Raw genomic sequence first — 127,044 nt, forward strand, 5'->3', positions numbered from 1 at the left:
CACCCCCCATCGAATCGCGTGAAGCAGAATCGTAGATTTCACTGTATACAGTTAGGAGTTCAAATCTTTACCTTCACAGTAAAATCTAAAATTTAAAGGATGTGTAATAGTGTATCTACTTGATTCATTAGTAGGTTATATATAGTAAGGTAATTAAGCATTATGGACCTTATTTGTGTGTGTGTGATTACTATGCCACTATAATTAGTCAAATTATTCCATCTATGATTACAAAACTGCGCAATTAGTCTCTAGGAAAATAGAAGTACGAAGGGAACATTTTTTTTAGGGCATGAACCCTACTTCATATAAAGATTTTTGACCTTGATGAAACGGCAACCACAAATAAAAGAAGAAGAATTTTGTTTCTCTATGGAAGGTAGTTAAGTTTTTCCGTGTATGTATATCATGTCCATTTTGTTGAATTGTGATTTTTCGCAGAAAAATTTGTATTATGCACTTGTGATGTAATTACTCCTTATGTCATTATATATATAATATATAATATAACATTTCTTCCTTATATAATATAACATTACTCCTTACTCCTTATGTCCTTATGTCATTATATATAATATAACATTTCTTCCCAAATTTTTTTGAACAATAAGAAGACCAAATAGTAGAAGCAACAAAATAAGCCAATCAGATGCAGACACTAGGCGGCGACAATGATTATAATAATATTATTAATCAAATCACAAATGAGAGTCGGATCGACAACCATTTTTGTCCGCAATTTTGGAGGAGCAATTCAATTTACGTTTGACAAGCTGTTTTTTTTTTTTTTTTTTTTCCATTTTCTTGTAGGGCATTTTAGGTTGTCACATTTGTCAAGGTCCAAACTTTTTAATATGTATAAATTTGGACATAAAGTAGCTGTACTGAATGACACTCCTACCGAATCAAAAAGGACAGAAAACGTATTGTCAAATATTTGTTGGTCTTCAAAGTTCAATCACTTCGGAAAGAATAAGGAAAAAAAAAAAGGGTGGAGGAGCTTTCATGTGTAGAAATTCAAGAGCAAAGAGGAAGGCAATTCTCAACTTAATTTCTCTCCTTCTAACTACTACAATTAAGTTGAAAGCAAAATATCAGGGAAAAGATTTTTCAACTGTTTGTGATATAATTAATAATAAGAGGTGCAAGAAAAGCAATCAAGTGATTGCATATTACTGGTACTAACTATTTCATCAGCTAAGAAAATGGGATACCAAATTAAAGCCCCACAAAATACATATATACCAAATGAAAATGAAAAATACGATCTACCAAAATTAGATGGTATAGACAAAAGCTCTGCATGGTGTAGCCATTATTGCTACCAAAGGGGATATTAGGTTTTTTTTTTTTCCCTTTTTTGTAAAATATAAAAAAGACTTTTATTGGGTTCGTCCCACCGGTCACCGCGAGAAAATCTACCGTACAACGAAATTGTCAGCCTATCAAAGCTACCAATCGATGCTGTCTGTTAGTCGGACGGAGCACGTGACTCACCAAATTTCTCAACGTGCACGTGAGGTTACGGCCACCTTAAGTATTTTTTTAAAAAATTATTTGTGTATTCCCAGTTTTTGTCAATCTCACTTTCATTATAATTTTTATTTATTAAAATGTATGATAAAATAAATGATAAGAGTGTAATTAATAAAAAATTGAGTACAAATAATATTTTCTTTATTTTATCATAAGATTATTGTTACATCATCCTCTCATGACATGACCAAATTTACCCTTCACTTCAAGGACATGGAAAATAAGTAGTAGTAATTGATTTCATTTCCAATCCCAAATTTGAAAGTTTGACTTAATTCGCAGCCCAATAAATGTTCTAAAACTTGCTTCCTTTTTTTTTTGGGTGTGAATTCGAAGCTCTAACAATGCGTTTGGATTTAAGAATATTTCCAAAAAACTTTTTTATATATATTATAACACATTAATGTAAATGTTTGTGAGATGAAAATGTTATTGAAAAAAAATTATTTAGAGAATTTCTAATTTTTATTGACAAATAATACCTATCCAAACATGTTGATGTTAGTTAACAATTTTAAATTTGGTTAACTAAACAAATTCCAATAAATTCATTCTTTTCATAATTCTATTGGATCACTTAAAAAATCGTCTAATATGAAAGACATTAAAATATACGAAAATTTACTTATAAGTTATAGTAATATCATAGATACTGTAATTTTAAAATTTACATTCATACATACATAAAATCAAGCTCTAAAATCATTAGTTTAGGGTTTTAAAAATTCTCTAAGTTTATACTTTGGCAAACACTCAGGCAGCATCCGACCAGAAGCTTTACCTAAAGGCCAAGCCGGTCATTTGACGCAAACCACCTTCAAAGGGCTCAAATCCTTCAATTGAAAAAAAAGAAAAAAAGAAAAAAAGCGGAGACTCTGGAAGCCGATTATAGCGTGTGCAGATACCTCAGAGGCTCACACCTCAGCCAGCAGGAGCTGCTGCCCTTTTCCACTGTGGCCCCCAGCCCCACGGACAACAAGATGCACTCCTCTTTTACTTTTCCGCTCCTCTAAGTCGCCGTCACCAACTCCCAAGCCCAGCCCCCGCCTCCGATAAAACCCAACACAGCTCATACGCAATAGTAACCATTTCTTCAGTATCTTGTTCCCATTGCCGATGGGTGCGTTGGTTCGTCTAGCCTTCGTCCGGAGTACATCTTACCACAAATAAAGCAGGCTAGTAGGGAAACCGTATCGAATAATATTCCGGTGATGCTCAGTGCACTATGTGCTCGCCCTAAATCTTGGCTATTCACTACTTTATTCTTGTCTCATGCCCACAGCTCGGCAGCGGCTCTTGTTCACAATCGGCTCATTGGCAGCCCTCTTTTGAAATCCGTAGTGGTTGCCAACGCCGATCAAAGGAGACACCACTCCAGTAGTTGTCGTCTCGTCGACACCTCCGCTCAGGGTGGCGCTGCGTCTATATGGCATGCAATCCTTCCCGCCGGTGACGGGGATTTGGATCTCCACCGAACCAAGAGGAATGTGTTCGTCCACCACCACGATGAATTGATGAATAAAGGTGAAGGCTCGTGGAATGTGGCTTGGGATGCCAGGCCGGCGCGCTGGCTTCACAATCGTGATTCTGCGTGGTTATTGTTTGGAGTTTGCGCTTGCTTAGCCGCGCCCCCATTGCCGCTGTTAGCGGATTCATCTGAGTTCGTCGATGGGGAAACGGATGAATTCAGACATGAAGCAGCAGCAATGACCGTTGTAGAAAATCGAAAGTGTGCCAACTTTAGAGTTACAGGTATTTTAGTTGGAGCGGCTAATTTTTAGTTATATAAAGTTTGATGAAGTTTGAATAGATGATGTTAATTTGAGATTAATTTTCCATTATATGCAATCCAGATTACGTATTCTATTACTGCTCTTATCACTTTTAGAGTTACACGTATTTTAGTTGGAGAAGCTGATTTCTAGTTATATGGAGTTTGATCAGATTAATTTTCGATTATATGCAATCCATATTTCGAACTCTGATGCCAAATCTAGCATTACTCCATCACTGTTGTTTGTTGTTGCTGTGATGGAATGATTGTAATGGATTAATTTTCGATTATATGCAATCCAGATTTTGAATTCCGAGCTGTGATCACCAACTTTATTACTACTCTATCATCGGAAGAATAGAAATCCGTTTTTTGTTGTAATGCAATGATTGTGATGGAATGATTGCATGGAGACAGGGGTGCCAGCAGATGGGAGATGTCTGTTTAGAGCAATAGCTCACGTGGCATGGTTGAGAAAAGGGGAGAGTGTTCCTGATGAAAACCGCCAAAGGGAACTCGCTGATGAATTAAGAGCTCTGGTATAATCTAACAGCTTCATTTCTTTATGTTTCTTTATTTTGCTGAATTTGCCTTTGCTTTTGAACAATTTGCTGAATTTTTTTCTCCGGGCCGTAGGTTGTTGAGGAGTTGTTAAAGAGGCGAAAAGATGCAGAATGGTGAGTGTTCTTAAGTTTTTTAATTATTATTTAGTTATGTATGGAGAGTTTGGATGCTATGCTTGTGTGATATATTTTGGTGCTGTTCTTAAGGTTTATTGAAGGAGATTTTGATGCATATGTGGAAAGAATTGAAAAACCTTATGTATGGGGCGGGGAACCAGAATTGCTAATGGCTTCTCATGTTCTCAAGTGAGTGCTTTTTCACTTTATCTCTTTTCATAGTCTTAATTTTTGCTCATACTGTTTTACCGTTTGCTTTGGTTGCCTTATTCTCCGTATCCAACTTTGGTCTTTGGTCTTTGGTGGTTGGTAGGGTGTTTGTAACATTTGAGCATTAAGAGCAACAAATTTAGAACTAGTAGGAGTAGGTAAACTCGTAAAGTTGGTTGGTGATTATTAAAGACTGTGTGGCTAGTTGTTTTCTATTCTAAATACCTATTTAGGAATTATGGCAAAAGGAAAGCTAATTTTGACTAAGTGACTGTTCATCTAAACCCAAGATTGTCAATATTTTTGAGTTCAGTATAGTGCAAGGACCATTTCATGTGAAAGATTTGTGGATATTTTTTCTTGCAACATAGGGCATATATGCTTTGTTGATATTGTAGCATGATAGGTTTTTAAATACTCAAATTTCTTGTGGATTATTGAAATTTTACTCTCTCTTTATCATCACAGGGCGCCAATTTCTGTGTTTATGATTGATAGAAGCTCTGGTAATTTAATAAATATAGCAAAGTATGGTGAAGAGTATAAGAAAGATGAAGAGAGTCCAATTAACATTCTATTTCATGGATATGGACATTATGACATAGTGGATGTTGTCTCTGAAGGTTACCAGAAAGTAGAAGGAGGATATCAGAGAGTAGAAGCAGCCTAGAAGCTTGACATAAAACATACAATAAAGTCTTTCACATATTTATCAAGAATAAAGAATATATTTCCAGCAAGTGTTCCAAAAATTCTTTCGGGATACAAGGAAAAGATGCTTCTATCCATCTCCTACCCATCTCTTCAAGCCCATGCTGAAATGACTTTATTCAAGCATTAGAATTATTTTCAATTTTGTAGATTCTGTAGTCTATTTGTTTTCTCTTACTTTCAATTGTTATTGAGCAAACGTTAACAATTTCCGAGTGCAACTGTCTGAGCAAACATGGAATGCTATCTACTTAAACATGTGGGAATTTTGAAGTTACCATCTGTTTTAATATGCTAAACCAACTGATCATTCGTACTAGCTGGCATGTTACTCTTTGACTGGTAAACGAGAGAGTGTATTTCGTTACTTGCTGTTTTAAACCACTAAATACCAGCGATGAGAAAATCTTAAGTTGAGATCAGAGGGTTGGTTTTGTCATTAACCTTATAGAACCGTTTTTGCTTTGTTTAGCTTCTGATTGATTTTTTTTTCCCAGTAGTTATTAGCACACAGTATAAAATTGCTCGAATGGAAAATGTAAGGTATCCGTGCATCATCTGAGTGCAAGCAGTAACGCTAATCTCTTGGGGTGAAGATCTTAAACTTGACTTCAAAATCTCTTGAGTTACGAACTGATCCCAATTGCCATTTGTAAATCAGTATCCTAGAAACTGGAAACTCAGGGCATGTCACCTGTGCAATGGGGGGGAGTTACATTTGGTCCCTCACGTTTTGTGTTACTACTTAATTAGTATTTATTTTGGTTTTTGGGGCCTTCGTGGGCGAGTGAGCACTTCCATGCTGCCTACCTTTCTTAAATCATTGTCATTGAACAGTCTGAATATCGAAAGATTAGAATGACCTCTTTAAGTGATGAAATATTCCCAAATTAGGTGGGGGCATATTCTCTTTCGCTTCTGACGTGCTGCTTATCCTATTTAAAAACCTTGGAATCTTTCTTTTCCTTCATTTTGAAAACCTTAAGATGCTATCTATATGAGCGCTTTTACTCGTCTGAATGAACCTCGAGGCAATCGCAAATTTGCAATCAGTAAAAAAATGTACTTTCTGGATGCCATTTGCTGGGAATCGATATTATTCGCACTTCTATTTTAGCTTCTTGCATTTTAATTTAGGAGCGCAAATATCACTTCCCTATTTGCTTCCCTGAAGTTAAAATTTGATGATACCAAGGCAAGTGGCACTTTCCACGATTTTGCTGACACAATATGCTTCATTGAAATTATAATAAGTAAACACCTATAGTAGCAGCTTCTCAATTTTCCCTATTAACATGTTTCCTCTTCCTTCTGTTTCAAGAATGAGGAGCAAGAGAGACAGAGAGGGTACCATACCAAGTTTAGCGAATTAGCGTTCAATTGCAGTACATTTCTTTAGACGGCCAAAGTGAATAAGTAATGGCGATTGTGATTTTATAATCCAGGTCTATTAGCATGTTGCATGGGAAAGTGCGGATAAAGTATTCTCTGGAAATGCTCGTTGACAACATAAAAGAACTAAGCAGCCACTATTATTTGACTTGAGAAGCTGAAAAATAATAGTAGTAAAATGGTACAGATGTGTCCTTTGGACAATCCAAAAGATTCTTTCCCAGGCTGCAAGAGTTTTAGTAAGAACTAGGGACAAAGGTGCCAACGTACCCGAATCCTGCTGTGAAAAATGCCGTTGATTGAAGGAAAAGGTATATAAAGAAGTGGCTCTTTCCAAAAGCCACATCATAACACCCACAAAAGAATAGGTAAAACCCAACAAAGAGCTCCAGAAGATGTAATCTGCAAATTCAACCACAATATAAAACTTGAATCCATGTCGTATTTTGAATAGAAGGCCACGTTGCATATCGCTAAACAATTCATGCGAATGGAAGAATATTTTTCAATTCATGATGCTGACAATACATGAAAGTTATATATGATGTTTTTCCTTTTGTATTGTTGCCTAGAGTATAGTTTTGTGCGATGAAGAGTTGTACCTGTCTCCCATCCTGAAACGAGGCTTCTTGGGAACTTTAGAGCCCAACTTCGTCTGTAGGACATGTCCCAATTTTTCCGTGACAATCCACTCGTTAACTCTCCCTGCCTCAAGTAGACCTATGAATGTGGCCTTGGTTCGATGCAGAGACATTACGTTTTCAAAGAGGATCCAGAAAATTACTAGGTGGAATGATCTGCAGAGCAAAACGCAGCAAAAACATGTTACTATATATGGCATTATTAATTAAAGAACTAAGATTCTTCAGGCATGCAGAATAAAGAGAGAGAGAGGGAGAGACCTTGGTGTCCCGACTGCATTCAGAAGGGTAATTACAGACGGAATATACACAGCTCCCCAAACCGGAACTTGTACTTCGGGAATCACAATAGTTGCAGGCAGGACAACGCAGTAGAAGATGAACGTGACCATATGTGCTACTATCTTCCGAACAAAGAAGAAACTGTATATTAGATAAAACTTCTTCCATGGAGAGACTTTCTGCATTAACGGAACATGAATTGTCAAGAGTGGCGTTGATTTTTAATCATCTTTCTCATCCCTAAATGAAGATAAAAACAGATGCCTTAACCTTGCATCTAACTATTTCCATAGCCATTTTCCTGAACAGATTAGCAGGACCGCAGGACCATCGATGTTGCTGGTGCCGGTATGCTTTGAAAGTACTTGGCAATTCATTCTTCACCTGATTGGGAACCGCACAAACAGAATATCAGGCACCCTATAATGCAAAATTTAAGGGAATTTGGGTTTTGATCTTTACATAATGGACGAGCCAAATTAGTCTGTTGCAGTTTACACTTCAAACGTACGGTCCATTTTTTTTTTTGAACTGTACCTCGACTTCACCAACATACACAAATTTCCAGCCTTTGAGACCGGCTCGGATAGCCAGGTCCATATCCTCCACAGTTGTTCTGTCCTTCCACCCTCCAGCTTCATTAAGTGCTGAAATTCGCCATACGCCAGCGGTTCCTACATGACGATCAAATGTTCGAGATTGTAAAATAGATTAACACATTAATGTTAGAGCTAGAACTCGAGAAATTTTTCTCGGGAGATCCTACCATTAAAACCAAAAAAAGAGTAAGTGCGGGATCCAACTTCTTGCTCCACAATGAAATGGTAATTAAGAGACATCTCTTGCATTCTTGTCATCAAGCATTCATCAGAATTCACTGCAATTAAAGCCAGAAATTTATAGTTACAGTTTAGGAAGTCGACGAGTTGAAACTTCAATCTACAGCTTAAATTGAAGGGCTTTCAACTGAGTGTAATCTGCAGAATCAAAGGAAGCTACCGAATTTCCAACGGGTTTGAACCAGAGCTAACTCAGGATTATGCACGAGAAAAGGAATGGTACGACGCAAGAAATTATGCTCAGGTTGAAAATCAGCATCAAAGATGGCGACATAGTCACATAGCTTCACATAGCTATGCTTCATTCCTTCCCTAAGAGCACCAGCTTTATAGCCGTTGCGGTTCTCTCTAATCTCATACTTTATGTTTATGCCTTTGCTTGCCCATCTCTTGCACTCTTGCTCCTTTAAGGCCTGTAATTTTCAATTAACCCAAGTCCATCTCAATTTGGAGCAGAAAAAAAAGAATAAGAATTTGGGTAGACCTGGTCTACTAGACCTAGCGGATCAAATTTCGCCACATATTCATTGTGTAGGTTGGTAAGATAGTGTGCTAAATTCTGAGCTATTGGGTCTACGGATGGGGCCCATAAACTGGGTCTACCCTACTAGTTTTTGCCAAAAAAAAGAACCTCAAAGTTTCCGAAGCGTATTTGATGATTAAATGCTATGCAAAGCTGATGGGTTTTCAAAATTGGTAGTATTTTGGGGACCTGTGGCATGAATCCAATATAAAACCCAAAAAAACCAGGATGCTGATCGAGCTAAAAAATAGCAAAAGTAATATCTATATGATCGAAGTGAGTATCTTTATTGGAAACATTAAATGGCAAAACAAAGAAGGGTAGAGTCATACTATTAGTTTTTTTTTTTTCTAAAAAGAACAAAGAAAAAGAAAAAGTTGTATACCTTTATTAGTGAGGTGATTAAGTTAGAAAACCAGTTTTCAGGTATTCGATTGGCGATGCATGAAAAAAAGTTTTTCCGGTGGACTTTTTGGAATTTCAGTGTAAAAGTGGAATTCTTGTTAGTTGCAGCTACTATTTTAAAAGAGGAACACATTTTAACATTTCTATCTCTCGCATAATCAAGGAAGTAGAGTGAACCTCGGAAGTTCCACTTTGCCATCTTTTTCTTTTTTCTCTGACTCTCAGATAATCCTCTCTGAGATAGATTTGTTCCTTCGAAGTTTTTCAAAAATTTAGTGTTGCACTCCTCTATTTATATTTAGCCTACTGCTGCCCCGGAAAGCTACATTTTTTACGTCCTCATATATTCAGAGAAATTATTTGATTGATAAAAGTTGGTTTTGCAAGTTGTTGAACCTTGATAGCAGGATCCGTTGAATCATCAAGAACTTGAATTATGATTCGATCAGTCGGCCATGATAAGCCGCAAGCAGCACCAATTGACAGCTGATACACCTGAACGTAAAACAAATGTTGCAGCACTCAAGAATATGATGAGCATTATAATAAACACGTCTGATAAATAATGCATCAAAATTGCTAATTATATAGTAGCATTCACGAAGTTATAAGATAAAAAAAAAGAGCAGTACCTCTTTTTCATTGCACATTGGAATTTGCACTAAAACCATGGGGTAGCCTAAATTTCCCATCTCCAAATCTTCCTTCATTGGCTCCCATTTGTACTTCTTCTCGGGTTTCCACCTGAATATCTTTATCAAAACTACGACAATTCCCATATAAACTCTTTCCACGAATAACAGTATCGACATTGTCAGGCACAAAAAGACCATCATTTTCAAAAATGGCACCAACAATGGTGCTTTCGCCTGCTGCCATAGACATCCAAGAAGGCCGGTAACATCACCCGGGCCACCCTGGAAGGCCTCAGGTGGAATCACAGCCCCGGATGAAAGGCTCTCCATTTCTTGATCTTATTTTTTTGTAAATAGCCAATAATAGTCCGCTGGAAGATTAAGCAGAGGCAGCAGCAGTAGTATCGCACTACTGCAAAGTCAGTTGAGCTGACACCGGAGCAGTGCAGCACTTGGAATATATAAAGAAGTGCGATATCTAATGCACGTGCTTTTTGATTGAGTGTTGCTTCGCGAGAACAACACGAATGTGCAAAGGCAATTCTTGCTTCGGTTTGGGAAACCTTTCATTTTTGCTTCGGAGTTACTCCATGCCAGATGGTGATAGCTAGCAGTTTTATCAAAATCTTGCAGGTTAGAAAGCAGGGTCAAAGCATATAAAGATGTACAGCATAATCAATGGAAGGATCAAATCAAACATGAAAAGCTTTAGCTTAGTTGGTTCTTTTAAACAATAATGCTTCATGATAGGCTTAAATAGAACCTAATGTTCATGGTGCAGAAGGCTAAATGAAAAAAGGGAGGAGGGGGCGGGGGGCTTTCATAGACTAACAAAATCTCGATTCTTAGGTTTGGCATTATTAGTCAGATTTGCCACCTTTTACTTCATTCCCTGGTCTGTTAGCTTTCCCAGAGAACTTTAAGAACAGCCATTAGTATCAGAGCCACAGTATGGGGTTTATGTTATTATTTATATATTAACACAATTGGTCGAAAGTAACCAAATACCAGCAGCACCCGTGATCAATTCCTATGTACCACCTCATTGTGTATCTGGGGAAAGGCTCTGCATAGCCGAAAGGCTGTAATACCTCCCAGTAAAAAATAAATAAATAAAATTACTGGCTCAAATGGCACGAGTAATTGTACCATTTGTTGGCAAGTCAGAAGCATGTTAATATGATACTATAAGTTTATTGGAGGCTTATCAAGTTATCTTATCATGAGTTCCCTGGCCAACATTAATCCCAATGATCTTTTTTAATGATAACTCTCCAAAAAGAGTCGATAAAACTACTTAACACAGGACGATGATAAGTAGTAGTTTAACCATCACTTTCAACCTCTTAGTTAATTTGGAGAATACATTTGTTTGGGCGTACGGTGTTTACTTCTAAAGTACATTCATTAGTTTCTTTTTATTGTTCCTTTTCTTTGTGTGTGTGTGTGTGTGTGGGGGGGGGGGGGGGGGGGAGGGGGGGAGGGAGTATACGTACTTGAAATTTTTATAAGAGCGTTACTAGTTTCTAATCTTCTTTTGATAGAATTGTTCTCAACAAATGGAGCAAACTTACAAATGAAAGGAGTGTGTTGCAAGTTTTATCAACTCACTAGTGCTAAGTAGTTAAACAATTAAAAAGACAAGTTGCTAATAATTTCAATTCTTTTCTATTTTAGGCAAATTTAAAATTTTTATCTTCTTTGGATTGCAATTTTTTTGAGCTTTACAGGGTTTTTGTATAAAACTGTAATGTAATGATGTGATATATGTGAGGTAAAAAGGTGTTAAAAAAATGTGTAAAGAACCATGCATTAGAAATTAAGAAATTTATCCACAAAAAGTACCAACTTAAAAAGAGACGGGAAAAAACTCTGTACACTCTTAATCAAAAATTGAAAATGGGAACCCTATTCAATTGCAATTTCAATTGTTAATTACTTAGCCTTGATTATTTTAATTGAGAGGTCATTCAGCCTTTTGAAATCTCTATTCTGTACAAATCCAAGCAGACTTTGTAAAAAATATATATATAAAAAAAGGTCGATTTGCAATTCATAACCTTGAATTAGCCGATTAGGGGAAAAGTTATACAGAACAAAGAAAGAAAGGAGCTACATGACAACACTCTTCGTTCATAAACCTCGTTTTGGATCTCTCAAGTTGTTAAGCACAACCTAGAAATCTTTGGTTCATATCCAAAATATACCACGTCTAAATACAAAATAGATCTGGATCGTATCAAACGTTTTTTTCTTTTTTTTTTTTCCCTTTTCCCATTTTTTGATAGCTTGAAGTTCATGGGGATAAATCAAAAGCAAAATACAAACAATTCACACCAAGATAAATCTCGTAAGAAATTAATTTCTTAATTATAAGGTTGTCCAAATCGGACAATTATCGTACCCTAATATATTCATGCAAACTCCGAATAAAGGTGCAAACAACCATAGGAAACGAACAAAATAACCCCACTTGAGGTTGAGAAGTAACCCTTGTGCTTCTTTTGGAGTCGTAGAAACAAAGAAACAGAGCTTGCAGCACGGCAGGTAGTCCAAACTCCACCTAGAAAAGTAAAGTAATTAGCAGTCGGCCGGTATCATTATAATCAGAAGGTTCTTCAATCGGATGAATGTACTAAAAGAGAGTACTTATATCTAGAGCTAAAAGATGAATAAACCTAATCGAAACTCGTATTGACCTTCGCCTGGTAAGACTTCGTTTGAGCTTGATTCTTTGACTATTCAAATCAAATTTGAACAATATTTTATGTTCGATAACTTTTAAATTTGATAAAAAAAAAAAAAATTTGTTCAAACTCGATTTTGCAACTAAACAAGTCAAAGTTGAACAAAATTTGAAATTTATTAAAACAATCAAATAAACTTGAACACTAAGATATTCGGTTTAATTAGACTCATTTACACCCCTACTTATGTCATAGTTTTGATAATTGGAGGATACCAAAATATAATAGCTTTTGGTGATTCTGATTATTTTCCATGATTGCTTTCCATAATCAAATTTTGTAAGATCTAAAGCAAATGATAACAAGGCCATTGCCATTTGTAAAATGTACAGGTATTGGAGACGTGTTCATTTAAAAAAAAAAAAAAAAGATATCCTTTTCCTCAACATAGAAGAAAAAAGGAAAACATAAACTTTTGTGAGTATGTATTTAAATATTTAAAATAGCATTTCTCAAAATGTAACACTTTGAAAAGTATTTTTTCTCCTGCTCCTTCATTTCTTCTATTTTACATATAATAGTTTTTGCTAAATTATTGTAAATCAAACTGAAGAAAAAGTTATTCTAAAAAAAAAAACAACTGAAGAAAAGTTTATCATAACCGATTTGCCATTGTGAATATTACATCACAACATGATTCAGCATCGAGATATTGACCAGCTGTTTTGATGGAGCTATCATTAACTATATAGTATGATGATTAGTTTCAAAATCAAAATATGATTTGTTATAGTGCATGTTTAACCTACCATTAGAGCAGTGTTGCAAATCAAATAATCAAATCGCATTGAATAATTTTCAACTGTCTATTAATAAACTTTGCTTTTTATTTCCAAAAAAAAAAAAAAAAAAAATTTTGTCACCACGGGGAAATTGTAAATCCGGATCGCATGGACCACGGGCATCGTATGGCCATTCTGATTCACGGCAGGTTGAAACTCATCCGCAAGATGGGCATATGATTTCCGATTGAACGCTTTTTGATACAACAAGTCAAATACTGAGCGGGCTAAAAATCAACACAAAATAATCTATTGAATAATAATATTAGAATTCGAATTTGTCGTTTTGCATTGTTCTACATCAACTCTTACCACGTAGTCTTTTGTATCCAGGGGTGTGTTTGGTAGCAACTTTTCCCCAAATATTATTTTGCTTACCTCACAATTATAATTTTCAATCAATTTTTTTTTAATAATTTTTTTTATTTCACATGTATCATATCACAAAAAGTGCTAAATAATTATTTCAAATAGTTTCTCTATCGATCTAGAGCTTTTGAGTTTTGACCCTATATATATATATATATATGTATTTGTATTTTTTGTTGCTTGACAATCATGAAGGATGTTCAGCGATATTCTCTTAATTCAAAGGGTAAGTAAATGTCATCGACCTTTAGTAATTTCTAGAATATCAATGATCTCTAGAGTAACGCATTCAAAGCCCTCTATACTTTTTCAAGTATCCACGACACTAACAAGTCCTATGCTACTACATTTTTTATTTTTTTTTTGTCGTATCATTATTTATTTATTTATTTATTTTGTAGAAAGAGATATTCCAAACTTTACAATAAGAGAGGGGGAAAAGACAGAGTTTAAAAGGTCTTACCGTCACCTGAACACGATAAAACTGAGTGTCAAAAGACAAATCACTTGTTTAAATATTAACAAGTGAAGTATTCATAAAGTATTCCATCACTTTCATATCAATTTCTAAACATTACCTCAACGTTTGCTACAAATATGGCTGTGTTAGTATTAGTATTACATGTTAGCAAACAAACGGTAAGTCTTGGCATCCAAAATCATCTGCCTCACCGATGCAACTGCCCCAACCAAGGCCAAAACTGTGGATAAAACTGCAATAATTGTGTTTCCCCAGTAGACCAAGCCCTTCCTTGAGGGTTTGAACGTGAGGTTATAGAAAACCATTGGCAAAATGAAATCCAAAGGAATACAACCAAAGGCCCCAAACAATGCCATAATGTCTCCAAAGAAAGGTAGCATTGCGGCCAAGGTTGTTGCTAGGACGATTGATAATGACCGGAATATCAGACGGGGAACAACATTCCTGACCGAGAATTGGTCTTTCTTAGGATCTGCAAATGCCCGCTCTATAACAACATTTGTCGGTTGCATGTAAACCTAGAATCACAATCTCATCAAGGTTAATTGGCTAAACATATCAACAAGGTTTACTTGGAGTTCCAGCGCTATCTTCGCCATTTTGGTGAATAAAGTATTCATGAATTTGGTATGTAATGTAACATGATATAACATGAATGCGTCTTACCAAGACAACTGCTGATACTTGCACCAAGGTGAAGACATTGGTCATCAGAAGAAACCACTTAGGCAGTAAAGGATGGTTATTGACCATGAAATTTGAGAGAACAGATTGTTGAGACTGATTTCCAAATGCCCAGTATCCAGAAATTGCAACACTGAAGAATGTGGAAATCACAACTGCATAGCAAACCAATAACCCTTTAAACATTTTCCCCGTTACTGGAGGGGCTATAGTGGCCTGCAAAAATAAAGAATAAGGAATAAAAAATCACAAGCTAGCATTTGAGGGATATTTAATACTCCACTAACTTGGTCAGCATGAAGAAGAAACAATTGTTATGAGTAAAAACTTGCCTGAATTTCAGGTATAATTCCATTGCCATATGTTGTGGCAATAATTGAAAAAGCGTTGAAGGCACCAAAGACTGTATTTATACCAACTCCAGTGATTGAGTAGTCCCTTGGAGGAGCATTTTTAGAGTATCCTGCACTTGGAAATGCCAGAAAGTTGATAATAATGTTTGGGGGGAAAAGGGCAAATGAAAGAAAAGAAAATAAACACTATGGCTGTGATTCTTGAATAATTACCTACATATATGGCTCCTGCAGTGGTGCAAGCGCAGTAAGCAAGACAAAGAAGCAAGGAGATGAGATTGATATGCCTCAATGAATGAAATGATGGCATTTGGGCCATTACTAATGTTAAGCCTCCGAAAATAACAACGAAATGGTACAGTTCCATGCTCCCGTTCGGTCTAGCCACCAAGTAAATATACTGCAAGACAACAACAGGCAAAAGGAGAGTTAGAAGCTTCACTTTTAACTTTTCTAGATTTAAACAAGATGAATCGGTATAAGTATAACTATATGTGGCCTAAATTAGATAAATCTTCAAATTTTTAATTTTTTTCAATTGATTAATTGTGGTGAAATGTACCTCTTCAAATCAAGTAATTAAGTATAAAAGTAAATCATTTAAACACTGACAATATATACATTAATCTGCAAGATTTAGCATTCAAATTCAAAGCGGAATAATATGAAATATATTTAGATCCATCAATATATACACTGATTGGCCGTGTAGTAAGGTACTACAGTACTATTTTGTAGCATTAGTTCAATTGGAGTTTCTTTTCCTTCATGCAGTTAGATTTTTTTTTTTTTTAACAGTAAATTAAATAGTTTTCTTACCTTTAAGCTCTGTCCACCCAGAAGTGTACATGCAATGACGGCCCCATAACAAATGCCCAATTGAAGTGGGCCAACGAAATACCGACCCCATCCTGGCCCTGTATACATCAAATTTATCAATTTCAAAGTAAGCCTACGTAATTAAAGTTTGAACTGTCTAATATGGCTGCCCGGGGCTTATGGTTTTCTGTCGGCCTTGTCTGAACTTCACTTGCTTAATTATTGTCGTTTGATAATGATGATGCTGACACATAAAAGCCCACCCAATGAAAGGTTTGAACTTTCTAATATTATTGTTGTCTGCTTTTGACTTTATTTGAATTCCACTTGCTAGCTTGTTGCAGTTGTAGAGACTAGACTAGAGAGAGCATCTTTCACACTCGCATCAAAAGCGAACCTGATGAAAGTTTGAACTTTCTAATATTATTGGCTTTGTTCTCGTTTATTTTAGATTTTATGAAATCTGATTATGAATAATAATTAAAACTAACAAAAGTTAGTCTTTGAGTGATTATAGATTTTAATTTTTTTATCATTAAAAAAATCTATAATCAGAATACAAAAGGAAAATTAATTACTCAAAATTAAAATATATAATCAGTTAAAATCATTAGCCGAGAATAAGCCCATTGCCGGCTTGTGCTTAATTGTCTACTATTTGCATTATTTGAACTTCACTCCCTGGCAGTAGAAAAATTACAATTTTTCCACCGACATCGGGAGCTTCTCAAGCTGAAAAACATACCATTTTCCACCAAAGAAATTAGAATGACAAAATTTGTCCTGCCACTAAAAAAAATTGTTTTCAGCATAATAATGGAAGATTTTTCTATTTTTCTCCCAAAAAAAATGTAATGAGACACATAATCCAACCAGAATGAAAAGCGAAAATCTTTCGGCTGGTCTAAATTCGAGACTATGATCCTTCACATTTTGGATATCTTTTCGTATAAAGCTGGACATTGTCACACCTCTTGATGAGTAGAATTACATACCTAAAACATCATGAGCCATGTCCCTGAAACGAAGCTGGCGCTTTCCAAGCGCCGCATGGTGCTCCAGTACTAAGGATAGAAGGTTGTAGGAGTAGAAGGTCACCAGCCCGGCGAGGGCGAGGCTCAAAACTCCACCCGCCCATCCCAACAAGGCAAATGCAAAGGGCAAGCTCAATAGTGCCGGCGCAACTATTGCTGTTGTTAGATGGTATCCACACTGCAACCATGTCCCTGTCCATCGTGAAATCAAGCACCGCAAACAAATCACATACTACCCACTATTTCGTTTCATTTCGTTTCAGTTTTAAACGATGTAAGCAACAGTTTGGATCGAGCAGTTGGAAGAGTTGTAGGCCGCCGGATGGGTAATACAATCCCACCAGATAGATGTGAAGAAAGTAGTAGGAGCACTTGCTAATTAGTGTCTAACCTCGGGATTTCAGGACGAAAAGGGCACCAGCATCAAGCTCTTTGGGGCCGACTGTTGCTGCACCACCTTTTTCTCCATGTTCTGGGGATAGCTTGGGGGAATCTAGGACAGCAGTTCCCATTTTCCACCTTCTATGCGTGTGATTTATGTGGGATCTGTTCTGCGGATAGAATGTGTGTGTGAATAAACGACCCAAAATGTTGGAACAGAATTGTGGGCGATACGAGGGGTTATGCAGCACTGAGAGTGAAATCAACAAGTCAACGCCGGTTGGTTTCGAGCAGTATAAATTAAGGATATTCAGCTTTAAGGTAAGATTCAGATTCATTCACAACTCTGTGTTCAACACTATATGATGGGCTTGACTCATTTCGGAAAAGACAGACTAATGCTGCAATGCACATGCTACCAGCCGAAAATTGAAAACTAATATATCTTGGACGTTTGCGTGGAAATATGCTCCGTGTAAAACTGGTTTATTCATCATTATTGTTTTCGTATATCTTTGTCTCATTCCATGCTCTAGTAAGTAGCAAGTTTATGGGTGGAGTTGATTGAAAGAGATCGGCAAATGAATTATTTATAGTTGTTGCACCTTAATATATCAGCTGGAGTTGCTTCTATAAACAAATTAAGATACAGTCAAATCAGGCAATCAACATTTGACCCGCATCAGCTGTTCGGTTATTATGCCTGCTTGAATGTGTCGCATTGCATTTCTACATAGATGAGATGATCCCACGGTATTTTAACTAATAATTATAGACCAACTTATGATGGTCACTGGTCAATCAGAAATATTATTGTATCGATTGCTGCCGGTGAACTCAGGGAAAGAGTAGTACAGGCAGCCTAGAGGTTGTTTTGTCGCCTCCCTTGTTGCTTGATTACAGGCAGCCTAGAGTTCTTAGTCGGCCAAACTTTTTTGGGAGGACCAAGTCGTCCAAACTTTGCTGCAAAATAAGTGCTAACTCGATCTCCAAGAACCAGAAGAAAAGGAAGGAGACGGGTGGCAAACCAGCAAAGTTTTAAACAGACTCGATCGAGCATTTGGCAGGCCAACAAATTAAACCATGGGAGTGAGGACCTTTGCGAAGCAAGAAGTCAACACACTCGTCATGAATCGGCGAAATTCGCTGGTAATCTTGTTAACGAAACTAAGTGGAAGAATAGTTTCTAGTGTGGACTGCACAAAGTGATTGTCTGACAGTTGCCAGCTAAGTACATGCAGCATGCTGGCGTATGTATCAAAGATTTTTTATGATATAAAAGAAAGACTTCTGACAAAAAATAAAAAATAAAAATAAAAATAAAGCGTTTGTTCAGGCCAGCATTCAGCGGGCAATCATTTTGGCATTGGCGAGAAGATCAAATCTTGGTGGAAGTCAAAGATAAACTTGAATCTACAATTATTATGGGTGGCCTAAAATGAAAACTCGGATTCGAATGAACAAATTAAACCAATAATAATTGCACTTCACATGTAAATAATATGGAGTCCATGCTATGTTCTCTGGTAGTGGCAATTCTGGACAAGCATAGCATATAAATTGGATGTAAGTTTTTTTTTTTTGTCAAAACGGCATTGAATTGGATGTAAGTTTTTAACCCTCTTTATTTGTACCCTATAACTATGACAAAAACTTGTGCACCCTTACTTGGAGTAGTTGAAATTTGAAAGTGAATTTTTTTTTTTAAAAAAAAAAACTGCTATTCTAGTTTGGAAAATATTTTCCTGACAACTACATAGCTAAATAGAGAGTGGCATGGTGGTAGTTATAATAGTTCTACCACTTTTCATTTTCTAATTAAAAACATTTCTAGAAGGGGGATGGAGAAAGCAAGGGCGAAAATCGTAATTCATAACTCATAAGAATCTTAGCTTATTTTAATAAAATTAACAAAGAGATCTCAAAATTTGATTCTAATGTTGATTCAATAAGAGATGTTAGATTTAAATCCTCTCACCCAACAAACATCAAAACAGAGAACTGAAAATGTGATTGTCAAAATTCCATTGACACTGGTACTAGTGTGTTTGGATTGAAGATTATTTCACTTTATTTACACTTTACTTATACATACTGATTTAATTGCATCATCAACACATTTTCCAATCACCTTTTTATCTCACATACATCATATCAAAAAAAGTGCTACAATAAAAAATATTTCAAATAATTTACAATCCAAACACATTTATTAAATAAAATGTGTCTGTTCATTTACAATAGGACTCCACCTAGGGCTGTCAACGAGTTGATTCCAAACCCAGATCCAACATGCAATGAAAAGATCTGAATTTAGATCGAGATTCAGATCCGGATGGGTCTCAATATATAGGTTCAGATTTGAAGCCGAGTTGGATATATCCATTTTTAAGAATTAATTATGATAATTTTTATTTATACATAAAAATTATTAATACAATATTAACAATATAATTAAAGTAATTCTACTAATCATTTGATTTATAGAAAATTCTTTTAAATTTAAAAATAATTAGATTAGTAGCAAATTTTAATTAGAAATATGTTTTTAATTAAAATAATTATACTAATAAGATTTGGGTTCAAAACAGATAAGAACATGTAAATTCATATCCGATCAGTTTAGTTTATAGATAAAATGGATTTGGATTCGATTCGAGTAACTGGATCTATCACTTATTCCGTATCTTTTAAAAACAAATTGGATCCAGGTCAGGTATGAACCTCAACCCGATCCATAAACAACCCTAATTCCAGCTAACCTTTCATTTATTGTTCATCCTAAAAGCTCCTTCAAGTTGTTAAAAATATCTATTTGATTAAAGGTCACTAAACCCATAAAAACCGCAATGTAATGATCGCACACTCATTGTAAAACCCAATTTGAGCCTCATAACTCGTTTGGATTGTAATTTTTTTGACTTTTTGGGTAAAAAATTAACATTATAAGTATTTTTAATATGTGATGTATGTGAGGTAAAAAAAGATTGATAAATATGTTAAAGAAATATTCTAGAAACACAAATATTGGTTTGGGCCAAGCTACAACAACCCATTAATAAATCACACAGGCAGTTCATGGTCCAAAGTACAGAATTTAAATGACGAAAACACCCATAATTTTGCCATATATTACAAACCTACTACCCACCATAAACCGCCATCTTCTTCCTTTCACCCGTGCTCGTCTCTGTTGATTACTTTGCTGAATAACCGAGAAACAACAATGGGGAAAAGCGATGATTCAATAACGAGAAGGAAAAATAAAAAGAGCAGAAAAAAGCAAGAAAATAAGGATTCCTCCAAAGTCTCTAATCGCATAGCTTCCATTATTGCTGCTAAAAAGCGTCGACTAACAGGCAAACGCCGCAAGTGTCAGGTAAATCTTTACTTGGAAATTTACACTTCTTTTCAAAATATTTCGTTCTGCAGTTTTTGATGTGCTTTTCTTCGGAACTGTAATCGGTTTCTATTATCTGGGCGGGCCAAAGGATAAATAAATAGATAAATGAAGAAAGAAAGAAAGAAAAAGGGTGAAAAATGGACAATGGGTTGTCAATTTTATATGTTAATGTGTTAGACTTGATTAATTTGCGTTTGATGTATTTACTTTATGAATTTGGATTGTCTGAGCTAATTGTTAAGCATATCTTTTGGGGTTGTTGGTTATTTGATTTAATGTTCTGTTCGTTAATTTGCATGAATTGAGCTCTAAAATCGTACTTTGAATTACTATTCAGAGTTTAGATTGAAGATTTTCTGGGTTTTAAATTACTTATAGATGCGCTGTTCATTTTTGGTGGAGATTGAAGTTAGCGTTAAACTTGAAGTTAGACAAAGTACGAGGAAGATTCTTGGTTTTTATTTTATAAACCAGGAATGCTTGTCCAAAACCGTTTAATTATTCATCTGAGTAGCTGTGTCCTAAATTCTTAGTGGTTGATAAACCAGAGAGTAGGATTCACCCGTTGGGGTAATTCTGTTCATTTCGTTTTGCTTTTTAAGTGGGCATAGGTTATCGATAAACTGTCTGATTCATGTATGTCAGTTTGAAAAACGGGGAATAAAAAGGAATCTACGACGATAAATAAATGCTATATGGAAATTTCTTTGAGTAACAGCTAGGCATGTGTCGTAATTTTACAGGGTATGTGTTTTAGCCTTCCTACATCTGAGGATCCATTCAATGATAGATACGGTGAAACTGATGCTGTGAAGAATAAGAAACGACCTCTAGATTCTAGAGTAGACAAGACACATATGGACAAGAAGCGAGCATTGTCAAGGAACATGGCTGCTAATAAAGATCATGCAAATGAAGATGCCAAAAAAGAAAAGTTATTTAAACTTGAGAAGATTGAGAACAACACAATTGCATCTGTTACAGTCTTTAAATCTGAGGGGAAGCAAGATGTGGGGAAGCCTGGAAAAACGGAGGTCCCAATGCTTCAGGCCTGTGGGAACAAAACTGATGAAGGAGGGCATGAAATTTTTCAAGATTGCCCATCAAAGTTTTTAGTTCTTTGTCTGAATACCATTCAGAATGCTCTGCAACATGAATCGGCCTTTAGCAGTGAAGATAGACCTTTCTTTGTTCACAAATGGGGAGTTGAGTTTTGGAAGTTTTATTCAAGTGGAAGGGATATAGTAGAGACCAGTGGAGCAGATTCTGATTCCGAGCAAATTGCTTGGGTGGTGTCGTGTGCTGCTGATACCATTGCAAGAAACGAGAAGGGAGGATTGTCATTTAGCAGTCCCTTTCTTTTATTCATTGTGCCATCTCAAGAAAAGGCTGCCAAGGTTTGTGCATTCTATTTCTGAAAGAATATCATTTGTCACTTTTAAAAGCTGTAACTTTCCCCAAGTTGTGCCATTCTCATGTTGCGACTTCTTTGTAATGGTATTCTTATTGATTTGTTTTGTTTGTTTCAGCTGCCAGTCTTGATTATTTAATGTATTTTATTGTCTTTCAGGCATGAACACATGGTGTTTGTTGGTTGTGAGAGTCTTTAATTTGATGAAGCTTTAGTAGATTTAGAGTCAGATCTTAGAAATATGTGTATACAAGTTTTTTAATCAGTTAGTATCCGTCTTTTAGGAATTATTTCAAGCTTAAAGGCTGTCCATTTCAAGGAGATTTTCAGTAATTTAGGATAAGTTTTAAGGGGCTATCGAATGTCAGATTTTAGTGGCATATGATATTTTTTAATTTTCAGCTCAGACCTTGAGGGGAGAGAATTGCTAACAAGGCTTCTGTCACTCAATGGTGCTTTCCGTTTTATTTTACAGCATAATGCCTTCTATGTGTCTTTCTTCTGTCTGTACTTCTGGATCTTAACTTGGGCTTTGTTTGTGTTACCATTATAAAAAAAAAAAATTGGTTTTAGCTGGGACAAGGAGATCAAATGTTTTATCTGATATATATTGAAATTGATCTAAGCAAATAATTAATTGCACATGAACATTTGACCCCACAGAATTTATTCTTCGGCTCAAAGAATTTTTTCTTCTCTTTTGGAGATGTCTTTACCATAACCATTTTGTACGTTTTTGAATTTGACTATGTTTCATCTGGAGTTTAGGTACGGAAAATCTGCAAGCCTTTGAAAGCTCTTGGAATACATACAGTGAGTTTGCATCCAGGTGCCTCAATAGATCATCAAATTCGAGGGTCAGTTTTTAAAATCCTCCTTCTCGTTCCTTTTGTTTTTTTCTTATCTGAATTTGGCTTAGATCAATTTAATAAACATTCTCTTGCAAATATTTTTCAAGAAAGATTCTCAACATGTAGAAAAGTGTAATAATTAGTTTTACATGCCACATTTGATACTATGTATCAATTGTTAACTAGGTATTCACAAGCTTAATCTGTAAGGAATATGATCTTTAAATTACCATGTGATTTTATGTCTTTCAAGTTGATAAAATGTATCCACACTTGTTCAGACAATTTAATTTGGATTTTGGCTGTTTTGGTTAGCAGGTCTGACTCTATGTGATCGTCAGTATTATCTCTGACTTTCAGAGGAAAATGTACTGATTAATCAGATTGGACCGACAAGTATACCTATCATTGAGCAATGCAATCTTTTGGTAGTCTATGTCCAGATTATGACTCTCTTTAATACTATCCTACAACAATCCAATGTATTGTCTTTCACAGTAGAAAGATGTATGCACTTCGTAGACAAGGCATATTCCTTGCCAACACTAGACTAGTTAGGATCATGTCCAATGTGAGGCATTGGCATTCAGTGTGTTTGTTGCAAGCCATTTCAATTACTTTTTCTCAATATACAATTGTATTCACCAATCTTATGCCATTGCATTTCTTTGATAGGTTAAAAAGTTGTGAACCAGAGTTTCTATTATCTACACCTAAGAGACTTCTAGAGCTCGTCTCCTTAAACGAGGTCGACATCAGTGGGGTTTCCTTGCTGGTAATTTTGAACATATTTTCTATTTAAAATTGGTATTTGAGTTTCTAATTGTGTTCTCCTTGCTTACTTTGTTTCATATTTTCCTGGCAATTTACATAATGAATAGAAATATCTGAAATGGCAGAAATCTTTAGTTGGTTAAGTTGTGTACAATTACTTCTAAAAGAAAATGTCTATGAGACTAGATATATGAATGTGGACATAGTTTATACATGTGGTAATAAGTACTTTGATGCGATATTGGCAGAAGAATAGTTATGGGATGTGGTAACGCCGTTCCTCTGTGCATGTCAGGGCAAAATTCTGTGGGGATTTTTACTAGATCATCCATGCTTTAAGGATAGAATGCTGGGCTATTAAATATTCTCATGCTAAAAATGCCTTGTCAAATGCCTGAGCTAAAATCGGTTTTCGGTAGAACCACAAAGAGGAGGAAATGGACAACTTGTGGAGACGGTTGGTATGTTGCATCATAAACCAGAAACTGTACTTGTAAGGCTGAGTGACGTAGCACAATGTCCTTTAGCAATGAATGAAGACCAAAAGTTACAGCTTAAGATGATGTAAAATGAAAGAGATGGCCACTTTTGGTGTTGCAAATGAATCATCTGAGCTAACTAAAAGGGTTTACATGTAGCTTATGTGAAAAAGCTTGTGGAAGTTCTGGCTTGGTTGGGCTTTTTATTTGCTTGCTTAACTTGCATGGTGGTTTACTGTCTCTCGTTCTTGTGAAAACTGTTAGTTGGTAAGGTTTTCAGGCTAGTTGATGCCAAGCTATCTCAAGCTGGACCTTGTAGGCAGTTCTTTACTAATCTAATCTGGATGCACTTAAAACACATCCAATTACTTGCTGCCAAACTCATTTTGCATCAGCCTGAAACTTGGGATTACTGTATAATTGGCACGGAGAATTAGATAAGGACCGCTTTTGGATTTGAATCATATTCATCGCTTAATGCATGGGGAAGAAACTAACTCATTAAGCTTTCTGCTAACAAAAGAATTTCCCTCACTTTCGTGTGTGTTATCTGATATTTATGTGATTAACATACTTCACGTGCTTGGCGTAGAAGGTTGTTTATGGTAAATTATAATGTTGATCTGGAAATGAATATCTTAGGTGGTTTGCTGGCTCTTGAAACTACTCGGGGAAGATTTTGTGTCTGATTCTGGTTAGATATTTAAAATAATGCAAAAGGATATCTGTTCTTTTCTGTCATTTCTAAAGCTGAAATGAGCTATCGTGTATTGTAATGCTTCTTAGTTTTCTTTATTCACACACTTGTTCTGATCTAGAATTTTGATAATTGGTACAGGTTATTGATGGATACGGAACTTACTCAGATAATGATTGTATTGAACTCATTAGGCAATCAATTTTTGGGTGTCCCCAGGCAGTGGTATTCAGTGAATGCTCAAGTAATTAGTCTACTCCAATTTTGCCAAACCTTTTGCAGGGTTCGGTCTGCCGGATATCTTCTGATGATTTGGAGTGTGTTAGATGACAGACTCATTGAAAGGTATGGTTCCATAGTTCTTATTTCCTTTCTATCCCAGCACCCTTTTTTTTTTTTTTTGGTCCGATTAGTCTGATAGTGTTGATTTTAAAACTTGCTTAGATGAATGAAATATATGTCAAATGGTAAATCTTCATTTTATTATCCTTTGAACTTCTTGTGGCAGGTCAATTTTGATGTTGTTTGTCAATAAAGATAGATACACATCTTGGATTGTCTTTTCCAGACTCTTCGCCCCTCAGGAGTTCGGCCAACTCGGGCATTTCATCTGACCGGTTTCGTCATTCAGCTACAGTAAACCACCTCAGCTTGGCCTAATTACTGGCTTGACAAATGGGTCGCTGACAGTATTGAAGATGGAAATCAAATCGTCTGTTTTTCTTTTACAACGGAATAAAATAGTTAACAATTAAAATTGAATTTCACTTGAGCGAAATTTATAACTCCATCTCCAAGCAATCCCCTGACACAGAGTTTTTTCATTTTGCTTTTGGTTTGTTTGATTTGTCCTATTGTAGTCAAACATTCACAACAGGCAGGGTGCGGACAGACTCTAACCTCCAAGGAAATGAGCCAATTGTTTGCTAATTTGTTGCTGCCATCTTTGGCTGTGATCGACAAGCAACTTTGTATGTCGGCTTCAAATGCATTTTAGTGGAGAGAAAGGGGGCCCAAATTAAAAAAAAAAAAAAAAACTAGATTTTTGTAACGTGTTTAGAATAGGGATTTAATTCAACACGTGTGCTTGGCTAAAGGTGCATACTGAACACTATTATATGTTTGCAAAAGACTTTGATGTATTAGTTTTTTTTTTTTTTTTTTGAAAAAAGCTAAATTAATTTAAAAAATTGTTAATATATGCATTATATAATATGGTATGTGGGAAAAATTGAAAATGTATACATGTATATAATATGGTATGTGAATAAACGGAAATTTTTTTTTATGCATTCTTGAAATAACGCACCAACTCATCAAGATTTTAAAAGATTGATTTCCTTCCATAAACGTGAGTGAGGCTCATTGGAAATCTCAAACGTTTTTATATTTCAACTTGATTAAAACATGAAGCATGGGTGGTATATAATGGCATTATACTACCATATTACTTGCTAAGAAAGTAGTAATAAACGTATTGAATACCATGACGTATAGAGAAATATTCCCATTTGAATTGTTATTTTTTGATGGAATTTTTATAGAAAAATGCTCCCAAACTGAACAAGGTATGGAATTTGTATAAAAAAAAATACACTATAGCAATTTTATACATGTTAAGTGAAAAAGATGATTTAAGAAAATACGGTCACGAAAAATATAAAATTAGTAGTATTTTTTCCAAAAGCGACTGAATACGAAAAATATAAAATTAGCAGGAAATTGCAATTCCAACATCAGCTCATACATTTGTAGTATTTACATTCAGTTGCCAACTATATGTAGCATAGGCGGTTACGTGGACCCCGCTTCTCGCATACGTGTCCTCCACATCACGTTTTGCCGAGCACCCCCAAACAAGTTTTCATCTCCCAACTCTCAAGACTCCAGAGTCTCAACAACTAGTCACTACCATCACAATCAAATTGAAAGTTTGAAACAGCCACCGAAAAAATTGGAAAAAAAAAAAAAAAAAAACACCGCATCGGTCAACGATTAAATCATATCCGTACAGCTTTAATTAAACATCGCTGTCACGATTTCCCGTGATTACTCATTCCTTCATCATTGTTTAATTAAATCAGCAGAAAAGCATTTTTCCGCCGAGACGCCGACGCCACGACGGAACGGTTCCCATGGACCTGCCCAGGACTCGGGTGGGACGATCCACCTCACTTCGTGACCCTTCCGACACTCGATTCACTGACTCCGATAAAATTGAAGGCGCTGGTAGCTGGGAAGCCCTTGAATGGACTAAAATTGAGGTAAATTCAATTTTCTTTCACCTGCCTCCTTTATCATTCTCCCTGTTAGGGTTTCGTTTATGATTTGGAATTCATATTTTGTATGTTTTCCTGCAAATTGCAGCCTGTTTCGAGGTCGGTTCCACAAGGACTGCAAGGTTTCTTGCTCGAAGCTGAACGTGTTATCGTAGAGGTAAGTGATAAGTTTGTGTGCCTCTATGTTAGTCGCGTTCTCCAAGCCACAACTCTCTGCGTGTGCGTGTACGTGTGTGTCTTTTAGTTTCGTTGTATTTTTTTTTCACATTTGCTTGCTGTTTTAGATTCTCTTTAAGAATTTGTATGAGGTTAGTTGAAGTAGTGAGTTTGTAATTGGTTGGAGTTAAAAGGTTATTTATAAGTATTCTGTTATCATTTGATCCGATGGGATTAGTTGGCGGGAGTATTTATTTGAATGTGCGAAATTGGAAATTTTGAACTGATGAAAGATCTCATTTTACCAAGCAAAAGACAGATCAAAAGAGGAACCGGAAATAAATAGCATTATGCTTTACTCTATGTTGGGGTGTGGAGAAGTTTGGCTGTTAAATTATGTTTCGTTCATCTAGAATCTTCACTTGTTGTTTTGCTCGTAGCAATGACAGCAGGCATCTACACGATCCAATTAAGGGATCCTATTGAATCTACATAGGTAAGCAGATTATGGCTGATAAATGCATTGTACCAATCGGGGCCTTCTCGCTGTATTTGCTTTTAATGATGACGTAAGTGCAAGGTACTGGTTGTATTGCGCGTTAGCATGTTTTTTTTTGTATGCTTCTTATTAAGGAGTATCGAGGATGAGCCTCCACATGTGCACGCATGAACAGACAAGTCTGCACATGTATGCCTTCTCATCTACAATTAGCTCAACATTGGTTCAATTTGTTCTGGGTATGGTGTTTTCCTAATCTCAGGAAATCTAGATATTGTACTTAGGGCATTCTGCTCATCCATTCATATATGCAACCACTAGCAGATTTGATTTTGCATCTTCTTGTTCCCCTCCTTGTAATTATTGTCATCCCTATGACTGGGGACATTGTTCGGACACTGATTTGGTAGTTATTCTAAGAGTTGCCAGGATCGACTATTCTTGATTTCTGTTGACATTGAGAAAGCTGTAGGTCAGAATTGTTTCGTAAATGATTGATTTGAAGGGCAAATATTTATAGCTTTGGTCGGAATTGACCTAGTTTGATGCTATCCTAAAACAGTTTAGTGACTGTCACAATTCTCTATGCCAATCAAGTGCAATTCCTTGCAAGTGGTAGGAAGGATATTGAGAATACTGCAAGGTGTTTGGATGTGTACATTACTGAGGACACTGAGGACTAGGAGATAGATAATCTAAGGTAAACCGCTAAATGGTAAACTAAGACCGTGATCGTTTTAGCTCTAGAATCGGGGACTTCGAAATAGATTTGGAAGAACTTGGTTATTGACATGCTGGGGATTTACTTAAAGATGCCTTCTTTTTTCCGGATCCTGAAGGAGACTTCTGACTTGGATGAATCAAGTTGGTTATTTCCATCATGATGCATGTGTCATACACGGGAATATTTATGTTGTCTATCTATCTGATGTCAAAAGAAAGTCTAGAATTGCACAACATTATGCAACTTGCCATCCCAGTCTTCTTTCTACCACAAGAGCTGGAATTTGGTGCAACTGACTTTAATTTATTTGATAGATTCAGCGTTCTTAAAAGCACATGCTGTTCGCATCTTCAAAACACATATATGGGTAATAGGTAAAAATTCCTTTGTAAAGCCACCCAATAGAAAATAGGAGAGGAGCATCTGCAATAACTTGCCAACAATTTGCTATGGCCAAAAATGATTCAGCTGGTTAACTTACTTTACTTAAGGGAGTTAGTGAGTATATATGAGATGTCATTTTATGTTGATTTGGTAAACATTTGCTTAACTTTGTAAAAAAAAAAAATTCCTGGATTTAATTTTATTGTATGGTTTTCTTGTTTCTTTGTGTAAATTTGAGGTTTTATAGACTGGAATTCTGGTATCATTTAGCTTGTTTATCTTGTCTTGGATTAGTCTTGGCTTTTTTTTTTCAAGAAAAATCACACATGCTTTATTTCAACCATTGTGTCCCTTTACATTATTCTTTACTCTCTAGCTAGTATGAGCATGTCATGAAGCTTACTGAGATTAAAGAGTCTGCTTGCAGGGATATGGTGTTGTTCTTGTTAATACTGATGAGGCAGGGACCTTGTTTGTGACGAACTTTCGTCTTCTTTTCCTGGTAAGTGATGAATTTGACATACCCAAGCATTATGTTTCATTTCCTAGACAATCTATTTGGTGATGCGAGTTTAATGCGGCTTTCTTGGTGAGTGCTGCAAGGGATTTTCTATCACGTGGTTTCTGTAATGAGTTATGTTAGTAGAAACAATAATGTTGAAGTCTTTTTAGCCTTGCCAAAGTTTTAGGGGCTATCATCTTCCTAATTGTTGCATATCGGTGTAGCAATATTTCTTTATTCTTTACTTTTCTTTTTGATATTTGATCCTCAAGCAAAGGTAAATTTTTGTGGACTAAGTTTATCAAAACAATTTCTTTTATACCCATTAACAAAGTAATAGGTGCTATTTCTGCAATGATCTCTGCTGGCATCAAGTTCGTGAAGGTCTATTAGGTCCAATAGCTAGCTAAGAACAAGTTTTTTTATGTCTAGTGATTTCTAGTGATTACTTGGCATCAAATTCCTATCCTTGACTTGGGTCTCTTTTCCAGTGACTAGTGATTACTTCTTTCTCCTCGTGTCTCTTACTTGTCTGGGATTTACTTGTGGTGTTCAATCATTTACTTTGTTCACTCATGCTGTATGCTTTTGACTGCCATGTGTATAGCATGCTTCTTGTTGAGATAGTCAAGAGCTCTGATGTTTTAGAACTTAAGTTACATAAAGAAGTTTATATGGGCAATGTTTTGCTAGGCATTTTTGTAGTTTTTAATTTCTCTGGTACACAATATTTCTTGTCCTATGTTTTTTGAGTTATTGTGTTTATAGTTGTAGATTAACTATGTTCAAGTCTAGAGCTTGTTTTCTCTTCTTCCTTTTTTTAATGTTTTTGTAGAATATTGAATCTAAAATTTAATTTGTCAGTTTTTCTATTTTTTTTAATCCCTTAAACCAATTTTTGGAGTCAATTTTTGAAGCTGCATTACTCATGTAGAAGTTTGGTTTTGTTGCAGAGTGATGGTTCGAGGAATATAATTGCACTTGGAACCATACCTTTGGCAACAATTGAGAAATTCAACAAGATTGTGAGTTTTGACTTTTCTTGCCTTATGATATCGTCTACTTATGTTCATTATCCAAGTTCTTGGAATTTTTCACAGATTATGAATTAGAATTATTTCCTTTGGAACGTCTTATCAAAGTAAGTACTGTATTAGTTGCAAAAGACTAAAGGAGAGAATACTGAATATTCAGAAATACATGAAGAATCCAGAGAATGCAGAAAGCTGAAATTAAGAACTACAAGTTGTAGTTTCACAGACAAAATGATGCTTAAAACGACTTCTGTGTCTTTATATATTTGCTTATGTTAGGAGCGTTGTGACTATCCTTTTAAATTTGTCTTCTTGATGGGAATTAATTTTGTTGTTGCGATCATTATATTTAACTGTTTACTTGGGCTTTTATTCTCATTGAACATAGATTAACTACATCCAATTCTTGTTTTTCATGGAGGCATAGGTTATGAAGCTTCCAGCAGCTCCTAGGCAAACTGACAGGAGTCCTTCCCGCCGACTGCTTCAGGTCATTGGTATGCTATTGGATAGAATCTGTGCTGTACATTTCACAATCCCGCTTCTTTTATTTCTGGTTCATTCTTATCAAAAATTTTCTTTGATATTGGGGCTTCATCCTACTGGTTTGTGGGCCTCGGGGAGTAGGTCTTCCCCAGTTTGGTTTTGTCAGAGAAATATACACCAGCGGTAGATGAGATGGGAAATAATCTTGTGGTACTTTGGACGTTTTTATGCACTAAATAACAACCAAAAGAAACATTAACCTTTGCAACATATGGATCTAACCCTGTTTGTGGTTATAGATTTATGGATTCTTCAAAACCCTACTGGTTCATGGAGGCTACTTTGAATTGGTGGTATAACTTCTTATAAGAGAAGTTAGTTACAGTATAAGATCGATTTAGCTCAAAAGCACCTGCTGAAAAAAATTGAGAATGTTTTGGCAAATGTTCCTTGTGATCAGTCTGTACAATTAACGTCCACGTTTGTTTGATACACTTATCATCCTCAACTGTATTTTTCAGGCAAGGATATGAGAATAATTGTTTTTGGTTTTCGGCCTCGAACAAAGCAGGTCAGTCATCTCAAGGATTAAAGCTTCATTTCTTCATCTCTGTCTATCAATGGCCTGCACATTTGGGTTTGGATAGATTTTTACTTAGCCTCTTCTAATTTCCATTTAGCTGTCACTGTATCCATTAATTCAACCAATGTAGTTTTTTAACATCCCTTGTTCTGTTTCACTCTCTGTTGCTTGTGTTTGTAATTTCCACCTATGTAAAGCCTGAATAAAATTAGTCACCTGGATTTGTTCTACTGAGTTCCAACGAAGAGAAAATAAAAGTGATAGTAGCAGTAAATTATTACTTGTTGCTGAACTTTTGATTGGTGAATGAGAAAATTTCTGAGTGCTATCATCACGAGTTCTGAGTGCTATCATCACGAGTTTCACAATCAACCCCTACCATACAGTGCATTGGGTGATTGATTTCCTAATTAGTAACTTCTTATGACCTCGGCGTGATGAGATAGATAGGTGGGCCTGGCTTCTCAGTTAAATGAAATTAATTATGTTCTATGCTGCTTTATTTCCCAAGTCATATGTTAATTTCCTCACAAGAATCCTTTAGCTTTTCCCAAGCATGTTGAGGATATATGAAACTGATTTTGATAGGTTCTGATTTGCAGAGGCGTGCTGTATATGATGCATTATTGAGGTGCACAAAGCCATTAAGGATTTGGGATCTTTATGCTTTTGCTTCTGGCCCTTCCAGATTCACTAACAGCGATCCTAAAGTGCGGTTATTGGATGAGTATTTCCGGCTTCTAGGTCTGAGTTCGTATCATGCTTCAACAAGAATGATTGAAGATGGGTCATTCACTTTGTCCAATGAGTTGTGGAGGATCAGCAGTCTGAATTCAAGTTATACTATGTGTCCTACCTATCCATTTGCATTGCTGATCCCAAGATCTGTAAGGTGACAACCAATATAATACTTTCGTTTGAATGTTCAAGTCATTGTAAAAAGTATTAATCATTTATAATGATATCTACCTAATAACTTTGCTTGGCTATTGATGTTAGTGATGAAGAATTGCTGCAGGCTAGTACATTCCGTGGGCGGTGTCGGTTGCCTGTTATTACTTGGTGTAACCGAGGTATGTAGTCTTTCAGAATTAAGCTTTTATTAGTCATGATCCAATGGACCTGTCTGGCTGTGCCATAAACTTATGTATGTTGTAATATCATTGCTAATTCATAGATACAGGTGCTGTACTGGCGAGATCAGCTCAACCTCTTGTTGGCATTATGATGAATATGAGGAGGTGAAATATTATTTACAGAGCTTGTACCTTTATAACCCTTAGATGGTGATTTAGGTTTTACTGTTATATTGAAGAGTAAGAAATGGGACGGTGTCTATTAGCATGGAAGGCTGACCCATAAAACTTTTGGTTGCCTAATCTTTGTGTCATCTGCCAGCAATGCTGATGAGAAGCTAGTAGCTGCACTGTGCACTCAAATTTTTGGATCAAGGGAGCAGCGAAGGTAAACATTTTCTTTATTGCTGTGATGACTTTTGCCCCCCTATTCTATCTTGATACTTCTACTCTTCGGAGGCTTCCTATTGAATTGAACATAGTAGCTGCTTTACTGAATATGTACTTGACTTTAAACAGACAGCAATTAAGAAGGCGAACAAACTTCTGTATATCTTATCCAATAAGATATGTTTGGTGAAGTCGTTTTGTTTTTGTTATAGGAAGCTGTACATTGCCGATGCAAGGCCTCGTAAGAATGCTTTAGCAAATGGAGCCATGGGGGGTGGATCAGAGTCATCTTCTAATTATTTTCAATCTGAGGTCTGTTTAAGGTTTGAGTTACCTCAGTCTTCTAACATCTGGTCTTCCACAACTTTTACATTGAGTACTCATGTTTATTCATTTTAATTGGTTATCAGATTGTTTTTTTCGGGATAGATAACATACATGCAATGAGGGAGAGTCTTGTTCGACTAAGAGACTACCTGGATACGCATGGTTCTGCTTCATCCGATGGAATGTCATCATTTTTGGTACTACATGAGATTCTTTAGTTGACCATGCTGTTAGTGAGAAACATTATTTTGCGGTATTTGTAAATGAATCTTAGACTAAGATATGCATGAAATTGGTTTGTGCAATTTTCGTTTGGCGAGAACAGTTTTACTAAATAATAAGGCCACCTTGCTTGTTGTCTAAGAATTATTATCAGAATTAATGTGATCAAACACCTTAAATTGTTTTTTCCCCCTTTTCTGTGTTGCCCTCTTAGATTGCTATGATAACAGCATTTTATGGTCAAATTTGCTTTATCTTACTGCAGTTTTGATGCTAATAACTCCGTGTCAGGCATTATTATATTCCTTGTTATCTCATCTAGATGGTTTGTGATATGCATGCGATATCCATAAAATGTTGTTATGTCCTTGCTGTGACCTTCTAGATATCATATCATTGAACTGAAAATGGTAAAAGCACTTTCTTGAACATTTTCTGGTTCTGTTCTTCAAGTATGTGCATCTTTCCTATTTTGCAGAGGCACGGGGGATGGACTTGGGGAGGTGGTAACCTTAGTAGCATGTCTGCCTCAGTTTCAACGCTTGGAGACAGCGGTTGGTTAATACATGTCCAGAGTGTCTTGGCTGGTTCTGCTTGGATTGCAGCTCGTGTTGCTTTGGAATCAGCATCAGTTCTTGTTCACTGCAGGTGAGATGTGTCTCTAAGTTAATGTCATGGTCGGTTGAGATGCTCTTTCCCATTTTTTCCCCTTGGGATTAATTTGTCAAATTTTGGTCCTATTCTAATCAGGATCGCGTTTAGCTACTGTTGGCCTTGAAAACTTATGTATTTCTGCCTTGTATCACATGGGTTTTTGGGATCTGTTTACCAATTTGGTTTAGGTTTCTGCCTTAGCTGTTACATTTTACTTGACCTTTTGGACCTACAGTGATGCTATCCTAGGTTTTTGCTTCTTCTGAAGTACCATAATATACAGTTAAATGGGAGTTACATAAGTGGGAAAATTGTTTATCTTTTTTCGTCTGTTTATTAGATGCTTTTGGGAAGGATGACAACTTCGCGAGATACCGTATTGCACTTCCTGGAAGTCAAAAGCTCTTGTTAACCTGAGTTCGCAACTTGGATGTACTCCATTTTCCCTCTTGTATTTCCTCTTTGAGGAAAAGTTGGAAGAAGACAGAATTGGATAGTTAGGCCTGTTCTAGAATAAACATAGAAGATTCTTTCCTCTTATTATTTCATTTATAGACCTTAAAAGGTGATTTAAGAACTGATTACTTTTTAGCGCTGATTGTAGTCATTAATCTTTGTAGAGTAGTTTTTTGCATAAATCTTTGTATGTAAATTGTCATGAATAGAATTTTACTGGAGGTTTTGGTTAGCCAGTTCAATTTATGTGTCAATTAAAGAGAGTTCACATTGTTGAAACTTGTGAAAACTGTAAAAAAGATGACCTGATAGAGCCGTCTAGTTCTGGACATTTGGATTTCCTGAACTAACAAACAATTAACACAGTTGTCTGCAAAATAGATGTTGAGTGCTGACTTTACACCATAACTCCATCTGACTATATCCTTTTTCATGAAGAAGATCCGCTTGTCAGTTTTAACAGAGCTTGCTACATAAATGATACTGCCTCAGATTTGTTTGTCCACTCTGGTATGATAAGGATAGTTTTCTATGATATGTCAATCCAGGGAATTGTTCTCCTCCTCCCTCCTTATAAACTCTAGAAAGAGCCATGAAACACCTTTTGTTTTGGAACCCTCTTTGCTCTTGCCTGGTAGTGTGTTAGTGAGGGTGTCTCGGGCATTTTCTTGGATCAGAAGAACACTCTTCACTATTTTATTTTCATCTTTCTCATTAGCTTTGGACATCTCTGTCAATCGCAATTCACTTGATTTTATAAGCTACAATGCAGTGATGGATGGGATAGAACCACTCAGTTGGTCTCACTCGCCAGTTTATTGCTTGATCCATACTACCGGACAATTAAAGGTTTTCAGGTACTGCTTGAGATACCAAATCAATTACAATCTTTTTATTTATGTTGACTACGTATCATGTTGACAGCATTGTGTTTGTCTCTGCTTTCGAGTGTTTCAGAATATGTTTTCATGTTATTCTGCAACTGCAAGCCTTACTGTTGGTGGAATGGTTTCACAGCGACGTTGCCTGCTCTGCTTCTTTTAGGTTTTGTTAGATAGAAGCAGTGTTATATAGTGAAAAACATACAGCATTTAGTAGGATGAGTATTTCAGTGTGTTTTCCAAGTTGTTCGGAGTTGAATTTTGACTAGCTATTATTGCAGGAATATACGCCATTTACGAGATTAGATTCATAGAGAGTGAATCCTTCAATAAGCTTCAACATTTCATGACAGTGAGGATGACATTGTTTGTCTTTTAATGATATGCTAAATGTCTATCTGATTCAGGCACTTGTGGAAAAAGATTGGCTAGCATTTGGCCACCCATTTGCAGATCGTGCTGGAATGCCATCTCTATCTGGAAGTGGCAGCATGCCTTTTGAGTTGTCTCGTCAGTCTTCCACAGGGAGCTTCTCTTCATCACCCTCACGCCAAGCATCAGGGTCATTTACATCTCAAGCTCCAGCTACATCACATACACAGAATAATTATTCACCTATCTTTTTGCAGGTGTGTGGGATTTAGGTAACCATAAGCTGTGAAGAACACTTCTCCTTTTTTCCCTTGCTATATTTTTTTATTCATGCTTACTGCATGATAGATATAAAGGTATTCCAGAAAAATCAAGTCCAAACTGGTTTTGAAGAGATGTACAGTTTGCATGCTGAGTTGGATTCTTGCTATTCCGAGCAGGCATGACTATAAGCATCAATGACGATTAGCAAATAGTTGGTGCATCATTCATGATTTGAAGTTTGATTTCAAGTAAACTCATGTACCAGTGTAGTTCAGTGTGATGAATCCCCTGAGTTGGACTGCTCTAGTGACAAAATGATTGTGTGAATGTGATTCACTGGCACATTGATGTACAAAGTACATGTCACTGGTTGCTTATTTTATTGATACTTTTAAGATAATGTGATACACATTAGACAATCAGGAGTTCTGGTTTTCTTGCAATTAGAAAATCTTCAGCATCTCAGAAGAGTACAGTGTGGGAGTAAGTCTTAAGTTCTCCAGTTGAATGCTGATACCTAGCTTACTATGGCTAAATGTTGAATATGCCTTGAAACTGAAAAGCAATTCTTTCTTGGGTCTTATTAAATGATGAAAATCAAGTTGCAACTATCATCTCACTTGTAAATGGTCATGATGCTTTTGTTTATTTTTCCTGATTTTTGGCGTTTGATTGTTGCTCTGCAGTGGGTTGATTGTGTTTCACAGTTGTTACGGCTGTATCCACTTGCCTTCGAGTTCTCCTCGGTATGTATTTCTGTTTTATTCCTGAATGGATGCTGATTTTTCTCAAGAATTTCATGTGTTGCCTTTAGTGATTCTTGTTTTTTGGCATGCAGGGATTCCTAGTGGACTTATTGGATTCTATCCTTTCATGCCGCTTTGGAAACTTCTTGTGCAACAGGTATGATTCAGCTTATGCTGTCTTAACCTATTCTGAAAGATAAAACAGAAGAAAAGTAATAGTTAACCTAATGCGCTTAGACTCATTGCTGCCAAATAATCTCCAACTTATGAATTCAGTGACATACAATGCATCACATTGTGAAGGGTGACCTGGGGCTGAAGTACATAGCACTTTTTATGTACTTGATGTGTAGTGCACATGGTGTTGTCTGGAATTCCAGATGCTATAAGTTTGCCATAGTTCATATTTCTACAAAGATGGGGCAAATCCAATACTTGGCAGTAGGAATCTAGAGGGATATGGTTATCCTCACTACTTAATAAGTTTCAATCTACTCCCTAGTTTGCTTTGGAGCTTTACTATGGAGCTCTCTGCAGTTATACTTAAATCTGAGACCATGCAACTGTCATGAATCACAATAATTACTGTGGCACATAGCATCATCAGTATTTGTTGGGAGTTCAGACAAGTTACAGTGTGAATTGCAAGGATAGTTTTTAAACTATAGTAAGTCAATCTGAAATAAATTCTGTGGACAATCTTTCATTTTCCCTCTTCAGTCCCCTTCTTTCCAATAAAGATGGAGTCAAGTTTCAACGTGCATTTTTTCATAGATTTTCTGTTTTACAAATTCAGTGAGAAGGAAAGGCAGCAAGCTGGTATTTCTGATTCCTGTGGCTGCTTATGGGCGTACATGGCTGATATGAGAGCTTTGAATGGAGGTTATCATGTGCATTACAATCCTTTCTATGAACCATCTAAACACAATGGTCCACTACTACCACCTGCAGCGGCTTTGGCCCCAACAGTTTGGCCACAGTTCCACCTTCGATGGGCTTGCCCAATGGAGTCTCAGGCTGGAGAGCTTGAAGCACAATGTCGGAACATGAGTAAAAGGTTTACTGAATTGCAGAAGGTGAGAGTAAATTCTTTTCATCCCTTGCTCTAGCTTTGGTACATAGGCTTATTCTAGATATCCATTTTTTCCCCTTTTGTGATTAGTTTTAGAAAAATAATATAGAGTGAACTCTTCTCCCTATAATTGGTTTTATATGGAGTCAACTTTATGATTAGAAGTTGTAAGATTTTTGCAATTATTAACAGGCAAAAGAAGAGACTGATGCAAGAGTTAAAGAAACCACTGCTACTATGGAGTCCTTGGCTGCTGAGTTGCAGAATGAGAAGGTCATCAGTACATCAGCAAAGGAGTTGGCCAGCCGGGCCAGCAGGGAGAGTGCAGCAATAAAGCGTGCACTACAATCACTGGGGTGTAAAGTGCACTTCTCGGGAGATGGTGACTGCACTGTTGGCATTGAAAGTAATCCAACTGAAATTCCTCAAAAATCTGTGTACTTTTCTTCTAAGGAGGAATCAGCTGGTACTGGTGTCAGTAATGAGAAATCAGAGCTCTCTGTTTCAGTCACCGTTTTGGCAGATGATGTTTCCAATAATCCAATTAACCGATTTTGTGAATCTTTATGTCCGTTACATACTAGGGAGGGAGGTTGCAGATGGCCTGATGCTGCCTGTGCTCAATTTGGGAGTCAATTTGTTGGATTAAAAGCAAATTTTGATGCGTTTGATCGGCTGTCTATATATGATAGGTATTTCCAGCCAGAGTAGACAGTCGACATTTTAAACTAAACATGAGGTACGGGGACTTTAGGGACATGCTTCTGTCTTGCTATCAAATTGAGGATCTCTTGTAAAGAAGGAACTTTAGTGTAGATTAATTAGATAAAAGTTTTGTTGGAGTTTTTACATGAGACACAAGTGAATAACAAATAAGCCAGTGAAGGTTATAGTGGTCCTAATATTGGAGATGGGCCCGGGGATTGCTTGTACAGGTTAATATATATAGTTGGGTTTTTGTTTATCGAAGCTAATCTGAGGATGTACATTAAGAGCTCCTCATTGACATAGAAACTGGCTAGTGGACGCGGGTACAGATTTCTGTACTTGCTTCAGGCTTACATGTACATCGATCAAATTTCCATTCTTCTCTCAAGCAATCTAAGCTTGTGATACAGATACTTAGATTTTATTCAGGTTTTGTGTTAATTGTATACTCATATCTCACAGCGTTTCAATAAATTAATTTTTGAATGAGTAGTTTTTGTTCTCTATGTGTTGTAGGAGTCATGTAGTGGTAGTTTTCCCTTGACTTCTAAAGTGAAGTCTCATCCTTGCTGTATAGTTGATAAAAAGTTGAGGTTACTTCTAGTCTAGTCAGGCTCAGGTGATGGCACTATATTCTTCTGCAGAATGCCAGACAATGTTGTAATTTGTCTTTGGAGAGTCCTATTTGCAGAAGAAGTCCTGGGGTAGATCGAGGAAAGGGACCTTGTATGCATTCTTCATCTGTTGGTAGTACATCGTACGTGCTGCATCAGGAGATTGACTCGTGCAGAGGTGCATTGAGGATTTTATTGAATTTTGAGTTGGATTTTGTACCTAGAGGCTAGAAGGATCAATATTCCGGCCAACATAACAGCTCGGCCAATCTTGAAAACTTTTTTGACTGTTGTACAACGGTGCTGGAGGGAATTGGGAACGATGATGCACAACAGCACTAGTCGAGTAGTTGTTGGTGCTCTGATTTCACATAAAAGATGGTATTCATGGGTGCTAAAGAAAATTTTGCATGGGAACTCGCTACCATAGAAGATGGCTGATGGGTGTACTTTTGTATTCTTGAAGTCTCAAGGCTGAAACTCATCATAAAGCATAAGAGATATTATGAGACATCCGCCATGGTCCTATTCCATTTCTGGTCATAGTCCGGGGGAGGAACAGTTTGGTCATTGTAACCTCTTACAAATCTAATCCTTTTAGGCTTTCATACTTCAATTAGTAAATAAGGCTCTGCATCTTTGTCATTTATGGGTCATGGTAAGCCAAACTTCCATGTTGATACAAGTACTTTTCAGCTTTTCACAGTAATCACTGAAGCTATAAGAATTCGTTGTGCCAAAAAAAAAAAAAGAAGGGAATCGTAAAGTTACATAGCCTAGTAAAAATGAATGAAGACATTCTGGGTACAAGACCAGCATTGACCTTGCAGAGCTAAAACACTACAACTCATTTGGCAAAGTTCATCATATTTATATCATCAATCAGCCGATCCAAATTGCAGTGGGATGAGCCTGCTTGTTCCACAGATTTTCTTGCCAATTTCGCCTTCTCTTTAGCACATAATATGAACTCGTCTCTTTTCACATCCATCAGATCCTTTATCATCTTCTCAACGGTTGCTCTTTCACAAGTATCCTTCATGTCCAAACCCACCTTCCAAACCTCCCCAACAAGCCTACTATTCACCTGTTGGTCAGCATAGAAAGGCCAGCAGATCATAGGCACCCCTTCGCATATACTTTCCAATGTAGAATTCCAGCCGCTGTGAGTCAAAAATCCACCTACAGCTGGATGTGCCAGGACTTCCTGTTGTGGTGCCCATCCCACCATGTATCCTCTTTTCCTCGTGCCCTCCAGAAGCTCTGCCGGAATATCTCCATCTGCGTTCACAGATTTTGGCCTTATAACCCACAAAAAAGGTTTCCCACTGTTCACCAGTCCATGCCAAAACTCGAAAAGCTGATTTCTTGTCAGCACTGTCATGCTTCCGAAACTTACATAGATCACAGAGTTTAGGGGTTTCCTATCAAGCCATGCCATGCAGCTTCTATCTTCTTTCCAAAGGCTGCTTGAAGATGGTTGCTGCAGCGCGGGACTGGAAGCTTCTCTGGCTTTTAGATGTGCATGAAGTGGTCCTACGGTGTATAGTTTTGGAATGTGAGTGCGTATATGTGATAATGCGGACTCTTCTAGGTCTTCGAATGTGTTGAGTAAGAGTCCATCTGCTTTAAGGTTTTGCAGAGTTTCAGATATGACCACTTGGAAACCAGGGTCAGCTAGATTACTCGTGCGACAGAAACTTGGAAGATCACGCATCCTGAAGCGTTCCAGTCCCGGCACACTGGAAAGCAATTTATCCATATCATTTTCACCTGCGGGAATAATTATGCAGGAGATCAATACAGTGATCTAAAGAAGAATTGTGCATTAGTGTGTGCTGCATGCCGAGACAATGGATCTTCTCAAATATTGTTTGGACTATTACCATTAAATGGAAGTTCGCCAGCTTCAAGGAGCTTTGGAACGCACAGAAAAGCCCAGAAGCAGCTAGCACTAACAGTTCGGAATAATATGGTGGGAATATGGAGTTCTTTGGCAACGTCAACAGTGAAAGACATGATCCCGTCTGCAATTATGCATGTCAATGCAGGTCTCCCGTTAGGGCTATGGAATTGGAGACCTGTAAGTATGTCTCTAAACTGAGGTTTTGTTGTGGCATTTACGGCATGAAAGAGCTCCACAACACGATCGCCGGTCCGAGGGTGGTCTGCCGGAAGCCCATCAGAGATGGTTTCAAAATGGAAGGTAGGATATTGGCTGAAATGGTAATGAATGTCAGTGCAGCAAAGAAGACGTTCATGGATGTGATGTGAGTTAAGGAAGGTAACATGGAGGCCTCTGCAGCACAGAAGCTCCGCAAGCTTCAGCATACAATTGATATGACCCTGTACAGGAAAGGGGAAAATAAGTACATGAGGTTTCTGGGCCATACAAGTCAATATTATCTCAATGCAATATAGGAAATGTGTTTCTGGTACTTGTGACCTAAAACATGCTATGCTTTGAGAAGTTTCAGCTGAAAATCTTCTTTAAAATGGCATAAAATGCGAAGGTTAGTACCTTCTTCTAAAGGCGGGTTGTTGATGTTATTGGAGAGATCATGACTTTGAAACCTCCTCTTGTGGCTCCGCGTTTTGTTACTCACGCGTTGTTTGCAGCCATGCAAGAGTTCAAAAGTTTGGTATCTTCTCGTTTCCTTAAGTCGAAACATCTAATACGTGCTTAACCAGACCACACACTACCGATGACTGAACCTTCAGATTCAGAGAGCGTAAACGCAATGTAGGAGGAGGAACATGCATGGCAATTGACCTCTACATAATTCACCGTCATATACTTAGTTGCCTAGCTTTTCTACATTACCGGAGTTTCTTAAGTCATAAAAGCTTCTAAGTTGCTTCAAGCTGCAACTCCATCTCCAACCCATGTTCTTACATACAATTCTAATGTTGCTCTGCTCCCCACCTATCATTAGTCTATATATCTTTTAGCAGCTTGAGGGCCTTTCCTTCTTGGTGTCCATCACTTATTTTTTTGGAAAAACAAATTTAGTTTGCTGCATCATCCTATTTGAGCGTCTAATCAACTCTCATCAGTATGTATCCTCCTGTTACGAAGATTTTGGCAACTTAAAAGATTTAAAGCCAGGAATAAAACTTTTGACCTGATTGAATCCTTTTTAACATTTCTTACAAAGCATTTAGTTGGAAGAAATTGTAATACAAATAGTACCTAGCATGGACACAAATGATTTAGCTACTCCCCATATTGATAGCGAGCACCGTCGCCAAAGAGTCGCCGTTAGGCAAGACATTGCACTGTATTAAGTGGGAGAAGAAATGATGCTTCAGTGCTGTACCAAGTCAAAAAGTAATTTCTTGTCTTGACCATTCAATATATGAGGTGAACTGAACCCTTCAATTTATTCCCCATGCAAATATAACTAAAAGATCACCTAAGTAGTGAAATGTCCTTTCAACAATGCAATTTTTGGGATATAACGGTGGGATGAACATTGATTAGAAGATTAAGTTGCATGGTGGTATTTTACGCATCTTGGCTTGTCACTACTCTCATTTAACCTTGGCCTGGGATATCGAATGCTGATCTCCTTTAGAGGATGCAAAGCAATCAATCACAAGTCACGAGTCATCTCTAACCCTACATTTTGAACTAAAAAATCTTATGCAGAATGGAGCTTACAAGTTAATACGAGGCATCAGAATAAAACAGGTATCAGCAAATGAATAGGTTGCGCAGGGCAAGGCGAGATAACAATACAGCATATCTTAATCCATTAACCCAAGGTTTTTTGTTTTACGCTGCAAACTCAACAGATTACAGACTGTAAACATGCACAAGAAGGTTTTCCATGTTTCTTTTCCTTTCTACGCAGTGCTGGGAACACTATTCAACAGCTGGAGGACGATCTTCATCAGATGGCTTCTTTCTTTCTTTACGCTCATTCCATCTCGTCCATGCCCACCTCAAAACCAACAAACCACCAATTGCATAGACCTGAATTTGGCAAAGATAATTAAGTATGATTAAATGACATCAAAGGAGGAAAAAGTGACAGCAGAAGAACTCTTACCCTTTTAGTACATGCAATTCACGAGCATACTATCTTATTCATTTCCTTTTTTCTTCTCTCCATTTCCCCTCCAAGAAGGTACTCATTATGCAATTAAAGAGTTGACTGATTTCATGCTGTTGCTTATTAGAGGCAGCCTTGGAACTTAAGAATAAAATTAAATTGATAGATAATAACATACTGAAACATAACATTGTCCTAAAGTTAGGCATTCAGGCTCCCTAAACACCAGCCTTCAAAATTTCCTCACTGTTACGTACATAGCAAAAACCAATCTAAGATACTTGAACACTTTGGGAAAGCAGGGGATAAGGGCAAAGGGCACAACATTGCATTGCCCTCTGTGGTTTTCAAGAAAAATTAACTTCAACAGTATATAAGCAGGAATAAATTCAGCTATGCTGCAAAAAATCTTGACTTATGACGCCTTTACTACCTTACAAAATATATGTTTAAAGTGCTTCTCTTTAAATATCGAACAAGATAATGCGTGAAAAACATCGCACCTCATACTACCAGCCAATAGGCCGTGACATTCTCCTTTCAGACAAGTTGAATTTCCTTATCTTTTCCTTTCCATCCTCCTTTTTTTCTACATATCTTTCCAGAAATTGTTTCTGACGACGTGTAACAGATAAATACATACAGAACGTTCCCGCAAAACCTTCATCTGAGTCCAAACCATGGAGATATCTTCACAGAAAGTAGATAAAGAGAAAAGGAAATGCCAGACCTAACTTGTTGCATATTCTCAGGAACAAAGAACAACATCAAAATCCCAACAATTAACTTCATCGGCAGAATTGACCAGATCACTAATTACGAAAGTTATAAAAACTTTTACATATCAAGTTACTGCATTTTAAACTAACATTCTCTGCTTAAATCACCAGATAGAATATCCAGGATAGTGAATCTAAACACACAAATTCATAGCTACATACTAAGTGATGATGAACCAATCAGAGTTTTCTCGAGTCAAGCCATTTAAATTCCAGTTCATTCAATCAGAATAAGGCAAAAGATGTTCTTAAAATCAAGAAATTCGATCAATCAAAAGAAAAAGGAACTCTCAATTTTACAGCACAAAAATGAACTGCTTCCACATAAATGGCATTATCTCAACCAAAAAAAAAATACAAAAATGAAAAGGCAAAGCGAAAGACCGTGGAAACTAAGCGAAGAGCAGAAGTAAAAAATTTTACAGTTTTTTGGGTTTAGGTTTAGTGAATTAGGGTACCTGCCAAAGGACGACGGGGTTAGTATTGCGTTCTTCAACCTCGACGGCTTCGAGCTTTACAGAAGGCAAGGTGGTCTCGGAGGGCCGGCCAAACTTGACGACAGAGGGCTTAGTCTCCGCAGCAGAATCTGCGACAGCAACCGGGCCAGCTCCGTTAGCGGGTTCCTCCGGTTGCTTGGTTTTGGAAGCAGGAGCCGGTGGAAGAAAAGGCAGGGGGGGCAAATTCAAGAGTTTAACAAAGTTCGACAAGAAACTCAAAATTGGGTTATCATTGGGTTGGTCGTCGGAAGCTCTGGCTGCAGCATCCGCCATTTTTGCCGCTCAACAGAGGATGCGTGAGTGTGTGTGTAGTATTTTCTTGAATAAAATAGCAGGCGGAGAGCGCCCGAGTGAAGCAGAGATAGGACGGTTCTAGGAAACGCCGCTGTCAGGGAAACCTTTTTGTTTGGCGTCTACCTAGTAGTTGTACTACTATTGAATTGGCATGCTTATTTTATTTGTGAGGATGACCTTTTTTTTAATATTTAATTCTTACATGATTTTAGGTCAGAAAAAAAAAGAAAAAATGAAGTAAATTTATCATCAATCATACTGTCATGTAGTAAGAGTTTTAATGAATTTTGGAAGGATTGGGGATTAATTTTGTTTTTTTTTTTCGGGAAAATGAAGTGGACATCTACACGACTGCAGTTGTGTGACTCACAAGCTCTTTGTCCAGATTTCCACGAATAAATCTTTTTAATTTTGTTTTCTTTTTAGTGATTACAACATCAAGTTTGAAAAATGGCACTCTCTCTCTCTCTCTCTCTCTCTCTCTCTCTCTCTCTCTCTCTCTCTCTCTCTCTCTCTCTCTCTCGTCTCAATACTAGCAATTCAACGGCAGAGTTCTACAAAAATTTGTTAAGAATTTCAACGGCAGAGTTTTACAAAAATTTGTTAAGAATTAGTAGACCCTATTGTATATAGATGCTGACTGGTTCCAAAGATATAAATACTGTTTTCTTTTTTCTTTTTTCTGTTCATAGTTTAATCAACAAACCGATGGGATCACCGTGCAAGTGCGCGGTGAACAATTTTTAAACTTACATGCCCAGTTATGCCCTATTTATATAATGCCTGAAACGTAACTAATGATCAAGAAATGAAAAGACACATCATTAAAAAACAACAATATGCATAATAGATATAGATTGTAGAAATACATAGCAAATTGTTCATAATGCATATAGGACAAAAAAAAATCAAAGTATAACCATCATCTAATAGCAAAGTAGAATGATTATAATCCCAGTTGTGAATGTTGAGAATGTTTAAGTTCACATTGTTGATAATAAGAGTGATGAAAGGTTCAAAGGGTTCAAGGCTGATCAAGTTTCAAGTGATCAAGTTGTACAAGTTCCAAGTGGTCTGATTACAAGAACTCGTGCAAGAAAACTTAGAGATTCACTACAAGCACTTGTTTATGCAATTCAAGATCGAATTGGTGACGACACGAGGACTATTGAAGGATTTCAACTTGATGAGCGTTCATGTGTCACTTTCCTGGTCGCACATGAAGAGTTAGAAGCAAATTACTTAAATAGTTGTTTTGTTAGTTAGCTAATGTCATTTGATTAGCAGCATTAGTTAGGATTTTAATTGTCAATCTAATTGCTATTTTAATGGTTTAATTATTTAGTAATATTCAGCCAAATTAGTCTTCAAAAAAGGCCTAATCTTAGTTGGTTTCTTAGCCAAATAAGTGATCACAAATCACATTGATTCTCAAGTCATATAAGGCTATAAATAACCTAATTTTTCTATCGTTAATAATTAAATTTTTCCAACAATAAACTTGAGTTTTATCATCTTTTTCTTGTCCAAAAGAGCCTTTCTTAAATACTAAAAGGGTTTTCTTGAAAAGATTCAAATCAAACCTATCATCAAGTATATACCATAGTTGTGGCGTTCCTTTACAAACAATTTTGGTTCAATTTTGGTTCGCTAAATTATTAAATTTATGGGTTAAGAAACATTGTTAGTTCATAACGTCGTGATTTAGAGGGATCAAAAGTTCCGCAAATCAACTTGATTCTTCATCTAGATCCAAGGATTGGAAGGACACGAGTTCATAACTTCGAGTGGGTCAGTATAAAAAAGTCTTATCCATAGAGTATGAATATATTATCTCATAAGCTTCATATCAGATGGATCCAAATCTAGAAGGTCTAATATACAACATATGCATCTTTCCATGCAAAGTACGTGTGAGATATCGAGTAATATCAATCATATATGTTTCAAGAAAAATGAAGAAATATTATAAACTAACAAACAAAAGGGAAAAAATATTGTTGCAACTGTAAAAGATTTTAAACCATAAAAAGTTGCATTTACAATTTGTCTAACAATGTAGATTTTGACATTTGCTCATAGTAAAGGAATTCATAATAAATAGAAAAATTAGTCTTGTCAAATCTCGAAACATGAGCTTGATGATTCCAATAAATAGATATTTTAACTCAACCAAAAACAAAAATTTTTTGCCATTCATACTCATCCAAGAACTGTAATAAGTCGCATTCGAAAGAGACTGGTGAAAAATCTGCCAAGTAATATAACAAAAAAGAAAGATATAATCCATTGAAATTAGTTTATTACTGTAACACAAGTTAAAAACAAATCAAGGGACTTGAATGATGCCAACAAGGACATGATAGATTCAACAAACATCTGCACTTTTGGTTGCTAACAGTCTAATGCAAAATTTGTTACCCCTTGTATTTTTCAACACATTACCCAAACAAGGAACTTTTCATTTTTCTTTTTTTTTTTTGGATACAATAGTTGCCAAAGTCGAGAGATGAAAAGATTCTTACAGGTAATCTAAAGTAGATTGATTGGTAACTCGTGTTCTCACCAAAGTTAAAGTATTAAATGTGCCAGATCCCTGGAGACGGTAAAGTAAACTTTTCCACAATTTGATCATGCAACTATGCAATTTACACAAAATGCCAATGGAAGATATTAAAATCAATTTACACAACTTGATCATATAGCTACGCAATTTCCACAACTTGGAGATGGTTCTCATGAAAACTCAATATTTTCATATGCAAAACCAAAAAAGTACATTATTCACATAACTAAATTAAAAAAGGAAAAAGTACAGAAAATTTCAAGTAGTGGAAGCTAAAAGCTGAGAAATATGTGGATATCATCATTGAATTTGGGGAGAAACACCTAGATTTAAAACTCGAACCATCAAACAAGTCATTGAAATTTCGTTATTCACATGGCAAGGAACTCAGCTATTACTCCAAATATCTTAATTAAACTGATAGCCTTTGCTTGACTAAAAGTCACTGTTAAACCTATAATATAAAATTTAATTGATGCACCATAAGTTGTATCAGGTTTCACCTTTGTACATTCCAATGAGGTTTTTTTGGGGGAGAAAAAAGAAGATTAAATACGTGTTAAATCATAGCAAAACAATTAGATACTCAAATCAGAAAATCTAGATAAAAGGTGAACTACATAACAAAGATTCTTTCACTTTCAACTATTTAGCAAAAAATGTGAAGACAAAAAAGTGTGCTTTCACTGTGGGTTTTGACAATATTATCTATCCCAGATGTTAAAAGTCAAGTCCATAATTTGTTAATTAGGCATGCAACAAAATAAACTGTCGATAACTTTTAATTCGAGCATGTTACGTTATGGTGTTCACTTTGAACATATCTCAAGTAAAGTTCATGAACCTCAGTGCTTCTAGAGAATTGCCATCACTGACTCTTTAAGCTTCACAATTATTCAGCTCAATCAAGTTAAAAAAGAATTAAACCAAACAAATTAGTCGAGTAAAAATAAGATTAAAAGAACGAAACAAAAACCATTTCCTATATGGATGCAGAGGCATAAGAGATTTTGACTACTAACCAAAAAGAAAAAGGGAAAACTATAGTGATGTGATCCATTTCCTAGTCGGAGGTACACAACTTAAAGTTGTTTAGGAACCTTTGGAGGGTGATCAGAGGAGGTTTGTAACTGGTCCAATCAATTTAAACCAGTTATGATAAAAGGAACGGGGAGAACTGTTCATTCTAATTTAAAGTTGTTCTGGAACCTTATGGAGGGTGATCAGAACATCCCAGAGCCTGAATCTACAGCAAAATTTAAAGACAAGACCTTCTATTGCGTATTCTTGATCCTTGTGTTGCACAGACTTCATTTGAACACCTTCAGCAGACTTAAGGTTACAAGTACGCTTGCTCAAGAAAAAATAGACATGGTGTCAACACAAAGATAGTAACGCAATGGTATTAATGACATTCTGTTTACCAGAAAGAAGGATAACCAACAACAGAACTTCTTTTTTTGGCTACAGCTTACTAAATTAGCATAGAAGTAAAAATGTGATAGCAACGCACTTGCAACACAAATAAGGACTAATCCCTATTCCATACTGCAGAAAGCCATCAAAAGCATAAGAAATTTTTTATGTAACCAATCTAGCATTAATGGTATGAGCAGGATGAGATACTATAGTTGCACAATCTGTAGCACTAATCATTTCCCACTACACCTCACGAGTATATGGTGTAGCACATTATGTAACCCTGAATTTTGCTTTGAAATCTCTGACATTATAGTGTTTAAATGCTTACTGTAATTGCATACGCACAAAAGTCAAATAGATCCAAGGTCAATTTTACTTTTTCCATTTGTAGATGTTCAAATCTCTTTGATAGCAGTGCCAATTGTACTGCACTATTCACTACTCGAGATTTACAAAGCTCTATCTTCAAAAATAAATTATCAAATGTAGTACTTTGAAAGTGACATAACTCCAGCAACGCCCATCCCTATTTCTCCAAAAAAACAAAGATTACAAAAGGAAAAAAAAAATCAGAAAAATGCTTCATTTTTCTAATTCTTCAGAAACCAGGGGACAAAAAAAAAAAAAAAGAAACCAAATATAGATACTTAAAAAAAGGCTCAGTTAATTTCTCGTGACGACTAAACACCTACAAAACATGTAATTTAACATTACGAAAAGCCATCATTATGAACATGTTATCTTCTAATTACCATAAAGAGAGGAAAAAAAAGGAGGAGAATGAATTTCTACCCAAATAACACTAAGTGAGCAATGCAAGATTTTTTTTTCCATGCTTTTGGGCTGTGAAATAGGAAAAAAAAAAGGTGCCCAATAGATTTTCCTGACTAACCAGACTTTTTTAATACTGAAGAAAAAAAGTATTACTATTTTTTTATAAAAAAAACCATCAAATATCATAATTACTTCTCTATTAAGACATAGAGGCTTGCAAGACTTCCCAAATACTTAGATATTTAGTTAGACATTTCATTCTAAATTTCATATAGTTTCTACATTTGTCCACAAAATTTCTTAAAGATTTTCCTGACTAACCAGACTTTTTTATACTGAAGAAAAAAAGTATTACTATTTTTTTATAAAAAAAACCATCAAATATCATAATTACTTCTCTATTAAGACATAGAGGCTTACAAGACCTCCCAAATACTTAGATATTTAGTTAGACATTTCATTCTAAACTTCATATAGTTTCGACACTTGACCACAAAATTTTCAAAAATTTAAAGCACACTGATAAAAGCTCATTAGGGTCACTATGTGAATTGTACCAAAGTATCAAGCAATTTCTCTAGCATGATCAAGATAATATAAAGCAAAGGAAAAAAAAAGCTAACGCTTTGTCACAAGTAAGACATCATATGATGAATGAGTTATAACTATAAACCAAAGTAGCACACCTGAGAATTTTTGGTATAACTCTGTAAATATTACTTCAAAGGTGAAAAAATAACCAATAAGAACATCAGAAATTGTCATGATCCGAAAATTATTATACAAACGAAAAAAAGGAATCAGTGATCAAATCTTTTTAATTAAAGTAAGCAGTAATTATGGTAGTTTAAAGTAAGGCTCAGGTTTGTCAGCAAAAGTCAGGCAGAGATGAGAGTACCGCCATGGCTGCAGACCCATTACATTTGAAGGGAAGAATGAACCTTAAATGCAATCAGGGTTGCCTCGCCAAGATGCGGCAATCAATTTAAAGCCTGAAATACATCTAATGAAGCCAAAACCATATCATCATAGCCTAACTGAGAACAAAATAAATTAGCCTATTTACAACTTTCATCTGCCGTAATACTCCAGCCAGAAAGTTACACCCTTTTCCAAAAAAAAATCACCATCCATCTTTGTAAAAACCTAACAAGAAACAAAAGGAAACATGAATAAATATTCAAATCCAAGGAAAAATTAAGAGAAAACTGCTTATGAATAGACCCATTTATTCAGAAACATGTATAAAGTACTTCTAAAAGCAGTTTACAAGTTCTACGATCATCTATCTAACTAAAACAGAGCTCAAGGAATTAAAAAGATAAGAATACATACATAAAAAAATTAGCAAACTTACTTAGTGAAGGAGAACTTAGCACAACAAAAGCACCAAAATTTTCTTAAAAAGAAAAACACATGTATTAAAAATAAGCAAATTTAACATTAAGCATAATATCAATCTAAATATTCCACAAGAAGAGAAAAATCATGCCATTCAAAAACTGTAAAAATTGCTCACTGTAAGAACTAACAACAATATGGAGAATAGCATAGATAAAACAGAAATAGATGATTTTAGTTATATCAGGTCTAATAAAAAGAAAGAAAAAAAAGTTGATGATAGAAAGTGCTGGAAAAATAAGAAAATTTTGAACAGATCTGCAATGTACCTGGAAAAAAAAAGATGATTACTTAAAACCAGCCCAACAAAACTTGATAATGTTATTTTGTTGACAGTCATAGTCCATCCAGACAGAAAGCATATGAAAAAAAAAATTGGAATAGATCGGCAAGTACTTGGAAAAAAAGAGAGGAATAAAAGCTGAGTGTCCGGATAATTTTTTACTGAGAAATAGAGAATAACGGAGAGGAGAAGATCACGGACGAAGAGTACAGCAGCCGTAGTGATCTGAAAAAAAGTTTTGGAACAGATCGATAAGTACTTGGAAAAAAAGAAAGAAACAAACGTCCAGATAATTTTTTTTACCGAGAAACAGAGAATAACGGAGATGAGAAGATCATCAACAAGGGGTACAGTAGCCGTAGTGGTCCGGTGGTTTGGGTATGAGAGGAGAAAGCAGTGATGAGAGAGAAACACTTGATGGGAAATGGGAGACACTTGATGGGAGTAGGTATCTCGAGCCCACCCCATCTGTCGTTCCAACCATGTCATCAGCAGCCAACCCGAGGACGGCCACGCCGACGTTTTGAAAGACAGAAAAAAAGAAGAAGGAATAGAAAACGTCGTTTGGTTTATCGAGGGAAAGAAGAAGAAAAGCCCTCAAACAAATACAAGGAGGAGGACAACCAAGTGCCATATCACCTCCAGCCAATCTCCAGTTGCCACATCGGCGGACGACCATCCAACGTGGCAGGGGGCGGTTCCCTCTTTATCTATACTAGGAGGGGATCACCGCGCACTTGCGCGGTGGACAGTTCTAAAATTAACGTGCCCAGTTATGCCATCTTTACAAAATGCCTGTAACGCAACGAAGGATCAAAAAAATACACGGTGTGAAATTTTAATCTTACCCAATTATTGCCCTCTAAAGTTAAATTTTCTATGGAAAAACATATTATTGCAATTGTAAAAGATTTTAAACTATAAAAAGTTGCATTTACAATTTGTCTAACAGTGTAAACTTTGACACTTGTTCACAGTCAAGGAATTCATAATAAATAGATAAAACACTAAAATTAGTATTGTAGAATCTCAAAACATGAACTTGAACTTCCATGACTCTGATAAATACATATTTTAACTTAACCAAAAATAACAACTTTCTGTCATTTGTACTCGCCCCAGAAGTGAATGAGCAACTTTTGAAAGAAACCACTGAGAACCTGCCATGTATTATAAAAAGAAAGAATGTAAGATACAATCCATTAAAATTAGTTTACTGCTGTAAAACCAAGTTCAAAATAAATCAAGAGACTTAAATGATGCCAATAATGAGAGGACAAATTCAACAAACATCTGCACTTTTGGTTAGTAATAGTCTCATACAAAATTTGTTACCCCTTCTATTTATCAACCCATTTCACAAGCAAGAAACTTTTTTTTTTGGGTACTTTGTTTTGGGTACAGTAGTTGTCAAAGTCCAGAAATGAAAAGATTCTTACAGGTAAGCTAAAGTGTCTTGCTTGGTAACCTGAGTTTCTTACCAAAGTGAAAGTATTAGATGTGCTAGATCCCTGGAGATGGTATGCAAGTAAACTTTCTACAACTTGATCATGAAGCTGCGCAATTTACACAAAATGCCAACGGAAGATAAGGTGAAAAAGGAAATAAAATGATCATGCAATCAAATAGGTTAGGAAGATCCTAAAACGTAAAAATGAAGCAGAAACTTCTCCAGAGGATGTCTTTATATTCTAATGACATACTCCAACGCAAAAGCCAAAATACATGCAACTCTAAATAAGGTCATGTAATTCAGCTTTTATTTCCAATAAAGTTCATGTTACTCCAGCATCAAGAATCTATAAAATTTTCAAGTGTAAAGAAAAATAGTGAAGGCAATATTCACAAGTGTAAAGAAAAACAGTAAAGGCAATATTCATCTAAAGAATTGGTCTTCAATTATGTTTCAACATTGCTCCTATTCAATATTCACAGGGTTTACATGGATTGTTGAGTCTTTTGCAACAACTTGTTTAATCAAACTTTTGATATATGTTCTATTCCCATAGAAAGGAAACACAAGTACATGTGACCATTAAAAACCCCTGAAATGGAATGCAAAACTCTAAATATATACGAAGGCAAATAATAAATAAGTTTCTATGAGTTGCTGTCCATTTTATCCTTTTTTTTGTAAAATCTCAAAATTAGTCCAATGTTGGTTATAAAGTTTTGCTAATCTCAATATTATTAAGAACACCGGTTTCAAAGTAGATTCATCAAGTACACTATTCCCTGATTGTCACAGTCAGTATTAGTTTGTTAATCATGGTTAATTGGGAAATACTTCACACACTTCACATGATTTGAAATTAACTACTTCAATTGTTAACAGCCTAAGGTTTTAAACCAAGCATTGAATAAGTTCTGTAGATAGCATGCTTAGCAAAGCAAGCATAACATTCCAGGCTTTAATCAAACAATGTTGATCCAAATCCAAAAAAAATAAAAGAAAATTACCTATGAAATGCCTATGGAATTGGGGTAAAGGTAGTAGAAAATTACAGTTGAAATTTAATCAAGAGAAAAAAATATACATTAAACAGGAATGGAGAATCTAGCGGTTTTTAGAGAGAGAAAGAAAGATAAGAACAAAAGGATTTTTTGAGACAGAAGCCTCGAGTAGGAAAGGATTGAGCTCGGAAAAATTTTTAAATGGGAATCAATTAGTTTTCTCAACATTGAGCCCAACCTTTTTGTTGCAGATATAGGAATTTGTATTTTACTCACCAGCAAAGAGGGAAAAATTGTTTTTGCATAGAAAGAAGAGGTAATAGTTTTTTTTTTTTTTGATAGAAAGGATTGGAACACTCTGACATTAGATAAATCCAGCAAGACATCTTCCCATCCATTAAATGCCAATCTCACAATTTATCATTTGTTCATTATCTTGCTCAAAATAATCATTTACTTTTTAACCGCACATACACATAAAAGAAAGCCTTGTTCCATTTTTTCCACTTGACCAGATGTTTGGAAAAAAAAATAATTTAAGCATAAGATAAAAGAGACAAAAGAAAGAAACAAACATGAAAAATGCTTACTTCTTTAGTTCTTAAAAACCCAGGGAACCATAAGGAATGCCCTTTGTGAGCTAGGAGTTTAACAAACATTTTGCATGGAAGCAAAGACATGAAATAACTAAAAGGAAAAACCTACCAATAGTTGTTGTTCATTCTTCTTCGATCACATAACTGCCATTAAAACAAGAAACGAGTTTTAGAAGAGGGAAAAAAAAGGAAACTATAAAAAAAATTATTAAGTTAATAATCACTTCGTGAATAAAATAATGTTGGAACATCCATTAAAATCACAATCATTTCGTCTTCACTCTTCTTCATCTTCAACTTGAAGAAAGAAAATGAAAAACACAGCCATCTCTCCAAGTCCAACATAATATACTAAAAAAAATATTGAAAAAGTCAGCTAAATCTTTATAAAAGAGAGATAAAAAAGAAAAGAAAACCATGACTTGCATTTCGTATAGTGATTGAGAAGTTTAGAAAAATTTTTAGGAAAAGAAACACAAAGACATAACATGTTTTTTTTTTGTGAGGAAAAAAACCACTATAGGATGTACCTTAATAATAACATATTCATATAAACAGATGGAAACACATCTATTCTAAACATAATCCATTTCAAGAGACATCCTTGCAAGGAAGTTAAAACAACCCTCCAGATAATGTTGGAGGAACATCAGTCTTAAAAAAAATCAAGTGCGGACATTATTACAGGAAGTGAGCAATAAATCCTCTTGTTTATGCTTAATTTAAAAGAATATATTTTAGACATCACATTATTAAGGGAGAATTTGTAAGTTGTATCATTATTTTGCTTGTTCTATGACTTACAGGTCTCAGAGGCAAAGCCTTGTTGCTAAGAGCACATGACGTTGACTTGGAACTTTGAAGCTTAGGATGGTTAAATCTACAATTACGTTTGTATTTATAGTCTCCAGTTTTCAGGAAGTAACAGCAGTCAGGCTGACCAAGTCCCTGAGGATATTCATCAATTGCCATTTGTTGTTGGTACGGGGCATAGAAATTGGTCTCGGATACTGGGTTGATCATTGCAAATGCTGGAGGTGTGGGTAAACTCCTAGCCGATGTTGCGTAGACCGTAGCTTTAATCAATGGAAAGGAAACAATCATGCAAAGAAGACCATTATACAAGTTTCAATGAGTCAAGAACACCAACTTTCAAGGAAAAAAAATGTTGATACATCTGTTATTTGCTACACAAGAATAATGGTACCAGAGAGCTAAAACTAAATATAAAAATTTTAGAGCTTCATAGGCAGTAACAAGCATCTAGCAGCTTATATTTACAATGGAAATACTTCATGCAATAATTAACACCCTTACTTTACCAACTAATTTCACATGCATGATGAAAGTTATGAATCTATTAACTGTTTTCTCTCTCTGTTTTATGTATTTATTTTTGGTTGGTTGCATGTACATAATCTAAGGTTCATAGTGTTTCAAACAAAAATCGAGATTTATTTCCTCTTTGCAAATTGAGCTCAATAATTTTCTCTTACCTCTCTCCACATTAATCTCTAATTGTTTGAAATGTTTCTGCAAACCCCTTTTTTTTTTTCTAAAACAATACTTCAATATTATTAGCACAAATCACAAGTTACAAATAGGGGACAAGACCTGGCCTCCGAAGCGCATGCAGAGCTAACCGTCGGCAAACCCCTTTTATTTAATGATAGATTTCTCTTTTCATGCCATGGGAACATTTTTTAAAGGAGATCATGATACATCCGGAGTAAATCCACTTTAAAAGCACTATTTCTCGCTTATGCATATATACCATAAAAAAAAGGAACAACAAAGCAGTTAAAGATGACTTTGAATGCAGTATGGGAATGAGAGCCTCCTGTCAATTTTCAAAAGAGATATAGAGAACAACAATCACTGTTAACTTCAATTAACTTCAAAGTCCTGAAAAAAAAACACAGCATCTGAAGATTTTCATCACCGTAAAGGTGAGTAAAAAGATAGTCTGCCGCGGCACAAAAAGATAAGAATTAGTTTCTTCATCTCAATTATAACTAAGAATGCACTTGTTCACTACACTATTACCCCATATGTTAAACCTTACACATTGACAAGCACAAATTGGAAACAGTGACGGATTTTCAAATGCATCTGTGACATCTAATGTATTAGATGAAATTCATATACGGTGTTCAGCAAGCAAAGATAACACCATCTGTCAGATACCACCACAATTTGAACATCAGATGGACATTAAACACATGAATCTTACAATAAATGCCATCAAGCAGACAAATGCATCGTAAAATAGAGAAGTGATGTCAGAAACAAACTACCTGATACCCATTCCACTCAGCATTTGAAGGCACGCCTAGGGCTGGCGGAAATATCATTGATGCTGACGAGCAGGGTGAAGCACTTGTCTAGGCAGCACCATGCAATTGAGCAGATCTACCGGTAACAAAACCCAAAGTATGGTCATTTCCTGCTATAGAAATTGGATCAGGATTAGATGTACTCCAATAATAACATATTTATATAGAGAAAAGAACCTTTAAAGTTGCTTAGAGGAAAGAAGAATTCATAAAAAAAATAGCAATAACAGAAACAAGAGAAGAAATCTACTGAGAGAGTATAAAAGCAAGTCTTACCAACAAAAATAAAACAATAACAATAATGTCACTGATGAAATTTCCCCAAAGGGAACAAAATACTGAATATATATGTGGAAGTAAATTCTAGAGAAGTTTCTATGCATTATTTTCCAATTTTTCTTTTTTCTAAAAATGCCAAATTGGGTCCAACATCAAAGGTCAATACTGTGAAACACAGGGACACTATTTTCTGAACATATTTTTTCCAGCTAAAGATCAAGCCAAGTTTTTTTAATAATTTAAAAGAGCAAAGACGGTATCTTCATAGTAGATAACATGGATTTTGCTTTTGAAACTTCATTTACCTAATTCATATAACTATGTATCTCATGAATCATGAACTGGTGAAAACATCTTCAAGAAATTTAGTCATAATAATGATTTCACTTTGCACATTAAAACCACAAAACCAAAAAAAGATAGAGAAGAAAAAGATACTCATATCTAATTTACTTTGACAAAGACAATAAAACCCAAAACGCAAAACACTGGAAGAAATCTGCTCATTCTTCCAATCACTTTTACCTTTATCCTTTCTCTGACAAAAACCTCAATAAACAAAAATAGGCTAAATTAGGTGAGAGAAACTGTTTATAGAAAAAAACTATGGTTTATAGTATAAATAGTAGAACACAAATAAATATTACCCGCTTTAACTACTTCTTAGAGATGTCAACTTCACGTCTTCATATTCCTTCCTGTAACAACAACTAATAATATACTCAGAAAAGTAACACCAAAAAAACAAAAAAAAAGGAAAAAAAAAACATCGTCCATCAAATCCTAAATTGGGAGTGGAAGGGAAAAAATTAAATTAGAATGATACAATAAAACTTATATTTTTCCTTACCAGTTGTTTTTCACGGGTGGCCATTTTTCCTCCTAGCTCCAAAAAAATCCAAGAAAGGCAAGAACGAAAAATGGAACAACAAAACACCAAGTAAATAAATATCTAAAAGCTAGCTAATCATCAATTATTCATCATCACAGACCATATTAAAAATTTTTCTTCTAATTAAAAATAAAAAATCAATGATAAAACAGAAATGAAATGGAGACATTAATCATGGAAAGAAAGGGGAAGAAAAGTACCATATCTGCATTCCAGAAATTCACACCAGATAGTAGAGATGAAGTATTGACCTTCCCCTTCCTCATTGTTTCACAAAAGGACACGAAGGAGATGGGAAAAAAAGATTTGCTGCTTTTAGCCAAGAAAATAGAAATATTAGGAAAATTTTCAGAAAAAAAGAAAAAATTAGCCCTAACTACTCAAGGGAGGGAGGAAGATGAAGAAGAACAAGAGGGAGAACCGGGAGTGGAAGGGGAAGAAGATTACCAGCCATTTTCTGTCTCGAGCCCATCGTCCGTCAAATCGTAAGCACCCACTCCTCAGAAGAAGAAAAAAATCTAGACCCTCCAATTAAGATTGCAATCTCTTCCAAGTACAATCAGATGCCAGAAATTAAGGGGAGACCTCTGGGTCTCATGGAAAAAATGGAGTTTTGTCCAGAAACCGGTCTTCAAGAGCTCTTGACATTGATTGATGTTGCTATGTTTTGAATGAAAGACAGAAAGAAAGAAGAGGGAATTTTGTCCAGAGGATAATAGCAATAGGAACCGGCCTTTAAGAGTTGTTGGCATTGACAAATGCTCCTGTTCTTGAATGAAAGAGAAAGAAAGAAAGCGGAGAAAAAATTGGTTGGAGATTCATCCACATACGATGTCGTTTGGTTGATCAAAGGGCAAAAAAAAAAAAAACAAAAAAGGAGACAAAAAAGGAGAAGAAAAACCGGTCCAACATCAGCTCCACATCATCACCACTGACCAATCCCCACGTGCCACATGGGCGGACGACCATCCTACGTGGCAGGGGCCTTTCCCTCTTTATCTATATGGTTAATGGTTAATGGTTAAAAAGACTGGGTTAGCCTCCCGTAGTTTTCAATAATTTTCTCGACACGGGGTGATTCTCCTTTCCTCCCAAATTTGTTTAGTATTCAAGAAAAAAAATCATAGTATATTTATAAACTTAACGGTTATTTTCTTTTCTAAAGGAATTAACAGAGAAAAATGGTAGCAATAAAGGTGTAAATTTGTTTGAGTTGAGTTCAAATTTTTTAAACTATTAAAATTTGAATTTGAATTTGGACTTGAATTAGTTTTATCTTATTCAACCTTGATAGAATTTAATTTAATAGAATTGAATTCAACTTAATCAAAATCAATCGAGTTTCAACATATAAAATAATATCTTATATAACTTTAAATAAAAAAATATGATATCATATACACAAATAAATATAAAAGTTTTAAACATATATATATATATATATTTGATGCTCAATTAAATTTGATTAAATTTGACAAGTTTTTGAACCTCAAAAATTTTTGATGGAGTAAGCTCGCAAATGTCTCCTTGAGCTTGATTTGCGTGTGCTCCATGCCAGTCCATCATGAAATTTGCCTCATTTTTGGAGTGCGTTCGACCGTTGGATTCACCGAAATCCGCGTGCAATTGCTGTCCCAGTTTGGCTGTTTGGTGCCACCGCCTCACCGGTGCCGCCAAATGGTTTTCTTTATTTTTCTATTCAAAAACTAGGTGTGCCTATCAATTATCAATCAGCAGACGCCCACAGATTACTGCTTTTACTTAGTGCCCAAATGGTTCGCATGCACGAAAAGCAAGGTTAGCAAAAACCAGAATAATAAAAAGGAATAATTTCAAAAACCTCCTTTGAGGTTTTGTGATAATTTCACTGGTCTCTCTTGAAGTTTATAAAATTACACAAACCTTCAATGAGATTAAGATTTTGGTAATAAAATTAGTCCAAGTTAGAAAAGTACTTTAAAATGAGAGATGAAATTTTTATTTCATAAATACCCCTTGTATATATATATATATATATATATATATATACAAGTTATAATAGTAAAAAAAATGAACATAAATAAAACATAAAAACAATTAACACACACATTTCACTGCCTAAAAAGATCACATTCAATACATCAGGCAACATAAATAAGAAATAAAACTACACTAATAATCACAAAATTCAGCGAAACATACCAATCATCTTTCTTAACATAAGAATTGCTATGATTCTTATGATTTTGAGTAGAAAAAAACTTCGAATTTTGCCTTTCTTTTCCTTCATTTCTTTTTTATTTCCACAAAATTACTTTATAACTATCACAACATTAAGAGTTTCAAAGAAATTTTTCTCATGAACAACCTTCTTTTGCCCTATATTTTTTCCTTCTACCAAAACCTTTATTCTCACATTGTGTAAAACTGATTTCTAATTAATTACAAAAGAATGTCATTTGATATATCAATTGGCATTATTTTGTAATTGTAAGTTACCGTTTATCATTAAAGAAGTTTTCAACAATTATTTGCATTAATCAGTTACTAATAATTAATTAGTATTCTAATTACTCAATTGTTAGATATTAGTTTCTAATAAGACATAATATCTTACGATATAGGAGTAATTTATCCTCATATGAGGTAAGTAACTGGATCCACAATTCTGCTAAAGGAAGTAAGTGTAATTTTACAAATCTTAGGGGAGGTTTTTGAAATTATCCCTAATAAAAAAGGCTTCCATTTACCCAAATATTAATTAAATTGTTCAGTCCCTCTTTTGGCCTTTCTTCTAAGAAAAAAATACTGTAATAAGAAGAATAAAAAGAAAAATTCTATATGAAACTTCCGACGCTAAAATATGAAGCTCTACTTTTTTGTGAAGTATCTACTTTCACCTCTCCTCCATTGATCATCCCAGCTCCACGCTACTTGAGAAGCTCTGCTCTATTTCTCTTTCAGTACATACTTGCATACTACATAGACTCCCTCTCTTTCTCTCTCTAAAATTTCTGCATCAGCTCAGTGATTTGCTATCGAAAAATAAAAGAAGGAAGAAAATGCATTCAACTCATTTGCTTCTGGAAGAGCCAATTCGGATGGCTTCAATTCTTGAGCCATCAAAGCCTGTAAGCATATAGCTTTACTTGCTACTCCTTTAATAGTCACTCTTTTTTATTTTCTTTGTGGGTTTTGTTTTCTCTGTCTGTTGTTTCGAATTTGAGTAGTTTTTGTTAGTTCTTCGTGTTAATTTTAGTTCCTATAAGTTTTTGATGGAAAATCAGTGGACATTATATTTTGAAGTTAATTGCTTGTTAATTTTTTTTTTTTTAATTTTCAAACATCGTTGTTTGCAGAATTTCTTTCCAGCAATGACGAAGATTGTTGGGACTCTGGGCCCCAAATCGCGTACTGTGGAGATCATTTCTGGCTGCCTCAAGGCCGGAATGTCTGGTATACTATCTGCCAGCTTAATCTCTGTCTTATTTCCTGGTCAAAAGCTGTTGTTTGAATTGTTAGATTGCTTTAATAGTAGTATTGCCAGAATCTTGTTGAGGTTTTCTGTGAACCTTTCAAAGGTTTTTGTGGTGATCTGTTTTGGACTGCAATAATTTGACTTTTAGTGGTAAAATGAGAGTAAGGGGGAGTGATTTCTTTCTTACTGGTTTTTTTTTTTTTATTGATTTAATCAGATCAGATCACTTTTAAGGCACTTGAGTTAAGCTCACTAATTTCATTGTAGTGGCACGATTCGATTTCTCGTGGGGTGATACTGAATTCCACCAGGAGACTTTGGAGAACTTGAAGGTGGCTATTAAGAGTACAAAGAAGCTCTGTGCGGTAAGCTCCAATTGCTTGCAGTATATGTTGATAAGTCTGAGTACATATTATAGCTAAAATATGTTTGAAGGTTCTTTATTATTAAGTTATTTTGCATATTTCGATTTCAAAATGGCTATGAGTAGTAACTTTGTGTGCCCCTTGCAGGTTATGCTAGATACCGTGGGTCCTGAGTTGCAAGTTGTGAACAAAACAGAGCATCCTATCTCACTCAAGGCTGAGTCCCTTGTAACACTAACCCCTGACCAAGACAAAGAGGCTTCTTCAAGTTTGCTCCCTATTAATTTCACTGGGTTACCAAAGGTAATCACTAATTATGCTACAACTTCTACCATTCAACTTACCAAGCTATGCTTTTATCCAACTTTTCAGCATAAGATGCTTGAGGATGCATGTGATTTTAAAAAAAAAAAAAACAGCAGAAACATTGCTTATTGTTCTCAGGACTTATAATCAACTGTTAACAACACATTATAAAACCATGGTTTAACCTATGCTTAAACATACTTGTTCCAAAACTGTAGTTATATTTTCCTCTGTTTAGTTGTTGAGCTGTTTTTGGTGCAATTGGTGGATTGCATGCTCTACCACTAGTAGATTGTAGATTCATTGTTTTCATTGTTGATCCTCCCATGTTGGATGCTAGAAAATGGTGAATCAGGCGTGTGCCTGAATTGGTTACTTGGACTGGTTGCATACATGAAATTTGTACTTTCATGTAACTGCATCAGCTGCTAATTGCCAGGCCGATAGATGGCCCTTCTATCCCCTTCATGTTGGATTCTAATATAATCTTTTATATCATCCTATACAACAGGCCATATGTAATGCTATTCAATGCTTTTCTCTCTCTCTTTTTTCCCTCCGAGGACCAGTCAAGGGACTGATAGAATTGGGCTTTACTGATTCTATGACGTTGGTTTCTCTTTTACTGAGGCCAAATTGTTCTTACAGGCAGTTAAAGCTGGAGATACTATTTTCATTGGTCAGTACTTATTCACTGGAAACGAAACGACTTCAGTGTGGCTTGAGGTAATGCTTATCTGCCTGTATATGCCTTAATTTTGTTGACTTGATAAAATTTTTAATTTTTACTGTAGCAGCTGATCTGTGATTTCATGGTGAAGAATCATAGAAATTGGCCAAGGGCTATCGGCCTAGTTTTCATGATTGATGCAATGCATATAAGTCACTTGTTGTGAGTGTTCGATATTGCAGGTGACTGAGGTTAAAGGTGAGGATGTTGTATGTCTTATAAAGAACTCAGCTACATTGGCTGGCTCCTTGTTCACTTTACATGTCTCTCAAATTCACATCGATCTGCCAACCCTGACTGACAAGGATAAGGAGGTACCTTAAATTCTTCTCTCTTTTTCATTCAAAAATGGTAGCCTTTCAAATAGTGTGGTCCATGAGCCATACTACTATTCTTGATCACTGTGAAGGAACTGAAAAGTTATAGGGACTTTGTGTAACAAAAAGGTCCTGTTTGAACCAGTGTGCTTGTAAATCTTTGGCTAATGCTGAGACTTGTGCAAAATTGCATACTTCTTGTGACTTTAGTTTGAGGTCTTTGAGGACTGATTTCTTATTCATATATCTGCTGCAGATGTCACTCAACTATGTCTAGTTGAAAACCATTTTAGTCTAAACTAATGACATTTCTTCCAACATTTTATGTTTCTTGTCCTTTAATGCTAGAACTGCTGGTCCTGCTGGTCTCGCTGGTTATAATCAGAAACCACGTCATATTCCCATGTTTAAACCATGTGTGCGCTGCTTTACAATGTTTCATGTTCAATTTAGGTTATAAGCACCTGGGGTGTGCGAAACAACATAGACTTCCTTTCTCTGTCATACACACGGCATGCAGAAGATGTTCGACATGTAAGGTTTTATTTCTGAATTTCTTGTTTGTTTGCTTTTTCTACATCAAGTTGTCTCTGTCTTCCTTTCCCGTCACTTCCCAATACCTGTTGTATATATTATTGTTCTATAGTAATTCATCAAGCTCACTATGACTTATTTTGGCCTTAAAGTAAGTGTACACTTCTTATTCTCAACTATGTGGATTATTCATTTTTGACACAGGCTCGTGAATTTCTCTCTAAACTGGGTGATCTCAGTCAGACCCATATTTTTGCAAAGATTGAAAATGTAGAGGTGAGCTGTCTCCTGTGTATTCTTGAAGTACTGCTATTTGGGGCCTTATATGTTGTCTTATGTGATTTTCACTTTTTTTTTTTTAAACTGTCATTATCCTGCAGGGGTTAACTCACTTTGATGAGATCCTACAAGAAGCAGATGGCATCATCCTCTCTCGTGGAAATTTGGGAATAGATCTCCCCCCTGAGAAGGTTTGTGTTGTAATTTGAATGTTTTGTCTCGATCAATTGCAAATGGAGTATGAATTGGAAATTCTGATGTGTAATGAGAAATATTAGCTCATTTTCTCTTCGAAGTTCCCCTTAGTTTTCATATTATTTGAAAAGCAAAAGCACTGCCAGTCTTGATGGTAAAAAGTGAATCATAACTGGAAAAGGAATGGAAATTAGTGTTTTCTCTTGTTTTCAATGCTTGTCCATGTTCTTGTTCTAGGAATATATTCCTGATTGATACTATTTTTATGTCTTTCCAAATGCCCAGGTATTTCTATTTCAAAAAGCTGCTGTTTACAAGTGCAATATGGCTGGGAAACCTGCTGTGGTTACACGTGTTGTAGATAGTATGACTGACAACTTAAGACCCACTCGTGCCGAGGCAACTGATGTGGCCAATGCTGTATTGGATGGTGAGTTTCACTTATCACTTATGTACTCGGTTAATTTTCATCCTTGCCCAGGTTTTTCCTTTTGGCAATCCTTGTTTGAGGTGTCCTCATCTATTCATTGTGATTGGGTCTTGGATACTCCAAGCTATAACCATTTACCTCTGTTTCAGGTAGTGATGCAATTCTTCTAGGTGCAGAGACCCTACGTGGGTTATACCCTGTTGAGACTATTTCTATTGTTGGTAAAATTTGTGCTGAGGTAGGTCTACTATGTTACTGACCTAGAAACTTGTTGGTTCAGCTACCTATCTGTTCTGCAACATCTGTGCTTTCTCCCTCCTCTAGCTGATAAAACCTAGTGCAAGCCTCTTATGAATCTTCTAGACTCCTCTAGCTGCAGTTTATAGCTTCTAGGGTTATCTCAGTTTATGTTGTTTTCTTGAATGAGCTACATTCTCCTGTGATTTGAAAGTAGTGTTTCATAAGAAGTCTTTTTGCAATAGGAAGATATCAGACTTGCGTATCATGCAGCCTTCAAAGCCTTATCAATCGGAAAACTCTGTCCTAAGCTGTTCCCCTTGCACCATAGGTATGTGAAAAGTTAGAGGAAATTTTGGATCCATGTCACAAGTCCCATATGCAGTATTGCAGCATACAGGATGTGTATCATTCCTTGGTGTAATGGAGACAGCCTAGGACAGGGTTTTTTTAAGTGACTGTCATCAGCCCTGCATCAACCTATCTTTGAGGATGAACTTCTTTACGTGCTTGTATTGGTTTGTGCAATTGCAGTGCCACCTCTCCCTAATATCAAATTGCTCAATTTTTTGCTTACTTTCGCATCATTTGTCATAATTTAGAGAGCATCTTTACAATCAGATAAATCTACTTCATATGCTGTTGCAGGCTGAGAAAGCTTACAATCAAGATCTCTATTTCAAGAAAACTGTCAAGTATGTTGGAGAACCAATGACCCACTTGGAATCTATTGCTTCCTCTGCGGTATTTCTCTTAAAATTATCGGTTAGCTGTATTTACTCCGCCTAGTTTAGTTTGGATAGGCTATCTCCTTGAAATCCTTTTTAGCTTTACCGTGGCTTGGAGAACCCTGTACACATGCAAGTTTTAAATGTTACTTCTGTTAATGCAGGTTCGAGCTGCCATTAAGGTAAAAGCATCAGTTATCATTTGCTTCACTTCATCTGGAAGAGCTGCAAGGTCTCTCTCTCTCTCTCTCTCTCTCTCTCTGTGCGCATGTCTCTGTTTTTGTGTGTGGTTTGTGAGCAAAATGTTTGGAATGCAACCTTTAACAGTTGAGAATCCTCAAAATTTGAATATTTCCAACTACAATTTGGATGTCCTGAAAAGTGCTAATATCTAGTCTGTATTAACCGATTAGAGAAGCAATTACCTATATAATTTCAACTCTTCCTTTTCAAAATTATGCAGATTGATTGCAAAATATAGGCCGACAATGCCTGTATTGTCAGTTGTTATTCCTCGGCTCAAGACGAATCAGCTCCGCTGGACATTTAGTGGTGCTTTTGAGGTACTGCATGCTGTTTGGAGATCAGCGTCCTTGGTTGCTTGTTGAATTTTAGAGTTGATACAACTTTAAAATGCCATACAAACAGCCTAGAGTTTGTGTCCCTCTTGGTATATATAGACTTACCAGAAAGAGTGCATTGCCTGGATGCTTCTGGGAATCTGATATACATACATACATACATAAATATATATATATATATACACATATATTTTAACCATTGTTCAAATCAATGCTAGTATTCTCCATCATTTGGTAATCGGAAAGTGATATTGGTTGTTTAACCTGCTTACTGATTGGTGTACTTTCAGGCGAGGCAATCTCTTATAGTCAGAGGCCTTTTCCCTATTCTTGCAGATCCACGACATCCAGTAAGATATTTTCTTTGTTGTGGTATTTATTCTGATTGAAAATATCTTTTAGGTTTATCTGTTGCCATGCATCCCGAACATCTGATCATAACCTTTGCTTTAATTCTGATCTCCTACTGCACTTGATTGGCATGTTACTTTCAATAAAATTCTACGGATTTGAATGCCATGATTGTGCAACTTATAACCAAACTCGTTCGATTTTTCTTGTGGTGTACTACCATGTGCACCTATTGGACCAAGTTATGGTGCTCTTTCAATTTTTTCACCCATGCATCATAACTGAATCTGGAAAGTGATTATGGGCTTGGTTGATGTTTGAGCAGTAAATGCTAGCTAATACCAGTGGTTATTCTCCCTTCAGATGATGTTCCTGATTTACCATTGTAACCTAAGTCGTAATGGCTGTGGTTTTGCAGGCTGAGTCTACAAATGCGACCAACGAGTCGGTCTTGAAGGTGGCATTGGATCACGGGAAAGCCTCTGGTGTCATAAAACCGCATGATCGAGTTGTTGTTTGCCAAAAAGTGGGTGATGCATCTGTGGTCAAGATCATTGAGCTTGAGGATTGAATCCTAAAATGTCATCTTCCATTATCTGTGTTTTCCGCTTTGACGAAGCTTCAGGGATTATTTTACTATGGTTTCCGAAAAACCTGTTGACAACTTTCTAGTCCCCATTGTGTAGAATGCAATAAGTTAGACTGGCACCTGTAGATTAAAGTGCCTTCCGCGGGTGGCAGTGAAGGAAGAAAACATGGTTGCTTTGTTATTGATAGAGCAAGTCCTATTACTATCCTGTCTCCTTATGAAGTATATTCCTTTTACCATTTAGCATCTTTGAAAGGATTTACCGAAAGCTGATTAGCGGAGCCACATTCAAGTGACGGTGGGTATATTCTATATACCCCCCAACCCCCCTTCCTCAACTTTGAAGAATTTTTAAAAATGGCTTGAATAAATTTTCAATCTTGGCTTATAATTGCCCCTCCGTAAATTTCTGAAATTTCCTATGTTTCTTTACTGTGCTCTTCTAAAATTCTTGAAGTTTACAACTACCACTTAGTTTTTCTAAAATTCTTGAAGTTTACAACTACCACTTAGTTTATAAATGATGGCAAGCTTGAAATGAAGTCGAATATCAGTTGAAAATTTAGGGGAAAAAAGGGAATTTCAAAAATTTAATACTAATTATGGAGTACGAAAAACTTAGCGAATTATATAAACAAAATAGAGAAAATTACCGGTGAACGCATATTAGGGCAATTCCGTCTCTTAGAATAGTTCATAGGTTTTTTGTGTCGTCTTGTTAAGTGAAAAAAAAGTAGTGCCTGTAATTAACAGTTGAAATAAAGAAGCGCTCGTGGCCTAATGGATAAGGCGCCTGACTTCTAATCAGGCGATTGTGGGTTCGAGTCCCACCGGGCGTGCTCATTGGTGTTTTTATGTGGGTCCGTTCTCTATCTGATTTTAATATATTTTTTTTGTTGGAGGTGAAGTTGGAACCCTTAATTCTTTTTGGTAGCCACTGAACAAAAGTTCAATGGTTACATCGGGGTTTTTTTTTGCTGCAAATAAAATTTGAACCCTTAGTCATTTTTGGTAGCCACTGAACCAAAATTTAATAGTTATATCTCTATCTGATTTTAATATATTTCTTTCGCTCCAGGTGAAATATAAACTCTTAGCCTCTTTTTGATAGCCACTAAACCAAAATTCACTGGTTATATCGGCGTTCCATTCCCCCTGCAGCAACTTTATTTGAACCCCTTTTAACGACTTTCACGTAACAGATGAACACAATTTCTTTTATAATAAAAAGAAAATTCTTGAAATTTTAAACTGAAAACGATCTTAAAAAAGGCGTATCGATTGCTAGTTATAATTCACAATCCAACCTAATCATGAATAGCAAGCAACATGCTCAATCTTTCTTTAAAAAACACTAGCTCCTAGATGATTGATCTTTGCATAATTCTCCATCAGATTTAACAAGAACAAGTAGTCAACCCATGCACCAGCCAATCTCAGAATTGAGACGTACAAGCATTTAATTAAGAAGATTCACCATTTCAATCTGAAGACAATTTCAATCGACCTGTCAATCAATCAATATCAATTATCGACCTCAAGTCCAACAGGTACAGCTACAAGTTGCCTCCTCACTTTTTCGTCAAAATCCTCTTCTTCTACTTCCTTCAAATTATTCTCCCAATGTGTATTTTCTCACGGATCATTGCAGCTCTCTGCATTTCTTATGTCCGGACAAGGGGCACGTGCAACCGTTCCCAACAATTTTGATCATTTTTAATAGCGTGTAACTTTGATTACACACGGCGTAACTTTATTTGCACAACGTGTAACTTTAGTACAAAATTTTGCGAACCCACACACGATATGAAAATCGATGCACAACTTGTTATCTGGACCGCACAAAATTTTTTGACCAAATCATGGCCTTTAACTGCTCAGGAACGGTCATTCTGACCGTCCCCGCCCCATTTCCCTTATGTCCATAGCCTCTGACAGAAGAACTTGCAGAATCCCACATCACAAATTCACAATAAGCTTTCAGCCTAAGAAAGATGGACTCAGGCGGCAAATGAGGAATTAAATAACCAAAATAGCTGGACTTGGACATTGATGACGGTAAGGTCAGAGCCAATTCCTCCACCTCAACTCCAGCCGCCTGGGAATTAACCGGGTAATGCACTATGACAGTCTCAGTGTTGGGTATCATTGCCAAAATCAGTAGAAAGTGGCACTTCACTCTTGATTAGTAGTAATTTCTTCGATATCCCTCTGAGCTGGAGGGACCAATCGGCATTACGAGGCGCATTTTTAGCTTAAGGAATGACATAATCACGGAGGAGTAATTATGCCAATACCATAAAGGCAAAAAGAGAAACTAGTTTTCAGGGCAACTTACAGCAATGCTATACGATTAAAATTGTCCAAGCCATCATGATCTAATATCTCGTCATGAAGCATGTACATAGCTTCAAACCAGAAATATATTTGAGCCATCCATGAGCAAGCATTCTGCCTCTATTACATAAGACATTCGGAGAAGAAATAAGACTATCGTACAACTAAATTCATATGTGATTAGTTGCTTGCACTCCTCTTCACAAATCTACTTCACTCAGCACAACTCAGCAAAGCATCTCATTTTGTACGATCCGGATAGGCCAAATGAAACATCAATGCAAGTTTTTCAGTCATCATACTTCCTCTTACCAGTTCTTAACAGCCAACTACAAACTTGCGTTGAACGTGTAATACCTGCACCTTTTCCAATTAAAATTGGCTCAAATGGCTTCAGCAAAGCGCAACTCTGCTGGACCAGGACCTAGAATTCCTTTCTGCTCAGTTATCTTGCCTAATCCCTGGGAGGTTTCAGTCTGCACACTCTTGTCATCATCTCCCCAACCATTTCCAAGCCAATCTCCCTGCAGCAGCCCCAAAAAAAAAATGTTGGCCAGTTGTTGCACTAGAAAGTTCAAGTCGCATCTACTGTTTCTCTTTGTTGAAACAGAAAATAAGAGAGAGCTTGACTTATTAATGCAACTAGTCTAATCCATGATTTATCAAACTATAGCTTGTCTCTTGCATCAACAACAGAATCTCTCTCTTTAGTTTTGTATTTCCATCTTTTCATTTTTGGATGAGAATTTTCTGCTTGTTTTATTCCTTTTTTTGGATCTTTTCTATTTTTGCAAGCGTGTCGTGAACCCACAACATCAATTTGAAGCAATTTTAATTCTTGTTATGCCTCAAGCATTTCTTATAAACTGTTTCCACTATTCAACAGACAGAGGTGCTTTTTTAAATTCAAACACAGTGCAACTCATTAGGATTAAAATTTATTGCTTTCATCAAAATGTAGAAAAAGTCTTTAAGACTATTGTAATCAACCAAGAAATACTTGATTTTTTGTAATCGTAAGGATGAAACACATAGAATATAGAATGTGAATCTAGAAAATAGATCTTTGATTTTGTGTCAATGTGACTGGTGAAGTTGATCCCTCCCTATAATAGAAGCCAAATCCAGAGGCCCACTTAAATGGCACTTTCCAATATTATAAAGACTTGCCTCATCATTATTGTGACTCCCATCTTCCAATACAGGGGTCATAAGAGGGGGACCAATATCAGGATCAGGCTTTTGAAATATGAAAGTGGTGAATAGACCTGCAGGAGGATGATACCAGAAGAATAAGACCTAAATTTCGTTCTACACAGAAGTAATTTAAGGAAATAGATAAGCAAAGACGCAGTTGATTTCTTTGGAAAACAAATGAAAGGAAGAAATCACCTAAAACATCATATGATCTGGGAAGAAGTCTTCCCCGGGGATCAACAAAATTATGACCTGAGTCTTGCAGCATGCCTGCAAATTGGGCACTTTGAAATGCAGGGGAAACAGGGAAGAATAGTTAGAGATATAAATAAACACACGTAAGAGAGAAATTCATAACAAATTGCTGGAGCCTCATCTTCTCAAATGAACAAAAGCATATGATCAACAATTTAGGAGTTGCACCACCTATAAAAAAATCCCATTCCATTTCCTCCTAATAATCCATCAAAATACCAACAAAATTTTGTCATTTTGCTGAATAATCATCTTTTCAGTTTATATTACTAAATGACAAGCACATTAGCCAGCCATCCGAAGACAAGCATAACAGGAGTGACATCAAAAACACAAAAAAAAATTATGACAGGTAGAACTAGGAGAATAAGCCGCGTACTTAGAGCACTAAGCATAAAACATCTCTGGATGTTTAGTAGTAACTTGTCACCAGGTTTAGATGAAACTTTATATTTACGGAGTACAAGAAATGTAGGAATGAAGAAGGGGAGGAAGAGAACTATCTCCTATAAATTTTCAAACATACCTACCACAATAAAACTAAGTTATTACAATATATGACAATGAAGCTTGGAACCTACAATTACAGAACCTAAATAAAAGTCTTTCAAAATTAGCAACAGAAACCACATACAAAATGTTGGGAACAGTGGTAAGTGAAATATACAATTTCAAATGGTAAACAGACAGGAAAGACTGAACCAACCAAAGGAACAATCTACAATGATTAAAGATTAAAAAAGGAGAAAATCCATACCGGTTATCATCATAAAAATCAGTCAAGTTTTGAATCTCCACATACTCAAGACCAGCCTCTCTAGCCAACCTGCAGACAATTATTCAAAAATGGTTTTCCCAAAAAAGAACTGTAATGCTATCCATAGACGACAGTCATCTAGAAGATCATTCGGTAAATGAAGTAACGGTCCCTATAAGAAGAGGTATGACCACCTAATTGCAAGTCCCATGGCAAGATGCCCAAGGTCCACATCTACTAAGGTTTTACATTAACTGACATCAGGCTACAATTGTAAATCCGGTTTAACCAAGGGGATCATCACACAAATATTGACCCTTTTGCTAGTAGATAGGGGGAGAACAGATAGTGTTGACAAGATAAAAGTTGACCTAATCAAGCTTGGAAAATGAACCAGGCAATGGGTTTCAGCAGAAATTTCATTCGCAAACTTCAACTGGTACTTTTTTCCAAAGAATGGGAACCTGGATATCAATTGAACATGTACCAGGAACTGTCAAACAACTCATAAAAAACTCCAAGAATATCCAATAAAGCAGAAAAATTTAATTTCTTGTTTACTTCTCTTCCTCGACTTCAAAAGTGATCATATAGCTTTCTGATCTGATACAGTTAGGGACAATGTTGGGCTTCATTCCACTGCTCTTGTTGTGGTATGCTTCTACATTTTTCTGGTACTTTGCCCTGCACAGACGGCTAGTTACACTGTAGAGCTAACAAATATGCTAAAATGTATAGAGTTTTATGATATTAGACTACATATGTGAAATGGATGACAAAGATGAGTTTACCAAAACCTTGAATATGAACCATTACCAAAAACCAACTTAGAATAAATGAATTGGAAACAAGCAGCAGCTATATAGCCAGAAGCGAGAATTAGTCCATTGGAACTGACTTCATAACTTGAAGAACAATAGAATGAAAAATTTTGACACAAGGGCCAAATGCATAACAACCCTTAATATATGAAGACGAAGAACTTGATATCTTGCAAAGCTTACACAAAAGCAAGGACATGACCAAACATATACATAACATTTACAAAGATGGCTAAGAAATTATCAAACTTGTTGCGCATACCATATAGTAGATGAGTCAGGAGTAATACCGAAAAAATAACCTCCTGGTTTCAGCAAAGATGAAACATTATGCAACAGTCTCTTCGCTTTGTCCTCTGTCTCAAAGCAAAGCTGCAATAGATAATAGCAACTTCACTCCACCAGATACTTATTTTTCATCTTTTATTTCAAGGTCTCAATTTTGTGTAGGAGAAGTTTTTCCTCCAGTGTCAATAAAGAATATATGCCAGGTAAAATGACATTAAGTAGTAGAATTTTAATTGAAACCTGCAAATGGTGCAAGCAGCAAATGACATCAGCCTGAATCTCTTTGTCCTGCAGATGCAAGCTTATATCTTCCTGCATAAAAGCATTCACGACCCAAGTATCTTAACTACATAGAAAGTTTGCAAGCAACAAAAAGGATCCAAATTTAAGTCCATATGAAATTCATGGATATACTTTAGGAGGGAAACAATTGGGGCAGGATGAAAGGAAGGATTAACTAGATCAACCAAAGCAAGCTACTTTTAATCAATTTTTAACACTTGGTGAAAGTATTGATGGAAGAAAGGTACATGAATCTAATTGATACTCATCCAACCTTAAAAATGTAAACCATCATTGCCAAAACTTACGCAAAACTTCGAACCAAGGAGGAACTAATGCTGGGGAAAAAGGAAGTCTTTCTTTTTCTTTAAAAAAAAATCAAATCCAATATCTGATTAGGGCTAAACGAGAAAAATCATTAAATTCCCAGAAGCCAACTTAAAAGAGACAAGGTAAAAAAAATGCAGTAGTAGTAGAACGCAGGGGGAGGAGCTCACAGTGCAGGGCTCGAGCTCAAAGAAGTCAGAAGTGTAAGACTTGCGCTGACTCTCCCAAGCTTCTCTTACTTCTCCCACGCCCGACGTGCCCACATCTAATCAATCAAACAGCAAAAGAGTAAACAAAGAAATTTTAAATATCAACCACATTCATTTCAATATAAAAGCACATTGAACACTTTAGAAAAGCCAACAAAGGGAAAAAAATCATTGAAATTAAGAAAAGAGAATTGGACAAGAGCAGCGGTAGTAGTACCAATGCCGATGTAGTGACCAATTTGAGCATCGTCCCACTTGTCTTCATCCGCTACTTTCCCACAATACAATTCACATACAGTTGCATATGGCGACACGAATATTTTGATGAGAGCTGTTTTCACGACTTCGATGAGTCTGTGGTGGGTCGACTCTGATAGTATCCTTTGACTCGGGTACGAACCCGCCAGCATCTTCTTGTTAATTTTAGGTTAAAATTTGAAAAATTCTTCAAAGCCCTAGTTTTTAAATTTAACGATTCTATTGCAGAGGCAACGAAGGAGGAGGACGACTTCCGGGGACTCGAGACGAGGAGAGACCGTTTTATTCAGAATTTCTGAAGTCGTGGGGGAAAGCGTTGTGTAGAGGTCCACATCGAAGTCGGGATTCTGAGACAAATAAAACGGCACGCTTTCTTCGTCTAAAGGGATTTTGAGTTGAATTTTTTTTTTAAAAAAAAAGAAAAGGTTTTAGGAGAGCTTATTTTATTTGTTCGTTTTAACTTTTAACTTGCAAAGGTGCAGAACGACAATTAAGACGGATGCCCGCGAGGGGCCAATGGGACCGGGAAAATATTTTCCCCCAATTAAAAAACGAGGCGAGGGAGTATATCCTCTACCAGCCACCCGTTAAAAAAATTAAATAAATATATAAAATATTTAATTTAATTAATTACAACTTTCTAATAATGATATTATTAATTATAAGTATTATATAATATATATTAGTATATGTCATATAATTGATACTATCAATTATATTAATAATTATACATGTCTACTAATAGAAATTATTAATTAGTTATATTAAATTTACTAATACATTTATACTAAATTCCTAATTACACTTAACACAATAACACTTTTTTCTCAAAAAAAAAATACAATAATGACTTTGTGATTATATTTGTTTCAAAAATGAAAATTTGACTACTTTAGTTGTATTTATCTTATCATATTGGATTTTATTCAAATAACTTTTGTTTAATTATTTTTATGACTTTCAATTGTAAAATTAGAATGAATAATGACTTGATGATATATTAATACTTAAGTACTTGATTCTTTACTTAAAAAAAAAGTACTTGATTCTTTACTAAAATTTGATTAAAATAAAATTATAGGACAAATTTTCATTGACCTCGCGGAGGAAACAAGGTGGAGCGGGGACGAGGTGGAGGGCGGGAGGAATTAGTGGGCAGCGATCCTCGTCCCATTGCCATTCCTACAAAGGTGCTTAGAATTGTAATGCCTCTAGTTCATATCTTAGTGGTCCTATATCCTCACCGCAATAGCAAAACATGCCAAAGACAAACGCAAACCCTAACTTATGGTTTTGGCTTTTGCCCGAACCAAACCAATGTTGCTAGTTAATACTAACTACTTAATACTCACTGTAGCATTAGCTTCTAATTTGATTGGTTATTAACAGTGGACAATGACTGCAATTTCCTAAGATAAGTGGTGCATATTGTCAAAGTCCTACACTACTCATTCCAAACCCTACATGCAGTTCATGCTAAGTTTGGAATAGGCAAGGCCAATGTAGTTGTAGTTCTGTCTAGTTCTGCACAGTATTTTGCTTATTACATTATTTTGTACACGATCACATTATATTGCTATATGTATAGGAAAATCGATGTATATGAATAAAATTAGAATCATGGCGTGAAATCAATTTTTATCATCAACAAGCAATAATAAAAACTTTTTGAAGTTTTATCTAAGCACTGGATAAGAATATAAAAAAGACAAGTCGGTGCATTGTAAAATCATATAGCTTTTTTAAGCATAGGAAGTTTGGATTACAAAATAGAAGAACCCTACTTTTAATTTGGCTCCACAAAAGCGTGCAGGCGCTTTCAGTTAGGCTCCTCAAAAGCGTGCAGATTATTTGAAGTTGAGCAAAACCTATTTGAAGTTGAGCAAATTATTTGAGTAGCCACTGAACTTTTGAATAGTCAAGATTTGGCTATTTAATTGTTAATAGCATGTTTTTAATCATTGAACTATTAAAAGTGTAAGTTTTAAGCCATTTTGTTTGATTCCATCATTAATTCAATAGATATAAGGATTCGCACAATTTATGAGATATATTATTAATGGTTAGAAATGGCAAAATTGATGATAAAATTAGACGAAATAATCCAAAATTTACACTTTTAATGAGTTGGCGGGTACAAACATATTACTGAGTAGCCAAAATTCAACTATTCAAAAAGTTTAGCGGATACCTCAATAATTTGCTCTTTGAAGTTTTGGTTGATTGATGATACACACATACAGGGGAGCTATTCGTATCAAGAACACGCTCTCTCTTGCTCTCAATGTAATGTAAAGGATATCCTGACGGCCAGTTGATTTCTTTAGAACTTTCACATAGATAGAGAGGGAGGGAAAGAGATGAGCAGCTCAGAGACCCTGGTGGAAGCGGCACTACGAGTGCTCAACACGGCTGACCCAGTTGAAAAGGCCCGGCTGGGTGACGAAGTAGCTAATAAATGGCTACAGGGTCTCATCACTCAGGCCTATGACCCATCCCAAGACGTCATTGTACCGGATCGCCCTGCTAGGCTTAGCAACGTTAGTGATTTTCTGACTGTTATGAAATATGATCTTGTTTACTTCAATATCGTTCCATTTCTTTTAACTGTTCGACGAAATGCCTCAATGAATTTGAGATCACAAGTGAAGGTGTTGAAGGTGCTAACTGATTAAAGACATTGTGCAGGTGAAACTAGTGTCACCTAGCATGATGCCGAAACTGGGCAAAGCTGGAAGCTTGCAGAGTAGACAAGCCATTGTACACAGTCTTGTCCACACTGAGAGCTGGGCCGTTGACTTATCTTGGGTAATATTTGCTTTTCTTTTCTTGTAGTTGTTTATCATTTTTATCCCTTTGCAGTTTTATCATTTACATGTTAATACTACTGCTGTTAATAGCGTCAAAAGTCAGACCAATTTGGTTCATACTTTTAATTCTAATTTTATCTGGTTATTGGTTTTGTGTGGTCTCTATTTAGTCATGGGATACGCATTTCTAAACAATTTTATTTCCAGTTCTCTTTTAACTACTTTCCCTTTGATATATTAACATTGTACTTTTGTTATAGGATATAATTGCTCGTTTCGGCAAGCAAGAGTGCATGCCCAGAGATTTTTTCACTGACTTCGTGAAGGTGGCACAAGATGAAGGTCGGCATTTCACCCTGCTTTCTGTGCGGCTTGAAGAACTAGGATCATTTTATGGAGCTTTACCTGCCCATGATGGTCTCTGGGACTCTGCTATGGCTACTTCTAATGATTTGTTGGCACGTTTGGCTATTGAACATTGCGTTCATGAGGTTAGTGTCTTTTTTGTTGCTGGCCAATGGAAGAATGTCACAATGATCAATGGGCATTTAGTTCTTGGAATATGAGTTGCAGAGTATACAGAGCTCTCTGAACTCTTGAAAATATGTACTTGGCTGGATGGAATTATGTATGTCATTTCCCCTCTTAATTATTCTCAATTATTATTAAAATCAACCTCATGAACTCTAGAAATAATTGCAGGCTCGAGGGCTGGATGTGATCCCGACGACAATATCTCGCTTCCGCAATGGGAGAGATGATCAGACTGCTGGCCTGCTGGAGAAAGTCATTTACCCTGAAGAGATTACGCATTGTGCTGCAGGAGTTAAGTGGTTTAGGTATCTTTGCTTGAGGTCCAGAAATCCAGATGTGATTGATGGATTGCTGATGCCACAGAAAAATGAAGTTAACTACAGTGATAATGATGTGGAAGCTGATGATGAAGTAATTCGGATGTTTCATGCAACTGTCAGGAGATACTTTAGGGGCCCATTAAAGCCTCCTTTTAATGAGACAGCCAGAAGAGCTGCTGGATTCGGTTCTCAATGGTACGAGCCTTTGGCTATCAAAGATGTAGCAACTGAATGAGTTGATAGTGTTTTAGATTCTTTGACACCACTAACTGCGATAAGGTTTTTCTCGCCATTCATTCTCCTTGTGACGGCATTTTCCTGTGTTTACCAGCTATACAATTACCTATTGAAATTCGTAGATTATTTGTAGACTCTTGTATTTGACCAGCACTACATAGTTTTGCTAGCTTTGCTTTGTGCTACGATACAGAGAAACAGAACGGAGACTTGATATTATATAGTGAACAAACGTGCCCCTAGGACAATTAATAAGGGGTCCTTATCGAGTATCACTAATAAAACCTACGAAATCAACTCATGATGTGTTTCTATCAATTTTGTTTTATATTTGTCGCGTTTTACATTATGGTAGCATAATTTGGAGTTCATTTTATGAATAAGTTTCTAGAATTAAGGACATTCTCTTTTTCTTTTCAATTTGGGATATCTCAAATTTCAAAACCATCTCATATCCATATGCTAGCATGCCGACAATAGTACAGCTGTTTATTTTTTATTTTTGGAAGACTCCGAGTCTTATAACAATAACAGGAAGGGAGAAAGGGGATGGCTTGAGAGTCGAACATTTCAGTCTCCCGGCCAATGTTCTTACTAGCTAAGTTGGGTCTTGGAGGCATACAGGTGTTTAGCTTCTAGCTGAAGGTTTTGAAACATATTTAATGCTACTGTGATGGTCATGTATGACGATGGCAGTCCTGATATGAAACAGGCGATTTGATAGTCAAGCCTTCCCCTGTTCTGTGCTGCCAGTGCATTCTTGTCTTGATATGGAAAGGAGCGGTGTCGGAATAAAGAAATACTCTCGGATTCGTCAAAATGATTGATTTTTCGAGCAATTACTTATCTGGAGAAATTCCTGCAGAAGTTGCAAGCCTTGACGGTGTGATTGGTTGAATCTTTCAAGCGACAACAGGGTCTATCCGTCCAAAGCTCCAGCACCTGAGATAATTGAACTTCTTGATCTGTCTCACAACCATCTTTCTGGACATACATGATTATGATTATCTCGTTACATGTTATACCAATGGTCTAAACCATCAGATTTTTATGCCTTAAAATTCTTTATCAAACCACCTTATGTTGTTAGAGATTAAGAAAATTACAAAAAATGCAGCCGCGATTGCATCAAAAAAGACATCCATGGCACAAAACAACAACTAGGATAGGAGAAACAATGCAGAATCTGTACCCCCTTGGAGAAACATAGGCATACATTTTGTGGCGGCCTGCTTGTACATATAGTTCAATTTCCATCCTTTGCCAGGACAGCAAATACAAAGTCTAAGAAAAGAATTGCTCAAAATGCATTAAGTGGAAGAACCTTAACAATTTCAGGGGACAAGGCAGAAATGTTCACCCCTATTGTACATTATTTTTCTTAACTGCAATGAAATAAGAAAGGGAGGTGGAAAATAAAAAATCACACTTGTGTGAACTATGATCATTGAATTAAAGACAATCTTAAGAAGAACTAATATCTAATTACCGTTGAAAAATCTTCAAAGCAAAAAGTTGGAGCTCAGGAATAGAATTTTCCGCAAAATGGCACAACAAAGGTATGCTAACTAGCTAATTTCTGAAATGGCTGTTCTACACGTACATTGTACCCCCGTGACAACTCACAAAAGAAGTCTTCGAATGTCGGAAAAGTTTGAACGTAAAGCGGCGAGAAAAGCACCTGTAAAATACATCCACGTGTTCATAACTTTGACAATGAAATGAAAATGCACATAAATGTAGCCGTTTCAGCGTTCTTCTTCTTTTTACTAGTTGGTTGAAGAGAGGGAGCGAAAGCAAAGTCTGAGTTTGTATACGTGGACATATAAGAAAGAGTCGTTTCAAAGAATGGAGTGGACAGATACAAGACAAATTTGTATTTGTTTTTACTAGTGGACAGGATGAGCCAAGCGTACCTCCAACATGTCCGTCAAAAACACGATGGTCCGCTGACAGTGTTAAACTCATTTTTGTGACAACACCAGGCTTCTCAATTCCTGAAAAGTCCAAAATCAAATTAACCTCAAAAGCCAGGGATTAAAGCAACAAGAGACAATAAAGAACCATCGATTTCTTACCATCTGCTCCAACAACAGGCTCAACAACTTGATTGCCTCTACCAACTGCAAGAATGCCCGCCTGGATGGGTACACAAAAAAGATCCATTGGACAAGTTTCTAGACTTCAAATTCAAATTGAGAAACCAGAATTAAAAAATCTCCACTCCCTCAAGGGATGTTTGGAAGTATGTGTGCATGTCACAGAGTGAGAGAGAGAGAGAGAGAGAACCTGCGGGGGATTTATAATTGCACAAAAGTGGTCCACCGGAAACATTCCCAAATTTGAGATGCTGCAGAAGTATATAAATCATTAATGGCCAGAACAGAATATACAGAGCTGAAAGCGAAATCCAGATGCTTAAACATATTTACCTAAAAGTGCCACCCTGGAATTCATTTGGCTTAAGCTTTCCCGCTCTTGCTCTTTCAGCAAGTTCCTTGACCTTTTGTGCGCAAATGATCAGAAGATATAAAAGTACAAGTTAATCAGACACACAAGGACAAAGACAAAGTGACACACACACACACACTCATACATGTGCTTGAAGTCACCAGCCAAAACATAAATCACTTCCTTAGTGAAAGCTAAAAAACAATACATTTTCAGACTAAAAAGAATAACTTAGTTCTCAAGTCCACAACAAAAAATGAACAATTTAATGCAGAATTAGACACTGACAATTTCAAAACGGTTACGAGAGGAATGCTCGACCTTTCAGGAAAGCAATGAAACTACACCCTACGTAATACATTTTTATGGCAGGTAAAGAAGATGCTAAATAAACTGTTTTTTCATTTTTTTTGTGGGGGGGGGGGGGTTGGGGTGGGGAGGGGAGAGATCGGTTTTGTAGTCATGATTCTAGCTGATCTTTAAGAGCAATTGCTGCTATTTTCCACCAAGTGAAATTGATTCTTCAGCAAACCTTCTTAACTGTCTTGTTTATTGGAGGATACGCAATTTCATCAGTAGACCATGCAGGCCAAGAATGGAGAAAATAAATTATCTTATACAAATTATGTTGAAAGTCTACAAGTCTTCTGCATATCAACCCTTCAGTGGAGAATATGGGGCTTAGGTAAGGTATTGCATTTGTGTATCTGAAAGTGAAAAGATTTAAACATCTGTTCATAGAAGTACCTCTAAGGAAATTGCTGATATGGATTTTTGATCAGCATTTCTAATAATAGGAGTCATCAAGCCCTGTAATTCACAAAGAATATAATGAGAGAAGTGAGTTTTATACCTTGACAAGAGTAGCAGATATTCAATTGAGTACCTTATCTGTAGCAACTGCAATTGATATGTCAACCGCATCAGAAAATAATGCTTCACCTTTTTTGACATCCCAGTAAGCTGCAGATTTGCATATTAAGATTCATTAGCAGCTTATGACCAGAAATAATACAAATAGAAAGCATCATGGTACAAATCCAAGAACTTAGTAATTACATAGATTATCTTTCATAAAGCAACAAGACGTAGAAAGATACATATATATCACAATTTCCCTAAAGTGCATGCATCCTATGTTCCTTTATGCCATGCCTAGATGATGCGCTCCTAGCTCGGGAGCTACCTATCTACCAGAAAAAGGAAAAGACAATCTATTCCATTGAGAAGAGAATGGTTGGTTTGACTAACGAAATAAGTGGGAAATACAAAATCTAGGCAGGCCGGTAAATGTTCTTCCCCCGCCCTTGGAAGTTTCTAGGACACTAAACAGTCAAGTATTGGAAGAAGTTCCGATAGGATATGGTGTTATATCTATGCATAAATGATCATAATGTGTTTATTATTACATACGCCAAGAGGAGGGTTGCCAATTTGAAATCATCTGTGTGAACTAACAGCCGCATGTTGAAAAGACCATGTGCATTAGAAAATATCACGACATATTTTGAGCCCACAATCTTCCTCTTTGGTCATAGCAACAAGAACTTGACAGTTGAACACTTTCCCTTACCCAATACTTCTAACCGACTCCTTGTGACATGGACCTATATGATCCTAGTGACAAGGAGCTTAAAACAATTAGCAAACAATAAATGAGAATGACCTGAGTAATAACACTTCTACAACTGAAACAGCCACTGAAGTATTACTTTTTTCAAAGTTCTTTCATTGATCCAGCAAAAAATCTGGATATAAACAGAATGAAAACACTTCAAAAAACCACCACAGCATTCTATTGTCAAGTAATAGACCAACATGGCGTTTAGTTGGAGGAGCTAAAGCACTTATTTCTCCCTCAACTCTAAGAAAAAGATTGGAAATATAATGACAATGCAGAACTGAAAACCAGTTATAACGAAACCAGAGTCAGTCCAAAACAAGAAAATCTTCAATGGAGTTTTAAAACAGAACAGCTTCAGGCTCAATCAGGTTTCCATTACTACTAGTTTTAAAAGGTCAATTAATAACTCATCTTACCATTTTAAACTTTTATTTTGAGCTTAATGACAAATAACTCAACTCCGGAACAAACAGAAAAGACATAATGACACAACTTACCATTTGCTTCTGGGACATTTCTCAGTGCCATTGCAACAACTTTGACGACAATATCATTCACTGAAACTTTAACATCAAAATTTTCTGCAAGACAGAATTGTAATGCAAAAAGCTATGAACAAACCTCTCAAACGTAAACATGAACATAAACATAAACATAAACATAATAATAATAATAACAATAACAATAAAAGAAGAAGCAAGCACCCATACCCTTGAGCTCCTTTCTGAAGGAGAGAAGAGGATCCAGGATGACATCTAGCAGAAATTACAAAAGGCATTTCAGATATGAGTTAAATTGCTAAACAGAAGGCAGCAATATTCATAAAAACTTTTTTAAACCTGAAGATAAATATAAATGAGGTGTAGATTGCTTTGATTCCAATAACCTAGTCGCTATAACCTGCAGAAGAACTTGGCAATTAAGCGCAATAGAAATATACAAAGAGATGTATAGATTAGCAATAATGAAAATAAGCAAAGCTGATATGGACATGCCTGAAAAAAAAATGCATTTTTGAAGGAAAAAAAATATGTGATCAGCATGTTAAGCCTCATTGTGAAGGGAGAAAAAGTTGAGATGTTTTAATTCAAGAGATCTTTGATCCATAAGCATGCACCCAGAGGAGAGCTTGATAGGGCAGCTTGCAAAAGCAGCAAGTACCAGTACTAGGAACTAACGGTTTTGGGTTTCTTTTACCAAACCTATTAAGATGTTCTCTCTTTTCATACAAGGTTTGAAGCTTTCTAATAAGTTCACATCTCTCCACAGAAGGTGTTTGCAATGACTCTTAACTTACACACCATAAAAACTGTGGTCTAAGCTAAGAATATTTATTATCATGATGACTTTTATTCTGTAAGGCAATTTATTTCTCTGTATACTAAAAATCAAAACACAAAAGAGATTACCTTGCGAATTTGACTATTAGGTAAATCTTCATATGCATCAGCCTGGGGTAAAGTAGATTTTAATCCAGACAATCCTGGAGAACCAGTTTGTGATTTAACCTGTGGAGATGGGGTTTGTTTCTCTTTAGATGATGAGATCTTCGAAGATCCAATCCCTGATTTTATGGCAGCTAAAACATCTCCCTTTAAAATAGTACCACGAGGACCAGAAGCTGGTATTGACGACGCATCCAATCCATGTTCCACAATAAGCAACTTTGCAGATGGACTTATTCTACTGAAACTTGTGTTTTGAGCTTTTGTTTTAGGAGTCGGGTCATGCTGGACCGGCTTGTCCTCCTGCAGCATTCTATCACCACTAAATGATGTTTTTACACTTTCAATATCATTTGGATCCTCCACCTAGGGGAAAAAACAAGCGTCAATCCCCTCTGAAGTGCTACAAATTAACAGAAATTACATAGGAAAACAAGCTACAGACAATAGAATACTTCAAAAGAAGATCGTTGCTTTTAGGTGCTTCATCATATAGTAATTTATTGTATCCTTTACTTCACAGGAAAATTTCTTCCTACTGGAAAAGAATGTCAGGATAATTAAAGGCTGAAGAAGAAAATTCTAAGTATTAGCAACTCACAGTTACGGCAATAGGTTGTCCAACTGCCACGTCTTTTGAACCGTCTGGAACTAGAATCTTGGCCAAAAATCTGAAGGTATAAAAACAAAACCATATATCTCAGAAAGTCATTTACTGTACAATAAATGGAGTCTTTTGACTTATTCCCTACAATGCCATGTACTATATTATCAGCAACATTCTAAAATCTATTGGAGCACGTTAGAAAGCGGGAGAAAAAACAATGGTTTGAGGGGCAAAGGATTCCAATAGTCTCCAAGAACCACTGGATTGTTGGTGAACTAAACAACAAAGTGTTCATCCTTCAGTTCACATCTATCTGCCCAACCAAAAGAAAATAAAAGATAAGTGCAAAAAACAATTAAAGAGAAGACGTGCATATACACTGACCAAGTTGGACAAAGACATGCACACAAGTTTGAATTAGGTCTCTCCCCAACTTGTCAAGAAAGTCATCATATACAGAACAAGACCAAACATAATATTTCATGCTTCAAAATGTATTAACAACGACCAATTTCCTCAATATGTTAATGAAATATACAGGAATAACAGGAAAGTTCAACATAATTTGTTCTGGATTAGCAGTTTAAAAAAAAAGTATTACCCTTCTTCAAGACTTTCAAATTCAAGGGTTGCTTTGTCGGTCTCTATCTCACAAAGCACATCCCCAACTTCTATCTGAATGAGGTGACAACAGACAAAAAAGAAATAAATAAAAGCACAAAGATGACATTGTTCACTATCACTCAAATCAAATAATTTTCCCATCTTACAGATATGTCTAAAAATCCTCGCATAACTGACCTTATCACCTTCCTGTTTCCTCCATTTAGCAATGTTTCCTTGGCTCTGCATGAGAGAAGGGGGCGGGGGAAGAAACATTACAAGGCAATGACAGATCATGGAAGTCTTGGAAGAAGCACGGATTTTATCAAAGTTTTTATTGAAGAATTAAACTTTGTTTCCATACCATGGTTGGGGATAATGCAGGCATTCCAAGAACAAAATGAGGAGGAAGGTCAGCTGTGTTTGTCTTCAGAGAACTTGTTTGCTGTTTCTTCTCTTCGTTACCTATACTTTTTTCAGATGTTTCTTCCTTGACTTCTGATCCACTACCAGCAGGAATAGATACATTTTTTATATCATCTGGATCCTCAACCTAGTGAAGCAGCTGAAGTCAGGCTTTTTTACAGTGAGATGCCCATAAAAGCAAAAAAAAAAACACCCAAAGAATGAGCAGTATATTGATGAAAAATCTACACAAGTTAAGAATCATTAGTATAACTCTACAAAATAAGAAAGCAACTCTACCAAGAAAATGAGCTCAACAAAATAAGGATTCTATGTGAGCTACCAAGAAAAGATACCATTATCACAAATAGTTTCTTATTGCTGAACGTATCCAAGTAAGAGAAAGTAGATGCCAGTTTTTAATCCTTTTACTTTTTCAGTAAAAATAGAAGAACAAAAATATATTATGTGAGGATTATCACACGTTACCGTAATTGCAATCGGTTGTCCCACAGGCACATCTTTTGAACCTTCAGGTACCAGTATCTTAGCCAAGAACCTGCGGTCAATTTTCAGCCAGGCCATGCCCATTAGTATTGAAGCACAGAAGCAGCTGAACATGGTAATTCAGAAAGTCATATTAACGTTACATTTCTGTGTTTCAGGCTTTCTGTGTTCAATATGAAATATATGTTAAAATCCTCGAGAAAACACAGTATTCATTTTTAATATAGAATCATGAAACTGAAAGTGGAAGAACAGAAAAGAAGTACCAGATGTAATTCGGAAGTGAAAAGGATATAACAAACAGAAGCTCAGATGAGCACAATAAAAAGCAGAACTATGGAAACTCCAATAAAAATGTTGCTATTGATGCAAACCATTAATGAGAAAATATTTGAGAATAATACAGACAAATATGTATTGCATAAGAGTGGAGATCCACTGATAACCAAGGTACAAGACATGCACTTCGAATCCAGATTTTGGATAACATTCCCACATATTACGAGTGGTGAAATTTTAGGCCTACCCTTCCTCAAGACTTTCAAATTCAAGTGTAGCTTTGTCAGTCTCTATATCACATAGCACATCCCCCACATTGATCTGTTGCATCAAATTGCAAGTCAGCACATAAAGGAAAAAGCAGATATGGCTAAATATTTCCATTTTGGTTTCAATTAAAAAAATGTTTCACTATTTTTATCCTAAATATTTCACCGTATATCTGTATACTACTACCCTAAAGATCAACCTAAACTTTAGCATCATATGGAGGAATCACTACAGCAACACAAACTGACCTTGTCTCCCTCTTTTTTCCTCCACTTTGCAATGTTACCTTGACTCTGCAGAAGAGCATCAATTTATTCAGTTTGCAGACAAATCAAAGAAATCTTTCTCAAAATAGAAATTTAATTCCTTTGCAGCAATCTTACCATTGTAGGGGACAGAGCTGGCATTCCAACGACCGTTTGGAGAGGATCTGAAATGACATTGTTACCCATTAAGGACAAGACAATAAAATTGAGCAAGCAATATCATTCAACCATTTACCCTTTGTCATGTTCATCATTTGCACATTAATATTTCACACTCCACTTTCAAAAACATAAAAGGTAGCCTACAAGCCAACACTCAATATACTGCCAAAAGATGTATACAATCCCAAAGCAGTTCAGGCCTTAATTAATTTCTCTACAACCTAGAAATTGGTTTGTCTGCACCGTTAAAAATTAACCACTGGATAAAGATCAACAAGGCAGCTATATCCATCAAACAAGATGCAAGCTTTCACCTTAGCCAATTTTAACCAATATGAATCTTCACCAAGTATTATACCGTGTGAATACTACACTCAGTATTCTGCCTATAGTAAGGCTAAACTCAATCTGACATAGCTTGTTTTTCTATGTCCAACATTCTACATAATTGGCCCAATCATTGACATGATCAAACTGCACTTCCCTTAAAAAGGCCCTGCATTTTCATACTGCTTGATCATTATCAACGCAAAGAAACAACAACTGACAAGGTCATGCTGACAATATCATGGCAAAATTTTCAGCAGTTCATGTAGAAGAATCTACAATTGTTAAACAGTTTATCCATACCTGCAGATGAGAAATACCGTACACCAATTCGTGACTGCCAATTTAGGAACAGTATTAGGAAACAGCATGTGCTGGCTAATAATAGCAAGGAATCCACAACTTTTCACAACTAACCTTCATTTTTGAAGAATGTCCATGTAATCGACCAAAAATAGGTACAGATGTAGTCCTGACAAACTACAACGTTAGTGGGCATTTAAATTGAATGATTTGAAGATAGAAGCTAACTATCTCTACCTTATCATGTCAAATGTATATTATGATGCATAAACCAAAGAGATTGCTTGTGGATCAGATATCAACACACCCAGGGTCAACAGGGTCTTATCCAATAACCTCAAATAATTTCCATAATATAGTTTTAGATATCTAGCAGATTAAAATCTGCAATTCATGAATGTGGTAAGGCCTTTTACAGTAGAGCAAATAAGGCATTGTAGAACTAATTAAAGCATATCAAAGAATTTCTAAAGTAAATGATCATGTCTGGCAACTACAGGGAGACAGTGTATATGTTAAGTAGGCAACATATTGTCTATTGATATGTATTCAGTTGGTCCGCAACATGATGTTCAAGAACCCCGTAGACTGAAAGCATCACATAATGCAATACCATTTCACAAAACCTACTAGAAACACAATTTCAGATCAGTAAACACTATGTTCTGGGAGAACCTAACATTAAATGAGTGAAAGAAGCATGCAAATAAAAAAATTTGTGAACACTAGAGAATCCCACCTTGATAATGTGCCTTCAACATCAGCAAAGGAACTGAGCACCCTGGAGCTGCTGCATGAGGTAACCATTGAAAAAATAAATACTTAAGCAAGCAGGATGTTAAGTCTCATACATACAGAAATGCAAAGATATGCTGTTTCTAATTTATTTTCCTCTTCATCAACCATAACTAGATCCTATTGCAGCCAAGGAATCAATGGTGTTCCATATTTCTGTGACAAACCTGGGAGACTTCAATTTCTCCCACTCCAGAAGATGTACAGGGTCTAATAAGGTCTAACTTATGAATTTTCATTAGAGCGACGTAACTCTCTATTTATTACAAAAACCATTCATATAGCAAAACATAACATGTAAAACTATAAAGACCTTGTCAATGTAGTTTGCAACTTAGTTGACTTCACTGTGAGCCATATGCATATGCTTCTTCAAAAAATAACTTTAATTTTCTTACTAGCTCGAGACCTTTCCTTGCCTACTAAAATTCAACAAATCTTTTTGTCTCTGCTAATTTCTCATTTTTTGCTTCGTCTATCTCTCTCTCTCTCACACACACACACGCACACAAAGAGACACACATCCCCCCAAACATGCTAACCTCAGACTCACATTCCCTTTCTTCCTTTATGTTTACATAAATTCTCTCATAAAGCAAAGCATCTCTTCATTCTATCATTTTCTTATCCTTTAATCTCAGCCTTGACTCATCCTGTTTCTTTTTTCTTGTCTCCCTATCCCTTTCCTTTTGTATTTTTTTACTTGGCCAGCATTCTCTGTTGATTCCTTTGAAGACATATTTCTACCATCACTATCCTCTTTTCCACAAGTGCACTACATTCTTGATCTCTTTATCAATTTAAAGGAGTAAAGCACAGTTCGAGGTGGGATTTATTTTTTTCTGCTGTACATGCACTTCACTAAGAACAGTACAAAACGGACTTTCTAAAATGTAATGACCTTTTACTCCACTTACAGTCTTATTAAGAACTTCCCAACTGCGACAACAGCAGTTTCCCGTATCTAACAATCTTCGCGTATCATAACTATGTTTCTCACAAATTCTTTTTCTAGAGCCATACGGATGTTTTTTTTAGGCTGAAAGCCATCCAAATTTTATTAGAAAATCAACTATTTTTAAATACTTATTCATATACCTTTAACTGTTCAACTGCAACATCGTCCATGAATATCATAGCAAGTCTAAATTCACGAAATTGCTCTAATAAAGCATGAAATTACCAATTGACAAAACTTCTGATAGCAAGATATGCCCATGCATTACATTTCTTATGGTCTGACATTAATCGAAGGCAATAACAAATTGCCAAACAAACTGCGCATGATAATCCTCTACCACAAATTAATTGAGGATGAAAAAGTCATGTACTAAATGATTCAAGCTTTCATCAATCCGTAAACAATTCCTAATCTTCTAAGCAAATCCGAGTTCCAAAATTTTCAACTCTCATTTTCAATAATATCTTTCTTGTTTGACAAATGTGCTAAGCTGCTGACTCTGACAATCTACCGATGAAAATGAATAAAATTCAATTAGACATTAAAATGAATTACACACAATTCTGAGAGCCCCGGCAAAGCGAGTTAGAGAGGAAGCAGATGATGCGAGTTTTACCAAGGGAGGGATCGGCAGGTGGAAGAAAAAAGCCGAGCTCGGAGAAGGGAAGGTGCTCGAGAGATCACCGGATTTCGGAGCCTAGATAGCGCCATGGATCATCCGCAGGCAGATTCGGCCTCTAAGTTTTCTCTGCCTTCGTTATGCAGAAGATTAGAGTATGAATTAAACTCAGTTAATATGTTAGTATGTTAATCAAAAGGGAGCTGAACAAAGTTGAAGAGGGGCTCTTCTTTTAGAGGAAAAAACCTGAGGAGTCCTTAAACTAATTGTCCTTAAACTAATTGTCGTTGTCATGTTTTGGTCCCCCATCTAAAATTTGTTTCCGATCGATCCTTAAACAATTAAAAATACATACTTTGAGGACTTCTGATGACTTTAACCACAAATCTGACCGGAATTAAAGGGCATTTTTGTCTGTTCATGTTTGAACCCTCGGGACCAGCAACTAAGAAGCGTAAAAAGAGATTGAAAGATGGAATTCTTCAATTCTTAAGCAAGCCAAAGTCGAAGCAATGGAAATCCTTTCCAAAAATCGAGTTTTGCCCATTTGTTGAAATTTCATCTTCTTCTTCTGCAAAAGAAAGAAATTTGTTAATGCAACAGTCGAAGCCGATTGTTAATGCACTATATCATTCTTGGAGAGTACTTGGCAATCTACGGATAGGTTTAGGTGCATAAATGTGGGGTTAATGCAGCAGTCGAAGCCGATTGAAATGGACCCGGATATGACTGAGAAGGAGAGGATAGAATTCTACAGGAGTCAAGAGCAAGATTATAGGAGGAGGATGCAAAAGGCGAGGCCCTGTTTGTTGCCAACGCCGGTGCAAAGGGAGATCTTACAGTTGTTGAGGGAGAAAGGTGCTGTGAGCGCGAGGCTCCTGCAGAAGATTAGGGATCGCGTGCAGCAATGGTACCATGAGAATGGCTATGCCTGCGCCCAAGTAGTAAATTTTGGAAATTTGAATACCAGGGAGGTGGTTTGTGAGGTGGTGGAAGGAGATATCACGCAGTTGGCCATTCAGTTTCAGGATAAGTTGGGCAATGTCTGTGAAGAAAATACTCAGCTGCCTGTCGTCAGAAGGGAATTGCCGTAGCAGGTAATCAATGCATTCCCCTGATTGTGCAGATTATGGTTTTATTCTTTATCAACAGCTTGTATGTTCGTGATTTTTTGGTGAACTTTCGTTGCAATAACCTTTTTCTTGTTTTTTGTATTTGCAAGCTAAAAGCGAACAAGATGTCTGTAGTTGTTAATGATGCATTTGATTTGTTGATTTTAAAGCATTGATTATTAACAATTTTCTTTCTTTTGCAGAAGAAGAAGATGAAATTTCAGCAAATGGGCAAAACTCGATTTTTGGAAAGGATTTCCGTTGCTTTGATTTTGGCTTGCTTAAGAATTGAAGAGTTGCATCTTTCAATCTCTTTTTACGCTCCTTAGTTGCTGGTTTCGAGGGTTCAAACATGAACGGACAAAAATGCCCTTTAATTCCGATCAGATTTGTGCTTAAAGTCATCAGAAGTCCTCAAAGTATGCATTTTTAATTGTTTAAGGATCAATCGGAAACAAATTTTAGATGGGGGGCCAAAAGATGACAACGATAATAGTTTAAGGGCTCCTCAGGTTTTTTCCTCCTTCTTTTATTACCAATTAATTTTTGGGTGCGAAATTAAAAGAAAAGTTTTTTATTCTTTTTCTTCAGAATCCGTACTAATTGTAATGGTAACTTGTCAAACTAGCCCCTCTTATTCATGCTTCTAAGAGAAATTAAAAATAGTTTTTTGAAAGCTTACTTTTTTTGTCTTTTTTACGGAAGATATAATTTGTACATGCAAATGCAGTCAAGAGAGATGTTTAAGTAATAGTATGAGAAATAAAAAGATAAATAAAAGGGTTATTATCACTTTACCTCCTTAAACTATATCATTATTATTAATTTATCTCTTAATGTTATCTTTTAGTTATTTCACCCCATAGGTTTTCAGACTCGGACCGAGTATCGACTTGGTCAAGCTTAGGGGTCAGAAGTCAATGGGTTCGACCGGGTTCGATCGAGGGTTGAACCGAATAACGTCATAATTAAAAATTGTTAAAAATTAAAATATTGTATGTAAAATACTTAAGAGTATATTAATATTAATAAATATATATTCATATATATTTGATGTTTCAAATATATTTAATAAGAAAATAAAAAGAAATTAGAATGATCAAGTTGCAATTTATATTATTAAATGAACATTAACAAGTTTAGAATTAAAATTATGAATTTGATTGAAAAATAACACCAAACTTTAGGACAACATGAAATATTTGAGATATATTAATAATTTTTAACAACCCAGGGACCAAAATATAATATTGAAAATGCTTTGACCTTTTTTAAAAAAAAGCTTGACATCAAACCGATTCATCTAGTTTGCCGGTCAAACCCGATTTCAATCGAGTTTTTATACATTCGATTTTTTAGAGTAACTCAGACCGGACACTTGGCCGGTTTATGATTGATCGGTCGGACCGACTAGTCCTGTCTGAGTTTAAAAACATAGTCCATGGGTAATACAACTCAGTATGTTAATTAAATTTTGACAAAAATATCCTTTTATTTTATAACGTTACTACATTATTATTATCATTTTATCCCTTTAAATTTTGGTGATATAATCGCTTTATTTTTTAACATTATTTTCTAGATATTTTATCCTATCATTAATCTAAAAAGCATGTTCAAAATTTTTTAAATGTATTTATCTTTTTTATATATAATTTTAAAAAAAGTTGGAATAATTATTTTTCCTTTTTTCCACTCTAAGATTCCAAAAACATAAGAATAAAAGGATTTTTTCAAATTTCTTTTTTCACACTTATTAATACTAGGAAAAGAAAAGGAGATAGGACAGAAGGAGTCAAAAAAATAGATTTTACAAAGAAAGAAAATAAGGAAGAATATAATATTATCATATTATTTTAATATTTTCGGAATTAGGATTGAAATTGGATAATAAACAGAAAAGTAAAAGTAATTTTAAAATAATAAAAATATTGAATTCTTTCTTATTTGTATTAAAAAAAGAATTGTGCTCTCTCCCTTTCCCTCCCCTATTTTTCTTTTTTTTTTTTAATATTAATAAGATTGTCAAGAAGAAAGAGATTAATGTTTTGACTTTTTTTCTTGATACTAAAAAGTAGAAGAGTCATGCTAAATTTTTTATTATTTTTATTATATAAAAAAGAGGGTACTATCTTCTAAAGTTTTTTAACTTGTTAAGCTGGGTTAATGGTAGAATAAATTGATAACAAGATTATAGTTTATGGGAGTAAAGTGATAATAATTTTAAAGATTAAACATGTCTTATCACTTAGATTAATAAATTCCGTTAAGTTTGACCATTAGTCTTGGGGGTAAAATGACTAAAAAATAACGTTAAGAGGGAAATTGATAGTAACACCCAATGTTGGGGGAGTAAAGTAAAGTGATAATAACCCTACATAAAAAGGAATTCATTTTACAAATTTTAGTTGCACAAAAATTAACTAAAATACATGAAATTAAACCAACCAAATGTATGCACTTATTTTTAATTCCACTATTTTTAACTTAAATTAGAAAACCCCTTTCATAATTTCCCTACTTTGTTAGTTTTTCATATGAAAAAAACTCCAACTTTGGTTTCCATATGGCACCAAAATGGGAAAACAGATGACCAGATGTACAACAACAATTGTAGGCCTACACAGGAAGGGTGAAGAAACAAGAGTGAGAAACCCTAGTAATGTGGAACCATCTGAATTAAACTGCTAAAGAAGGTGAACAACAAACAATGAAAACCTTAATCGTATATTCTTGGTTTTGGTTGACAATTTTCCACACCAATATGCATCTGATTATAAGGATGCCGAAGATTTCAATCTTGTCAAGCGATTGACTAAGTGTTTTCCTTTGCTGCATGCCCGTGACTGCTATGAAACTTCTTTTTATCATACATTGATCTATACATGCCATGAGTAACTTGTAAATTTCATTTAAGATTTGATTTCTTTGTAATGTAGTTCATAAATACTTGTAAATTTCTCATTCATTCTTTTTTCAGTTGGAGTACATAATCATGCTCCTAGAAGTATTTAGCTGTGAAGGTTTCAGTTACAAATGTATCAGCAAATGAGTTCTCAAACTCCTCTTGATTAACTTGAATCTCTGTTGCGGCTAAATAGACAGTTGAAAGTGAAATCCTCGCAATGTCTTCACAAATTGGACAACAGCCTTGGCTACATTTGATGCTGCAAGAGGGCCAAACAGACGAATAGTATTGTCTCCATCTTCTGCTCCAGCTAAATCCGATAGTCCTCGTATGACAATTACCTTGAAGCCATTCGATAAACATGTCTGCAATTCCAGAAAACATGAACATAACAAGTTATCTTGACTAGTAATTATGCGCGCCCGAGTTTCTAAGCAGATATATTCTTCAGATTAGTTTTGGTGGGAGGCGTTTACCATGACTACAGCTGCACTCTCCATATCAAGTGATGAAACATGAAAAGTTGTATAGAGGAACTCCCTGTAAGCTGCATTGTCCACAAAAATGTTGGCAGTTGCGCCATTCAGTCCAACAACTACCTTGGGCTTTTCAGGAAGGCACAAGCTCGAGTTCACGCACTGTTCCAGCGCTATTCCCTGTATTAGTGAAAATGCATCCATTAGATTCAAGGGCTAGTTGAAGACAACTTAAGAGGAAAAAAAATGTTCTAGGCAGCAGCAATTAGCTGGCTGCAAAGCGAATGAGGATGTTACGTATTAGCGATAAGTAACTCACCTCCAGACTAGAAGATACTTCTAGCCAATTCTGACTTGTCTGAAACCAAAGTGTTCTTTCAGGAGCATTAGGCTTTCCTGACTTAGAGTAGAAGAACTCCGTCGAATACCCAATGCTCCCCAACTCATTGTCTCCTCCATTGGGAACATCATAGCTTCCAAAGTCCAGTTCAGCAACATCATTTGTCGGTATTGTTGCCTTGAATTTCTGCAAAATGAAGAGATTGTACGCAAATAAACTCGTAGTCTGCATATACAGAGGCAGGAAATGAGCCAAATGATTATTACCACCCAGTCCCATAACCCTGTTTGAGCAAACTGCTTAGGGATGATGACATCTCCTATGGACATGGAATTGTTAGCATTGCCTGCAATGCCAAAGTGTACAATTCCAATCATGCGAAAGACATCCAACATCTGTTGTGTTGCTGCTGCAGCATTCACCTGAGTGTACCACAATTAGACATTTCTTGAGGTAGTAGTACTTAACAGAAAAAAAGCAATGGCCGAAATAGAAAAATTCATTATTGCCAAACTTCCTTCAGTGATTAGCTTGTTACTAATGTTATACACCCTTTTCCTTATCAACATGAATATTTAAGCAAATGAAAATGATTTTGCCAGCACTGAAGCTCTTAAGCAAGCAGTATCTTTGCTTACGATTTAAATACTACTGTCTAACTTTACCGATCAACTCAACTTTATGATTTGTGAACTAGATTGGCCAGTGAACTAAGACACCATAGTTGCTGATCACAAATCATAACAACTACAAGCAACTGTCTGTAATAACCAGACCAGAAGGATGTGAAATGAACCTACCATTCCCTCTCCACATCTTACATAAATGACTTTTGATCCTCCTATGCTCCCTACGCGAAACCGCCTCCCTGTAAGAAACCAACCACCATTTTCAATCATCATAATCGATACACTTGCGCTTTTAGTACCATATTGAAGCGTATGCATTGGGGATTGATCATGTACCTGACAAATCCACATAAGGGTGCTTCGGGTTAGGCTTGAAGGCACCAGTAGCGAAAAAAGCATCTTCTTCCGGGGCAAAAACCGTAATAAGACCAAGATAAGGTCCATTGCGATTCAGCTCTTTGATTGTCCTACTAGCAGAGATTGCCTTCCTTTCGGATGAAACGGCTATAAGCGAGGAAACGAAAACTAGCATCAACAAAAGCCATTTGACTTGGTTTCCAGCCATTGTATGGTTCTCCTTGCTCTGAACATCAACCACATATATAGTTATCATGGTAGGGGTTGTCGGCCTTCCCACTCTATGGGGCCAAAGTACTGCACAGATGCCAAGGTGATTCTAAACAAATTGAAATAATTTGATTAATTTATTAGTAACACGGGATTCATGTTTAGATCATATATTACTATTAAGGGATAATTTCACAAACCTCCCCTAAGGTTTATAATAATTTCAGACAGTACCCTCCAAGTTTAAAAAATTACACATACCTCCCCTCATTGTCTAAAATGACAAAAATAACCTTCATCCAATGTTGAATTTAAAGTCTCCATGAAGAGAACTAATGTATTGTAAATTAAATTTAGTAAATCCTTTGAAAAAAGTGAAAAATGAAAAAAGAAGAAAAAGAGTGATAAACTTATTTATCTTGTCATAGACACCCACAAAACCTAAACCCAATCTTACTCCATATAGTGGTGATTTTAGAGTAAATAAAAATGTTAGTTTCCTCCACACATAGATTCTTATTGAATTAGTTTTGTTGGCCAAGTAGGTATCAACATTTTTTTAGCGGATAGGAATAAATTTACTAAAGAACTTTATAAAAATGTGTGAGTAATGTTTTGAATTTAATGTTACTAAAGAGTTTTGTTTTTCTGGAGGATAATCATCTAAGGGCGTTTTAGGATTTGCAATGGGGAATTGTTGCTTACATCAGCAAAGTGAGCTTCAAAGTATTTTCTAATGGAGGTTTCTGTAATTATTTAAACCTAAGGGGTACTATCTGTAATTATCATATACCTCAAGGAAGGTTTGTAAAATTATCCCTACTATTAATGCTGGGTCAAAAAAGCTACTCTACTACTATAACAACGATTGGCTAAAACTTGTACTAGTCTTTCAGCCTTTCAGGAGACAGGTACTCACTTTTTGACGACCAACTAATTAAGGTAAAAAATGATCAGCCATATAGATTCCACGGGCTACAGCCTTCAAATATTAGTACAGAGAGATGAGAACTGAACGACAATTTAATTGGGCTTCTACTCCAAAATAGCTGCTTAATCTACTTGCTACGAAAGGACACGATCCTAAAGGAAATTTGATCAAATTCTACCAAACTTTTAATACCCATGTGCCCCCTAGCAGTACTGCTTAATCACCACATACCCCTAATTTAAAAAAAAAAAAAAAAAAATTCAAAAAGAAGCTTTACTGTTAAAAGTTGCTTTGTTGATTGCTTTGCCTAAAAAGATCATTGACTAGTCACTGAAGTAGATCCAGTGATCGAGTTCTTCTCACTGTCAAATTCAATATTCAAGATATCTTGAGAATAGCGGCCATTAGAAGTACATTGTGTGAAGCACCACCATGGCCGATCCAATCAAAAGCATTCAAAGTTTAAAAGCAGTAGGCTATACAAGGATCTATTAATTAGCTTAATCTTTTTCTTGAGACGACGCATTCAAGGGAGTAGTTTTTTTCTTGGATTGAGTACAAAGCACAAACTCCAGTCGTGACAGCGCGAGGGTTTCGAAATAAGGCCGTACGGACTAAACTGTTCGAATTTAACTGAACTTGTTCTTTACGGGCTATGCTTGGGATTTTGGAAACCAAGAAATTCAAACTTCGGAAGTAATTGTCCCGAGACCAAATTTAATTGGCAGGTTTGCAAATACGTTGTTGTTTTAAATATATGAACCATTTCGTCATTTGTTGATCACTTAGATGGGAAAAAAGAAACATCTTGTTATTTCTTTAACAAATTTTAATATGTATTAGACCTCTCAACTAGATTCAGACCCAGATGAATTTTGACCATTTATTTGGAGGAGGGGGAGAAGAACGAACAGATCTTATATAGATTCCTAAGATATCTTTCCATTTCTTGAATCACCTGCTTCTCATGTGCCGTCAATAGCCAATACATGATTTTCGAACCTCCTTACTCCTTTGTAATGCTTAGAGTAACTTCTTAAATAAAAATAAAATAAAATTTAGAAGTAATTTATTTTGGAGGAGATTTTGATAGCATTTTGACTAAGGATTATTTGTAAAAGAAACGATTAATTTTGTATATACTAACAATGTATATACTAGCAGGCATAGATGCATATCACATATATAAAAATTAAAATCGAAATGAGGTAGCATGCATCCATACGCGCTATAACATATGTTGTCAGTGTGCACAAGATTAACCCTAAAAGAAATTAAATATGCTAGTCTATGTCCATAATATATCGAATAATACAATAGAAGAAATGATGGCTGGACGGCCCAATGTTCTTGTTCGTGCTGATTTTCCGATGTTGCCCCAACAATTTTACTGTGGAAAGCTTGGATTAAAGAATTCCTTTTCTAGCTAGTGTGTCATCTAAAGAAAAAGGAAATTAGAAATTGGAAATTCTCATTATAAACTTAAAATTAAATTTATTCTTCTTAACATTGAGGAATCGGCGTTTGGAAGACAGAAACAGGCTTAATAGACCAAAAACAAATATCCATGAACCAATTTGAAACAATCTAGAATACCACTTCCTATAATTGTCAAATTCCTATCAAAAACTAAACAAACCTAAAACAATTGTGTCCACAACAGCACATGGCCAGATGCTGTGGTTTTTAAGAATTCTTCTTTTTGAATTGAAGCATCCTTGAATATATATATATATATATATATATATATATATATATATATATAAGATTTCGCTACCTATGAGAATTATTGTAGACCATCGAAGCGCTTATTAGCTAGGAATAAAATTTTCTTGTAACTTTTGGTCGGATTTTAGAGTCGCATTTTTTTTTAAGGGTTTTAGTGCTGTCATTCACGGTTCGCAAATAATCTTCATTTGTCAAAGTTGAGAAGCGTTATTAGGCACTTTTATCAGTAGTTTCACAATTCAAGACTTTAATGTAATTCAGGTCCAATATGGCATCGGCCAAAATTTAGACATTGTAATTGAAGCATTTAAAAACCCTTTTCAAGCTCTAGGAAGTACGAAGCACGTACAAATCTGCCATCATTTTTTGGTAAAATGGTACGTCAATAGTTGAATTTTGCCTTGCTTTTGTATACCATTATTAATAAGGGAAAATCATTCAAAATGTCCCTCACATTTTGTAAAATAACTTTTTTAATTCCTCACTTTTAAAAATATAATTTTACGTCCCTTACAAATTCACATTGGTCAAATTTGATCCCTACTTAAGTTTCCGACTAGTTTTTTGTCAGAATTCACCATGTGCCTTGCACGTGATCATATATTAAGGGCAAAATTGTCAAATTAAATTTTATATAATTCAATTCATAATCCCTCACATTTCATAAAATAAATTTTTTCGTCCCTTACATTTCATAAAATGAATTTTTTCATCATTTACATTTTTTAAAATGAATTTTTTCATCTTTTTATTGATCATGTGTGTGAATAATTTTTTTTTAAAACCTTATGTATATATCTATTTGATTTCACCTGAACAGTACGAATAGCATGTGAAATCAAATAGAGATATATTACATACTATTCGTATTGCTCAAGTGAAATCAAATAGATATATACATAGAATTAAAAAAATTATTAGTTTTTCACTTATATTCATTTTTTTACTCGAAATTTGAAAACAAAAAAGACATTTAATCCTAAATATTATCGAGTGTTTATATCAAATTAAATTTGGATAGAAAAAATAAATAAAAGAAAATTATGACAAAAAGAAATAAGTGATTGGCATTTTCAAATTTTAAGACAATCACAAGGCAAGTAATTCAACTGTTGGTCTTAAAAGTGTCGAGTAGAAATTTCATATTTAAATTGAAATTTGTTAGCACAATTATAGAATTCGAGTTACGATCCATTAATTAGATGACCTAATTATACAATTCAATAAATAAATTATTACCAAAAGAGAAATATCACAAATATTTAACAGGTTCAAATGGTGAAATCATATAAACATATACATGAATTTCAAATAAAATTATTAGTTTTAAACCCCTATATATATATTTATTGAATAACATGTGTATAACTACGATTAGCATGTTTAGATGAAATCCAATAGAGATAAATTACATGTTATTCGTGCTGTACGAGTAAAATCAAATAGACATATACGTGGGTTTATAGAAAAAAAGCTATTCATACACATGATTAATGAGCGATAAAAAATTCATTTTGAAAAATGTGAGGGATGAAAAAATTCATTTTTTGAAATGTGAGGAACAAAACAATTCATTTTGTAAAATGTTAGAGACGAAAAAATTCATTTTGTGAATGAGGGACTATAAATCAGATTATGTAAAAATTTGATTTGACAATTTTGTCCTTAAAAAATGATCACATGCAAGTGACGTGGTGGATTCCGGCAAAAATCTAGTTAGAAACCTAGGTAGGGACCAAATTTGGTCAATGTGAATTTGTAAGAGACATAAAATTACACTTTTAAAAGTGAGGGACGAAAAAAGTCATCTTGTAAAATGTGATGGACGTTTTGAACGATTTTCCCTGTTAATAACATAAAATTATTCCTTGGACCAGCTAGGAGGAATTGCGTTGCATTCAAATTAACAAGGAAACACACAATACTTTTGTGGTACATTTTACATAAAACGTCTTGCTTCAACAGACTTCTATTCTTGAAGCTCATTTATTCTTTCTAGACAAATTATTAATTAGAAGCATATTCATTGATGGATTCAGCGCTCCTCCTGATCAAGCTGAACATACATAGCTGCCACAGCTATGGCCGGAAATTAATGAGGTGATGGTATTTTATTAACAAATGCAACAACGGTTATCGCGACATTTGCTGCAGCTATAGCCCCATAAGTTGCACTCAAATTCTCTCCTTGTTCTGATCACAGAGTCCGCGGATGGCAATCACAGAGTGGCCATTCGACAAGGATGTCTGCACATAACCAAAGACAAGTTATCTTCCTGCTGCTACGTATATACTGTTTTCTTGGGGTCAATTTGAGAGGATAAATTTGAGATCAGATATTCAATTGCAGGGAAGATTCTTCAAATTGGTTCTAGTTTGATGAAGAAACGCTTTTACAAAAGAATAAAGTAGCAGAAAAAGCAGTGAGGATGAAAGTACTCGATCTGGTAACAAGACAATAAAAATTACCATGATTACTGCTGTGCTCTCCATATCAATGGATGAAACATGAAAAGTTTTGTGGAGGAAATCTCTGTAAGCTGCATTGTCAACAAAAAAGTTGGCAGTTGTACCGTTGACGCCAAGAACTAGCTTAGGCTTTTGAGGGAGGCAAACTTTGTTTAGGCACTGGTTTAGCTCAATTCCCTGTTTGAACAAAACTACCACCGTTAGAATAAAAAAGAATTTACTACATTGAAATGTATGAAAGGGGTTGTCTCATTTTCGCTTGAAATAGAATTTGGCAACTTAAAATGAGGGTAAAGAGAATGTTAATTCTAGATGTGAATCTGTGCCTTATTACCTCTAGCATGGAAGCGATTTGCAGCAAATTCTTGGATGCCTCGAACCAAAGTTTTCTGTTATGACCTGAATTCATGGGAAGCTATTAAACTAACTACCAGAAAGAGTCAGCAGAGGAGGTAGCATGAGAAATGGGAGCACAGGGGAAGAATCACGTGACCAAGCCTGGTCCTAACAGAATGAAGAGTTTTGGCGGGAAAATTAGTTAATTGCTAGCAATCTGGTATTTGAAACAACACTAGGATTTGTATAAGTATTACATCTGCAATTGTAATAAGCATCAGATTCATTGTTGCTTAATTCTCTTCTCAATAATATCTCAGTCTCTCTCATTATCTTTTCCCTCCTCCCTCTGAAATTCTTCTTCTTTCTCCCTCCTGATTTCTCTTCTTCTATCTTCCCTACTGATATAATTCAGTTTCTCGACTCCAATCTTCAACAGTGGTATCAGAGCTTGCGGTCCTCGGATTGCAAGTTCTTCCACAATCCATAATGGCAGAAGGTACACGCATGAAAAGCTTCGAAGAGCAGCTTAGGAAACAGGATGCCAGGATTCAAGCGGTTCTCGATTCCATGATAGCTGACAAGCAGGTCATGGAGGAAAAGTTGGAAGTTAATCAAAGGGAGATGCGGTCCTTACTGGAAGCAAATAGCGCAGAACTGAAGAACTTTGTGAGTAGCCAGATCAGCTCGATTTTGAGAAGTTTGCAGGGGGACAAAGGCATTTTGGGAAATCCTAATGGTTCTGCAGAAAGGACTCCTAACAATCGAAATGCGGGAAATTCGAATACCAGGCATGGTGAATTTGGCAATTCCTCTAGAGGAGAGGGGCAACACTGGCCCATGGGGGTCCCCAGGTTGGATTTCCCCAGATTTGATGGCCACAGTCCTAAGGAGTGGGTCAGGAAGTGTGAGAAATTTTTCCAACTATTTCGCACTACTGAGGAGCAGCAGATGGACCTTGTGGAACTGCACTTAGAAGGAAAGGCGGATCTCTGGTATCAGAATTTCAAAAAAGATAGGGGAATAGTCCAATGGAAGGATTTTGGATCAGAAATATGTAGGAGGTTCAGCACTGTGGGAGAGGCTGATGCAGTGGAAGAGTTTAGCAAACTCAATCAAACCTCCACTGTTTTGGCTTACCAGGAGAAGTTTGAGGAGTTGAGGTCTATTGTAATGATCCAGATGCCAGAACTGACTGAATCCTACTACATTTCTAGTTTCTTAAGTGGACTGAAGGGGGAAATTAAATCTGCCGTGAAGATGCACAGGCCAGACAGTCTACAGTCTGCCTTTGAGATGGCCAGATGGCAGGAACATCACTTGGATCTGGTTCACAAGTCCAGTAGGCCTATACTCAGAAATACCATGCACTCAACCTCATTTGGAATTAACAAAGGAGGAAATGGAGCTCAGGATCCGGGAGCAAGACAAGCGGGAACATCACCAACAGAATTCAACAGGAAGTCTAATTCACAGCAAGTTTTCAAGAAAATCTCCCCCACTGAATTCCAGTACAGGAAGGATCACAACCTATGTTTCAGGTGTGGAGAAAGATTTAGTCCAGGTCACAATTACAAAAGCAAGGGGATCCACATGATGATAGTAGGGGAGGAGGAGAAGGGTGAGGAAAATCACACAGCAGAAGAGGAGGAGGTTATTGAATACATGGGAACTCAGCAAGAGCATGAGGTGATGCTAACCTTGCATGCACTGTCAGGGGAATTATCCTCAAGCATTATCAAAATGCAAGGGGAATATATGAACCAGCACTTGACAATCCTGCTTGATGGGGGAAGTACTAATTGCTTCATCAGGAGGAGTGTGGCTCAGCAATTTCCAGAAAGGGTACAGAACCACAGGCCCTTCAAGGTCAAGATAGCTGATGGCAAGGAGTTGACATGTGACCAGTGGATTCCAGGGATGCAGTGGAGCATGCAGGGCCACAGATTTGCACACGATGTGTTTGTATTGGACCTGGAGCCTTATGACTTGATCCTTGGAGTTGACTGGATGAAGTCCTATAGTCCTATTACTTTTGATTTCAAGAAGCTGAATCTGTCTTTTGAAAAAGGAGGGGAGCAAGTGGTGCTAAATGGAGACTCCAACAATGCAAACTTAAGGATGCAGCAAGGTCCCTCAGCTCACAAGTATGTCAAACACAAGATCAGGAAGGCATTGCAGCAAGCATGTATGGTGAAGATTCACAACTCACAGATATCTAAGTGCTCTTTTGGTCAAGACCAAGTAGAGTATCTGGGACACATAATTACTAGTGCAGGGGTGAAAACTGATCCATCCAAGGTGGAAGCTATGCTGTCCTGGCCAACGCCCTCCTGTGTAAAGGCTCTCAGAGGATTCTTGGGCTTGACAGGTTACTATAGGAGGTTTGTTAAGGGGTATGGGGAGATTGCTAAGCCTCTTACTGAACTGCTAAAAAGGGATCAATTTGCATGGAGTACTGCTGCAGAAACTGCATTCCAACAATTGAAGCTGGCAATGAGTGCAGCACCAGTGTTGGCATTACCTGACTTCTCAAAGCCATTCCTGCTGGAAACTGATGCCAGTCAGAAAGCCATTGGTGCTGTTCTAATGCAACAGGGGAGGCCAATAGCTTATTACAGCCAAGTACTGGGACAGAATAATCAAGCCAGGTCTACCTATGAGAAGGAACTCTTATCACTCATCACTGCAGTTCACAAGTGGAAACACTACTTGATGGGACACCATTTCATTATCAAAACTGATCATGAGAGTCTCAAATACTTGTTGGATCAGAAAATTAACACCTCTCTCCAACAAAAATGGCTGGTTAAACTTATGGGAATGGATTATGAGATTCAATACAGAAAAGGGAAGGAAAATATAGTTGCTGATGCCTTGTCAAGGAGGGGTGACTTGGAGAATATAGCAGAAACATCTGTGCATACTATCACTGCCATCAAGCCTCAGTGGTTGACCATGGTAGCTGAGAGCTACAACAGTGATGAGATGGCCAAGGAGGTTCTGCTGAAGTTAGCTATGGGAGCTGACGCATTACCAGATTACTCCTATAACCAGGGAATTCTAAGGTTCAAAGGAAGGGTGTGGATAGGAGCAGATTCTGAATTAAGACAAAGGCTGGTTTCATGTTTTCATGATTCTAGTCTTGGGGGACATTCTGGGAATCTTGGTACTTATCAGAGGATTAAGAGTTATCTATACTGGCCTGGAATGAAGAAGGAAGTGGAGCAATATGTACAGAGCTGTGAGGTCTGCAAAAGGAGCAAAAATGAAAATTGCCCCTATCCAGGTTTGCTGCAGCCACTGGCCATACCTGACCAAGCTTGGCAACAAATTTCTATGGATTTCATAGAAGGATTACCCAAGTCCTTTGGTTGTAATGTGATCTACGTGGTGGTGGACAGATTCACTAAATACGCCCATTTTATTCCAATGACCTCTCACTATACTGCTAAAAGTGTCGCAGAGGCATTCTTTGATCAGATTTTTAGGTTGCATGGCCTACCAACACACATTGTCTCTGATAGGGACAAGGCTTTTACTAGCTTGTTCTGGCAAGAGCTCTTCAAAATGCTAGGCACAGAATTAAATCTGTCATCTGCATATCATCCTCAGTCTGATGGACAGACTGAGAGGGTGAATAGGTGTGTGGAAAATTACCTGAGAAGTATGTGCATGTATCAACCAGGGAAATGGAGGAAATGGCTACCTGCTGCAGAGTGGTGGTACAACACTAACCACCATAATAGCTTACAAATGTCTCCCTTTCAGGCCTTGTATGGTTACAAGCCTACTCAGATGAACCTGAGGCCTGATAGCACACTAGTAGCTGCAGTGGAGGATTGGGCACAAGAACGAGTGGGCTGGAACTCCTTGCTCAAGGAGAATCTGTTGAAGGCTCAGAACAGGATGAAACAAATGGCAGATAAATGGAGGAGTGACAGGGAATTTGAAGTAGGAGAATGGGCTTATTTGAAGCTTCAGCCTTACAGACAAACTTCTGTAGCTGTAAGAAGGAACATAAAACTGGCGGCTAAGTATTATGGGCCATATCAAGTAGAGCAAAAGTTGGGGACTGTAGCTTACAGGTTGAAGTTACCAGCAGGATCAACCATACATCCTGTTTTCCATGTCTCCTTACTCAAGAAGTCACCTAAGGGGGCTCCTCTTAGCACTGCCTTGCCTACCCTAAATGATGATGGGGAGTTTGGTGTTGCTCCCTCAGCAGTTATAGACCAGAGGACAATCTTTAGAAAAGGGCAAGAGGTCGAACAGGTGTTGGTGCAATGGGAAAACATGGAACCTGAGGAAGCCACCTGGGAAGATTGGACATTCATTCATGCTCAATTCCCTACTTTCCAATTTAATCAATCCTAGAGACTAGGATTATTTTTAGGGGAAGGCATTTGTTATGACCTGAATTCATGGGAAGCTATTAAACTAACTACCAGAAAGAGTCAGCAGAGGAGGTAGCATGAGAAATGGGAGCACAGGGGAAGAATCACGTGACCAAGCCTGGTCCTAACAGAATGAAGAGTTTTGGCGGGAAAATTAGTTAATTGCTAGCAATCTGGTATTTGAAACAACACTAGGATTTGTATAAGTATTACATCTGCAATTGTAATAAGCATCAGATTCATTGTTGCTTAATTCTCTTCTCAATAATATCTCAGTCTCTCTCATTATCTTTTCCCTCCTCCCTCTGAAATTCTTCTTCTTTCTCCCTCCTGATTTCTCTTCTTCTATCTTCCCTACTGATATAATTCAGTTTCTCGACTCCAATCTTCAACATTTTCTTTCAGGAGTATCAGGCTTTCCTGTCTCGGAAAAGAAGTACTGACTCCAATAAGCCACGAGACCCAACTGATTATATCCGCCAGCGGGAATGTGATAGCTTGCGATCTCTAGCTCAGCAGCATCAGTATCTGGATGTGTTGCTACCTTGGGTTTCTGCAGTATGCATGCATGCCCAGATGAAGATACATGCAAAAATATAATTCCTTGAATATTGAAAAAAAAAAGAAGAAGAAGAAGAAACACGTTCAATACTTTTGAAGCAAGGAAAGGACTAAAATTTTTTCCACTTCACAATAAAATAAATAAATAAATAAAATGAGGAATTCAATTGCACCATCAGGTATTTAGGCTTTCATTAATTGGAGCTGCTGTCTACTGCTTATGGAGGGAGGACAAAAGCACCATCCAGATCCAAAAGACAACAGGTTCATAAGCCTTGCTTGCAAATTTCAGTAATTAGCACATTTTTGCCCTTTTTTTTCTCTCTCTTTTTTTTTTTTTTTGTAAATGGTAGGTCATGAATTCAGGATCTCCTACTTGTCATGCCTCCCATATTTTACCATCCAACCCAACCCTCCCCTCTTCAATATTTTGATTCCACGGTTCTTTTGTCAAGTTGAGTGTAGTGATTCGAATTCTTAGTGATACTGACTGAATAGTTGGCAGTTGGCACTGATTGTGTGCGCTTGATTTTGAGAAACATTCTCATTGCAAACGCTTAGGTGCTTATGCTTTATGAAACTTTAGGTTTTACATTTAAGGGGAAAAAAAAACAAAGAAACAAAGGAATTAATATTACCAGCCAGTCCCATATTCCAGTTTGAGAAAACTGCATTGGGATGACAACATTTCCCACGGACAGGGAACTGTCGGCGCCGCCCGCAGTGCCAAAGTGTATAGCTGCTCTAATTGGGAAGAAGTCCAACAGTAGTTGGGTCGTTGCTGCAGCAGTCACCTGATTAATCCAATCCAAGCACAATTATTGCAACCTTTTTACTGGTACAAAAGCTCCCAAACTAACGAAGGGTGGCCAAACTAGAAACTGGGACCTATTGGAACTCAATTACGCTTGCCAGTCACTATTAGACCCTATGGTCCCGATGTGATAACGCCTGCCTGCAATGAAACAAATTATTAGGTGATTAAAAGTCAGCAACAAACTTCGATCATTATTATAAGGAAGAAAAAATAGTGGTTGTAATAGTTGCGAAGCAGATTTAATGCATGGGAAATATATGTGTATATATATATATATATATATATATATATATATATATATATAGATATTTGCCTGACAAATCCACGTAGGGGTGTTCTGGATCCGGCCTGAAGGCACCAGTAGCCAAAAAGGCTTGCGCTTGTTTGTCACTATGAGCGGAGATAAGACCAAGAAAAGGCGGTCTAACAGAACTCCAGCCATTGCCCAAGGCGAAGGAGTGGCTATAACATTGACCGCTAGAGAAGAAATCACAACTGAAACCAGTAAAAGCAATTTCATTTGTTTTCCAGCCATTTTATGCTACTTCAATCCCTCTCCTAACCTCCTTGCTCTCAACTCGACTGCATGGTGCCTATTTATAGCACAAATTGCGGTAAGATTTGCCAGCTACCATCTGTAAATACACTCTGTAACTTTTCACCACCAACCATATTCTCTCCTGCCAAATTAACTGCACCGTCTTGGCAGAGGTACATGGTTCTCGCTGTTCTTGATGTTTCATTGTATACCGCTAAAGTCAGTAATCAATAATGCGGTCCAGCATTTCAATTATTTTCACAAGAATTAAGGTCTGCCAGTTGTAGCACTTCCTCAATCATCAGATATCATTACTTACAGGTCATAATATGGATATCATTTCATGTTCTTTGCAACCAGCCATACTGTAATCCCAGACATGCTTCCTTAAACATGGATCGAATTGTGTTGTTAAAAGTTTAAGCAATATTAGAAAAAAAAATTTTGATTTTGATGCATCATTTAACTACATGGTTTCCTAGTTCTAAAAAAGAAATAACCTAAACAAGTGTGCCTAAAATTTCAGAGCTTTCGAGGAGGCAAACGGCTGGCTTTCTGACCGACATTGGTGACTAAGGATTTTTATTTTTTATTTTTTGGCGAGTGATTGATTAAGGTAGGAGATAGAGATAGGCCACATGCATCACGAGCTACAAATACTAGTGGTAAGAATAAAAACACCATACTTTTTTTTTGCTTCGAGCTGCAAAAGAAAAGGTTAGGAAAAAATTAATCAGATTTAAATACATGTCATGTCCAGTAGATATTGAGTGCTGGTTATTATTATCAATTTTGTTAGCTATAGAGCTGGAACACAAGCGCAACACTAATCGAGCTGGTTATTACCATCAATTTTGTTAGCTGTAGAACACAAGCCCAACACCAACGTCGAGATTGAAGACGTTATGTTTCACAAAAAATCATTGTATAAAGGCACACATTGATATTAGTTAATTAGTAGGGTAAAATAGAGAAAACCTTCTTGTGATTTGACTATTTGATACGCTACCTCCTCATTATTTGAAAACACCCACATTATCCCCTCGTGCTTTGGACTAAAGTGAAATTTAACCGGTAACCTATATGCTACCTGCAAGTGATGTATTATTATTTTTTTAATATTTTTTATTTTATTGTCACTTTTTCTTTTAATTTTGGTGCTTTGACTTAATTATCATAGGTATTTTTACAAATTTTATAATTAGTGATGCACTTTTAAAATTTTCTAAAAATTATTCATACCCTCTCACTTTTGCTCTGCCATCTCTCTCTACTGATCAGTCGCCACCACCGCACGCGGCGTTGTCTTCAAAGATTCTTCTAAAACAATGGCTCCAAAATCCAAATACACCCAAATATCCAAGAAAAAATTTCATGAATTTCATAAGCTTCCATCATAAAATTCTTGAAAAAATGGACAAATCAGATGAGTGAAAATGGCATCCCCTTCAAATTGAAACACAAATCTTGGGTCTGGCTTAGCTCTCAGCTCTCACGTTTATGTGCAACTCAACCACTTTTCCCCTCCCACCGCTCACCGTGCTAATCCATCCATCCTGAATCACGCACCCTTTATTACTATGCTCCGTTGCTTTCAAGTCCAGCTGCACCAAAATATTGCCCAAAAATTTCCCACCCAACTTCCACCCGTAAGTTGCAGAAGTATTCCTTCCTTTTCCCGTATATATCTCAATCTTCAAACCACAAGTCTTACCTCTGGCAGCCAATTTCTCAACAAGCTTCTCAAACTCCAACTTCTTGAAGTTAAACCCAGCATGAATCCTGCTCTCAATCGCATCAGTACCACTCTCCTGAGAAAGCCACGGGACTGTCGAATACTGCATTGGGAAGCCTTTGAGCTTGATTTTACAGTAACACAGGGTCGTGGTGGTCGTTGACTTAGACCAAGAGGATGGGGGAGGAAGCCTCACCGCCAAGTTTCCAATCACAATTTGGACGAATGGACGAGGATTCATTGTTTTGGTCCGTCTGGAAAAGAATTGCAGGATGTAGAACGCAGTTGATGAATAGGAGATGCGGTGAGTGGGAACGGCGTAGATATAAGGGATGTGGGGATGCAGATTACGGAGGCGGAAGATAAAGACTAAAGGAAGCGAAGAAATGTTAAGAACGGTTTTAGACTACAACTACAAGTCCTCTTCTTCTTTCTACCCGAAATCGTAGCAAAAATGAGACCCACCTATAGAATTCCTCTACCCAATTTTTAGGTCTTTGATGGCTGATCCGGTGGTGCCCATTTTTACCGTGAGGGACTAGATCTGTAGCAATACATAAAAGTACAAACTGACCCACTACCTCTCATATTATGGTACTCCAAATTTGCAGGATTTTAGACTTTGGGTGGAGAGGATAGTCGTATGAAGTGGTGGTTCGGGTGGAGATGGGGATGGTGGTGTGAAATGGTGGTGCAAAGTTCTAGTGGAGGGGATGGTGGTGTGAAGTAGTGGAGGGGGAAGGGGAGCAGGAGAGAGGAGGAAAATGAAAGAAAATGTGAAAATGAAAAAATGAGCAGATGCCAAGACCCCCTTGCTTCGATGTTGTGGGTTGTGGAGAATGTGAAACGGAGGAAGAAAGAGACGAAGAATAGAAAAAGAAAAGGAAAAAAAAAGGAAAGGAAAAGAAAATAAAATGAAAAAGAAAAAATTAATAATAGACAGACTACAGGTTCAATAGCAGGTCAAAAAGCGTAATTCTACTCTAATCCAAAGCACGAGGGGGTAGTGTGGGTGTTTTTAAATAATGAGGAGGTAGCGTGTCAAATAGTCAAACCACAAGGAGGTTTTGTGTATTTTACCCTAATTAGCAAGTACTCTTTTTAAAAAAAAAACAGAATTAAAGTTATTTAACTTCTTGATGACTCAAATTCGTGACCCCTCAGTTACGAATAAAGTGTGTGTTTTACCAATTAAATCACGTTCTATTATCTTACACATTGATAGTTGTAGGTCTTGAATAAGAAAAATATTAAGTTGAAGCAATGAAGTGAAACTTGTAGCGCAAGGGAGTTGATATTCCTACTAATCTAAGTGTACATAGCTCGCATAACATGAAACAAAGTTTGACATGGAACCTTATCCAAATGTGATAGCTTTCTAGTGCAGTTACCACATGAAATTATTTAACTTGGATGTTGTGATTTCTCCTCGATTTCTATCATTCTACTTAAATAGCCCCTTTGGGAGGACAAATTTGGTGAGAAAAGAAAGGAGTAAGAAAGAAAGTAGAATATTTCTGGCATTTAGGAGTATTTGTAGGAAAAGAATAGAAATAAAAGGAGGGATCTCACGTTTCTTTCAAACTACAAAATACTGTTAGTCCAAAATGGTCAGTCCAAAACTGTTAGTAGCTGAATAAATAATAGCTATACAAAATTTGAATTTGAAATTCAACATTTATACATATGTCATAGATCTAATGGTGATAGTGTATACATTATTAGTGCATATAAGATTTACTCGTATTTTAATATAATGTTTTGTGATGTCACGTGAATTTCAAGTTTTAAGGGCACTTATGTTAAATATTTTCCTTTTACTTCTCTCCACTCTCAAATAAAGAAGAATCATTTTATTCTCTTTATTTCCAAAAGCTCCCAAACAACATGAAAAAAAATTACAATATTTGCTATTCTATTCTTTTCTTTTCTAACTTAAACTTTCTCTCTTTTTTTCCCTTCTGCCAAACTAGTCATTGGTGTCAGCTGTTTTGACTATTGTCTGTCCACTATCCTCCTACTACATAATGAAAGATAACCTTAAAAACAAATCATATTTTCTGTTTATGCAAGATCATTCATGGAACTTGTAGTTAGCATTCAACACACTCCTAGTTTGTTTCTCTTTTACATCCACTCATTAGAGTCGTGCTGATGGCAAATATAGATAAACGTGATACATTTTGAGAGTTAATTAGGGCTTTTTGTTGTACAAATGCAGGAGCTATGAGCTCATCAGCTATCGTCATCCGATACCGTGAGCTCCTGGCTCTGTAATTTATGAACATTATAGGGCCAGTCCACAGAAGCAAAAAGAATGAAAAATAGTGATATCCGCAGGAGATGCAGTTTCTGAATTGGTAACTATATCCTATAATATATTTAGATGATGCAACTTTATTGCCAAACAACAATGTGCCTAAACAATAAAATTGTTTCCTAAGATGCTCTATGCTATGAAATAGCCTTAAAACTTTGGTATTTGACATAAAATGCCAGCCATGAATTCAACAATCACAATAAACAAATCGTGCAAATGTTAAAATGCCTGAAATCAATTTCTTGTGGCCCGCATAAGAGCCAATCTCACAAAGAGCCCTAAAACTACTTTCGCCACAATAAAAGCGTGCGAAAGAAAGAAGCCATATATGCTTGGAGCTGAGTGAAAGGGCTGTCCCTTTCTAACCAACGAAGATAAGATATAAAGGGCCGACAGAGCTAGAAATGCTCATACGGGTCCAAGTGGTAATTTGATGTGACATTGTGCACTTCTAAATGTACATGGGTCGCATAACAAGAAACAAAAGTTTGGGATGGAACCTTAGCTAAATGTGTAGTTGATAACATGAAACAAAAGTTTGAGATGGAGCCTTGAATGTAGTAGCTTCCTAGTGCAGTTACCATGTCGGATGGTTTTACTTGGATGTTGTGATTTTCCTCGTTTTCTGTGCTTTTACTTAATGTCACTTGATTTTCACTATTGTCTGTCGGCATCCTCCTACTACATAATCAAAGATAACCTTACAAACAGTTCACATTTTCAGTTTATGGAGCTTGTGGTTTGCATTCAACATTCTGAAAACCCAACTTATTGTTCGTTTCTCTTTTATACCCACTCGTTGTAGTCTTGCAGAGGGCAAATACAGATAAACGTGATAGAATTTTGAGAGATAATTAAGGTTTTCTATTGTATCAATGCAGGAGCTACGAGCCCATCAGTTATCTTCATCCAATACCTTGAGTTCCTAGCTAGCCCCGTAATATATGAACATTATTATAGGGCAAACTTACAGAAGAAGAAAGAATGAAAAATACTAGTGATACGTACATTCTGACGTGGTAACAGTATCCTCTAATACTTTTAGATGTAGAACGTATAAACAATACAACTTTATTGCTAAAGCACAAAGTGCTGAACAAAATTGTTTCCTAACATGCTCCAAGCAATAAAATAGTTTTCAAACTTTCGTATTTGGCATAAAATGCCAGTCGTGAATAGAGTAAATGGAGAAAAATGTCGTCCAACTATTACTTTTATCGCTTTTCATCACTTAGTTATTTTTGTAGCTAAAAATGTCACTTAACTTTTTTTGTAGCTAAAAAATGTCATTTAACTTTTTTCTGAACTAAAAATATCACTCAACTATTTAAGGATAACTTGTCAGTAATTACGTTAAGTTTGTGCATCAAAGCCATGGGAAAGTCACACACGTGACTTGCACGAGAGACCATTGAAGGGTAAAAATGGGACAATTTTGAAAAATGAACAATATTCTCAGTGTCAAAAGTAGTTATATTAAAGGATCAAGAACTTTAATTAAAATACATAGAAGTCCCAAACTTATACCTCTTTTTTTTTTCCAACAAAGGCTCTCACTCCCAAAATTGGGCCATTTGCACGATACGTACCTACTGATGCTAAAATCTTCACCAGAACTGACTAGAATACAATTCACCCAAGCTGCTCTTGTAAGTTCTCTGTGGACGTCACCCAAGCTACCGGAGATTATTTGTGCTTTTAGGATTTTTATTGTTCCACAAGGAGAAAACTAGAAGTTAGGAGAAGCTGATATCATCTCTGTGCTTTTAGGATTTTTTTTTTTTGAGACTCTGACTATTTTGTCCTGGAGCTCTTTGCGCATATCATGCATGCTATTTTCTGGTAGCATTTATGGCCTAAATTTAATAGGATGACCAAGAAGCCGCGTTTTTAATAGTTGGGTGACACATTTTACTAAGGGGAAAAAAAAAAGTTTAAGTGCCATTTTATGTTTTAGAAGAAAAAAAGTTAAGTAACATTTTTTACTGAGAAAAAAGTTAAATAATGACAAAAAGCGATAAAAGGTAATAATTTGATCGCATTTTGCACCATTTGGCCCGAAGTGAAAATAACAATCACAATAAACAAATCGTACAGATGAAAAATAATTTCTTCTGGCCCGGGCCCGCATAAGAGCGGGTGAAAGAAAGAAGCCGTCCATCTCCATGGAGCCAGGTGACGGGGCTGTCCCTTTTCGAACGACAAGGAAAAACATAGAACGTGCCGACATTAGGGGCTAGGAAAGGAATCCTCGCCTGGGTCCGTTATTTTTTAAAAAACGTGCGTAAGCCAAAAGGATAGACATATGGTTATCCTGAGATTGCACAAAGGAGATGAGGAAATCCGCGGGTCGACCAATTTGTGGATAAACTGAGAATTGAATGAAAAGTTTTTTATTCTTTTTCTTCGGAATCTGTACTAATTGTAACCCCTCTTATGAATGCTTTTTAAGTTTTTTGAAAGCTTACTTTTTTTCTTTTTTTTTTTTTTTGACGGAAGATATAAGTTGTACTACAAGTCACGCAAGTGCAGTCAAGAGGGATGTTTTAGTATGAGAAATAAAAAGATAAATAAAAAGGAAATCGATTTACAAATTTTAGTTGCACAAAAATTATTTTTACTAAATTACATAAAATTAAACAAACCAAATGTATGCACTTTTTTGTACTTCCACTGTTTTTAACTTAAATTAGAAAATCCCTTTCATAATTACCCTACTTTTTCAGTTTTTCCATGTGAAAAAAACTCCAATTTGGTTTCCAAATGGCATCAAAAAACAGATGATTTAATAAATTGTCCAGATGTACAGCAACAATTGTAGGCCTACGTACGTAGGAAGGGTGAAAAAAACAAGAGTGAGAAACCCTAGTAAAGTTGAACCATCTGAATTGAACTGCTAAAGAAGGTGAACAGCAGACTGTGAAAACCTTGATCGTATACTCCTGGTTTTGGCTGACAATTTTCCACACCAACTTGCATTTGATTATAAGAGTGCCAAAGATTTCAATCTTATCAAGTGATTGACAAAGATAGCTGTGTTATCCTTTACTGCATGCCCGTGACTGCTATCAAAACTCTTTATCAATTATTGATCTATAAACTTTTTTTTTTTTTTTCAAAACGGTAGTTTTATATATCACCGTAAAAACTTTATAGTAATTGGACAAGGGTCCAAGCAAACAAAAGGGACAACAGTCCCACAATATTCAAAAAATATTGATCTATAAACATGCCAAAATATTTCATTTAAGATTTGATTTCTTTGTAATATAGTTCATAAATACTTATGTAAATTTGTCATTCATTCTTGTTCCAGTTGGAGTACATAATCATGGTCCTAGAAGTATTTAGTTGTGAAGGCTTCAGCTACAAATGTATCAGGATTAAGTTCTTGTTAAGTTGAACGGTTCAATCGTTTGTCTCCCATGATGGACAAGGGGGTAAAGGAGTAGGTGGGTTGTGAGCAGTTCATTGTTAAAATACCGTTTTTTTGGCTTTGAGCTGCAAAAGAAAAGAATAAGAATAAATTAATCAGATTTAAATACATGTCACGTCCGGTAGATATTAAGTGCTTGTTCCGAGCTGGTTATTATTGTCAAGTTTGTTAGCTATAGAACACAAGCCCAACACCAACGTGGAGATTGAAGATGTTATGTTTCACAAAAAAGCATTGTATAAAGGCACACATTGATATTAGTTAATTAGTAAGTACTCTTTTTTAAGAAAAAAAGAATTAAAGTTACTTAACTCCTTGATGACTCAAATTCGTGAACCCTCAATTACGAATAAAGTGTGTGTTTTACCAATTAAATCACGTTACACTATCTTACACATTGATAGTTGTAGGCCTTGAACAAGAAAAATATTAAGTTGAAGCAATAAAGTGAAACTCGTAGTGCAAGGGAGTTGATATTCATACTAATCTAAGTGCACATAGCTCGCATAACATGAAACAAAGTTTGGAACAAAATTGTTTCCTAAGATGCTCTATGCAATGAAATAGCCTTAAAACTTTGGTATTTGACATAAAATGCCAGCCATGAATTCAACAATCACAATAAACAAATCGTGCAAATGTTAAAATGCCTGAAATCAATTTCTTGTGGCCCGCATAAGAGCCAATGTCATAAAGAGCCCTAAAGCTACTTTCGCCACAATAAAAGCGTGCGAAAGAAAGAAGCCATATATGCTTGGAGCTGAGTGACAGGGCTGCCCCTTTCTAACCAACGAAGATAAGATAGAAGGGGCGGATCGAGCTAGGAGCCTAGGAATGCTCCAATATGTGATCTGATGCAACACTGTACACTTCTAAATGCACATAGCTCGCATTACATGAAACAAAGTTTGAGATGAAACCTTATCCAAATGTAGTCGCTTCCTAGTGCAATTACCATATCGAATGGTTTTACTTCAATACCTTGAGTTCCTAGCTAGCCCTGTAATATATGAACATTATTATAGGGCAAACTTACAGAAGAAGAAAGGATGAAAAATAGTTTGATCATATATATACTTTCTGACGTGGTAACAAAAATATCCTATGATACTTTTAGATGTAGAACGTATAGACAATGCAACTTTATTGCTAAAGAACAAAGTGCTGAACAAAATTGTTAAGTTTTAAAACTATTATTGTATTTGACATAAAATGCCAGCCCTGAATAGAGTAAATGGAGCAAAATGTCGTCAAACTATTACTTTTTTTGCTTTTCTCGTTACTTAATTATTTTTATAGCTAAAAATGCGACTTAACTTTTTTTCGTAGCTAAAAGATGTCATTTAACTTTTTTCTTAATTAAAAATATCACTCGACTATTTAAACGTAACTTATCAGTAATTATGTTGAGTTTGTGCATCAAAGCTGTGGGAAAGTCCTAGACGTGACTTGCACGAGAGACCATTGAAGGGTAAAAATGTCCAAATTTTCTTTTAGGGACAATTTTGAAAAATGAACAATATTCTCAGTGTCAAAATTAGTTATATTAAAGGATCAAGAACTTCAACTAAAATACATAGAAGTCCCAAACTTATATCTTTTTTTTTTTTTTTAAATGCTCTCACTCCCAAAAATTGGGCCATTTGCACGATACCTAATGATGCTAAAATCTTCACGCGAACTGACTAGAATACAATTCACCCAAGCTAATCTTGTATGTTTTCTGTGGACATCACCCAAGCTGCCATGACAGCTACCGGAGATTATTTGTGCTTTTAGGATTTTTATTGTTCCACAAGGAGAAAACCAGAAGTTAGGAGAAGCTGATATCATTTCTGTGCTTTTAGGATTTTTTTTTTTTTTTTTTTTGAGACTCTGACTATTTTGTCCTGGAGCTCTTTGGGCATATCATGCACGCGATTTTCCAGTAGCATTTATGGCCTAAATTTAATAGGATGACCAAGAAGTTGCGTTGTTTTTAATAGTTGGGTGACACTCTTTACTGAGGATTAAAAAAAAAGTTAAGTGACATTTTTTACTAAGAAAAAAGTTAGGTGACAGAGAGAGATAAAAGGTAATAATTTGATCACATATTGCACCATTCGGCCTGGAAATAACAATCACAACAAACAAATCGGACAAATGTAAGAATGGACGGAAACAATTTCTCCTGCCCTGGCCCTGTCCCGCATAAGAGCCCATCTCACAAAGAGCCCCTGAATGTACTTTCGCCACAACAAAAGCGTGCCAAAAAAGCCGAGTGGCGGGGCTGTCCCTTTCCGACCGACGAGGAAAACGTACAACTGAACGTGCCGAGGAAGGATGGGAATCCTCCTATGGGTCCGTTATTGTTTTAAATTAAAACCGTGCAAGTGGATCGACGTTGCTATCCTAAGATAACACAAGGAGATAAGGAAATCCAGGTCGACCAATCGGAGTTTTTTGCCAAAATAACACATTTCTTTTTAAAAAATATTTCCAATGTGATTCACTTTCAAATTTTATTCCCAAATCGATGTTATTGTTGACACTTAATTACCCTTATTGCCATGTAGAATAACAAAAAAGAAAATATTTAATCTAGTCTATAGTTTCCAACAAAAACTAAAAATTTAAACTTTTTATTATAGAGGCACAAAAAAGTTACATAACTTTGATAATTTTCTTATAATTATTTAATATAAATTCTACGATTATTGACCTTGCTATTATTGCTCTCTGCAATTTTTTAAAATGTATCAAACTTATTGCATTTTTTTTTCAAAAATAAATTTGCAAAATGCAAAAATTGCAATGAAAATTGTAAGTAATAACAAGAAAAAGTTTCAAAAACTTCAAGGCTATCATATTTGTTTATATTATGCTTCCTACTCTTTGAAAAGAATTTTTACGAAAAGTAATCAAACTATTGTAATAAAGATGATGCTAAAGTTTCTCAAAAGTAAGACAAGCCATTAATTGATGTTGAATAAATGTGCAAAAATACTCCAAGTATACGAGATTATTTGATTATATAAAAAAAGGCACTACAAATGAACATGCTTATATATGTGGTGAAAATCAAACATATTGAGCATGAATCTATGTTGGTACGTAGTTTTCCTCTTAGACATTTTATCAAACACACGGTATGAGAAATCATTTGTTAAAATAATTAGTATTTAAAATTTTTTTGAAGGCCATAGGAATATTCCAAAAATTGCGCAAAAGAAAAGACAAGATAATAATCTACGTTTACCTTGAGATTATCAATTCAAGGAGAATATTTTCATCCACATATACAATATCAGGAATGATAATGAAGTTTTAAATGTTGTTAATATAAATATTGGCTTCTTACAATTACATTTGACAAGAAAAAATAATGAAAGGACAACAAATAACAAAAGGAAAAAAAAAAAGTGGGAATGTTTAGAGAGAGAATTGGGGAAGATATTAGTTGGAAAAGAGAGATGGAATGTATCTCTATCTCTATCCTGCCACATATGCAACCTATATGGCAAAAAAAGAATTATAAAGGTAATAAATTTTAGAATTAAATTACTTTGGATATATGTTTCAAAAGAAGAGTTATTTTAGCAATAAACTCCGACCAATCGTGGATAAACTGAGAAACAAACATAGACTAAGATTTTAGTTACGTGAAATATCGCACGAGACAAGTCCTCAAAATTTTAGAAATTTGTTGTGAGCGTCAAATGTTTCGACATATTCTGATTCTGATCGTAATCTAACCACGTTAAGTTATATGATCGAAGTCCAAAAAGAAAAGAAAAGAAAAACAAAAAAAAAAATTGAATATCAGCAGCTCAAACTGTTGACGCTTGACAAAAGTTCAGATGGAGCAAATACTGGCATATGACGAGCGATACTGGAATTTGCTGACAATTTGTTCCCCAGCCAATTAATAATGTTTTGCTGCAGTATTAATTGTGTTTGACAATAATGTCGTTAAATCTTGACTATGTAGTTTATGAGTAGGAGTTCGAAAGCTGGATTCTGTTGGAATGCCTGATAACATTTTGTGGCTCAGCACACTTCGTGATATCATCCTAAACAAAGAATGAATGCTATGAAACTGGATGGAGTCTTTATTCACAGATTTCTTGTGGCCAGTTTTTTTTTCCTTCCTTTTTTTTTTTTTTTTGTGTAGGAGAATAAGCTCCCATCTCAATCAAGCTTCATAAAAATCGTAATGAATGGCAAAATTTCATGCTCGTATGGATATTGTAATGAAAGTCTTGTACGGTTAATTCTATATATGCCCCCCGATGCAGTGTGGCAGAAAACAACAATATTGATGTCATCAAGTATATTGCGAGTCCTTAAACCACATTGATGTTTATATGGTGGCCTTTGATGAGGATTATTTGCATCTTTGTGACTAAAACTTGTAAATGACCTGCTCATAATGCCTTCACAAATTGAACAACAGCTTTGGCGGCATTTGAAGCTGCCAGAGGCCCAAATAAGTCGATTGGATTCTGGCCTTCTTGTGCTCCAGCTTGGTCGGATAGTCCTCGGATGACAATAACCGGAAACCCATTTGACAGACTTGTCTGAAAGGCCAGAACACACACACAGTTAATTATCTTGGTTGTTAAAGGAATGATTCTGAGAAACGATGATTGAAATCTGTTGAAAATTGAAAGGTATGTGAAAATTGATCCAACTTCTTGGTTTCTGCATTTGTCAAGACGAATTTAGACTGCAGATTTGCAGAACAGGTGATCAAGAACATGACCAAGCTTTGGTACACCTGAGTTGTAATGGCTGAAATACACTGACAAGAGAAGGGAACTTGCCATCACTACGGCTACACTCTCCATATCCACTGAGGAGACGTGGAAAGTTTTGTATAGGAACTCCCCATAAGCTGCATTGTCTAGGAAAATGTCAGCAGTTGCGCCGCTGAGTCCAACAACTAGCTTGGGCCTTTGAGTTAGGCACGAGCTCGAGTTCACGCACTGCTCCAGCACCATCCCCTGTAACAGGAAAAATAGCACGAGTCTTGAGTATTTTTGACACTTAATAATTGCTAAGGTTTTTCAGGATTCAGAACCAGAACGAATGCAACGGATCATAAGCATGATTCGAAGTCTCGGCCGAGACCGAGACAAGATGACTCCAAGATACTTGACTCGCCAAGAACTCAGTCGAGTCACCGAGAACTCAACCGAGAAATCTCCGATACAGATAGTCTTGGCCCAGTCGACCCGAGTCATTTCGAGTCAACTCGCAAATTTACATTTTACAAATTTTCTTTTGCCAATTGTTTTATTATTTTTGTTTAGCATATTTTTAATATTATTTATAATTTTTAAAATATTAAATGCTTCAAAATTTACGTCTCATCAAAACTGTGACCAATATACCAAGACCGATGTGAAACGATTCGCGCCGCGACCGCGACCGCGACTTTGAACCATGATCATAAGGGAGTCCTATACTAATAAATCTTCGATTGAGAAAGAATAGGAAAAATACAGAAGATAAGAGAAGGAATTGTGTCGAGTCATTTCTTACCTCAAGATGAGTGTGTGCTAATTCAAGCCAATTCTTGCTTACGTGAAACCAAAGCTTTCTTTGAGCAGTATTGGGCTTTCCCCACTTCGAAAAGAACTGCTCAGTGCTGTATCCAATGCTCCCCAATTGATTATATCCTCCGGACGGCTCACTGTAGGCTCCAAAATCCAATTCAGTAAAATCACCTGCTGGGACTGTCGCATTAGGCTTCTGCTCAGGAAAAAGATTCATGTAAATCAGTCGAAAACAGATGTATTAACATGTTAAAAGCAAGAAATGGAAGTTACGAGCCAATCCCATAAGCCCGCCTGAGCAAACTGCTTGGGGATGGTAACATCTCCTATGGACATGGAATTATTAATACTGCCCGCGATGCCAAAATGCACTACTCCAATTACATCAAACATATCTAACATTTGTTGCGTTGCTGCTGCAGCATTCACCTGAGTGAAACAGGATGATGTTTGTCAGGTTGTCATTGACCAAAAGGGAAACCCAAAAAAATAAGACGAATTACAGGAAAAAAAAAATACATAAATCATAGAAATTAAGCACTTTATGTTGGAAAATTTCTCTTTGTCTAATATTGTTCAGTTCGCTGCATCTAATCTTAGCTCCTTTAGAAATGCATCAATACTTTCTCATGTCCCAATTCAAAGGGCTCCTATACTTTTAAACAAACAATAATAACAATAAGAATAATCTGACTCAGCCGCGAACTAGAGAAAATATGAAGCCTACCATTCCAACCCCGCATCTCACATAAATGACTTTCTTTTTTCCCATCTTCCCTACTCGGAAACGCCTGCCTGCAAGAGAATAGTAGAAACCAGGACCTCTTCCTCAATAATCAAAGTTATATACGGACGGACTTTACCTGACAAGTCGACATAAGGGTGTTTTTGGTGTGGTTTGAATGCACCAGTGTCAAAGAAAGCATCTTCTTCTGGGGGATAAACCGTGATCAAACCAAGATAAGGCCCCCTAAGGTTAACCTCCTTCAGTATTGTTAATGAAGATTCTAATTTTTCTGCTGATGACAAAAGGGCGGGCAATGACAGACAACACAACAGAGCGGAAGCAAGATCAATCATCACTAATCCTCTTTCAGTGACTTGTTTTGCAGCCATTGTCGCATTTCTTTTAGCATAGACGATAACTAATGTTGCTTGGGATTTCTTTTGTGCCCAAGCATTTCTTTTTTTTTTTTTTTTGCTTTGAGCTGCAAAAGAAACGAACAAGAATAAATTAATCAGATTTAAATACATGTCACGTCCAGTAGATATCAAGTGCTTGTTCCGAGCTGGTTATTATTGTCAAGTGTTAGCTATAGAACACACGCCCAACACCAACGTGGAGATTGAAGATGTTATGTTTCACAAAAAAGCATTGTATAAAGGCACACATTGATATTAGTTAATTAGTAAGTACTCTTTTTTTAAGAAAAAAAGAATTAAGGTTATTTAACTCCTTGATGACTCAAATTCGTGACCCCTCAGTTACGAATAAAGTGTGTGTTTTACCAATTAAATCACGTTACATTATCTTACACATTGATAGTTGTAGGTCTTGAACAAGAAAAATATTAAGTTGAAGCAATAAAGTGAAACTTGTAGTGCAAGGGAGTTGATATTCATACTAATCTAAGTGCACATAGCTCGCATCACATGAAACAAAGTTTGACATGGAATTGGAACAAAATTGTTTCCTAAGATGCTCTATGCAATGAAATAGCCTTAAAACTTTGGTATTTGACATAAAATGCCAGCCATGAATTCAACAATCACAATAAACAAATCGTGCAAATGTTAAAATGCCTGAAATCAATTTCTTGTGGCCCGCATAAGAGCCAATGTCATAAAGAGCCCTAAAACTACTTTCGCCACAGTAAAAGCGTGCGAAAGAAAGAAGCCATATATGCTTGGAGCTGAGTGACAGGGCTGTCCCTTTCTAACCAACGAAGATAAGATAGAAGGGGCCGATCGAGCTAGGAGCCTAGGAATGCTCATACAGGTCCAATATGTGATCTGATGCAACACTGTACACTTCTAAATGTACATAGCTCGCATAACATGAAACAAAGTTTGAGATGAAACCTTATCCAAATGTAGTCGCTTCCTAGTGCAATTACCACATCGAATGGTTTTACTTCGATGTTGTGATTTTCCTCATTTCCTATCCTTTTACTTAGTGTCACTTGATTTTCACTATTGTCTGCCCGCATCTTCCTACTACATAATCAAAGATAACCTTGAAAACAGTTCATATTTTCTATTCATGAAAAATTGCTTGTGGAACTTGTGGTTTGCATTCAAAGTTCTGAAAAGCCAACTTATAGTTCGTTTCTCTTTTATACCCACTCGTTATAGATAGTTGTGCAGACGGCAAATATAGATAAACGTGATAGAATTTTGACAGATATTTAGGCTTTCTGTGGTATCAATGCAGGAGCTACGAGCCCATCAGTTATCTTCATCCGATACCTTGAGTTCCTAGCTAGCCCTGCAATGCATGAACATCATAGGGCAAACCTACAGAAGAAGAAAGAATGAAAAATAGTGATACGTACATTCTGACGTGGTAACAGTATCCTATAATGCTTTTAGATGTAAAACGTATAAACAATGCAACTTTATTGCTAAAGAACAAAGTGCAGAACAAAATTGTTTCCCAAAATGCTCCGAGCAATAAAATAGTTTTGAAACTTTCGTATTTGGCATAACATGCCAGCCGTGAATAGAGTAAATGGAGAAAAATGTCGTCAAACTGTTACTTTTATCGCTTTTCATCACTTAGTTAATTTTGTAGGTAAACAGTGTATACACTATTATCGTTTTATTCATGACATGTGTGCGAAAGTTGAATTTCAAATTCAAATTTTGCATAGTTGTCAATCATAGTTATCAAATTCAAATTTTGTATGATTTTATAATCATCCAACGCTGATAGTATATATATTGTTAGTTTAGGAAAGATTAATCTATTTTTTTTTTTAACAAAGGCTCTTACAGTCTCACTCCCAAAATTGGGCCTTTTGCACGATACCTAACGATGCTAAAATCCTCACCTGAACTGACTAGAATACAATTCACCCAAGCTGCTCTTGTATGTTCTTGTGGACATCACCCAAGCTACCATTACAGCTACCGGAGATTATTTGTGCTTTTAGGATTTTTATTGTTCCACAACGAGAAAACTAGTAGTTAGGAGAAGCTGATATGATTTTTTTTTTTTAAAGACTCTGACTATTTTGTCCTTAGAGCTCTTTGCGCAAATCATGCATGCGATTTTCTGGTAGCATTTATGGCCTAAATATAATAGGATGACCAAGAAGTTGCGTTGTTTTTAATAGTTGGGTGACACTTTTTACTGAGGATAAAAAAAAAGTTAAGTGACATTTTTTACTAAGAAAAAAGTTAGGTGACAGAGAGAGATAAAAGGTAATAATTTGATCACATATTGCACCATTTGGCCTGGAAATAACAATCACAACAAACAAATCGGACAAATGTAAGAATGGAAGGAAACAATTTCTCCTAGCCCTAGCCCTGGCCCGCAGTAGAGCCCATCTCACAAAGAGCCCTGAAAGCACTTTCGCCACAGCAAAAGCGTGCCCTTTCCGACCGACGGGGAAAACATACAACGTGCCAAGCGAGGATAGGAATCCTCGCATGGGTCCGTTATTGTTTTAAATTAAAACCATGCAAGTGGATCAACGTTGCTATCCTCATATTCCACAAGGAGATAAAGAAATCGCCACAAGCCTTTGGTCTCGTGCTCACCACTAACTTGCTAATTTCTTTTTGTCTTTGCTAATATCTCATTTTTTTCTTCGTCTCTCTCTCTCTCACACACACAGACACACATCCCCCCAAACATGCTAACCTCAGACTCACATTCCCTTCTTCCTTTATGTTTACATAAATTCTCTCATAAAGCAAAGCATCTCTTCATTCTATCATTTTCTTACCCTTTAATCTCAGCCTTGACTCATCCTGTTTCTTTTTTCTTGTCTCTCTATCCCTTTCCTTTTATATTTTTTTACTTGGCAAGCATTCTCTGTTGATTCCTGTGAAGACATATTTCCACCATCATTCTTGATCTCTTTATTATCAATTTAAAGGAGTAAAACACAGTTCGAGGTGGAATTTATTTTTTTTCTGCTGTACATGCACTTCACTAAGAACAGTACAAAACGGACTATCCAAAATGTAATGAACTTTTACTCCACTTACAGTCTTATTAAGAACTTCCCAACTGCGACAACAGCAGTTTCCCATGTCTAACAATCTTCATGTATCATAACTATGTTTCTCACAAATTCTTTTTCTAGAGCCATCCGGATGTTTTTTTAGGCTGAAAGCCATCCAAATTTTATTAGAAAATCAACTATTTTTAAATACTTATTCATATACCTTTAACTGTTCAACTGCAACATCATCCATGAATATCATAGCAAGTCTAAATTCATGAAATTGCTCCAATAAAGCATGACATTACCAATTGACAAAACTTCTGATAGCGAGATATGCCCATGCATTACATTTCTTATGGTCTGACATTAATCGAAGGCAATAACAAATTGCCAAACAAACTGCGCATGATAATCCTCTACCACAAATTAATTGAGGATGAAAAAGTCATGTACTAAATGATTCAAGCTTTCATCAATCCGTAAACAATTCCTAATCTTCTAAGCAAATCCGAGTTCCAAAATTTTCAACTCTCATTTTCAATAATATCTTTCTTGTTTGACAAATGTGCTAAGCTGCTGACTCTGACAATCTACCGATGAAAATGAATAAAATTCAATTAGACATTAAAATGAATTACACACAATTCTGAGAGCCCCAGCAAAACGAGTTGGAGATGAAGCAGATGATGCGAGTTTTGCCGAGGAAGGGATCGGCAGGTGGAAGAGAAAAGCCGAGCTCGGAGAAGGGAAGGTGCTCGAGAGATCACCGGATTTCGGAGCCTAGATAGCACCATGGATCATCCACAGGCAGATTCGGGCTCTAAGTTTTTGGGTGCGGAATTAAATGAAAAGTTTTTTATTCTTTTTCTTCAGAATCCGTACTAATTGTAATGGTAACTTGTCAAACTAACCCCTCTTATTCATGCTTTAAAGAGAAATTAAAAATAGTTTTTTGAAAGCTTACTTTTTTTGTCTTTTTTATGGAAGATATAATTTGTACATGCAAATGCAGTCAAGAGAGATGTTTAAGTAATAGTATGAGAAATAAAAAGATAAATAAAAGGGTTATTATCACTTTACCTCCTTAAACTATATCATTATTATTAATTTATCCTTTAATATTATCTTTTAGTCATTTCACCCCATAGGTGTTTTCAGACTCGGACCGGGCATCAGCTCGATCAAACTTAGGGGTTCGATCGAGTTCGATCGGGGTTGAACCAGATGATATCATAATTAAAAATTATTTAAAAATTAAAATATTGTATGTAAAATACTTAAGAGGATATTAATATTAATAAATGTATATTCATATATATTTGATGTTTCAAATTTATTTAATAAGAAAATACAAAGAAATTAGAATGATCAAGTAGCAATTTATATTATTAAATGAACATTAACAAGTTTAGAATTAAAATTATGGATTTGATTGAAAAATAACACCAAACTTTAGGACAACATGAAATATTTGAGATATATTAATAATTTTTAACAACCTTGGGGCCAAAATATAATATTGAAAATGCTTTGACCTTTTTAAAAAAAAAAAAAAGCTTGACATCAAACTAGTTCATCCGGTTTGCCAGTCAAACCCGATTTTTGACCGGGTTTGACCGAGTTTTTATACATCCAATCTTTTAGAGTAACTCAGACTGAACACTTCGCCGGTTTCAATTCGACCGGCCGGTCCGGTCCGAGTTTAAAAACACAACCCATAGGTAATTCAACTCAGTATGTTAATAAAAGTTTGACCAAAATATCCTTTTATTTTATAACATTATTACATTGTTATTATCACTTTATCCCTTTAAATTATGGTGGTATAATCGCTTTATTTTCTAACATTATTTTCTAGATATTTTACCTTATCATTAATCTAAAAAGTATGTTTAAAAATTTTTAAATGTATTTATCTTTTTTATATATAATTAAAAATAAAAAAGTTGAAATAATTATTCTTTCTTTTTTCGACTCTAAGATTTCAAAAACATAACAATAAAAGGGTTTTTTCAAATTTCTTTCTTCACACTTATTAATACTAGGAAAAGAAAAGGAGATAGGACAGAAGGAGTCAAAAAATTAGATTTTGCAAATAAAGAAAATAAGGAAGAATATAATATTATCGTATTATTTTAATATTTTCGGAATTAGGATTGGAATTGGGTAATAAACAGAAAAGTTAAAGTAATTTCAAAATAATAAAAATATTGAATTCTTTCTTATTTGTATTAAAAAAAGAATTGTGCTCTCACACACTCTCTCTCTCTTTCCCTCCCCTATTTTTCTTTTGTTTTTAATATTAATAAGATTGTCAAGGAGAAAGAGATTAATGTTTTGACTTTTTTTCTTGATACTAAAAAGGAAAAAAGTCATTCTAAATTTTTTATTATTTTTATTATATAAAAAAGAGGGTACTATCTTCTAAAATTTGTTAACTTGTTAAGCTGGTTTAATGGTAGGATAAATTGATAACAAGATTATAGTTTATGGGGGTAAGGTGATAATAATTTTAACTGTTAAACATGTCTTATCACTTAGATTAATAAATTCCGTTAAGTTTGACCATTAGTCTTGAGAGTAAAATGACTAAAAAATAACGTTAAGGGAAAAATTGATAGTAACAGCGAATGTTGAGGGGGTAAAGTAAAGTGATAATAACCCTAAATAAAAAGGAATTCATTTCACAAATTTTAGTTGCAAAAAAATTAACTA

The 127,044-nt window shown here is 36.0% G+C and overlaps 16 protein-coding genes, 1 long non-coding RNA gene and 1 other non-coding gene across 32 annotated transcripts; 6 read left to right on the top strand and 12 right to left on the bottom strand.

Moving 5' to 3' along the window:
* Positions 1-2,405: 2,405 nt before the first annotated feature.
* LOC113730718 (OVARIAN TUMOR DOMAIN-containing deubiquitinating enzyme 4) lies at positions 2,406-7,451 on the top strand. 3 transcript variants are annotated; one of them, XM_072078718.1, is made up of 5 exons: positions 2,406-3,288; positions 3,728-3,849; positions 3,947-3,987; positions 4,081-4,179; positions 6,876-7,451. In XM_072078718.1, exons 1-5 carry the CDS (start codon positions 2,748-2,750, stop codon positions 6,880-6,882), a joined length of 810 nt encoding a protein of 269 aa, XP_071934819.1. In that variant the 5' UTR covers positions 2,406-2,747; the 3' UTR covers positions 6,883-7,451. The 3 variants fall into 3 exon arrangements, with proteins under 3 accessions (XP_071934819.1, XP_071934818.1, XP_027111391.1); XM_072078717.1 differs by having other exon boundaries at positions 6,883-7,451; XM_027255590.2 differs by lacking the exon at positions 6,876-7,451 and adding an exon at positions 4,669-5,188 and having other exon boundaries at positions 2,413-3,288.
* Positions 6,321-9,989, bottom strand: LOC113730717 (glucomannan 4-beta-mannosyltransferase 9-like). Its single transcript, XM_027255589.2, has 9 exons — positions 9,626-9,989; positions 9,390-9,488; positions 8,226-8,478; positions 7,993-8,103; positions 7,764-7,900; positions 7,497-7,610; positions 7,206-7,405; positions 6,906-7,100; positions 6,321-6,705 (listed from the first exon to the last, which is right to left on the bottom strand). The coding sequence occupies exons 1-9, from the start codon at positions 9,956-9,958 to the stop codon at positions 6,540-6,542; spliced, it is 1,608 nt and encodes a 535-aa protein (XP_027111390.1). The 5' UTR covers positions 9,959-9,989; the 3' UTR covers positions 6,321-6,539.
* Positions 9,990-14,011: 4,022 nt separating this feature from the next.
* On the bottom strand, positions 14,012-17,699 carry LOC113730719 (GABA transporter 1-like). The gene is made up of 7 exons (XM_027255591.2): positions 17,289-17,699; positions 16,859-17,089; positions 15,864-15,961; positions 15,258-15,444; positions 15,024-15,154; positions 14,674-14,907; positions 14,012-14,525 (listed from the first exon to the last, which is right to left on the bottom strand). Exons 1-7 carry the CDS (start codon positions 17,614-17,616, stop codon positions 14,145-14,147), a joined length of 1,590 nt encoding a protein of 529 aa, XP_027111392.1. The 5' UTR covers positions 17,617-17,699; the 3' UTR covers positions 14,012-14,144.
* A 2,688-nt stretch (positions 17,700-20,387) lies between these two features.
* Positions 20,388-25,166, top strand: LOC113730720 (uncharacterized). Its single transcript, XM_027255593.2, has 6 exons — positions 20,388-20,657; positions 21,425-22,078; positions 22,861-22,949; positions 23,619-23,718; positions 24,839-24,890; positions 25,035-25,166. Exons 1-6 carry the CDS (start codon positions 20,505-20,507, stop codon positions 25,040-25,042), a joined length of 1,056 nt encoding a protein of 351 aa, XP_027111394.1. The 5' UTR covers positions 20,388-20,504; the 3' UTR covers positions 25,043-25,166.
* Positions 25,167-26,809: 1,643 nt separating this feature from the next.
* Positions 26,810-39,200, top strand: LOC113730721 (phosphatidylinositol-3-phosphatase myotubularin-1-like). 4 transcript variants are annotated; one of them, XM_027255594.2, is made up of 19 exons: positions 26,810-27,157; positions 27,261-27,329; positions 29,363-29,437; positions 30,391-30,462; positions 30,899-30,968; positions 31,479-31,528; positions 32,143-32,432; positions 32,540-32,613; positions 32,718-32,781; positions 32,939-33,004; positions 33,219-33,318; positions 33,417-33,530; positions 34,034-34,203; positions 35,438-35,522; positions 35,954-36,175; positions 36,869-36,928; positions 37,021-37,085; positions 37,725-38,004; positions 38,193-38,904. In XM_027255594.2, the coding sequence occupies exons 1-19, from the start codon at positions 27,029-27,031 to the stop codon at positions 38,709-38,711; spliced, it is 2,574 nt and encodes an 857-aa protein (XP_027111395.1). In that variant the 5' UTR covers positions 26,810-27,028; the 3' UTR covers positions 38,712-38,904. The 4 variants fall into 4 exon arrangements, with proteins under 4 accessions (XP_027111395.1, XP_027111396.1, XP_071934820.1 ...); XM_027255595.2 differs by having other exon boundaries at positions 26,892-27,157; positions 32,724-32,781; positions 38,193-39,200; XM_072078719.1 differs by lacking the exons at positions 26,810-27,157; positions 27,261-27,329 and having other exon boundaries at positions 29,420-29,437; positions 30,893-30,968.
* Positions 39,201-39,983: 783 nt separating this feature from the next.
* LOC113728506 (7-deoxyloganetic acid glucosyltransferase-like) lies at positions 39,984-41,739 on the bottom strand. Its single transcript, XM_027252906.2, has 2 exons — positions 41,209-41,739; positions 39,984-41,095 (listed from the first exon to the last, which is right to left on the bottom strand). The coding sequence occupies exons 1-2, from the start codon at positions 41,711-41,713 to the stop codon at positions 40,170-40,172; spliced, it is 1,431 nt and encodes a 476-aa protein (XP_027108707.2). The 5' UTR covers positions 41,714-41,739; the 3' UTR covers positions 39,984-40,169.
* A 1,316-nt stretch (positions 41,740-43,055) lies between these two features.
* LOC113730722 (uncharacterized) lies at positions 43,056-45,087 on the bottom strand. The gene is made up of 2 exons (XM_027255598.2): positions 44,618-45,087; positions 43,056-43,301 (listed from the first exon to the last, which is right to left on the bottom strand). Exons 1-2 carry the CDS (start codon positions 44,927-44,929, stop codon positions 43,191-43,193), a joined length of 423 nt encoding a protein of 140 aa, XP_027111399.1. The 5' UTR covers positions 44,930-45,087; the 3' UTR covers positions 43,056-43,190.
* A 5,383-nt stretch (positions 45,088-50,470) lies between these two features.
* On the bottom strand, positions 50,471-58,783 carry LOC113728507 (uncharacterized). 7 transcript variants are annotated; one of them, XR_011840179.1, is made up of 9 exons: positions 58,401-58,782; positions 58,154-58,262; positions 57,912-57,943; positions 56,744-57,759; positions 55,251-55,522; positions 54,556-54,590; positions 51,700-52,556; positions 51,559-51,621; positions 50,471-50,858 (listed from the first exon to the last, which is right to left on the bottom strand). It is a non-coding gene; the product is annotated as an uncharacterized lncRNA (long non-coding RNA). The 7 variants fall into 7 exon arrangements; XR_011840176.1 differs by having other exon boundaries at positions 51,383-52,556; positions 58,401-58,783; XR_011840178.1 differs by having other exon boundaries at positions 51,559-52,556.
* Positions 58,784-60,728: 1,945 nt separating this feature from the next.
* LOC113730724 (pyruvate kinase 1, cytosolic) lies at positions 60,729-67,291 on the top strand. Its single transcript, XM_027255599.2, has 16 exons — positions 60,729-61,063; positions 61,292-61,388; positions 61,678-61,775; positions 61,923-62,078; positions 62,730-62,807; positions 62,994-63,125; positions 63,582-63,662; positions 63,867-63,938; positions 64,043-64,132; positions 64,422-64,566; positions 64,716-64,804; positions 65,452-65,547; positions 65,696-65,763; positions 65,995-66,094; positions 66,403-66,462; positions 66,882-67,291. Exons 1-16 carry the CDS (start codon positions 60,995-60,997, stop codon positions 67,032-67,034), a joined length of 1,584 nt encoding a protein of 527 aa, XP_027111400.1. The 5' UTR covers positions 60,729-60,994; the 3' UTR covers positions 67,035-67,291.
* Positions 67,292-67,818: 527 nt separating this feature from the next.
* Positions 67,819-67,891, top strand: TRNAR-UCU (transfer RNA arginine (anticodon UCU)). The gene has a single exon. It is a non-coding gene; the product is annotated as a tRNA-Arg (tRNA).
* A 1,482-nt stretch (positions 67,892-69,373) lies between these two features.
* LOC113730725 (mRNA cap guanine-N(7) methyltransferase 2-like) lies at positions 69,374-74,119 on the bottom strand. 3 transcript variants are annotated; one of them, XM_027255600.2, is made up of 10 exons: positions 73,743-74,118; positions 73,487-73,581; positions 72,948-73,019; positions 72,682-72,791; positions 72,160-72,294; positions 71,970-72,062; positions 71,599-71,667; positions 70,782-70,870; positions 70,560-70,657; positions 69,374-69,913 (listed from the first exon to the last, which is right to left on the bottom strand). In XM_027255600.2, the coding sequence occupies exons 1-10, from the start codon at positions 73,933-73,935 to the stop codon at positions 69,773-69,775; spliced, it is 1,095 nt and encodes a 364-aa protein (XP_027111401.1). In that variant the 5' UTR covers positions 73,936-74,118; the 3' UTR covers positions 69,374-69,772. The 3 variants fall into 3 exon arrangements, with proteins under 3 accessions (XP_027111401.1, XP_027111402.1, XP_071934822.1); XM_027255601.2 differs by having other exon boundaries at positions 72,160-72,282; positions 73,743-74,116; XM_072078721.1 differs by lacking the exon at positions 71,970-72,062 and having other exon boundaries at positions 73,743-74,119.
* Positions 74,120-76,001: 1,882 nt separating this feature from the next.
* LOC113730726 (uncharacterized) lies at positions 76,002-77,822 on the top strand. The gene is made up of 4 exons (XM_027255602.2): positions 76,002-76,323; positions 76,472-76,591; positions 76,854-77,084; positions 77,296-77,822. Exons 1-4 carry the CDS (start codon positions 76,144-76,146, stop codon positions 77,680-77,682), a joined length of 918 nt encoding a protein of 305 aa, XP_027111403.1. The 5' UTR covers positions 76,002-76,143; the 3' UTR covers positions 77,683-77,822.
* Positions 77,823-78,969: 1,147 nt separating this feature from the next.
* LOC113730727 (dihydrolipoyllysine-residue acetyltransferase component 1 of pyruvate dehydrogenase complex, mitochondrial-like) lies at positions 78,970-89,546 on the bottom strand. The gene is made up of 23 exons (XM_027255603.2): positions 89,306-89,546; positions 87,673-87,723; positions 87,048-87,102; positions 86,934-86,967; positions 86,259-86,305; positions 86,124-86,168; positions 85,853-85,926; positions 85,309-85,378; positions 84,779-84,967; positions 84,613-84,657; positions 84,413-84,486; positions 83,806-83,875; positions 83,169-83,570; positions 82,599-82,659; positions 82,470-82,514; positions 82,257-82,340; positions 81,022-81,098; positions 80,883-80,945; positions 80,117-80,187; positions 79,974-80,034; positions 79,763-79,823; positions 79,601-79,681; positions 78,970-79,365 (listed from the first exon to the last, which is right to left on the bottom strand). Exons 1-23 carry the CDS (start codon positions 89,398-89,400, stop codon positions 79,307-79,309), a joined length of 1,914 nt encoding a protein of 637 aa, XP_027111404.1. The 5' UTR covers positions 89,401-89,546; the 3' UTR covers positions 78,970-79,306.
* A 3,810-nt stretch (positions 89,547-93,356) lies between these two features.
* LOC113730728 (bark storage protein A-like) lies at positions 93,357-95,405 on the bottom strand. Its single transcript, XM_027255606.2, has 6 exons — positions 95,110-95,405; positions 94,945-95,012; positions 94,411-94,566; positions 94,124-94,330; positions 93,805-93,984; positions 93,357-93,693 (listed from the first exon to the last, which is right to left on the bottom strand). Exons 1-6 carry the CDS (start codon positions 95,384-95,386, stop codon positions 93,514-93,516), a joined length of 1,068 nt encoding a protein of 355 aa, XP_027111407.1. The 5' UTR covers positions 95,387-95,405; the 3' UTR covers positions 93,357-93,513.
* A 4,769-nt stretch (positions 95,406-100,174) lies between these two features.
* Positions 100,175-101,134, bottom strand: LOC140036094 (bark storage protein A-like). The gene is made up of 4 exons (XM_072077357.1): positions 101,062-101,134; positions 100,803-100,867; positions 100,469-100,645; positions 100,175-100,246 (listed from the first exon to the last, which is right to left on the bottom strand). The coding sequence occupies exons 1-4, from the start codon at positions 101,132-101,134 to the stop codon at positions 100,175-100,177; spliced, it is 387 nt and encodes a 128-aa protein (XP_071933458.1).
* Positions 101,135-105,589: 4,455 nt separating this feature from the next.
* LOC140036095 (uncharacterized) lies at positions 105,590-107,296 on the bottom strand. The gene is made up of 4 exons (XM_072077358.1): positions 107,212-107,296; positions 106,893-107,056; positions 106,401-106,556; positions 105,590-105,754 (listed from the first exon to the last, which is right to left on the bottom strand). Exons 1-4 carry the CDS (start codon positions 107,294-107,296, stop codon positions 105,590-105,592), a joined length of 570 nt encoding a protein of 189 aa, XP_071933459.1.
* A 1,299-nt stretch (positions 107,297-108,595) lies between these two features.
* LOC140036096 (uncharacterized) lies at positions 108,596-109,093 on the bottom strand. The gene has a single exon (XM_072077359.1). The coding sequence runs from the start codon at positions 109,091-109,093 to the stop codon at positions 108,596-108,598; it is 498 nt and encodes a 165-aa protein (XP_071933460.1).
* Positions 109,094-118,835: 9,742 nt separating this feature from the next.
* Positions 118,836-121,341, bottom strand: LOC113730730 (bark storage protein A-like). Of its 2 annotated transcripts, none has more exons than XM_072078722.1 (6): positions 121,012-121,341; positions 120,876-120,943; positions 120,443-120,577; positions 120,135-120,344; positions 119,414-119,593; positions 118,836-119,167 (listed from the first exon to the last, which is right to left on the bottom strand). In XM_072078722.1, the coding sequence occupies exons 1-6, from the start codon at positions 121,262-121,264 to the stop codon at positions 119,015-119,017; spliced, it is 999 nt and encodes a 332-aa protein (XP_071934823.1). In that variant the 5' UTR covers positions 121,265-121,341; the 3' UTR covers positions 118,836-119,014. The 2 variants fall into 2 exon arrangements, with proteins under 2 accessions (XP_071934823.1, XP_027111408.1); XM_027255607.2 differs by having other exon boundaries at positions 120,422-120,577; positions 121,012-121,338.
* Positions 121,342-127,044: the final 5,703 nt, after the last annotated feature.

Source organism: Coffea arabica, chromosome 2e (assembly GCF_036785885.1).
Source record: "Coffea arabica cultivar ET-39 chromosome 2e, Coffea Arabica ET-39 HiFi, whole genome shotgun sequence".
In the NCBI taxonomy this organism is placed as follows: domain Eukaryota; kingdom Viridiplantae; phylum Streptophyta; class Magnoliopsida; order Gentianales; family Rubiaceae; genus Coffea; species Coffea arabica.

Coding starts and splice junctions, on each gene's coding strand:
- LOC113730718 (XM_027255590.2), top strand. CDS start 2,748: ATGCTCAGTGCACTATGTGCTCGCCCTAAATCTTGGCTATTCACTACT. Junction 3,988..4,080: donor AGGCGAAAAGATGCAGAATG/GTGAGTGTTCTT, acceptor GCTGTTCTTAAG/GTTTATTGAAGGAGATTTTG. Junction 4,180..4,668: donor ATGGCTTCTCATGTTCTCAA/GTGAGTGCTTTT, acceptor TTATCATCACAG/GGCGCCAATTTCTGTGTTTA.
- LOC113730717 (XM_027255589.2), bottom strand. CDS start 9,958: ATGGAGAGCCTTTCATCCGGGGCTGTGATTCCACCTGAGGCCTTCCAG. Junction 7,901..7,992: donor CTCTTTTTTTGGTTTTAATG/GTAGGATCTCCC, acceptor ATCGTCATGTAG/GAACCGCTGGCGTATGGCGA. Junction 6,706..6,905: donor CGTTTCAGGATGGGAGACAG/GTACAACTCTTC, acceptor TTGAATTTGCAG/ATTACATCTTCTGGAGCTCT.
- LOC113730719 (XM_027255591.2), bottom strand. CDS start 17,616: ATGAATCTGAATCTTACCTTAAAGCTGAATATCCTTAATTTATACTGC. Junction 15,155..15,257: donor TGCAGGAGCCATATATGTAG/GTAATTATTCAA, acceptor TTCCAAGTGCAG/GATACTCTAAAAATGCTCCT. Junction 14,908..15,023: donor GAATTATACCTGAAATTCAG/GCAAGTTTTTAC, acceptor TTATTTTTGCAG/GCCACTATAGCCCCTCCAGT.
- LOC113730720 (XM_027255593.2), top strand. CDS start 20,505: ATGGGGAAAAGCGATGATTCAATAACGAGAAGGAAAAATAAAAAGAGC. Junction 20,658..21,424: donor GCAAACGCCGCAAGTGTCAG/GTAAATCTTTAC, acceptor GTAATTTTACAG/GGTATGTGTTTTAGCCTTCC. Junction 22,950..23,618: donor ATAGATCATCAAATTCGAGG/GTCAGTTTTTAA, acceptor TTTCTTTGATAG/GTTAAAAAGTTGTGAACCAG.
- LOC113730721 (XM_027255594.2), top strand. CDS start 27,029: ATGGACCTGCCCAGGACTCGGGTGGGACGATCCACCTCACTTCGTGAC. Junction 33,319..33,416: donor CTAATTATTTTCAATCTGAG/GTCTGTTTAAGG, acceptor ATTGGTTATCAG/ATTGTTTTTTTCGGGATAGA. Junction 36,176..36,868: donor ATTCACCTATCTTTTTGCAG/GTGTGTGGGATT, acceptor GTTGCTCTGCAG/TGGGTTGATTGTGTTTCACA.
- LOC113728506 (XM_027252906.2), bottom strand. CDS start 41,713: ATGGCCCAGAAACCTCATGTACTTATTTTCCCCTTTCCTGTACAGGGT. Junction 41,096..41,208: donor TGGCGAACTTCCATTTAATG/GTAATAGTCCAA, acceptor TTATTCCCGCAG/GTGAAAATGATATGGATAAA.
- LOC113730722 (XM_027255598.2), bottom strand. CDS start 44,929: ATGGCGGATGCTGCAGCCAGAGCTTCCGACGACCAACCCAATGATAAC. Junction 43,302..44,617: donor ACCCCGTCGTCCTTTGGCAG/GTACCCTAATTC, acceptor TGCCAAATTCAG/GTCTATGCAATTGGTGGTTT.
- LOC113730724 (XM_027255599.2), top strand. CDS start 60,995: ATGCATTCAACTCATTTGCTTCTGGAAGAGCCAATTCGGATGGCTTCA. Junction 65,548..65,695: donor AATCTATTGCTTCCTCTGCG/GTATTTCTCTTA, acceptor CTGTTAATGCAG/GTTCGAGCTGCCATTAAGGT. Junction 65,764..65,994: donor TCATCTGGAAGAGCTGCAAG/GTCTCTCTCTCT, acceptor AAAATTATGCAG/ATTGATTGCAAAATATAGGC.
- LOC113730725 (XM_027255600.2), bottom strand. CDS start 73,935: ATGCTGGCGGGTTCGTACCCGAGTCAAAGGATACTATCAGAGTCGACC. Junction 73,582..73,742: donor TGGTCACTACATCGGCATTG/GTACTACTACCG, acceptor TTGATTGATTAG/ATGTGGGCACGTCGGGCGTG. Junction 71,668..71,969: donor CATTTTCCAAGCTTGATTAG/GTCAACTTTTAT, acceptor AATTGTCTGCAG/GTTGGCTAGAGAGGCTGGTC.
- LOC113730726 (XM_027255602.2), top strand. CDS start 76,144: ATGAGCAGCTCAGAGACCCTGGTGGAAGCGGCACTACGAGTGCTCAAC. Junction 76,324..76,471: donor GCCCTGCTAGGCTTAGCAAC/GTTAGTGATTTT, acceptor GACATTGTGCAG/GTGAAACTAGTGTCACCTAG. Junction 77,085..77,295: donor TTGAACATTGCGTTCATGAG/GTTAGTGTCTTT, acceptor AAATAATTGCAG/GCTCGAGGGCTGGATGTGAT.
- LOC113730727 (XM_027255603.2), bottom strand. CDS start 89,400: ATGGCGCTATCTAGGCTCCGAAATCCGGTGATCTCTCGAGCACCTTCC. Junction 86,306..86,933: donor ACGGTATTTCTCATCTGCAG/GTATGGATAAAC, acceptor ATGTCATTTCAG/ATCCTCTCCAAACGGTCGTT. Junction 80,946..81,021: donor TTGCAGTTGCTACAGATAAG/GTACTCAATTGA, acceptor TGTGAATTACAG/GGCTTGATGACTCCTATTAT.
- LOC113730728 (XM_027255606.2), bottom strand. CDS start 95,386: ATGATAACTATATATGTGGTTGATGTTCAGAGCAAGGAGAACCATACA. Junction 94,331..94,410: donor CAGGGTTATGGGACTGGGTG/GTAATAATCATT, acceptor TTCATTTTGCAG/AAATTCAAGGCAACAATACC. Junction 93,694..93,804: donor AGAGTGCAGCTGTAGTCATG/GTAAACGCCTCC, acceptor CTGGAATTGCAG/ACATGTTTATCGAATGGCTT.
- LOC140036094 (XM_072077357.1), bottom strand. CDS start 101,134: ATGAGAGAGACTGAGATATTATTGAGAAGAGAATTAAGCAACAATGAA. Junction 100,868..101,061: donor TGCTTATTACAATTGCAGAT/GTAATACTTATA, acceptor CCATGAATTCAG/GTCATAACAGAAAACTTTGG. Junction 100,646..100,802: donor AAATCGCTTCCATGCTAGAG/GTAATAAGGCAC, acceptor TTGTTCAAACAG/GGAATTGAGCTAAACCAGTG.
- LOC140036095 (XM_072077358.1), bottom strand. CDS start 107,296: ATGTACCTCTGCCAAGACGGTGCAGTTAATTTGGCAGGAGAGAATATG. Junction 107,057..107,211: donor ACAGAGTGTATTTACAGATG/GTAGCTGGCAAA, acceptor TTTCTTCTCTAG/CGGTCAATGTTATAGCCACT. Junction 106,557..106,892: donor CCCCTACGTGGATTTGTCAG/GCAAATATCTAT, acceptor TGGATTAATCAG/GTGACTGCTGCAGCAACGAC.
- LOC140036096 (XM_072077359.1), bottom strand. CDS start 109,093: ATGAATCCTCGTCCATTCGTCCAAATTGTGATTGGAAACTTGGCGGTG.
- LOC113730730 (XM_027255607.2), bottom strand. CDS start 121,264: ATGGCTGCAAAACAAGTCACTGAAAGAGGATTAGTGATGATTGATCTT. Junction 119,594..120,134: donor TAGCACACACTCATCTTGAG/GTAAGAAATGAC, acceptor TTCCTGTTACAG/GGGATGGTGCTGGAGCAGTG. Junction 119,168..119,413: donor AGAGTGTAGCCGTAGTGATG/GCAAGTTCCCTT, acceptor CTGGCCTTTCAG/ACAAGTCTGTCAAATGGGTT.